Genomic DNA, 144,179 nt, shown 5'->3' with positions numbered 1-144,179 from the left:
CTAAAAATAACATCTAAAAGTTCGGTGTTAAATCAGTAGGTTATTCTTTAAACTGGTAACATCTGAGACAAGCTGTGTGATGGAGTAATTTCTTTGGATGTTCTATTGTACCTATAAAATCAGAGGTTATATCTATATAATAATTTAAAGATTTGTGATAGGAAGGGCGGATCGGAATAATAGAGGTGGTAGGTGGAGAAGCGGTTATACAGTTTGAGAAAGCACATAAAGGGGGGAGGGGTGGAGGGATGAGGGATAATCGAGTATTTATAAAAAAAAAATTGAAACACATTTACATATTCGAAACATTTTAAGTGACCGTGATAAATATATGGGATAATGAAGTGTTTATAAAAGTATTGGAGAAGAAAGTCACTTTCTGAAGACACCTTTAACTAGCCATAAGAGGCATATGCAGCTATCTCCACATTTGCAACAATTTAACATACAGGGTTATTACAAATGACTGAAGCGATTTCACAGCTCTACAATAACTTTATTATTTGAGATATTTTTACAATGCTTTGCACACACATACAAAAACTCAAAAAGTTTTTTTAGGCATTCACAAATGTTCGATATGTGCTCCTTTAGTGATTCGGCAGACATCAAGCCGATAATCAAGTTCCTCCCACACTCGGCGCAGCGTGTCCCCATCAATGAGTTCGAAAGCATCGTTGATGCGAGCTCGCAGTTCTGGCACGTTTCTTGGTAGAGGTGGTTTAAACACTGAATCTTTCACATAACCCCACATAAAGAAATCGCATGGGGTTAAGTCGGGAGAGCGTGGAGGCCATGACATGAACTGCTGATCATGATCTCCACCACGACCGATCCATCGATTTTCCAATCTCCTGTTTAAGAAATACCGAACATTATGATGGAAGTGCGGTGGAGCACCATCCTGTTGAAAGATGTCGGTCTCCAGTTGTGGCATGAGCCAATTTTCCAGCATGTCCAGATACACGTGTCCTGTAACGTTTATTTCGCAGAAGAAAAAGGGGCCGTAAACTTTAAACAGTGAGATTGCACAGAACACGTTAACTTTTGGTGAATTGCGAATTTGCTGCACGAATGCGTGAGGATTCTCTACCGCCCAGATTCGCACAATGTGTCTGTTCACTTCACCATTAAGAAAAAATGTTGCTTCATCACTGAAAACAAGTTTCGCACTGAATGCATCCTCTTCCATGAGCTGTTGCAACGGCGCCGAAAATTCAAAGCGTTTGACTTTGTCATCGGGTGTCAGGGCTTGATGCAATTGTAAACGGTAAGGCTTCTGCTTTAGCCTTTTCCGTAAGATTTTCCAAACCGTCGGCTGTGGTACGTTTAGCTCCATGCTTGCTTTATTCGTCGACTTTCGCGGGCTACGCGTGAAACTTGCCCGCACGCGTTCAACCGTTTCTTCGCTCACTGCAGGCCGACACGTTGATTTCCCCTTACAGAGGCATCCAGAAGCTTTAAACTGCGCATACCATCGCCGAATGGAGTTAGCAGTTGGTGGATCTTTGTTGAACTTCGTCCTGAAGTGTCGTTGCACTGTTATGACTGACTGATGTGAGTGCATTTCAAGCACGACATACGCTTTCTCGGCTCCTGTCGCCATTTTGTCTCACTGCGCTCTCAAGCGCTCTGGCGGCAGAAACCTGAAGTGCGGCTTCAGCCCAACAAAACTTTTAGTTTTTCGACGATCTGTAGTGTGTCGTGACCAGGCGCGGCTCGTGGTTTCTATACGGGGGAAGGCTGCGGCATTTATCGATCGGAGCCAACATAGACCTCGCGTTACGCTACAGATTAGTCTGACGTAAACAACTAAGAATTCAGGGGGAGGGGGTGGGCAGATCACTCTCTACCCATAATTTTACGTACTGTATCTTCTATAATCAGGTATTAAATATCATTAGAAGCTAACTTCGAGTTTAAAATCTTTGGTTAGTGTTTTTATACGTCATTATTACATTTTCTGACACTTTGCAGCAAATCATATGAAAAGACGCGTTTCGGAGAGATCTTTAATGCGGGTCTGGAAGCACCAAGTTCTTTCACTTTCATCCTATGGCCGTGTTCCAAGTTTTTACGTATTAATTTGCACACTGAATTCATATTGCGCTTGTTTCACACTCGCGGTATGTCGCAGATATTCACCAGCAAGTAAAACTCACAAAAATCCTGAAAAATATACTCCGAAAAAGAAACTTGCTAATATCACACGGTATCAACAAAAGCAGTCAGCATCAGCAAGCAAGGAAAGTAAAGTAACGGGACAAATTTCGCGCGCTTTGTCCTCTAACCACTTATCAAACTCTCGCTAGATGGCAGTACTGGTATGTTACTGTAGTGTAGTGCACTCTGGCGGGATATTTGCAAACTTATTATAAATGTGGATAAAATAGCCAATAGCAGAAACAAAACAAGTATGTAAAACATTATCAAAACAACAATACTAAATGTCGATTAATGACGCGTCGAACCGTAGTAGAGATGTGCAGAGACAGAGATTGGATAGCGAAGTTTCGGCCACTCTACATTCCTTTATTACACAGATAGTGGAACCTGAAAAATGTGTGGTGGTTGGTATGACACCCTTAGGCTGCAAGCTCTGAGCCTTCGGGTCGCCCATAAAGAGCAGTACTATGTAGAAGCCACGCCCCCAAACCGCTACTACATGCAGCTTACGGACGTTCCAAGGCGCAGCCTAAACACTACTAACCGTTCGGAAAACATCTATCGATACAACAGTTCCAAAAACGTTGACCGTCGTTATTTTAATCGGAATGGGAAATATGCGAAATTCGTCCTGATAATTTAAATTATGTAATACGTTCTTGCGAAATTTACTTTAACATATATTTTGGGGCGGCTCCGCCTCAGAGCCTTTAATTACGAGCCGCGCCTGGTCGTGACCATATGTCAATGAATGGAGCTACAGTGAATTTATGAAATCGCTTCTATAATTTGTAATAGCCCTGTATTAAGTGCTAAACCACATATAAAACATATTAGGTAAGAAGCCACTGATGTAAGCTGATGTAAACAGGTGTTGTGACAGGGAAGAATGGAGAGGGCAAGATAACTAATGCTACTACCAAGGAAAAAGCCCACCGCACCCACCTGAGGTTTTGTGTTAAAATAGCCCAGGGGATAGCCCACCAAAAACTGAACACAGATCATGCATGAAAACAAGGAGGAGGACTACTGAACTAGGAGAAAAGAAGCAAACCAGAAACAGTGAACGGTCTAAGGTCGTGATGTGTAAGTCGAGGGATATGCAAGAACTTCGGCATCGTTGTTGTGTGGGCACGGCTGTTAGAGTGCAGCGCGGGAGACCCGCATTCAAATCCCCCTGGTGACCTATTTCTTTCACAAATTTATGAACTGTCCATTCGGTCATTGGCGTGTTTGTTCTGCTTCTATAGTCTTGGCAATTCTTATACTATGGATTGGTTACGGAACATGAGTAATGTGCTATGAATATCTTAACTTCGCAAGTAAATGTGATGAACAGTGACAACAGGCGTGACGCCGCATAGATCTCTCACAGAAATGAAAACAACAAATAAACGAGTGTGAGCAATGTTACAACAAAGGGATTTAAGAGTCAAAACTTCCAAAACAGAAGGCAAGAGTCGTAACATGTGCTGAACAAATAGTAGGTACGTACATCTGGAAGTCCCTTCGTTACATCTCGTTGTGGAAAACGGACGTTACAACACGACACAGACACAGATCTGAATGCAGCGAACAGACACGTCAATGAGAAACACAGATTTCCCCTTCGCACTCCTACACTGTGACCACATAACCATGACGCCGTGTCTATTCAAATTCGTTCGATGTCGCACATCTTGGACTTGGATCGTCCGCTGCTTCTGTTTTGCTTCTTTTTCATAGTTCAGTACACATTCTTGCTGTTTTCGTTCTTGATCTGTGTTCATTTTTTGATGGGCTGCCCACTGGCCCATACTACAACTAAATGTGAGGGGTTTGCGATGGGGAGCTTCCCTCGTAAGTAAACGGAAAGTATTTCAACATTTGGTATAACACTAAGTACATCCACATTTGTAATACTTATATTTATTCTCATGTAATAATAAAATAGTGGTGGCAACATCATTCCAAAAAATTGCCATGACTGTGGCTCCAGCCAAATAAAAATTATCCTAGGGCAAAGTTGTGACCAGACAGAGCAGTACAACCGTGTTGTACAGAATTTTCTCTGTTGTGGGTGGGCTGTGAGACAAATGAGCATGATGACCACTGTGGGGCGACGAAGGGCAAGGGAAGCAGCTCCTGCCACCACGTGCAGTGCTAATACATTTTGATTTGTTCCAATCGTCTGCTATGGTGGAAGTGGTAAGCGAAAGTAAAAAGATTTCATGACAGACCATTATAAAAAGATCATAGTGAAATGTGTTTCTTATTTGTAGCAATGTATATGATATCAAATTGAGCCTATAGTAACGGAGTTATACTGTTAGGTAGCAAAAACATTGGCAGTAGTTGCAATCCACATAAAGATTTCTAGCTTGTACCGACTTCTAATGATTATAACTCCATTGGAAAAGGTCCTTTACTACAACCGTACAGAAGTAACACAGAATTTCCTTGTATTTCCGTAAACAGATTTCATTATACCTCTCTTCGCCGTTACAATGGAAACAGCCATAAGATAACAGATCAGCTCGTCTGCCGAATTGGCCGGTTATAAGAACGAGTCTCTGGTGATTCAAGTATAGATCGGGCGGCAATGTTAAGAATGGTCTGAACCAATGAGAGAATAGCGTCGTGTGACAAGAGTTTCAAATGGAAAATATTCAATTTATTGTAAATTTAAACAAACAGAATTGTTTGTGGAATGATTTTTTTTTAAATTTAGTTATTTATTTATTTTTTACCGAACGTATGAAAGATACTCACTTTTTGGGCCACATTGAGACTTGTTTCCGATCGCATGCGGCTCGCGGATTACACACCCCTAATCTAAATGTTACGAAGCTCAAAAAGAAGATTTTCTCCTGTTAAAATGGTGATACCGTACGAATACAAGTCCTTGATGTCTACAGCGGCTGTCCAGAAGACAGAAATGTGTTGGCGGTTGTTGCTAGAATAGAAGACACCGACTTTTATAGCTAGCAAACAAAAAGGTAACTTCAAGAAACTTTATACCTGCATCAATTCGTACATTCTAAAGAAAATTTACTTTCCATACATGAGATTTCTGCTCAATAAATGTCGCTGAGTGGAGCGGCTGTCGCTGTTCGAGAAATGGCAGGCAAGGTCAAACTGGCTGTCATTGCAGAAAGAAGTTTTCCCCTACTAAATGCAGTTGTAAAAGCGAGGCACTCTTGTACAGTTCAAAGCATTACAGTTTTAAGTTGCTGCAATAAATAAGGTTTTATTATGTCAATCGTATAATCAAGTACGTTTATTATTGGAGATGTTTTCTTTTCTCATTTAGAATGCACTGTTCCCTTTAAGTTCAACATTTTATTTACATGTGCTATTAATTCAGCTTTCTCCTACTTTAACGTTTACCATAAAATGTTTTTAAATAAAGTAAAATTCAAAAATTTAACAAAAATATTTTTACTCAACGTTCTCCATCAATGCATGGTCAATGCCGACATTTGCTGGTGTAATAGAGAAATATCGATATTTAGCAAATAATTCGGACATGCACCAAGCGACTATGTGAAACTTCACGTTCTCCACACGCGGCTGTGTGTATCTTGAGATCTCCAATTACGGTCTTTCACGGTAAATATTGTTTGTTGGAATTGCCATACGTACACTAAAACTAACTTTTTGAGAAATATGTAAGAAATAGAGGTTAACATTTGGCATTTGGTTATGATGACTGATTACATAAGGTACCAGAACCAATGTGGCAGTTGCGTTCGCTTAACATCATGGAATTTTCTGAAGCAAGATATGCGGCGGCATAATGAAAGATAAGTGTATAGAACATGATAAGAAGTGGAGTGTGCAATTAGATTTTAGCTGTGTTGCAATTCGCAACCAGACCATCACCGAGGAACTCATGACGCATGTTACTCCCAAAGAGCATCTAAAAGTATGTGGAAAACATAATTGTAAATAACACTGCTGGTCTTTTAAGTGTCAGCAATTTAAGCTGTGGTAATAAGACCCAACCTAGCCACCAGTTCCGCAATCGGAACGTACTACGAAAGAACGTAGAAAGTATGTGACAAACGCATGAACGTATAGCTATATCTCCAACGACAAACATGACTATAAATGTCTTTCTTCTTATTTTACTCGCAGAAATGGATTTTAAGAAATTTTTATTCCAACAAATCCCCTCTAGTTGATGTATTTTCCCAAGAGACACTGTGACTGCGACGATTCAAATCTAGCTCTTATATTATACTGAAGAGGCGCTACCTAAGTCCTTGCTTACCGTTGCCAACATTCATTCCGTTCGGATAGTTAGCAAATTTTAGGCAAATCGGTACTTGCTGTTACATTTTTTATATTTAATAGCAGAGATCTCTGAACCTTAAGTATTTTCCACTATTTCAGATATATCTAGCGTAAGTCAAATCGAGTTTATGACACGTCACTGCGCTGCATCAGTGTGGTTTGTTTTCCCGTTGAAGCAGTATTAATTCGATAACTGACCTTCCTATTGTTCAGTTAATCCGGTTCGGCAACATTCCACCAACTGCATCAAAGAACACTAGCAATGCTTCCGTGAAGCTCTTGTTATGTATACAAATAAAAGAAATGACGGATAGGGTGAGCAGCAGTCTGCAACTGTTTCCTGATGCTGTTGTGTACGAGGAAGTACCGTATTTGTGCAGTTAGTTGTTGAGGACCGCACGAGTTTTTGGTATCACAACCTGGTAGATTGAAGGAATATATCGAAACGATTTAGAAGAGTGCCGCTATATTTGTTACTGGTGGATTCGAACACCATGCGAGTATAACGGAAAAGCTGCTTGAACTCAAATGGGGGCCCCCGGCGGAAAGAAGGCGTTCTTTTGGCGAAATACTATGGAATGTACAGAAATGACATTTGCGACAAACTGAAGGAAGATTCTATTGCTACCAACATATATCTCGCGTAAGGACTGCGAAGACAAGATAACGGGAATCAGGGCTTACAAGAAAGCGCATAGACAATCATCTCTCTTCACTCCATATGCCAGTGAAACTGGAAGGGGGATGCTAACAGTTCAAGGTCTCCTCCACATGCATCCTATGGCGGCATGCGGAGTATGTCTGTAGGCGAAGACGTAAAGAAAACTCACCTTTGAGGCCGGAGCGGTAGCATCTTGTGACTTGCGACTCTTCGTGTCAAAGACCACTTTACGAGGCCCCGTAGCCTTCACGAGAATGTCAACTGGGTCCGGCCCGTCCATTCTTCTCTTCTCTTCCTCGTCGTCGTCGTCGTCCTCCTCCTCCTCCTCCTCCTTCCTCTCTCTCTCTCTCTCTTCACGCTTTCCCCTAGACGGACGTAGCCACTGGGCTCCTGGTGACAAAAGACGCTGGATCTTGCTCCAAAGAGCTTCTATAGCATCCTGTATTGTTTCTTGTACCAGGTACACCGTGCCAGAAAGTAGATATATCTTTGATGTGAGCATTTAGATGCTCATAATGGAGATTTTGTTGCCTACATTCGTCCAATAAAACAGTCATCTGGCTATCACAATCTAATACACACAGTCACAACACTTCTGCTCAGTTTTGTTATGCACTGCAACAGCAAACCTCCAAGTGTGCAGTAAGCTACACTTCACACACGATACGGACGAATGAAGGTAGTAGTATCGCTGATATTGATTTGTAACATACTTATTACAACGGGGAACTTATGTAGTGCCATGAAAACCGAGAATAACTAAAAACTTAAACCACATTTGTTTTTCCTTAGTTTCCTAAGGAACTTGGGTGGTATGGAACGGTAAATTACAGGGCAGTATATTTACGACTCTCTTGTAACCTAAAGGCTTGTATATCTGCTAAACAACACGATTTTTCTTCACTAAACTTCCAGTCAAAGCGGTGAGTGTGCAACATAGGAAACTTGTCTGGCATGTAGTTCCTTACCAAATAAGCACCACTATTATGCTCGAAGGTAAAACCACGCAGAAGTGATAATAGGACGTTAAAAGCACAAATCAGTTTCCCAAAACAGAAGAAACCAGATTCATCAGACTTGCTACATCTGAGCCACAAGTACTTATAATCTTCAACGCATTTCGTTTTCGAAGCAAAACTAATTACATTTACAAAAATAATCGCACATTAAAAAGTTGAGTAAAGTGCAAGTCCATGCGAATCGTTAGACTCCATACAAAACTGTTACGGGACAAGGAAAGCGCCTATACCACTAAGAACGGACAGCAACAGAAATATAAGTTTCTCGTGCATAAAATATGTGTTTATGTTCTCTTGCCCTCAGTGGAGTAAGCTGCAGTTGTACGCATATTCGGAAGTTTTTCTTCAAGAATAAGTTGTATCATATGTCGCTGCACCAATGAGATTCGACTGTTTTTACATTTACTTCATGGTCATTCACGTTTCTTGATCATTTACTGGTTTTCTGAACACAAATATAAAATTTTTCTTTAATTAAATACAGAAATAATCAAACCTGATGATTGGCTGTCTAGCCGCTAGGGGCAGTAGTACTTGTAACGATCGCTATCTTTACCCTTTTTGCCTTTTTCCATAATATTCTTAAGACATATGTAAAGTCCAGTGCTTATTTACTTATACATATTTTCTCTACTGTAACAAAATACATACCGTCTTGTCTCCGTAATGACACATGTAACGGTGTGATACCTCTACCTCTTATTTTGATACTAACAGCTTCATCATCGTCTGCTAAAATTCTCTCTATTATCGATACTCAGTCTATACTTAGCCTTTACTCACCACTTTACGTAGTCAATAATAAAATAATCTTTGTTGTTTTCTTGGCAATAATTATCTAATCAAAGTAGTATGCCTTTCGTAGTGAAGTATTTTCCCTCATTTAAATTTAAAATACTGTCGTCTTTTGCCTTTCGTAGTGAAGTATTTTCCCTCATTTTAATTTAAAATACTGTCGTCTTTTTGTTATAAGTGGAGTTGAAATAATTTCTTAAAAACAGAGAAAAAAACATTTTTGTGGAATAACTTGTAATTAGTTTTGAGATAATGAAATACGGGAGTGCTAGTTTAATCCATCTTTGCACGCAAGAAGTACGAAACTACGGAAATCCTTTACGATGAGCCTACATTGTACCCTAGCTCTAATGTAAGCAATCGGAATCCAAAGACGCCATACACTGTAAATTGGCCGTCACTTAACACTTCACTTCCTACCTGCCTTTTAGCCTTCTTCTCCAAATTCGACATGAGGGACAGTGCAGTTCAAATACGTCCGGCAGAGGCAAGAGATGGAACTTAACATTAAATGTTGCCTCTATGTGTCAGTACAGTTAAAAATTCTATGTGTTTTCTTTGAATTTTCAAGTCTAACTGAATCAGAATCTGTTCAGAGAAGACAAATTTACTTTTGAAAATGGTCTGTAACACTTTCTGTGCATTGTAGCCAAAGATTAAAGTGACGTAAGGCATGGGAACATTATGTAACGTTGTTTTAACTGAACTTTAATAGTATACTACACAAAAGAGAATATATTTACTTTTAGAACTTTTAATTAATCATTCAACTGTTGCAGTAGCTATTTATTTACTGATAAACAAATTTTGTGAAGCTACAATAGTTCAAACTGGAAATGTTGTCTGACTATGTTTCAACTTACAGAGTTTAATACAAACTGACATCAAAAACAAAGTGACGTACTCTATTACTTGGACAGTATTGGTAACTCAATGATCAGTATGTCAATTTAACAGAGCATTTTCCCTGACTGTAACTTATATGAGCTTTAATTACTATATACTATTTACTTTCCAATATAGTACTGTAGATATTTAACTAGTTGTCTGAGAAGACTTCTGTCAATATTAAAACCCTAAATAGCTAATGTATTTTCATGTTTTATCTTAAATTGTGCAGTAATTTACCTCACATACATTACCATTAACTGTGCTTAATTGCTTTTACTGTGTGAGCTTTAAAATAATGGAAAGTTTTCTGAACTTAGTATGCAGGATAATTCACAGCAAATAAAACCAAATTAATTATTCTGACATAAAAAGGGAATTTATCAGTGCATTTTATTGATATGTATGGGTGAAGACCCTAGGATGTGAAACTTTTCTGTACTTTGTAAAGAACCTCTACTCAGTAAAATTCACATTTCTGTCCGGTACTGTGAAGTAATACTGGTTGTAGTTTCAGTATTCTAAAAAGTAATCCGCTTAATAAATAAACAACAGCAAATGGTTATATCCGACAGTCATTGTAAGTAAACAGTTACGAAGTTTTGCAAAACCTCATTGTAAAATTTAGATCTTGCCTTTTTATGTCTCTGGTTGAATATTTTGGAGCTAATACATCAATCAGTTTGATACGTGGCTACTAGTGTTTTTGTTCATGTAAAGGATAAACTAATTACTCTAGCTACAAAAATTCCAAGCTTTCAAACTCCTATTGGTGCAAGTGAACTAAGAAGTTAGTTAGAGGCTGGCGAACGATATTTAGAGCAGAGAACCCATTCCTTAAATTCTGCTCTAGTTTTTTCACGTCTCTGTTCGTTAGCAAGCCATGTACTTATGACGATTCACATCGTTCTTCTTCGTTATCGTGAATAACACTTTATCCACATAATAATTATATTTAGCACTGATCAGTTCTGTAACACTTTTAATAAAATCAGACTAAAATTTTCTCGCAGTTCTGCGTTTTAATTACGACCACTTGAACTAGTTGTCAAGCACCTTTCACCTTACTGCTACTACCCTCTCCCGTTCTTTGTTTTTCCATAGCAGCGTGCACACATAGTTTTGGCGCGGTCCACGTCATTAGTTATTCACTGTCAAGATATTATAATATCGATTATATTAGGGTGGAATTTTACATCAGTATTTTTAGTTTATTTTCCTCAACATAGCATGAAACAAATGAAGTTAATAGTTTTGTTCCAATAAAGCAACTGCATAATAATATAAATCTCTACATAGTCTATCAAAACTAAATAATTTCAAAGAAATTACTGTAACTCCCGAAAACTTCGATTTCACTTACTGTCAAAAAGTGTTTGCAGTCCAAGTCAGCATTTCAGTGCGAACCAGATTGTTTTCTGTTGCAACACATCGGCGATTCATTATCATATCTGGATGTGTAGTACTGTTCCGTAGGAAATTAACTGAACACCATAAATTTGTGTGGTCACCAAAGTTTACTTTATATGAATGTGCACGCTCAAATTCGTCCTTTTTGTAGTTGCGGTTAAGCATTATTTCAGTAAACTTGACTTTTTCATATTCAGCGTTCCTATAACGCTTGTTTTGCTAATTAATTTTCTCTTGGCTGTCTTTGAAATTTGTTAATAACTGGTATTCTGCTGTGTCTGAAAACTGTACTGGCATTGTGCCATTTGAATCTCTACCTGTGCTGGTTGACAAATTTGCCATATTCGTTGTCAGATCATGATCTTTAATTGTGATCAAATGTTCTTTCTGTTCTTCAGAATGTAATATCAAAGTTTCCAATTGTTCGCAAATTTTTTTACCTTTGTGTTAAGATGCTCGTTCTGTTCTCTTATCTATGTAACTATCGCTCTTGGAACTACTGTGTTGATTTTAGCTATCTATTCGTCCTTGTTATTAAGCTGATTTGTTTTCAGTTTTCATGTTATCTTTGAAAGTCACGGAATTAGTTGCAAAACTGCTGATTATTGGTGGAAAGTAATTTGTAATTTCTTCCCTATCTCAACTGATAAATTTTGTATTTTCATTTTCTTTTTTTCCAGTGATGTTCTAATCTCTTCCTGCGATTTTTAATTTCTTCCCTAAGTGGTTCATTTTCTACCGATGTTTTCCTATTCTGTGAGTTTCTATTTTCAACTTATGTTTCTTTAAGCATCTGACGAATTGATTCTCGAGAACTTGTCGGATTCGCGCAGTGTGGTTCTGTATAATAGTTCACTGAAGGTAATGAGGTTTGTGTTCGTTCAAAAGTCACTTTCGTAAAACCTGATCCTGATGTGTGAAGTTTCACACGATTCTGGCGACTTTGGTAAGTATTCGCTAGACTGTGGCGAATTATCGCCAATGACTCAACTTCGGAATTTGGGTACATATTACCTATAGTTTGTTTTGTTTCGTTATTTTTCGGTAAACTGATTATTAACTGTGGATCTGTGCTATTTCCAAAAATCCAATGTAAACTATTGGCATCTGGTAATTGCTCAAGGTGGTTTACCTCATCCTGAATCGACTGGTTATTTTGCAACATCCTTTGTTGTCTTGTGCTGCGACGAACTTTCATGTCGTTTATCGTTGTACCAAACATGACGAATCACTATTTCTTGGAGAAACGAAACTGCTACAATGACCAAAAAAACCACATAAAAACTGTACTATCATGCACAAAAATATTCAACAATGAAGGAAATCCATACAGAACTTGTTCTATTATGCCGTCACTTCATGTAATAAAGTAATGAATAATGGTCACACGACACAAACTTCACAAACCGGTCACAAAATTTTAAATGCATTACCTGAAAAGAAGTACAGCACTAGTAAAATTAGTACAGTGGTATTTTATGCTTTCGAGAAACCCGGCAATATCTGTCTACGTACTACCAAAATAACGAACCAACTATCCTGGCAGGATAGCCACATGTACGCTTTCCATTATATTTGTTTTCGTATGCAAATTAGCCCAACTTTACCTCCCAATCTATAGAAGTACACATAATATCAGAACTATGTCCCCATAAACCGTTATCCAATTTAAACGCTTATGCTACTCTTTGACTAAACAGAATCTAATTTGAACTGAACTGTAATTGATCTGAATGTAACTTGTCTTACATTAAATGCGGAACTGAAGTAAAAAAATTACCTGGCCCTTACCGAAATTTCCGGTTACCTCGTGTATTGACACCATTTTTTCAAATTTATCAAAAGCACAACAGCAACAGCATGCAGGCAGCGGCTAAGTTAGCTTTCTGTTTCTAAATAAAATTTCCTACTGTTGCATATCACATGTGGGAATGTGTAATGATAAACAGTAGGGCGCAGAGAGTAATTATTCCTACATCTATATCTACGTGATTACTCTGCTATTCACAATGAAGTTCCTGGCAGGGGGTTCAATGGACCACCTTCAAGCTGTCTCTCTACCGTTCCACTCTCGAACGGCGCGAGAAAAACGAGCACTTACATTGTTCTGTGTGACTCATAATTGCTCTCATTTTATCATGATGATTATTTCTCCCTATGTAGGTGGGTGGCAACAGAATGTTTTCATAATCGGAGGAAAATAATGGTGATTGAAATTTCATGAGAAGATCCCGTCGCAACGAAAAACACCCTTGTTTTAGTGATTGCCACTACAATTCACATATCATGTCTATGACACTATCTCCCCGATTTCACGATAGTACAGAACGAGCTGCCCTTCTTTGAACTTTTCCGATATCATCCGTCAGTCCTACCTAATGCGGATCGCACACCGCACAGCAATACTCCAGAATAGGGCGGACAATCGTGGTGTAAGCAGCCTCTTTAGTAGACCTGTTGCACCTTCTAAGTGTTCTGCCAATGAACCGCAGCCTTTGGTTTGCTCTACCCACAACATTATCTATAATCATTCCAGTTTACGTTATTTGTAATTGTTATCCTTAAGCAATAAGTTGAATTTACAGTCTTCAGATTTGTATGAGTTATCGCATAATCGAAATTTAGCAGATTTCTTTTAGTACACATGTGAATAACTTTACACTTTCCTTTATCCAGGGTCAATTGCCACTTTTCGCACCATACAGTTTTCTTTTCTAAATAATTTTGCAATTCGTTTTGGTCATCTGATGACTTCAGAAGACGGTAAATGACAGCATCATCTGCAAACAATCTAAGACGGCTACTCAGATTCTACGTCGTTAATATAGATCAGGAGCAATAGAGGGCCCATAAGACTTCCATGGGGAATGCCGGATATTAGTTCTATTTTACTCGATGCCTTTCTGTCTATTGCTCCGAACTGTGACCTTTCCGACAGGAAATCACCAATCCAGTCTCACAATTGAGGTGATATTCCATAATCACGCAGTTTGGTTAGAAGACGCTTTTGAGGAACGGTGTCCAAAGCCTGCTGGAAATCTAAAAGCACAGAATAAATTTGGTTTCCCCTATTGATAGTACTGATTACTTCATGAGTATAAAGAGCTGCTTGGGTTTCACAAGAACGATATTTTCTGAATCCTTTGTATGTGTCAATAAACCGTTTTCTTCGAGGTACTTCAGAATGTTCAAACACAGTACATGCTCCAAAACCCTACTGCAAATTGACGTTAGCGATATGGGCCTGTAATTCAGTGGATTACTCCTGCTTCCCTTTTTGGGTATCGGTGTGACTTGAGCAGTTTTCCAGTCTTTAGGTACGGATTTCTCCGTGAGCGAGTGGCTGTATATAATTGCTAAATGTGGAGCTATTGTGTCAGCATACTCTGGAAGGAACCTGACTGGTATACAATGAGGACCGCAAGCCTTGCCTTTATTAAGTGATGTAAGCTGCTTTGCTACACCGAGGACATCCACTTCAATGTTTCTCATCTTGATTGGAATTCAGGAATATTTAATTCGTCTTCTTTGATGAAGGAGTTTCGGAAAACCATGTTTAATAACTCTGTTTTTGTGGCACTGTCATCTGTGACTTTACCGTTGTTATCGCGCTGGAAGGTATTGACTGCGTCTTGCCATTGGTGTGCTTTATGTATGACCAGAATTTCTTTGAGTTTTCTGCCAGATTCCGAGACAGGGTTTCGTTGTGGAAATTATTCAAAGCATCTCCCTTTGAAGTAGGTGCTATATTTCGAACTTCTGCAAAACTTTGGCATTTAAATTTGGCATGCGTTTATCGTCGCTTCCGCAACAGCCATCTGACCCGTTTTGTGTGTCATGGGGAATCAGTACCATCACTTATTCATTTCTGTGGTGTATATCTCTCAATTGCTGTCGATACTATCTCTTTGAAATCATTCCACATCTTTTCCACGCTTACATGATCAGATCGGAAGGAGTGAAGACTGCCTCTTAGAAAGGCGTTGAGAGCATTTTTATCAGCTTTTTTAAATAGATATACTTCGCGTTTATTTTTTTTACAATATTCAGTCTAGCAGCAACTGCCTTTTGGTCGCTAATCCCTGTATTTGTCACGATACTCCATATTTGTCCAGGATTATTTATTGCTAACAGGTCAAGTATGCTTTCGCAACCATTTACGCTTCGAGTGGGCTCATGAACTAATTGTTCAAAATAATTTTCTGTGAAAGCATTCAGTACAATTTCGAATGACCTTTTTTGCTTGCCGCCGCCTTTAAACGTATAATTTTTCTAGTACATCGAGGGTAGATTGAGGTCACCACCGACTATAATTGTATGAGTGGGATACCTATTTCAAATAGGACTCCAGTTTTCTTTGAACTGTTCAGCAACTATATTGTCTGTGTCAGGGGTCGATAAAACGATCCAATTAATAGTGTAGTCCGATTGTCAAGTATAACCTCTACTCTTACTATTTCGCAGTAACTGTCTACTTCAATTTCACTACAGGATAATCTTATTTTGACAGCAATAAATACTCCACTACCAACTGTATTTAGTCTATCCTTTCTGAACACTATTAGATTGTTTGAAAAAATTTCGACTGAACTTGTTTCCAGCTTTAGCCAGATTTCTGTACCTATAATTATTTGAGCTTCAGTACTTTCTGTTAGGGTTTCGAGCTCTGGTTCTTTCCCAGCGTAGCTACGACAATTTGCAACTACAATACCGATAGTTTCTACAACCATCTTACTGTGTTTTACCTACACCCTTTTAGAAGGAAGCCCTTTCTGTGGTTTCCTGAGACTCTCTAACCTAAAAAGCCGCCCAGTCCCTTTCACACAGCCCCCGGAACCAGTGTAGCTGCTTCGTGTGTGTAGTAGACTCCTGACCTATTAAGAAACCTATCACGCGTTGGCGTCTGCACCAAAGGACCACAGTCGGTTCTGTCGATGCTGCTGCAGATGGCGAGCTACGCCTTAATATCGCAAGCAAGACTGGCAGTCTTTACCATTTCCGCTAGCCGCCCGAAAACAGAGAATCTCCTTCAACCCAAAGCGACACACGTCATTGGTGCCGACATGAGCCACCACCTGCAGTTGGCTGCACCCTGTGCTCTTCATGGGGTGCGGAAGCACTCATTCCTTATCCGGAATGACTCCACCAGGTATGCACACGGAGACACTGGCTTCCTTCCCCTCCTTGGGAGCCATTTTCCTAAAGGGCCCCATTACGCACCTAACGTTGGAGCTCCTAACTACCAGCAATCCCGCCCTCTGTGAATGCCCAGACCTTGTGGGTCGAGAAGCTTCCTCTGGAACAGGATGGACGACTGCATCTGGGACACGGACTTCGTCAGGCATAGATAACGCCCGAAACCTGTTCGTCAAACGAACTGGGGAGTACCTACGATTGGCCCTTTGTAAAGTCTTTCGCTGCCTGCCAGAATTCGGACTGATCTCCCACTCGGCCACGGGTGAGGGGTCAAACTCAGTGCAAGCAGTACCCAGGGCGGCCACAGCAGTGGACAGATCGGGGGACATTTGGGACGCACTCGACGTCCCTCACATCCTCGTGTCAGAATCCGCCCCCCCCCCCCCCCCCGCACCCCGCCCCCCGCCCACCACAGTGATGCCCCTTGCCAGTAGCCTCAAGCTGTCTGATGGAAGCTATCACAGCCTGGAGCTGTGAGTGAAGGGTCACCAACTCCGCTCGCATCTGTACACAGCAATCACAGTTTCTATCCATTACTGAAGTCACTCCTGTTGGAAGCTTGTAAAAATATGTAAGTAACGGTGTACTCGGCTTATTAGCAGGAGGAACTCGAGTCGTTCTCTCACTGATGGTGTGTCCGACACTGAGCTATACTAAGCAAAACCAACAAAAGCCTGTACGATACGATGGTCGATATAAAGGTCGATAATAATGGCTGTACTGTACGCTACATTGTTACAAATGACTGAATAGGTTGATCTGCATGGGCAGTTCAGCTCCTGTTGTAACATTTTCTCTGTTAGACTCGTAAAGCTTCGATGATAAGGTGGTTTCTTCACCGGAATTTTTTTCACTTGAACTGTATGCATGAGCTCAATGTTATAATGAATGTGACTCATTAGCTCCAGTTTATATGTGAACACATCAGTGAATTCACTGTTTAATGCATCCATTTGTTTCTTCTGATCAACCACAAATAATCTAACCTTACACTATTATCAGCACATCTTTACCTGGACTGAAGCTAACAGACAGTCCAAATGTTAGCAAAACGAAAAGGAGTGATGTTTACAAATTTTAGACGTATCAAGACATGATTAACCTGATACTACCAATAATATCTCAACCTAAAATAAACTCATTGGACAACACCTGAGCTGATAGTAACTGAATAATCTAGGTATTGTAAGCGTAGGCTTCCGCGGCCGTTGTCTTCTTCAATAAAATTCTTCAGGGTATCAGACCGCATCGTCATAATTTAAAATGCGCCAACGTTTCAGCCAGCGTTGCAGCTAGCCTTCATCAGGGCCTTACGTTAACTGCTGAATGAGCACACTTGGTTCCTTAAATAGCTACACGAGAAAACCGTGTCGTTACTTGATTGGCTGTAAAAGGAGGAGGAGGAGGGGTGAAAGGTATGCTTTATTGGTGTTTCCTTTATTATCTGTCATTGGCTGAAATAGCTGTTTTTTGAAGAGCTGCAGAGACACGAGTGTTGTGCCGTATTCTTTGCGGTTGACGTCTCACATAAAAACGAACAAGGCGAGGAATATCTGTGTTAAAGCCAGTAAAGCATTGCTACGGGAAAGGATCCGCCACATCCGCATAAGTCTCGATGCTCACAACAGTAATTTGTGTGATCTGCACCTATTTCTGGCCGGAAAACTTCAGATGAAAGACTGGGATAAAGTCGACAGGTTAACCTTTCAGCAAGCATCAAGGACCAGCAATAGTATTACTAACCGCCAGATGAGAAAGTACGACAAACTACAACAGAAAGCCACGGACGAAACATTGACGCTGGACAGGCGACGGACAGTGGTCAACCTCTCCAGCCACACCTTGAGCGAAGCAACCACAGCAATTCTGGCCAAGGGGATGAATTTCGCAGTCGCACCTAAGCGAGTTCCAAAAGATGATATCATAGAATCCGTAGAGGCTTCGGTACGTCATCTGCCACAGGCCGAGGCGGAGAAGATCCGGCAGGAAACGGTCAGAGTTCTGAATAAAGCAAGCCACCGAAGCAAAACATCAACGCTGAGGAATACGATGCCATCAAGGAACTCAGGGACAACCCCCACTTAGTAGTGGTACAGGCAGATAAGGGCAACGCCACTGTAGTCTTGGACACAACTGATTACAACAAACGAATGGAAGATATTCTCGCAGAACCTATCTACAAGAAACTTCAGGGAGATCCGACGGCCAAGGTAATCAAAACGACGCAGGCACTGCTCAAGCACTCTAGAATCAACTTCGACAAGGCCAGAAGATTCATCCCGCAAGTGACACAGGCACCAAGGATATATGGTGTACCGAAGGTACACAAAACCGACTTCCCCTTAAGGCCCATAGTAAACAGTATAAATTCGCCGACCTACTACCTAGCGAAAGAACTGGCACCTAGGCTCCAACACCTAGTGCATCAAACCAAGTCCTACGTTAAGGATTCCACTCACTTCGTGTTACGGACCAAGATCTGATGGTTAGTTTCGACGTCAAATCCCTATTCACGAATGTCCCAGTGTCAGATACTGTGAACATCCTAGAGGAACGCGTGGCACCTGATACATGTGAGCTTGTGCGCCACTGTCTGACGACCACCTACACTCCTGGAAATGGAAAAAAGAACACATTGACACCGGTGTGTCAGACCCACCATACTTGCTCCGGACACTGCGAGAGGGCTGTACAAGCAATGATCACACGCACGGCACAGCGGACACACCAGGAACCGCGGTGTTGGCCGTCGAATGGCGCTAGCTGCGCAGCATTTGTGCACCGCCGCCGTCAGTGTCAGCCAGTTTGCCGTGGCATACGGAGCTCCATCGCAGTCTTTAACACTGGTAGCATGCCGCGACAGCGTGGACGTGAACCGTATGTGCAGTTGACGGACTTTGAGCGAGGGCGTATAGTGGGCATGCGGGAGGCCGGGTGGACGTACCGCCGAATTGCTCAACACGTGGGGCGTGAGGTCTCCACAGTACATCGATGTTGTCGCCAGTGGTCGGCGGAAGGTGCACGTGCCCGTCGACCTGGGACCGGACCGCAGCGACGCACGGATGCACGCCAAGACCGTAGGATCCTACGCAGTGCCGTAGGGGACCGCACCGCCACTTCCCAGCAAATTAGGGACACTGTTGCTCCTGGGGTATCGGCGAGGACCATTCGCAACCGTCTCCATGAAGCTGGGCTATGGTCCCGCACACCGTTAGGCCGTCTTCCGCTCACGCCCCAACATCGTGCAGCCTGCCTCCAGTGGTGTCGCGACAGGCGTGAATGGAGGGACGAATGGAGACGTGTCGTCTTCAGCGATGAGAGTCGCTTCTGCCTTGGTGCCAATGATGGTCGTATGCGTGTTTGGCGCCGTGCAGGTGAGCGACACAATCAGGACTGCATACGACCGAGGCACACAGGGCCAACACCCGGCATCATGGTGTGGGGAGCGATCTCCTACACTGGCCGTACACCACTGGTGATCGTCGAGGGGACACTGAATAGTGCACGGTACATCCAAACCGTCATCGAACCCATCGTTCTACCATTCCTAGACCGGCAAGGGAACTTGCTGTTCCAACAGCACAATGCACGTCCGCATGTATCCCGTGCCACCCAACGTGCTCTAGAAGGTGTAAGTCAACTATCCTGGCCAGCAAAATCTCCGGATCTGTCCCCCATTGAGCATGTTTTGGACTGGATGAAGCGTCGTCTCACGCGGTCTGCACGTCCAGCACGAACGCTGGTCCAACTGAGGCGCCAGGTGGAAATGGCATGGCAAGCCGTTCCACAGGACTACATCCAGCATCTCTACGATCGTCTCCATGGGAGAATAGCAGCCTGCATTGCTGCGAAAAGTGGATATACACTGTACTAGTGCCGACATTGTGCATGCTCTGTTGCCTGTGTCTATGTGCCTGTGGTTCTGTCAGTGTGATCATGTGATGTATCTGACCCCAGGAATGTGTCAATAAAGTTTCCCCTTCCTGGGACAATGAATTCATGGTGTTCTTATTTCAATTTCCAGGAGTGTATTTCAAGTGGAGAGGTCAATTTTATGAACAAACTGACGGTGTAGCTAGGGCCTCACCCCTATCGCCTATCGCAGCAGAAATTATCATGGAGGCATTTGAGGAAACAGCCCTCCAGTCCGCACCATTACGTCTAAATTGTTGGCTTCGCTATGTCGATGATACTTTCGTCATCTGGCCCCACGGAGAAGAGGAGTTACAGAACTTCCACAAGCACCTTAACCAACAGCATAGGAAAATTCAGTTTACAATGGAAACAGAGAAGAATGGGGTGCTGCCTTTTCTCGACGTGGAAGTTTATCGAAAACCTGACGGTAAACTTGGCCACAAAGTGTACAGGAAACCAACCAATACGGACAGGTACCTTCACGCCTCCTCCCACCATCACCCCACGCAGAAGAAGTCCGCCCTGCACACGCTAACGAAGAGAGCGTACAGGATAAGCGACGAAGAACATCTGAAGACAGAACTTGAACGCCTTAGGTCCATCTTCGGAACTAATGGCTATGGGAAGCAGATGATAGACAGCACCATGTCGACAAGGGGAAGACTAATAGGGAAGAGGAGAAGGAGGCACAGAGCATTGCGGTGTTACCATATGTACAAGGGGCCACCGAACGTATTGGCAAAATTCTACGAAAAGCCGACATCAAACCAATATCAGACATGCTCGGTTCTACCAAGGATGCAGTTGACAAACTACGCACAGCTGGCGTGTATGAAATTGGTTGTGCGTGTGGATTAGTCTACATAGGTGAGACGGGACGTCCGATTAGCACAAGGCTCTCGGAACATGAAAGATATATCCGCCTGAAACAACACACTAAGTCAGCAGTGGCGGAACACCGAGACGAGTGCGGGAAACCAATATTTTTTTAAGAAGCCCGCGTCCTGGCGAAACAGCCTCTCACTTTCAAAAGAAAGATTAGAGAGGCGATAGAAATAGCCAAAAGACCCGCCAACATGAATAGAGAGGACGGGTACAAGCTTCCGAGGTCTTGGCTGCCTGTAATAGCAGGGCTACGGAGCGGCGGCAGAGCCGTGGCGGCCCATGCAGACACGCGGAGAGCCGCAGTAGTGGTCGCGAGCACACAAAGCAATGGCACGCCGCAGCCGGCTTCTGGACAGCATGGAAACAGTGTGACGTCACAGCCATCACCTGTTCGCTATTCGTCCGTCTCCTCCAACGGGGTGGATTAATATAAAGACCAATAGAAAACAGCTATTTCAGGCAATGACAGATAATAAAGGAAACACCAATAAAGCATACCTTTCACCCCTCCTCCTCCTCCTCCTTTTACAGCCAATCAAGTAACGACACGGTTTTCTCGTGCAGCTATTTAAGGAACCAAGTGTGTTCATTCAGCAGTTAACGTAAGGCCCTGATGAAGGCTAGCTGCAACGCTGGCCGAAACGTTGGCGCATTTTAAATTATGACGATGCGGTCTGATACCCTGAATAATTTTATTGAAGAATCTAGGTATTGTCTTGAAAACATAATTTAATCTTCATCCATCATAACACACACATTCACGTGTAATTCGCTGTGACATAGACAGTATCAACACAGGCCACACACACTCACTACTCCGATTGGAACCAGCCTTACCCTAAAATACCTAAAATAATAACGAAACTACAAGTGTCTGTGTTGTGACTTGCTACATAAATAATAGTACGGTATGTTAATCAACTGATATATTTCACAATCCAAGTTCTTTACAAATGACACAAGCTTAGTACACCATCCGATAGAGCAAGCCAGAAGAACAATGCACTATAAAAGCCAAAAGCTTTGTACGTAGAGCACATCAACTGTACAGTACTGCAAGCGAAGACAGAAAGAGGCGTGAGCAGCTTGCGGCAGCCACAAAATGGACAGCTGCAGTGAAGCGCGGCTTACGTGGCCCTATGGGTCGTCTGCTTGGGCATCCTGCGTGGCAGTTTTGTAACAGTGCCTCTCTGGCAGCCGAGCGCCATGTTCGTAGTGGATGGAATAAGCAGGTAGGTCATAACTTCACCAGCAGGTTGTGGTGACATTAAATATACTCGATGCCCACTAAACTTGGTGGTAGCCCAGATAGTGGATTACCACAGCCCTTCCCCCTTGGGGGCGGTGAAGAACGGCGTTGCCTCTCATGGGCTTGTGCCTTACAGGACGCCGAGGGGTGCACCAGACAAGTGCAACATCCCTGGAAACTTTAGAGGGACATGAAGGCTTGACCAGCTCTCAGTAGGCCTTCACAGGGGTGTATGGGCGGAAGGAGCCTCCGTGACAGCTGCGTCTGGGTCGCAGCGATGTGGAGGAATGCGACGGAAGTGCCATAGGGCACCTTATTTCCACGCTTGGCTCGAAAGTGTGAGGGGCTCAAGTTGGAGGTGCAGCTGGGGAAGGTGTGGCAGCGCTCCCTACTGTGGCGCCGTCGACATTTGGCCTTGATTGGACAGTCTAGATATGGAGAGAGATGAGTGAACACTTTGGGCAGCGTGTTTGGTTGAGGATAAGGAGGAAAGAAAGTCTCTGGAGCATGAATGGGAGAAAGAAAGAGATGGGGAAGTGCAGGAACGTCACGTGGTAGTGTCGTCAGGAGCTTCCTGGAGTGTGATTGCGGAAAAAGTTGGCTGGAAAACCCACTACAGCCGAGTTACTTTTAATGATGGGTCAACGCTCTGTTAGCTGCATCCAAGGTGAACACATGGCCGCCCTTTGCTGCTGGATAACTAGCAAGATCAATTTGCCTCGGCGACTGACGCCCCTGAGCCCAACATTTTGGTGCTTGATGTGGAGTGTGGAGACACTGAGCGGCTGGCGCGAATGAAGTCAGCAGCAGATCGTGTAGGAACGTACGTGGTTGGCAGTCATGGCTTACACTTAGAAAAAGACTTAAAGAATGGTCTGTAAGTTATCGAAATTTTTTCATCTGGATTTTGAAAGAGCAAAAACTCTCTCAGTTTCCCTGTTGGATTTGGTGTGGAAATGTGATGACCAGCTCTGATGAATGCCATTCTTCTACCACTAAACATGAAAAATCTGCACACAGAACTGCAACCCATTATGTGACACATTCATGGTAGGGAGGCCCCCTATGGTGAAAAGTTCTGTTGAGCACCTTAGTAATGGCCTCCACATTGATGGGATGGCAGTGAACTAAGTAGGGAAATCTAGAGTAAACCTCGTTGACAGTCAGCCAGGTGCTGTCCTGAAAGGCGAGAGTGAAATCGAGGTGAATTCTCTCCCAAGGCTACGAGGGCACCATCCAGGGCCAGAAGGACTGGGGAGGAGCTGCCTGGTCTGCTTCACAGTTATGATAATTCCAGATGAAGTGCTCAATATGTCTGTTAGTGTAGGTCAGTAGATACAGCACCTGTGTATCATCTTGATGCAAGATACACCCCAATGGTCAGAGGGTAAGAGACGCAGGAAATTCGGCTGAAGGTGTTCCAGAAAGATTCGGCCTGTTGTTAATCAAACAACAACATACACACGAATGTGTCTATGACAGGGATGAAAATAATGCTGTAGGGGTTCGAGTTTCAACTATCACTCCAGTCTACCCCTCCCCACAGACTGCAGTGACTCAATTGCTGTAATGTTGTATGCTTTCCTAAGGCACCTGCAGCCTGGGATCCATTGATAGGATAATGGTCCAAAAATTGTTGGGCCTCATCTTCTATATGCAAAAAAGGACCTCGTCTTGACTTTGCGCCAGACTGAGGCGACAGAGCATCGGAATTTCATACGAAATAGTGTTTCGAAATGTATCTCGCAGTTACATCTTCTGAAGAGATCACCGCTGGAGCCAGTGGGCCATTTGATCAAGCAGCTTAGCGACCAGGCCAAACAGCGATATCAAAGCCTTATGATCAGTGGTTAAGTAGAACATGGTTCCGTAGCGAAAAACGTGGCGCTTTTTTTATAGTAAATAATACCGTTTGCACTACCTTCTAAGTCTAGGTACACGTCTTCCGGGTGGCATTGAGCATTTTTGTAGCTTAAGCAATCGGCTATGAAAAGCTGTTGACCTTACGGTGCGTTAATACCGTGTTGAAGCCCTGTTCAGGAGTACCAGTGACCACCACCAAATGTATCTCTGCATTGGAAGCGACGATACAAGGCACGTAGAGTAAGGTCTGTTTGAGGATCTGGAACGCCCATATACATTCCTTTGACAAAGAAGAAGAACGCAATTCTTCCGAACGTTATTCATCGGGTGGCAATCGCCACAGCTCCAGGAATAAAATTACCATAAAATGTTATTTTTCCAAACAAAGATTGTAGCTCCTTCAAGGTTTAGGGGAAAGGGAGTGCTGTGATGCTTCTTCAGGGTTTGCAGTCCGCCTCGAGAGATGACTTCGCCGAGATATTCCGCTGACGGATTTGCCAAGAACACGTTTGAGGACAGCGTCCTGTAGGTTGTGGAACAATTTCGAAAGGTTCTGTAAATGTTAGTCAGCAGTGACTCCTGTGACAATAATATAATCCAAATAATTATCGAATATCAGAATATCCTGATGCAGTTTTTCGATTAACCGCTGAAAGACGACTGGGTTACTGGCTGTGCCATAAACCACATGCTTAAATTTATAAAGGGCACGCGATGTGATCACGACCGATACCTTTTGTGTTTCTTGGGCAAGTGGTCACTGCAAATAAGCTTCGGCCACGTCCTATTTTGGAAAATACTGTCCACCAGAGAATGTGGTGAAGAGTTCTTCTGTCTCTGGAATCAGATAAAAGTTCAGACTGTGAGTTTAGGGTGACATTAAAACTATCATATCACTGACGTTTTCCAGCGGTTTTACTCGCGATCACCAACGGCATTGCTTGCTTACTGACAGAATTTGTTCAGTGACGTTGAGGTTTGTCAGTCTGTCCTGCTCAACTTTTTCTGGAAAGCGGGGCGCTACAGGTGTGGGCTGCGAACGGAGGAAACGAGAGTGCGCCGATTTCTTTAATTCGGTGTACGCTGTTCAGCACTTTGGTTTAACGAGACCTCCAGGAAAAAATGTCAGGGCACTCATTAAAAATGTCGTCTAGCTCCTTGAAAGGCACTACCTACCGCCAACTGTAGAAGAGATCAGGGAACAGATAAAACGGCTTAAGAAGGACAGAAGCCAAGGAGAAGATGGCATCAATGCTGAAATAATTCAGGAGGGGGCTGAATACCTTGTCACAAGGATTCACAAATTAATAGAGACCATTTAGAACACGGAAAACATTTCAGAAGACTGTAGGAATGCACTAATCTGTCCCATCCACAAGAAAAATTACGGAATGGCATGCGAAAACTACCGTGGTGTCACTCTGCTCAATATTTGTTATAAGATCTCCTCAAATTGTCTTCTACATTGAATCCAACCGTTGGCAGACACCATTACTGCAGAATATCAAGGAGGATGTCATCACGGGAGATCTACTATGGACCAAATCTTTGTCCTACGTCAGATCGTCGAAAACAGGTGGGAGTTTGGCCAAGAACTACACACGCTGTTTGTCGACTTCAGAAAAGCATATGACTGCATTCATCGGGAAAGTATACTGAGGCGTCTGGAAGAGTTCGGTTCTGACAAGAAACTAGTGAGCCTCACGAAGGCCTGCTTGATGGATACTACAGCAACGGTAAAAATTGGAAATAAGGTGTCTGAAACATTCAAAATAAAAACTGGGCTACGGCAGGGCGATGGACTATCACCTGTTCTTTTCCATCTCGCATTAGTGAAGGTAATGCGAGAGATGTCATCTAATGAACTCGTGGGGGAGTCCAGACCGGGATGTGAACGACAAGTACTTCGGATATGTTGATGATATAGTGCTACTATTGGATCGCAAGAAGAGTTAGGGGAAATGGCTGACATTCTGGAAACAACAGCGAGAAAAATTGGACCTCCCAATCAATCGTGAAAAGACGGAATACATGGTTCTACACCGTAGACATAATGAAACTCAAGAACCACTTCCACCCTTGCAGACAACTGAAGGTTCTTATCGTCAAGTAAGGGAGTTGAAATATCTGGGGACAGTATTCAGAGATGAACCATTCAGTAAAAAGGACAAACAGGCAAGACTACAGGCAGGTAATCGCTGTTACCACAGCCTTAATGCTCTCCTCAATACCAGAAGTTTGACGAAACATTTCAAAATAAACATCTACAAAACACTCCCAGAGCCAGTAGTACTATATGGATGTGCCACCTGGGGTACAACCAAGCAAGATCTGAACAGACCGATGATATTTGAAAGCATAGTCCTTCGGAAGATTTTTGGACCAGTTAACGATAATGAGAGTGACAAATGGAGGATTCGTCACAATACAGAGTTGTATGATATTTACAAACAGTCGAACTTCATAGCTATAATGAAGACAAGACGACTCCAGTGGGCAGGGCATGTTGCTCGAATGCAGGACAACCGATGGCCGAAAACTGTACTCAGCACCAAGCCAACCGGCAGAAGGTCCCTAGGAAGACTTAGAACTCGATGGAGTGACTGCATATCCAAAGACCTTCAGAGAGTGGTACTGCTGGAAGGATGGCACAAAGGAGCCGAAGACAGGCTGAAGTGGAGGCAATCTCTCAAAGGGGCCCCTGTCGGGCGCCACGTCTGTCCAAATACTGTATGGCGACCGGCGGCCTGGGAGACTTTGAACGGTTGAACCACTGTGAACAGCTCTTCCAAGTTGGGATCGTAGAAGTGCAAAGATTTTTGAGGTATTTCCGTGTCTGGGACCTCTCGAATAGTGCCATACCAAATCATGACCTCTACATACAATTCCTAAGTGGTGGGAGTAATGAAACGGCAATTTACATTGAGCGCTTCTAGTTCAGACGCCTAGGCACGGTATCAATGGTTGGACTGTTTGCGTGCGACATTGATATAAATCCACTCAACTGTGTAGCACGAAAATGCAGATGAAAACAGGCATCTGAGAGAGCATATATTTCATCAAAATCACGTTGAACCGATTCAGTGCAAAGCCGCCGGTATGACTGGAGTGGAATCCAAGACACAAAGAGCGATTCACCATTTGACTGTTTTGATGTGGCATGCTACGAATTTCTTCCCAGAGCCGACCTCTTCACGTCAGAGTAGCACTTTCAACCTATGTCCTCAATTATTTGATGATGGACTCCAATCTCTGTCTTCATTTACAGCTTTTACCGTCTGCATCTTCCGCTAGTTTAAATGGTTCAAATGGCGCTGAGCGCTATGGGACTTAACATCTGAGGTCGTCAGTCCCCTAGACTTAGAACTACTTAAACCTAACTAACCTAAGGACATCACACACATCCGTGCCCGAGGCAGGATTCGAACCTACGACCGTAGCGGTCGCGCGGTTCCAGACTGAAGCGCCTAGAACCGCTCGACCTCACCGGCCGGCCTTCCGCTAGTACCATGGAAGTTGTTCCCAGAACTCTTAACAGTTGTCCTACAATCCTGTCCCTTCTTCTCGTCAGTGTTTTCCATACATTCCTTTTCTCTCCTTTCATGAGCAGGACTTCCTTATTGCTAAATTTATCAATCCATCTAATTTTCAACATTTGCCATTAACACCACATCTCAAATGCTTCGATTCTCTTCTGTTCTTGTTTTCCCACAATTCATGTTTCGCTACCATACAATGCTGTGCTTCTCATGTGCATCCAAATATTCAGCCACATCGTAGCATGGCGGGAACGGCGGCGTATGTGTAGCCGTCCGATGTGAAAACAATTTGACCGAGAGGGCCTCCTGGCATTCCTGTTCTTCTAGCTGCTGTTGTAAGAGCTGCTGATAAATGACCTCCGAAGACAAGGCTGGGGGCGGTCGATGCTGTGCTGGATCCATTTTCATACAATGTAGCGCAGTGTTCGACCACTATCTTCGTCACTATTTTGTGACTGGCTACATAAATAGTAGTACGGTCCATTAGTCGACTGATACACGAGGATATGCTGAAAACTGACGCCTCCGATTCTTTATGTGAAAACAGTTAAAGCATTTTAAATAAAACAAATGTTATTGACATTCTATATCTTTATTCTAAAGGAACACATGTTTATTTCTGAACACAGTCACCTTGGTGACGAACACATTTCTCCCAACGAGAGATCACTTTGTTTATATCGTCGCTGTAGAACGTTTGACTTTGTTGACGGAGTCACAACCTCACTTCTGCTTCCACCGCTACACCACTATCAATTACTTCCTCGAAGGTGTTCTTTAAGTTCTGGAAATGAATGAAAATCGGATGGGGCCAAATCGGGACCGTATGGGTAATGATGGATGACAGTGAATCCAAGGCGTCTGGTTATTGCGTATGTCGCAAGGCTCGTGTGTGGTACAGCATTGGCATATTAAAGGAGAGGGTGCTCCACGAGGGGACGAACTCTTCGAATTCAAAAATCGACTACAGCACGCTGTTTCTCATGCACGGACATAGTTTGTTAACCACAGGCATGTTACATTCCTCAGTTAGAAGCTAACTCAGCCAATAATGAGAAGTGAATACAAAATTCGGAGGCATTACTTTTCAGCACGATCTCATATTTCACAAATTGGTTAAGCATTACATAATTAGGAAAGGAGACAGTTGTCATAACGTACTATGTTAAAATTAAAGAAAAAAGTCTTACAAAACTAGTTTCTGTTGTGTATTACAAACAGCTTCAGATCTTGTAAGAGCTGATGAATGCGCATTGAACGGTTTCAGTAGCGAGCATCATGCAAAAACACACATTCGCATTAAAAAGTAGCCAGACTAAGGCCATACTGAAGTTAAAAGAACGATCAAGGGCGAGTCAGGTCTTAACTCATAATCTTGCAATACGCAGTTGAAAAAGGGGACAGGGACACTTTCATGAGCAAAACTGCATCAATTATCCATTTCTAAAACCAGTAACAGAGTGAAAAATCATATGCAACGGCTACAAGAATTAAATACTGTTATGAACCGTAACATACGAAATAGCCATCGCTACATTACGTTTGTGACTCGTTATTGATACAAGTGAAACCAACTCATTTGAAATAATTTTTGCATCTGTCTCGTTTTCATTTGTCTACCCCTTATGCATCGAACTTGGAGATGACAACAGTGGTTGAAATGCGGAAGAAATGTTGAACAGAAAGTGAAGATTTAAAATTTGATAGTTTGGTGTCACATTTTCTTTTCTTTGAGTGACTTCCGTTGCCATGACATCCGTTCCTATAGGCGCAGCAGATATTCTTGCACGAGATGCAACGCCAGAGCCGTGATCGTGTCCATATCTTTTCTGGCGGAATAGAATCCATATGCGGCGTGAGCTACATGGATGCCAGGAAAGGTGGCACATTATTTACGAAACACAGCCAACGCGTAATCTCCTTGGCAGGTCTACAGCTTCCATTAAGAGCGTATTAACAGCTATTAGTAATGGCCACAGCTCTCAGAATGAAGCTGTCGTTGTTCCTTAGAGCGTTCACACCGATATTTACGATTGGGCAGCTCACAGTTGCCAAGGCAATCTCCTTGCCAACTAGTTACCTGCACTGAATGAGTACGGTAACAAAGGAGCGTTTCGTCACCGCGACTGTTCCTGTTCCACGTAATACCCCATCCTAGAAGATAATTGGATTTTAACGGTAACTGCCTTCACAATTACTACAAGAGCTATTGCTCTGTGATATATTCAAGATGGCGACAACAGACAGCAGGTTTATGGCTATTCAAGAAACTGACAACTTGGGTGCAAGGGGCACGACCTCCTCTCTCTGTCGTCCATCTGTCCTACCCAGCAGTAGCAGGGCAGTGTGCATTCTAGCCCAAATCACTGACATCAGCATTAGCATTCCTGGAATTCTGACGTCATCACATCAGGACAGCTGCACCAAGCCCATGTCACTGCCTTGTGACGGCCACCCTCACCAAACAGAACCTGCCCCCCCCCCCCACCACACCCCATTCCTCCACAAGCTACCTTCTGTGCCTCTGCGCATTTAAGGATGCCCCCTAATTAATTTGCACACATACTAAACAATTTACCACAAATCGTGATGCCCAGTATAAACATGCCAATGGCGTTAGATTGTTGTGTGGACATCATGATGCCCTTTGCCAGTCGTTGCAGAGCCCCAGGGCACCAATGACATACAGGCTCAGTCCCTCACCGTTTGTGCAATTGTAATTTCTATAGTTCACTTGTGTGTGCCCTATCTGCACATTGTAGTGAGATAACCAGTATGAAACGCCAGCAGTGAGCAGTTGGGAAGAACAAGATGAATGCTATCATTAACTATTTTGTTCATCCATCTCTACTTATTATATTATTATTATTATCTTCTTTCCTTTCTCAGACCTTAGGTCTGGTTAAAAATGGAAAGTGACGCGGACCTTGATCAAGCGTGACATTCTTTCAACTCTACGGTATATGTTACATTGCATTTAGGAACTTTCGGGTAATTGAACATGTATCAATAATTACATATTTCTGTAGTTGTATATATATGTTTGGATATAGCTGTATTGTGTTGATGTACTGGTGGATATTATGTGGTATGACTCCTGTAGTTGATAGTATAAACGGTATACTGTCAACTTTATCCTGATGCCACATGTCCTTGACTTCCTCAGCCAGTTGGATGTATTTTTCAATTTTTTCTCCAGTTTTCTTCTGTATATTTGTTGTATTGGGTATGGATATTTCGATTAGTTGTGTTAATTTCTTCTTTTTATTGGTGAGTATGATGTCAGGTTTGTTACGTGGTGTTGTTTTATCTGTTATAATGGTTCTGTTCCAGTATAATTTGTATTCATCATTCTCCAGTACATTTTGTGGTGCATAATTGTATGTGAGAACGTGTTGTTTTATTAGTTTATGTTTTATGGCAAGCTGTTGATGTATTATTTTTGCTACATTGTCATGTCTTCTGGGGTATTCTGTATTTGCTAGTACTGTACATCCACTTGTGATGTGATCTACTGTTTCTGTTTGTTGTTTGCAAAGTCTGCATTTATCTGTTGTGGTATTGGGATCTTTAACAATATGCTTGCTGTAATATCTGGTGTTTATTGTTTGATCCTGTATCGCAATCATGAATCTTCTGTCTCACTGTATATATTGCCTTTTCTTAGCCATGTGTTGGATGCGTCTTGATCGATGTGTGGCTGTGTTAGATGATACGGGGGCTTGCCATGTAGTGTTTTCTTTTTCCAATTTACTTTCTTCGTATCTGTTGATGTTATGTGATCTAAAGGGTTGTAGAAGTGGTTATGAAATTGCAGTGGTGTAGCCGATGTATTTATATGAGTGATTGCTTTATGTATTTTGCTAGTTTCTGCGCGTTCTAGAATGAATTTTCTTAAATTGTCTACCTGTCCATAATGTAGGTTTTTATATCGATGAATCCCCTTCCTCCTTCCTTTCTGCTTAATGTGAATCTTTCTGTTACTGAATGTATGTGACGTATTCTATATTTGTGGCATTGTGATCATGTAAGCGTATTGAGTGCTTCTAGGTCTGTGTTACTCCATTTCACTACTCCAAATGAGTAGGTCAATATTGGTATAGCATAAGTATTTATAGCTTTTGTCTTGTTTCTTGCTGTCAATTCTGTTTTCAGTATTTTTGTTAGTCTTTGTCTATATTTTCTTTTAGTTCTTCTTTAATATTTGTATTATCTATTCCTATTTTTTGTCTGTATCCTAGCTATTTATAGGCATCTGTTTTTTCCATCGCTTTGATAGAGTCACTGTGGTTATCCAATATGTAATCTTCTTGTTTAGTGTGTTTTCCTTTGACTATGCTATTTTTCTTACATTTGTCTGTTCCAAAAGCCGTATTTATATCATCGCTGAATACTTCTGTTATCTTTAGTAATTGGTTGAGTTGTTGATTGGTTGCTGCCAGTAGTTTTAGATCATCCATGTATAGCAAATGTGTGATTTTGTGTGGGTATGTTCCAGTAATATTATATCCATAATTTGTATTATTTAGCATGTTGGATAGTGGGTTCAGAGCAAGGCAGAACCAGAAAGGACTTAATGAGTCTCCTTGGCATATTCCACACTTAATCTGTATTGGCTGTGATGTGATATTATTTGAATTTGTTTGGATATTAAGTGTGGTTTTCCAATTTTTCATTACTATGTTTAGGAACTGTATCAATTTAGGATCTACTTTGTATATTTCCAATATCTGTAGCAACCATGAGTGGGGTACACTATCAAAAGCTTTTTGGTAATCAAAGTACGTGTAGTGTAGCGACCTTTGTTTAGTTTTAGCTTGATATGTCACCTCTGTATCTATTATCAGTTGCTCTTTACATCCTCGTGCTCCTTTGCAGCAGCCTTTTTGTTCTTCATTTATAATTTTGTTCTGTGTTGTATGTGTCATTAATTTCTGTGTAATGAGTGAAGTTAATATTTTGTATATTGTTGGTAGGCATGTTACAGGGCGATATTTTGCTGGGTTTGCTTTGTCTGCTTGATCTTTATGTTTCACATACGTTATTCCCTGTGTAAGTGTATCAGGGACTGTGTATTGGTCTGCAATGTAACTTTTAAATAATTTAGTTAGATGTGAATGTGTTGAAGTGAACTTCTTTTGCCAGAAATTTGCTATTTTATCATTTCCAGGGGCTTTCCAATTGTGCGTAGAATTAATTGCTCGGGTGACTTCATGTTGCAAGATTATCACTTCAGGCATTTGTGGTATCATCTTTTATGTGTCTGTTTCTGCTTGTATCCATCGTGCATGTCTATTATGTTGTACTGGGTTTGATCATATGTTGCTCCAGAAGTGTTCCATGTCTGTTATGTTTGGTGGATTGTCTATTTTAATGTGTGTGTTATCTATTGTCTGGTAAAATTTCTTTTGGTTTGTGGTGAATGTTTGGTTTTGTTTCCTTCTATTTTCACTTTTTTTTGTATCTTCTAACTCGTTTGGCCAATGCTTGTAATTTCTGCTTCTTTTCATCTAATTGCTCTATAGCTTCTTGTTGTGAGATTTTACCTAACGTTTTTCGTTTTTTGTCTGATATTTCATTTCTTATAAATTGTGTTAGCTGTCTGATATCTTTTCTCAGTTTTTCTATTCTGATCTGTAGCCTGTGTTGCCATGCTGGTTTTGTGGGTTTCTTCTGTGTGTTGGTTGGTTCTGATCTCTGCCTAGTGTGTATATTTAGTGTAATGAGTGCTCCTACATAAACCAGCAGTTGTAACTCTTCCATAGTTGTATTTTCATTTATTTTGTTGTGTATGATTGTGTTGATAGTTGTTATTGTTGTTTCAACTTGTGGGTTATTTGGTGGTCTATGCAATAATGGTCTAATGTCTGTATTTGTGTCTTTGTATTCTATATATTTCAGCTGAAATTTTTCTTCTATATGTAACATGTGTGTCACTTTGTGTTCTATTTGTGCTTGTTCTGGTGGCTGTCTTAAGATTTTGTTTTCCTCTGATTGTTGAATAGATGCGTGTTGTTCTTTGTTTGTTTGCTCTGGGATGTTTGAGTCCATTACTGTATTTTCTTCTTCTTCTGACTTATTGTTATTATTATTATGTGTATGTTTCATTATACTTGGGTTTCATTATTGTCAGAGATAATGATCTATTGCTGGATTAGAACATTCAGATGTTCCCTGTTGTGCTGTTGCCTGAACCACCATAGTAGCAGCAACAACTCTCTCCACAGAATGTCTTCTCAGCCTGTCAGATGTATTGTCATCCGACCACGCTGTGCAACAGCCACAGCTGGAAGTCGAGTCTCAGCTAAGCACCAGCAGAATACTATTATCTGCCAATATGTACAGTTTCATAGCAAGTTCATCTAAATGTTTTAATGAGGCTTAGACTTCACAGTTACTTTAATATGCTAATTCAAATAGAGCATATTCAGTGTCTTGGTACTACACTGCAGTATTCGTGGTACAACTGGCTTTTTCTGTCTAGTGTGACAGAATTTGTGGAGAGGAAGATGATGACTGCATACAGTCCAACACATACTCATATTAATATCACTGTTTTATGGGTGAGGTATCAGTCATCAACACTTATGGAGTGGCAGTGCTTGATTTAAAATCTGAGGGCACAGCTGTACACATAACAATTCTGTGTAGTGAATTTTAACAACCTGTACAATGCTTTACTGATCATGTGGCATAGAGCTGCATACAGTGACTTACTGACTGTTTTCCCGAGCAAAGTGTAATGTAACTGAGTTAGAATGGTGTATGAATATCAGTTTCAGGCAGCACCCAAATATGCATCTGAAAACCCTATAAGCACAAAAAACTGTGGAAGTTGAATTTATTGAAAGAATGCTTATGCTTGTAACTGCAGCTATTGGTGTGATTACAGTTCAAGTAAAACTCAAGACATAGAGTCAACAGTTGTGTGGACAACTGTGATAAAAAAGAAGGAAAACCTGAAAGATTGTGTGTGACAATGTATACTCTCAAAAAATTTTTTCATAGTTATACCTACTCTAGGCTGTCAACAACATTTATACTGAAAAAAAGAATGCAGGTCTCTTATGAAAAATAAGCCATATAATAGAAATTAGTTTATAGTTTGTTGTCAATAACAATACCTTTTCAAAGTTATTTACAATAAAGAATTGTTGGAAATAAAGATTACCCATACATGCAGTGATGCATCTTATTAAGTGAGAGATACTGCCTACGACTGTATGAATAGAATTAGAAGACACTGTGTGCATGCAGAAACAAAGTCGGCTTCTGTCTCACTATAAGTATTACACAGAAACAAGCTGAATTTGGGGTACAAAGGAGGGAATTATTTGTGAAAAAGTAACTACAGGACAGAGTGTAAATTTATGTCAATGTATGTAAATTAATAACTTTATTTCCTACAAAACTGTTCTTTCTTCAACATCTGGAAATTCAAGATGTTGATCTAAGATGTTAGAATCCAAGGTGACTGGCGTGGGTAAAGGTTGTGGGGAAATGTAGCCCACTGGTTTTGTGAGACAATAGGGAGCAAGAGATGTTTATGCAGAAATGTTCCTTTTGATCCACTCCTACATTGAATTTAGATGTATCCATATTTCAGCTGCAGCCATGAGGCACATTGCCACTATAAATCGCTTCAATCTTACCTTGAGTGTTGATAGCAGCAGTATCAGTGTTAGTGTGAAAGTTGATAGCAACTGATCAGTAATCTGTTGGACATGTTTCTGAAAGGTAAGGGCAACAAAAAAAATTATCTCACAACTCTGATGAGAGATTTTTACAGCGTGAGAATGCTCATAATAATGTTTTTCCTACCTTTCAAGAAACCTCTTTGACCGCAAAATGGTACATTGCTAACGTATTCCTCGATTCTGAGTGCATCTGGAAGTTGTATATAAGTCTCGAGTAGAACCAAGTACGATGTGCTTTTTGATTGTCAAGAATTCTGCAATACAGACGATCGATTTACTGCAAAGGAACGAGCATTTCGTATATTGGATTGAGCTCAAAGTAGTGTTATTGCTCCTGATGATTGCATTCTGGAGTTGACAACATCCTGCTATAAGTTGGATGTAATCTCAGCAAAATGACTGATGAAGATTCACTGCCAGAACACTATGGACTCAGCTGGTGTGCCATTGGAGATGGCATTAAATGGTATATGTTTAGTTATTTCAGTCAAGTCATGTGTCTTCGTAAAGGAACTGCAGAGAGTGAGGTGGGCTAAGGACTTGTTACCAAAATTTAATGCCTCTAACATTGAGGACGGTGGGTGCCCCTCATTCCCTGTGTTGACAAATAAGAACCAGTGGCTACTGAATTAAATGTGAAACTGCTGGAACAGTGGTTGTGCGATAGTCACTTGTGAGATTGTTCATATGATAAAATACAGCAATGATAGAAAAGCAATGTTTCTTATGGGAAAATGCACGTGAATGAAATAAACCATACTGTCAATCAGTGACATACAATGCTTTTTATGCGAAAATTACATCTACAGTTATATCACAGCATTCATGGACAACATTGCGATATAATGATAAGCACACTTGTATATATGTTGTAAATGGACTGCAGCACGACTTAAAACCTGAGCACTGATCACTATAGGTGATAAGTACATAGAAATTGAACATCTGAAATTAAGCATTCGACATCTGCATAAAATGACAAATCGTAAGCAGGATGTCTAACGATCATTATGACACACCTTTTCACCCAATGCTCACTCAGGAATTTTTTTTTAATTCACCATCGATAACAGCTAATATCCATCATCTTTGGTTGTAGGTTTTAAATTCTCATGCACAGCACTTTCTCGCTACATCTGTGTCTTGACAATGGCGATGATTGTTGAAGACGTCATCTGTATATAATTGAATACTCTGGTCAATTCACATAGCTAAGTATTCAATTTATTTGTCTTATTTCACAGAACAACTTAATGGAATGAACAATTCAGCTGGTGCCCCAGTTGAATTTGTACCTTTTGTCTGATGAGTACTGTTCATTGATAAGTGAAGATACTGCAATGCTACTGCTTGTATTTATAAATCCACAGGGCTTTTGTACTAGCACTGATGATGGTCACACAGTGATTGAAATCGATTTGCAACAGTAATAAAAAATTTCTACTTCAACAATCAATGCTGGCCTTCCATCTTTCATTAATATCAGCATTATTGCATGCAACCTCCATATATCTATAAAGTGTACAATTGTATACAGATTGTCAGAGATGTTCAGTTACACATCTGTAACATGACAACCCTTAGCCCTGGATTCAGATCTAGATGTTCTGGCTTCATGAGTCAGGATACTTTTGCCATGATGTCATAGCAGTGCGCAATAGCGAATGGCGTACAAGACAGACACCTCATGTTACAGTGGTGTCTAGGCTGAATCTCTGATGTGTGCTGCAAAATTTTCTCCCTATCCTACGATTAGAGTGTGACAATTCGATATCACAATTTTCATCGTTTGACTGGGTGTAACTAACTTATTACAAAACTCATTATAAAACCATATTATCATATTTTCCTGTCACACCCAACAATACGAAATAAAACGCTCCTAACAACGTTAGCAATACCTGCTTCACTTCTACATGTTTTATAAAGTACATCTAGGTTAAGTAGCAAGGTGAAATATTGCTGTGAGCTGACAAAGGCTACGAATGTGTTGTCACATGAATAACTTATCAAAGTCATTACATTTTTCACAAATATTGGATTTCAAGGATAAGTTCGTATCACATGTGCCGTACTCAACGACATCACAGATCATACCAGGTGAGTTCATTCCTGTTTTTCCATTCACACCAAAATAAAAATTGCGCTAGGTTTTTCTCACATTACCTATGATGTTTTAACCACAAAGAAATATCACAGTGGGAACTACAGTCTGTGGTGTGTAGATGTAGTGTTAGCGACATCTGTACAATGGCCTTTTTACATGAATTCTTACTGCCTCCAATGCAGGTCACATGACAGGAAAGGAGGCGTGATATGTGAGTGGTGACAGCAGCTACCTGCTGTGACTCACACTTACCCCAGATCGTGCTGTCTAGCTTTCTTGGATGCCGTTTCACAGGAGCTGCCCATCTGCAAAATATTTAAGTGAAGTGAGATGGATTGTATCTCACAATTATTGCAACAAGGATGATGAAGCACAATGCTAGCAAGATCAGTAGAAATGGATCTGTGAGCATAAAGAAGGGCCCACAACTCTAGAGCCCCTAACTGTGTAATGTGAAAATTTCTATTTTTCTCAAACTTGTGTGTGTGTGTGTGTGTGTGTGTGTGTGTGTGTGTGTGTGTATGAATGATTCTGTGTGTGCATTCATAAAAATATAAGATAGTTTATCCTATTATTATTGCAGCAGTGCTGCTCAATGAATTACAGATGTTACCTACACCACCACCACCACTATTACCACTGCCAACAATGCCAGATTTGCTGCTGCCACATCAATTGAAATTCATTCATTTTGTAGAATTATTGCAAATATTCAAAAAATTACTGCTATGTGCATCTTCAACCTCCCCTCCCACCACCTGAGGGGGTTGTGTTCGACAAATTATGAGCACTACATTGCCATCTTATGTCACCAGCACTGCTGAATATTGATGAATTTGAAATAGATAAGAATGAATAAAATAACGATGGTGATGATAAAGTGATGGTGATAGCATCCTTTTCATATGTGAAGTAATTATAATTAATGATGATGATGATGATGTTTATTATATCAAAGGAAATCAAATGTGAAAAAGAAATATTTCCAATTTTTGTGTATTCCTTCAGTTTCCCACTGTAAGCAGCCTATATCAACTTGCGACTAGCATCACTTCAGGCTTAGAAACTTAAATACAATTTTTTTTAAATGTGCAGATCTACGTAAACTAACCAGAATAATTTCTATATCATCTTCGGTTTTTCTCTGTAAAAGATATCTGTAACAAAAATTTGCATTCATTACAGGTTATTCAGTTACTTGTTGCTGGTATGAGTTTATTCTATTTTGGTTCGTGAATCAACCTTACCGAGTGACCTACGATAACTACACATCTTTGCATTATAGGATTGGACTTCCATGCAGTATCATTGTTGCTGTTGCTGTCTGTTCATTACTGATTGTATTTTACATTAATGCAGAAATAATAATGTCTTGTAGCATGCTCTGATTTTTCTTTAGTAGTGGTCAGAAATAAATCTAAGTCTATAGTGGACAATTTTTGACAATAATTGTGACAGAAGATCACTGACCTTGTTATTATTGTTGCTATCTATTTGTTTACTGATCATATGCTTTCATTGTTACTTTAGTAGTACTCGGTTGTGTGTTATGGTCTGACATTTCATTAATGATGGTCAGAAGTAAACTTAATTTCCAGCTGAGTTTTCTTAACAACAATTTTGTCAGAGGTTCAGCAATATTGCATAGTTACATCTGCTTGTTGTCAGTTCTACTAGCGATGTTATTGGATTGTATTGCATGGATATCTGTAGTGTTGTGTTATTTGAGCTACTAAATGTCATCTATAGCGTAAGACTTATTTGTAACTAATACCAAATGGGAAGTTGGAACATATTGCAATACTGATTATTATTGGTACATTAATGTAAAATGTAATTTGTAACAAACAGGCAGCAGCAGAAACAACAGTGTAGCACAGACGTCAGGACCTGGAAACGCACATAAAATCATGGTTCAAATGGTTCAAATGGCTCTGAGCACTATGGGACTTAACAGCTGTGGTCATCAGTCCCCTAGAACTTAGAACTACATAAACCTAACTAACCTAAGGACATCACACACATCCATGCCCGAGGCAGGGTTCGAACCTGCGACCATAGCAGTCGCACGGTTCTGGACTGCGCGCCTAGAACCGCGAGACCACTGCGGCCGTCATATAAAATCATGTTTTTCATAGTTAACTTATATGTAAAACATCAAATGTACCAAAATTTATACGATGGTCTATAACAGATGGCCCAATGATGGCTGTATAGCCGTTATGCAAATATATTATGTCTGTGAAAAAATAAATTAGCGAAATGAATATATTACCATGTGAATGAATCATACATATTATAAAAATGTATGTATGTATGTTCCACATCGCCTAAACCATTGGACCGATTTCAACCATTACGAAACTTCTCCTTTTTGACAACCTCCACAAAATGATGAAAGGAGAAAAGTTTATCTCCTACTACATTTTCGCTGTTCATGCAGTAATCCTGCCGAAAGAGTCATGAGATTTAATGTATTATTTCTTTGTTACTATTTGTATTTGATACATATTTCTCATACAATATTCACAATAATTACTGAATGTGCCAGCAAAATTATATCATTGTCTGACCCACTGTTCAGAAGATACTACATCATGAACACTGAGATGCATGCAAAACTACGGAATAAGGCATGACGTTTGAATCCATAACTTCTTTGCTATGGACTCTATTCGCATCACATTTTGTACAAAGTATCACATATGCCGCCATATGTGCCTAAAAAAATATATCATTGTACATCACATAGTTCAAGAGGTGTGATGTCAAATACTGATACGTGTAAAGAAATTGTCGCATCATGCATGTCGTTTTAATTTATTACTTATTTCCTACTAACCCTCTTCTTAACATATTTCACAAAGAATATCTGTATATGGCGCTGAATGTACCTTCAAAATACTCGTATATCACTGTACGACACATAATTCAGAAGGTATGAGGTCATAAACATTGAGCTGCGTGGAAAAGGAACTGCAGTGCAAGATTCGCCAGAGATACAGGTGAAATACGAGGGTGAAGTATATGAAGTATATGAGAAGTACCTCCTAGACGTCTGGACCGATTTTAACCAGACTTGGTATACATATTACTGTCTGGAAAGAAATACTGTAGGGCATGCGGTTAAGAATCAGCACCTTCCTATTGTCGTGGAGGAGGTAGCGTGGAGAGAAAGGAGGAAGGAAGAGACTGACAGAATGATTTGAGAAGCAGAAGATACACAGCGAGAGAAGAATGAGGAGATGGACGAGAGGCATGTGGAGGAGACGGACAGAGAGAGAGAGAGAAGAGGACATGGACTAACAGATTTGGTATAAATACATATGTAGGCAATGCTAGGCACTCAGTTACTATTAGTAATAATAATGGAGGAGAATTACTTTCTTTTGAGCTTCTTCTTCTTACGCCCCTGAAAGGCTATAGCTGATAAACACAGCTGGTATTTCATGTTAATCCTTTTTCTACAGAACATAGAATGATGATTGTTCAATTTTTCCACTAATATGACATAGAGCTTTTTTGCTATTGATTGTGAGCACCATAACAGCCCTCAATCGGTGGTGGCTGTGGTGACAAATTGTTAATATAATACCTTGGTACTTTTGGAGGTATTTTGCACCCACCTGTTGAAAATATTGTGATTTAATCAGTTACTTTATATTAAATTTTTTTAAATATTTGCTATTTTTAATGATTTCTTCTATCAGATTAAATGTTTGTTTTAATTTTTTCAGTTAGACGTAACTCAGAAATGTAAGTCTCAGTAGAAAATGTCACTTTGTCCTATGTACGTCGTGTCAAAATTTCCGTGATCACGGCCTTACGTACACATCAATATTTCTTTAAAAAGTATGTAGAGAGTAAAAGACAACAACAGTGAATTGAATTTGCTTTTTTAATTATTTTGTAGTGGTAATAAAGTCGGTGATTCACATTATTGGAAGTGAGTGGATATTGCTGTGAGTGTTCTGAAACGTATTTTACGGTTCTGGACCCCACTTACACATCACTACCTCTTTAAAATGTTCGTTACTAATATAATTCAACACAATTAACAATTTACTTTAATTCTTTTTCGTCTGACAATGTGCGTCATGGAAAATGGGTTGGTATTGCTAGAGTGAAGCACTGAAGTTTGCAGTAAATCATTTAAAGAGTACCACATGAAGATCGATTAGAGGAATCCTGCAATGCGTGGTGGGGGAGAAGTTGATTAGAAGGTTATGTTCACTTATAAAAGATTACTACTTAACACCGGTCATCCAGTGTTTGCTGCAACACAGAAGGCTTTTGTCATTCTGCGTAAAAAGAATAGCCAACGGAGGATCTTGAAGAATGATCTCCCTCAAGGTAGTATCCCTTGTGTATAACATCTCCTGGAATAGGAACATTTATTTATGCGGATGAGACCACAACTTCAGTTCAAAGGAAAATCTTTGAGGAAATGGACACGATGTTGACAGCAGCCATCGAGGATCTGGGCAAATCTTATGATGACAACCTGAAATCAAATCTCAGAAAGAGGCATGTATGTGCCTTTCATCTGAGAAACTGTGAAGCCAGGAGGAAGATAAGTATCACCGGGAGGGGGCAACAGGTTTACCACTAGGTACTCTAAAATAAGTGGGAGTCAAGTTGAATCGTCATCTCACATTCAAAGATCATTGTCAAGAAATGTAGCTGAAAGTATCTGCTCGGAACAACGTCACATTTAATCTTACTGGTACCTTCTGTGGATGACAGACTTACATGCTTCGTACATCCGTCCTGGCAGTAAGCTTCTCTGCAGCATAATATGTAGTACCAGGCTGGTTCAACTCCACCCATAATGGCCAGGTGACCACAGCGTTGAATAAGACTGGACGCGTTGTGACTGGCTGCTTACGATCAAGATCTGTCACCAAAATCTATGAAATTATGAGTATAGTGACAGCTTACGCGCGCAGGAGAACAGCCGCAGAAACTGGGAGAAAGATGAAAAGGAAACCGACCTCTGGCATCCCCTGTTCGGATATAAAGCAGAAAGACCTAGGCTGAGGTCAAGAAGGAGTTTCATGCACACAACACCAGCATTTCGTCAGCACCTGCAACTTGTTAAACAGAGCTATGGCAAGATTCATTAATTGAAAGGGACAGGAAGAACATTGAAGAGGAACATACCACGGGCTTCATCTAACGTATGCAACATGGAAGGCTCTAAACCGACTGAGGATACGAACGTCAAGATGCAAGGAAAACCTCAGGAACTGGGGCTACATCACTGAGGAGAATTTATGTGAATGTGGCGACCTGAAGGACACACGTCATCTCCTGTCGGCAGAAACCTGCCCGATCCTTGCACCACAGAAGATCTCTATGCGGCAAGTGATGAGAACATCAAAACCACGGAATTCTGGAGCTTGCGGTCCATGTAATAGGAAACCTTATTTGTCTTGCTGTATTTTGTTATTACTTTCAATATCTTGTATTACTGTACTATACTTATATTTTTCATGTTGCATTTGAATTATTCTGTGTATCTAAGTCCTGGACACATCAAATAAATAAATAAATACCACAAAAACTGATTATTTGGAAACAATTCTTCCTCCTAAAATGTTCCGCATTAAATATCCGAACGTAAGAAATGTTGTCTTAATGTGCTCTTTCCTTCAATTGTGTTATTCAGTTGCTTTTTTCTTCTTTTCTTTTATGATGCTACGTCTCCACACTAAACACAGGCTACTCGAAAACGGTTCGTTCAAATTAATACCGGAGGTAGAGAACATCACGAAACATACATTGGGTTACGAAACATAGCATCAACGACAGCACATTGTGATACTAGGGATGCTCTGCGCAAGAGGTAGTTTAGCATGCTATTTACAGCGGTGGCGTTAACAGAAACTGCCGCAGTTGGCCTGTATGCACGTCGTACATCATCAGAACATTCTTTGTTGTGGCTGGCCGATGATTCGTGGCATGTCTGTAACAGAACCAGCAGCGACGTCAGGTCTAGCGACGGGCTCTTCTTCTGATTCCATAACCATTTCACATCTTCTGTCTCATATACCCCAAAGGAAGAAATGTAAACACTTGACGTCAGGTGACGTGGATGGCTAGGCTACAAGGCCACCTCGGCCGGTCCATCGAATCCTGAATGAGACTCTCCTCACAGCATTGCTGGACTGGGCGGGCGCCCCATCGTGCTGCATGTACATCCTTTGTCTAACGTTCAGAGGTACCTTCACCTGGGACAGCCAATCATCTGTACACAGAGCAGTTTTGAATGTCCTTACACATTCTCTGTCGGCGCACCGACACAGTCGCCTACGTCAGCGCCACTGCCATAAATACTCCCTAAATTTAAGAGTTGTCTGCAAATACTATATGTTCCTCATAGAAATGTGCCTCTTTGAAGGTTCTGCGCCACCAGAGTTAATCTGAACGAACAGATTCGAAACATACTGTGTTGTAAAAGAACGACTAACCGTATGCTAATCCTGCCATCTGTATCTGCCTTAGCAAACTTCTTTTCGCTGTCATTTCCAAGAAATTCCGCTAATGAAATTTTATCCTTTCTGTTTCCTCCAGTTGCTGGTTCAGGACAGACAGATTAAGGCGCGTACGTTGAAGAACAAACGAAGACCAACGAACAACAACTAACCGCTTCGTTGCCCGAAATTTTCTTAGTGTGTATGGGGGGCATATTAAAGCCAACAAAGCGGTTGGACTTGTTTGCGAACGGTTACCGACTGTAACATCAAAGCGCTGGCGGTGATTTAGGCTAGGGATCCACCTCTTAATGTGGACGCGGGGTGGACTTTTCCTTGGCTCAGTAGCGATTTGCTTTGCCTGTTGAGCTCGTATGTGGTATTGCGTCTAAACATACTGTAGTATTGAGTGGAATAGGTGATAACACGAAACCTGATAGTTTTATCGTGAATGAGAATGTTTATGGGACCCTACGAACTGCGATTGTAAAAACAAACTTAAAAGATTAGACGCTTGGAAGAAAATAAGTGAGCTGCTAGAAAATAACGTGCACGGTCCGAAAAAGAAAATAGAACCTTTGTGGATACGTTTTAACGGAAGGTGATATCAACAATTCGAAATCTGCAGCTCTCACTCGCAAGAAACATTGAAATAGCCCATATTCCAATTCAGCTTTAGGGTCAGATATTAATTTTGTCCCACCTCACTGCTCCCTACTTTCTTCTTCTATTTCGTTTTCCGACTATCAGCTTCTTGCAGTAAAATTAATGCTGCACAGGCAAGGACTGCTGAATTATCTTCTTCCCTAATAATAATGGTCAGAGAAACTATTATTAAACGCTACCTTATAACAATAACAAAACGAGAGCAAATTCGACAAATTATCAGAGCCGACTATGATTTCACATGGCTGAATCCCTTCGTCCGAACTCCTTGATTTGGCGAGGAGGACAGGCCGACCAACTTTCCACCAAATCCACTGGCTGTCGTTCGTTTTCCCCTTCGTTGGGTTAGTGCATATGTGCCTTTTGTTGTCCAGACTCGTCATGACTGCGGCCATGTCTCCTTATCTAGAATATGTATTCTATCTTCTCATATTTTCGTTTTCATAGTAGAAAAAACCGTAGACTGTCGACGTCCTTAGCACGGTGGTCACGTGTAAGTCAAAATGGAAAGACAGTTGACAATACGGTAAAAGAACAACACGCCAACTGTGACGAATATGGAATTAAGGTAAATGAGAAGAATACTAAGGCAATGAGATTTTTAAGAGAATAAAGGAGGATAAAAGTAAAATTTGTGACAATATTCAATTTCGTGTGGCGCAGTGGCCTGGTGCAAGCCTTTCTATTGGACGCCACTTTGGCGACTTGGGCACCCCTAACCTACCCCAGTTATCCAACCGGAAAAAGGGGACCTACCTACCGCTCAGCGTAGACTGTGAACGACCTGTCGTTTCTTAAGAATCCTCACGTGGTAAGTTAATGGAACAAGATGATAACTTCAGGAATCTAGGATGGAGAATAACCGGTAACATGACATTTAATAAACAAATAAAGAATAATAATAACAACAACAATAATAAAATTTAATAAAGGAGTAAAGAATGAAGTATTTTCTATAGTCCATCACATAAATAATTAAGGAAAAGATTTACGAAATATTTTGTATGGAGTGTTCTCTTGTAAGGTATCGAAACATGGACAGGGAAGAAATGCTTATAGGCCATTGAGATGTGGTCGTGTAGAATAGTGGAGCGAGTGAAATGCACATATCAAATAAGGAATGAGGTTGTGTTGTCAAGAGTGGGCAAGAAAAGGCAAATACAGTTAAGGCAACAGTTAAGAGGAGGAAGAGAAATTGGCTAGGACACTATATAAGAATGGACTGGATGTTAAGGGGTGCTCCACAACGAATGACGGCTGGAAAGAGGATCAGAAGAAGAGGAAGATACCACATGAGTTTCTCCAGGGGTGTAAAGTGTTCAAGCAACCAACAGCAATTTGGTGCGTTGATGTCTTCGACAACCTTCAACACAACGTCATTTTCAAAGCACAAATACAACCAGGGAGGGTTGTTAAAGGAAATTTAAACCTCAGTAGGTGGGGCTCGTCCGACCAAGATTGGAAAACACAGAAAGCCTCAAAAGTTATCAACAGTGAATATTAATTACCAACGGACGAGCAGTGATTATTATATCTATCCCTTCGTTGTCTGACGTGGGAAAGAACGGGATTTCAAGTGGAAAAAAACTCCGTCATATTTCGTAACGTTACATGCAAATTTATTTCAACTGCATCCTTAATAATGCTATTCTAACAGTTAGAAAAGCGCGCCAAAATCTCAGTGTTGTTATTTTTCATAAGATGACTGGTGCCAAGGCAATATTCTGCAATGGAAGATTTGCTCGACTGTTGTAACGCTTATATATCTACAGAATGGTCCTCGGCGGTCCTGACAGTATAACCAATGTATCACATGTCAAAACTGCATGAGATATCGTAAACAACAGTCTTCCGCAAACCAAGATTGCCCGTTACCCCATTACCCTTTACAGTCCCTACTCGTAAAAGGGGCGTAATGTTAGATTTTTTTAAAATTTTTTATTTTCTTATAGAACGCGACGTCCTTTTGGAAATTCTACCTGTGTTAGACAAAAAGTCCGCGTACTTAGATGGCAACTCGTTGCTATCATCACTCACCAAAACAGTGTTAGTCTACAGTACACTGCGTCTCTGATCTGTGTTCCTCTACATCCATTCTGGCGAAAAGTAACTTCGAGGTGATGTAAATCAGCTGACAGACTTTCAGTGTCTGTGAAGATGTGGTCTCTGTGATCCAAGGGACAATGACTCCCTTCATGCTGAGTCAGATGGTGACAACTATGAACATCAAGATACAAATGACTGTGAGTTTGCCTCCTGTTGACGCCATGTCCGGACATACCATCAGCCTTCCTTCTGATCAAGAGAAATGGATGAGAAGGCAGGCATCCTGTTCCACCTCCATATGGAAACGAATTTTTGGTGGATTGGACTTAGATATTGTAAGCACCTGTTTAGATTATCAATGTCATGAAGCCAAACAACAAAGGTGTCGTCAACATATCTTAAAAATCACACAGGTGCCAAAACCACCGACTTTCGGGTACATTCCTAAAAACCTTCCAAAGATGACAACAGTTCTCCCCACCGCAGCTCTGTCTGTTCATAGAAGTGGTGACTCAATAAAAGTTACCGAGTTTCAACACATATCGAAATAGATGACTTAATTCGACATCAGACACGACCTCACTTTACTGTAACGAATCAGAGTAACAGGAGAGAAGAGAAACACCACATCAAAACTTACGAAATCGTCAGAGAAATTCAAACGCAATTCCCCTAACTGACGAGCGAAATCAACCAAGTTCTTAATGTAACATGGGCTCAACAGAACAGCAAGGTGTTTCGCTAAGCTGTATGTCAGAGCAACAATGTTACAGAATTATTGTCTCTTACAGACAATAAACCTAAGAGGAATCCCGTTCTTTGTCGATTTTCGGAAGACCTTGCAATCTAGGAGGGACGACACAACAAGAGTTTTAAGACTCTTACCATTTGCGACAACGAAATTTTCTTCGGAATGTTGTTAATCTTCATCTCTATTCTGTTTGCTGGGTCAGTAATGAGTCTGCTATATGCTGGGTCAGATAGTAAAAGATTCCAACCTTTGAAAGCCCTAGCACTGCACTCGACATCAGGACAGCAGGATACATCCAGACATGCCGTCTTAGCTGGTGTAATATTACAGTCCAGTCAACGCACAACATGCTTCTCTCTTCACCTGAGAGGGTTTCCCTCTGTCGAAATGTCAGCAGGTGTCTCCTAGCTGATTGCCTGTAAGTTATTTCAACAATAAGATGCCAGTTAATTGACAACCTCAAGATATATGCTCCATAGCGAAGAAAATAATGATGGAAAATGGTGCGGACTAGGAAATACTGAGTTTGCGGTGGTGGACAAGCCTTATGGGCAGAACACATCATCATCATCATCATCATCATCGTTATGTTTAAGAACACCTTGTAACTAGTGAAACTTTTGAAGTTGCTGAACTATGCTGCTTGCGACCACACTCAAGAACACTCGTCTACGCCCCTCACGTTCACAGGCACCAGAAGTATGAACAGACTCACTGCTCATCTAACAAGTTTGCAAGACATGACAGTCATGTGAGGGAGACACACAGATCTGTATAATTTATTACAAATTTTAACTGTCTTGATCGCAATATAACTAGATGGATCAATTAGATGGTAACTGGATTGGAAAGACAAACAACCATCTTCAAATGATGGTTACACTATAATTGGTACCCTGAAAAAGTGTTCGCGACAACAACATTATTATTAAGTGTATCGACAAGGCACTATTAGTGACGATGTTCTTGTTAATACTTCATGTTTACTCTATAGTTCAGTATAAACTATAGTGTAAGCAAAACCTAAAAGTGGTTTGCCAAACAAGCGGAATCGTTTATCATATAAATGATACTCCATTGTATTACAACAAAGTAGCACTAAAATTTACAACCATCCAGTAAGTATTAACAGTAGTATAAGCTGGTAGTACACGTCTAGTACAAAATTTGCAACTGTACAGGCACATAACAAAGCAAAACATTTCCCCATTCGTGAGAAAATCAGTGTCTGAATTTAGAATATACACGGTTTTGAAAATCCCTATATTGAGAGGTATACTATAATTTCTGTTGAAGTACATACGAAAACGATTTTCAACGGCATTAAGTCACAATGATAGCTGTCCACAAGAAATGCATTCTACTTACACTGACTTAGTCACTGAAATCCTTCTTAATAAAATTCTTTCTCATTTAGAATAATGCAAAAAGTCTGGACTAGTTAGGCCACGTAAACACGGGCACATGCAGTAAAAGTCTCAAACACGAAAAATCAATAAAAAAGGTAAACTTGCCTATTTATTCACAAATACGCAATTTCATTCGTTTATTTCACTTGATTTCCTTCGTCGATTGGAGTGACGGCTACAGCATTTCTACTGCTGCTGAAACTACTTCACGATACTCCCTTGTGTCAAAGGGTTGCGGCTTTTTTTTTGGCTCCTCCACACAGTGTCGCTTGGATTCCAAACGGTAGCAGGACTCCGACATGTACCTGCAAACACAGAAACAATTAGTTTAATTTTTCTAGATGATAAAGCATTATGATTGCAGTCCCCGAAATGTATTCCCTGTATGAGAAGAAACATGAGGCGTGGAGATCGATGGAAAACGAATAGAGTGATTAATTTAAGCCTCTGGGGAAAACTCGTTTTTTCTTTTTTTTTGTTCAAATTTTAGTCGTCAGTCTTCTCCTGACTGGCTTACCACCTTTTATCATCTCAAAGTAGCTCTTACGACCTATGTTCTCAATTATTCAATTATCACCTGGATGTATTCCTGCTCCGTCATCCTCTACAGTTTTTACCCTCTAAAGCTCCCTCAGGTACCATGGAAGTTGTTCCCTGATGTCTTAACAGATGTCTTCCATCATATCACTCCTAGATGTCAGTGTTTTCCATATATTCCTTTTCTCGCCGATTGTCAGGAGATCCTCCTCCTTCCTTATCAGTTCATTAGATTTTCACCATTCTTCTGTAACGCTGCATCTCAAATACTTCGATTCTTTACTGCTCAGCTTTTCCCTCAGTCCGTGTTTCGCTACCATGCAGTTCTTTGCGCTAGACGTACATTTTCAGAAATGTGTTCCTCAAATTAAGGCGTGTATTTGATTATACTATACTTCTCTTGGCCAGGAGTCAGCAGTAGTCTACTTTTTATGTACTCCTTATTCCGTCCGCCATGAGTTATTTTGTTTCCTCGGTAGGAGAATTCCTCAGCATAAAATGTAAATTTTCAGGAACGGCTTCTAAAGTTTCAAAAAACTGTAACTCAATATGTGCTTAATTTTTTATTTTTAGTCACTCAGAAGCACCCTACACCATACTGATACTTGATCTTTTTTCAAGATTTTTCTTCTTTTCTTCTTTCTGGATTTCTTAGTGGCTAACTATGCTGCATACTCTGCTTCGTCTATGCGAACCTTGTCCATCGTTCAAGTTCTCTGATGCAGTTTTCTCCAGGATTAATTCCCATATGCTCTAGCACTTTCACTCTACCAATGTTGCCATCATTAAAAGCAATAACAGCATCACTGACCCCCCACTTTAGTGTTTTCATTTCAACAAAAACATTTTTTGGTAAGCGAATCCATTTAAGAATATTGAACGACTCATTGGGATTTTGAGTCTGACCATGCAGACACTTCTACAGTAACTCAGGATTTGCCAGGTCCCTGTAAATATGTTTTATGATATCCATGACTGCTGCTGTGATGGAATGTATGAAGTGTTTGAATACTGGGCATTGTGGTAATTGCATCATGATTCAGGTCGTGGAGGGAAAAGGTGGTATACTGGTTTTTCATCAGTTGAAAGTCTGTGGAAGAAGGTAGCCCGAACAGCCTGCTTCATTTTCAACAAATCCTCAGTATAGTTTCTAATGGCCATCCCATAATACTGCTATAGTTCATCAATGGTTTTGTATGTCAGCCTGCCTCTTATGGTTTTACCATCAGAGAGTTTCTTGTCTCTCAGACTTCGTTTCAACTTCCTCAACCATGTGCCCATCCTCTTCTAGACATGACCAACACATTCTAGTTTTGTGATAATCTTCTCGCCATAAGGCTGAGCGGCTACTACACTGTTATATGCTTTTGAGTCTCCATCAGCTAAGAACTTAGTTCAACACACTCACCTTTCATCCATAGATCGACTAAAAATTTCAATAGAGGCAGAGGCCTCCGTACCACCAGTTGTTCCTACACAATGTCTGTCACAGATACGCCATTCTTCATTCCCTAATTTACACTTAGTGTTTGGTTAAAATCTGGAAATCTATTACCTTTCCAGTATTCACACTGGTCACCGTAGTAACAGAATTCTTAGAACTGTAGCTGCACTCTTCCATGGTGCCATCAAAAGGTACCGGTATGCCAGTCATACCATCATTTATTTTAACAGCTTCGTTTGCAGCACCCTTCATTGACTTACATGCAACAGATTCCACAGTAGCTCCAATAAATCCCGCATACTTGTCAATTTTACAAGTTGGGCATGGCACATTCATCATGGCACACATTGTTCCTGGTGCAGTGTCTCCTTTCCAAATAGCTCTCAATCCGTAAAACCACCTAACATCTATTTCAAAATAATTATCTTTACACATATCAGAATTCCAAAATGAATGTGTATATTTACAACAGGCACAGTTAATGACAAGTTTCCTGGCTAGTCCATTTGATATCTCACTGTCTTCATGTAAAGTAATTGGGCCTCCGCATATTTTACAACACACATTCACCTAACACCCTTGTTAGGATATGTAAATCCATCAGTGTTCGAAGCACTAAAGCGTGTTTATCTTGATACTGACGAGTTTGCCTGTATTTCATTGTCTGTAACTTCACACGCCACATGTTGAACACGGCGTTTCCCATTATTCGAAAATCTATTACCATGAAAACCACATTTCTTAAAAACACTTCGTTTTGGCGTCATACTTTTTGAGAGATTTTCCACTCTATTCGTCACTTTCCCTCGGAAAAGCGTTAGCACTTCGATGTACCTCGCGTGTTTACACTATGAAACGATGCGATACTCTTTTTGACAGTGCTACCACTACAAACACGTAATTTGACGTTTATAACAGCAATCCACAGCCGTCTATATAAAAAATTACAGATCTTATTAGAATTAATGAACGTAAAAGTTTTAACATTTTCAACCAGTGTAGATTAAAATTAAAAAATAAAATGAAATACTTCCCATGCGAGTTTATAAGTGATATATACATCATTTTATGTGGAAAATTGCAAATTTTTTAATGAGATAAAAATCGGGAAATACGAAAAAAATTGTTTTTCGTTCTAACTCCTCTTAAGTCTTCCAACGCTCTTTCAAATTCTGATTCTAATACTGGATCCCCTATTTCTTCTATATCCGCTCTGTATTGCACTCTTAATGTTACTATCGCCCTTGCCTTTAATTTCACCGAATGCCGTTTTCAGTTTTCCTTATGGTGCGCCAGTCCTTCAGTCAATCATTTATTTTTCATTTCTTCACATTTTTCATGAAGCTACTTCGTCTTAACTTCCCTGCACTTCCTATTTATGTCATTCCTAGACCTGTATTCTGTATTCCTGAATTCCTAAATTTCACCGGAAATTTTTGTTCTTCCTTCTTTCATGCATCAGTTGAAGTATTTCTTGTATTACTCATGGTTTCTCCGCAGTTACATTCCTTGCATTTATGTCTTTTCTCCAATTTCTATGATTGCTTTTTTTTATAGAGGTCCATTCTTCTTCATGTAAACTACATGCTAAGCTTTTCTTTATTTCAGTATCTTTAGCCTCAGTTCCTTAGTACTTCCGTATCCCACCTCTTTGTCCACTGATTCTTCCTGCCTATTCTCTTTAAGCTTTAGCCTGCTCTTTATCATTACCAAATTGTAATCCGGGTCTATATCTTCCCTTGGGTACGACTTACAATCCAATATCTGATTTCAGAATCTCTGACTGACCATGATGTAATCTACATGAAATCCTCCCAGGTCTTTTCTAAGTATACATCCTCTTGTGATTCTTGAACAGAGTATTCGTTGTTACTAGCTGAAATTTACTCTAGAATAAATTTACTCTAGCATTCAATTACTCTTTGCCGGTGCTACCACCAAGCCCATATTCTCCTTTAACTCTTAGATGCTAATTAAATGGTTCAAATGGCTCTCAGCACTATGGGACTTAACATCTGAGATCATCAGTCCCCTAGAACTTAGAACTACTTAAACCTAACTAACCTAAGGACATCACACACATCCATGCCCGAGGCAGGATTCGAACCTGCGACCGTAGCAGTCGCAGATGCTAATTAATCTGAGTCACTTCTTCCCTCACAATGTCCTCCCCGTAAGTAACTTAAGTATTTGTTACGATGTTATGTGTAGTACAAATGGCAGAAGGGATAAAAAAACTGACACTTTCCAAGATGGTACTCCAGGCGGGTGTAAAACGAATGTGCGCAACGGAAAATACTGAACGCAAAAACGAAGTTTTGCCCCTGTCTGACTACTCCTGAAGTAGATCACAAGATCTCTTAAATGTGATATTATCTCCTCCTTCTTGCTCTTTAACATATAAATTATAACATCAACATAAATGAATGATTAACGGAACTAGTAACTACAAAGTGATAAACGTTGTTTCTGCTTATACATTTATTGTAGATTAAAACCTCTTTATGTATTACAAATGATTATATATCAATGTCCAATGGACATAAAGAGACACAAAAGAATTTCCTAACTAATATTAGCGATCAACTGCCCAAATCTTCCCCTTTTTTATGGCTAAACGATCTGTTTAGCAAAAGTGACAAAAAGCAGATTACAGAGTACCTGACGGCTCAACACAAAAGTTTTGTTTCAAGTACAGATAGTGTTGAGGACCAGTGGACAAAGTTGAAAACCGTCGTACAATATGCGTTAGATGAGTATGTGCCAAGCAAGATCGTAAGAGATGGAAAAGAGCCACCGTGGTACAACAACCGAGTTAGAAAACTGCTGCGGAAGCAAAGGGAACTTCACAGCAAACATAAACATAGCCAAAGCCCTGCAGACAAACAAAAATTACGCGAAGCGAAATGTAATGTGAGGAGGGCTATGCGAGAGGCGTTCAATGAATTCGAAAGTAAAGTTCTATGTACTGACTTGGCAGAAAATCCTAAGAAATTTTGGTCTTATGTCAAAGCGGTAGGTGGATCAAAACAAAATGTCCAGACACTCTGTGACCAAAATGGTACTGAAACAGAGGATGACAGACTAAAGGCCGAAATACTAAATGTCTTTTTCCAAAGCTGTTTCACAGAGGAAGACTGCACTGTAGTTCCTTCTGTAGATTGTCGCACAGATGACAAAATGGTAGATATCGAAATAGACGACAGAGGGATAGAGAAACAATTAAAATCGCTCAAAAGAGGAAAGACCGCTGGACCTGATGGGATACCAGTTCGATTTTACACAGAGTACGCGAAGGAACTTGCTCCCCTTCTTGCAGCGGTGTACCGTAGGTCTCTAGAAGAGCGTAGCGTTCCAAAGGATTGGAAAAGGGAACAAGTCAGCCCCGTTTTCAAGAAGGGACGTCGAACAGATGTGCAGAACTATATACCTATATCACTAACGTCTATCAGTTGTATAATTTTGGAACACGTATTATGTTCGAATATAATGACTTTTCTGGAGACTAGAAATCTACTCTGTAGGAATCAGAATGGGTTTCGAAAAAGACGGTCGTGTGAAACCCAGCTCGCGCTATTCGTCCACGAGACTCAGAGGGCCATAGACACGGGTTCACAGGTAGACGCCGTGTTTCTTGACTTCCGCAAGGCGTTCGATACAGTTCCCCACAGTCGTTTAATGAACAAAGTAAGAGCATATGGACTATCAGACCAATTGTGTGATTGGATTGAAGAGTTCCTAGATAACAGATCGCAGCATGTCATTCTCAATGGAGAGCAGTCTTCCGAAGTAAGAGTGATTTCAGGTGTGCCGCAGGGTAGTGTCATAGGACCGTTGCTATTCACAATATACATAAATGACCTTTTGGATGACATCGGAAGTTCACTGAGGCTTTTTGTGGATGATGCTGTGGTATATCGAGAGGTTGTAACAATGGAAAATTGTACTGAAATTCAGGAGGATCTGCAGCGAATTGACGCATGGTGCACGGAATGGCAATTGAATCTCAATGTAGACAAGTGTAATGTGCTGCGAATACATAGAAAGATAGATCCCTTATCATTTAGCTACAAAATAGCAGGTCAGCAACTGGAAGCAGTTAATTCCATAAATTATCTGGGAGTACGCATTAGGAGTGATTTAAAATGGAATGATCATATAAAGTTGATCGTCGGTAAAGCAGATGCCAGACTGAGATTCATTGGAAGAATCCTAAGGAAATGCAATCCGAAAACAAAGAAGTAGGTTACAGTACGCTTGTTCGCCCACTGCTTGAATACTGCTCAGCAGTGTGGGATCCGTACCAGATAGGGTTGATAGAAGAGATAGAGAAGATCCGACGGAGAGCAGCGCGCTTCGTTACAGGATCATTTAGTAATCGCGAAAGCGTTACGGAGATGATAGATAAACTCCAGTGGAAGACTCTGCAGGAGAGACGCTCAGTAGCTCGGTACGGTCTTCTGTTAAAGTTTCGAGAACATACCTTCACCTAAGAGTCAAGCAGTATATTGCTCCCTCCTACGTATATCTAGCGAAGAGCCCATGAGGATAAAATCAGAGAGATTAGAGCCCACACAGAAGCATAACGACAATCCTTCTTTCCACGAACAATACGAGACTGGAATAGAAGGGAGAACCGATAGAGGTACTCAGGGTACCCTCCACCACACACCGTCATGTGGCTTGCGGAGTATGGATGTAGATGTAGATGTAATATAAACAACACGAGATGACTGACATCATCTACATACCAAACACTATAAGGCACTACTTTTACGGATGATATATAGTGGTGTGCAACCTCAGTGGAAATAAAATTTACGAGATCACAGCTGTTTAACTTCATAGCCCTAATAAGCCAATGCAATTAGCAATGTCACCGTATGTACTGCGCCCAGTGCATCGGAGTGATGGTTCTTGTGGTGTCACCGCCAGACACCACACTTGCTAGGTGGTAGCCTTTAAATCGGCCGCGGTCCGTTAGTATACGTCGGACACGCGTGTCGCTACTATCAGTGATTGCAGACCGAGCGCCGCCACACGGCAGGTCTAGAGAGACTTCCTAGCACTCGCCCCAGTTGTACAGCCTACTTTGCTAGCGATGGTTCACTGACAAATTACGCTCTCATTTGCCGAGACGATAGTTAGCATAGCCTTCAACTACGTCATTTGCTGCGACCTAGCAAGGCGCCATTATCAATTGCTATTTATCTTGTGATGCATGTACCGTCAGACCGATGTTCACCAATTATGGATTAAAGTTAAGTATTCCTACAGATACGTACTATTTTTGCTAGTCTCATATCCCTGACCTGTTCCAGACCTCACGCCAGCCTGCGTGAGCTTAAACGCGTGCCTTTCGGCTACCCGTCACTGTGGATTGGCTGTCTTGCCAGTCCACAACAGTTCCAGTATACATTTGAAGAACTCCAACCACAAAATATAACAACAACTCATTCAAACACTAGGATGGCAGAAGACGGTCCTCCGACTAGTATAATATAGTACTGTCTTCTCATCCCTGTGTTCTATAGACGAGAAAGGAGACAGCGTTCAGATAACGTCTCAACGTGAGTATAGGCAGAAGTGCTCTCAATCACTGAACACTGCGTACTCATCGATGACTTCCTGCCTGTAGGCGAAGTGAAGAATCGTATAAGTTCGCAACAGTACAGTGCCTAACCGTTCTAACTATAAAATTTCCTGAGAGCAAAGACAGCAAGTGCGTCTGGAGCAACAAAACTGATACTGAGTGACCGTCAGACACGAGTGCTCAAAACGGAAGATCTCATTCTCTCCATCGCTGGCTTCCCAGCGAACCTCGGCTCCCCTACCTTGTAACTGCAGAAGGCCAATCATATTCTCGAAACCACGGAATATTGTCCCTGTCAACAGATTCTTCCGAACGCCGACGAACCATATTTTAGTCTTTTGTCATACAGCGCGGAAAGTTTGTGAGGAAATATCTATCCTCGTTAATTAAGATTTCATGCAATGGTACACTTCTCAGAGTAAAAATCCTCAAAAATAACGCGGCCTGCGTGATTTCCCAGGTAACGCTTCCTCGTTCCTCTCTGCTGCATCCAAGATTTTCAGAGTTTCTGAAGTATTATCCGGTTATCCTTCCGGCCCCGCTACAAAACCGATCGGCCGCCGCTGTATTGTGCTTCAGCGCTCAGGTGCCTCGACTGTCCAGCTATGGCTACTTCCTTTGTTAAGCAGTACCAACACACCTGTGCGCGATTTTCCACCCAAGGCATGAATTACGCCGGCCGTTTCATTTCCACTGGCGTTCCAATCTCTACTAGTACAGGCAATCATTCATTACTCCATTTTGACGATAAAGACACTCCATCACCTTTCATGCAATAAGCGTTAAAACTATTTACAAGGTGTACGTGTCAATGTCAGTTTTCTTTAAATATTCATATGTACGATGAACAACCTATCAAATGATACCTAATTCCGGTTGTAAATCGCGGCAAGTATGTAGATGAGCGTTTGTAAGGTGCGAATTTATAACCACCTCCCAACTTAATGACGCCACTTCAGCCAGTTGTTACATTCCTGTAATTATTCATGCAGATCAAAACCCGAGTTATCCATTACGTAATTAAATAATTTTTAATGATCATTATTATTCTTTTTGTGGAGAAGCCTTTGGTTTCGAGGATAAATCTCTGGAGGGTATATATTTAAAGTGACTCTGGCGTATATAATGGAAACAGGGCGATATTAGACAATTTTTGTCGCAAATATAATGAAATTAAAGCAAGATAGTACTCATATCGCCCATTTAGGTGTGCACTTTAGACTCAGTGTGGGTACAGTAACCCTACACCATCATTGTCATCGAGGTGAGTACCTGGGGAGATGAAATTAGGTGTCGTTTGGTATACTACACGATCACGTCTTATTCAAATGATCAGTTATTTGGACAGCAGACGTTACATTCCTGACGTGTCAAGACGGGTGGCTGCTCCCTAATTTCGATGTCTGCAGGCCTATCTTAAAACAAAACCGTATGTTGTCCCTGCTGTCCTGTCCATCCTTCCCAGCGTGCAGCATGCTCACCAGACCTCTCACCCACTGAAAACATGACGGCAAGCTACGACTGACCATCCGCGACGACTAACGAATTCTGGCACATAGTTGACACAGCCATGAATGACGTACCCCCTCTTGTCGTCCAAGCTCATTCTGACCCGATACCTAGCCGGTTGTCAACGATAGTTACTGTCACAGGTGACAGCTATGTGTACTAAAGATCACATCCTGTGTGCCTCCACATCACCTACAAATTATATAATGCGTTTTTAATATTATAGTATGTAGAAACGATGTGTAAAATTTCGTCATTTTTTACCCTCCCTAATGTTGCAGTTTTAATGGTCAGTAGCGTAGGCGTAGAGAAAGCAGATGCCTAGTTGGGATTGACTGAAGGACTATTTGAGGACGTCCATTTCATCCAGGAAAATCAATTGGCTAAAAATAATAGTTTGACCAATTCTTATCTATGATGTCTGGGACATTTAGCAGGTTGTGTTAATGGGAGATGCAGAAGAAAATCCTACGAAGAGTGGCGCATTTCGTCACGAATTCATTTACTAAGGACGAGAGCGTTACGCGGTTGCCGAAGGAACTCCAGTGATGCAGAGAAGGTGAGAAGCAGTAGTGGTAGCGTAAATATCCTTCGTAGCTTGTGAAATATAGATATGTACGTAAATGTAGAACTTAGCATCCTGATTAATAAGGAGGAGAATTGTCAAAGTCGTGCTGCATCGATGCTACGCCATCTCTTCTGGCGACCACCGCAGGCGCCCCGAAGGACATCTCAGCGAGAACAGCGGCGCAGCTTGGAGGACTTGAAGCTCAGCCACGGTGCGTTTCCTAACGTAATTCACCTCCAGCCTGCATGTAGGACGCGTGGCAGGTTAATAGTTGCGGAAGGCCAGTAAATCTCTGCACAAAGAACAGCTGCTACGGAATAGAGTGACGTCGCTATTATTTACAGAGCGTGTTCCGCAGTAACTCACCAGGGCGCGGAAATTTGCATGAGAAGTATCGGGTTACACGGTGAACTAGCGTTGCGCTCGAGGTAATGGCTTCTGACCTTACCAGCAAAACGATTTTTTTACTCTTGTTCTCGGCTACATGTCGATACCAGATTCGCTGAAGGCTGAAGGTGACATACTGTTGAAACAACTCAGGTCACACCTTCCTTCTGTGAATTTCCATAAGGCGTTCGGTAAATCGTTTGCTGCACTGGATAGATGTTGGAGGAGATAAAAACGAAATATTTTACCGTGGATGGCGTATACTTGAAGGGTGCTAAAATAACAGTGAACGGAAATACAAAAGAGAAAGTTAATACCTATAAATACGTGGATTACACGGAATCTGCGAAGAAAAATCCAGAAGTACAACGGAAGTAAAAGATGCATTAACAGTTTTGGAAAAATGGCCTTAAAATTGTAAGTGACGATCAAAACGTTTGCATTCAAAGACCGTAGAGTGCAGAATCGGTAAGCTAATCAGGCAAAATCGCTGTAAGCCTTGGCGCAATCATCCCACCGATGGACCAGGTTGAAGATACCTGTTTGTTAAAACACAGTCTCCTGCTGCATGTGAAAGTTCGTAACTGGCTGCTGCACGCCCTCGTCCCACGGGGATCGTCGATTCTTGAAGCCCTTTTTTAAGGGTCCCAAGGCTTGAAAATCGCATGAGGAGAGATCAGAACTACAGGGCTGGTGCTCCAGAGTCTCCCACTTGAGTTGGAGATATTTGTGTGTTACGACATTTCCGATATGGGAACGTCCATTATCGTGAAGCAGCAACATTCCACAAGAGTGTTTTTGGTTAGACATGCTGCCCCATACTCTTTCTTCATTCTCCGATGAATGTCTATCGGTGTTTGTCCTTCGGGAGCCAAGAGAAGAATAACAGCACATTGGTCCTCTTTGAACGCATCTGGTAACAACGTCGCCATTATTTAGTTTCAGAAGGGGATTGGGAACAGGAGAGGCGTTTCTGACACTGAGACTCGTTATCGAAAAGCAATTACAGAAAAATAAACTGACTTATATTGCCTATGTAGACATAGAAAAGGCATTTGATAACGTTATCTGGCAAGAGATGTTCAGAGTGCTGAGGAAAAGTGGAATAAAGTACAAAGGCATCCTAGTGATACTCTGTTTCTATAAGAATGAGGTGGCAGTGATTAGGAACTGTCACCATGAACAAGAAGCAAATATTAGAAAAGCTTACATCCAGGAAGCTGTAGACCAAGTTCGAGAAGCTACTGAGGTGGGGATCAAAATTAATGGGCAGAACATAGACATGCTACGTTATGCAGATGATATTGCTATAGTCACGGAGACAAAAGAAGATCTAGAGGAAGTCTTCAGAACAATGAAAAAAATTCTATGCAATCGGTATGGAATGAGAATAAACAAGAAAAAGACTAAAGTGTTGGTATGCAATACAGGGGCAGAATATGGACCTCTGAGAATGAGAATTGGAAGAGAGGAGCTGGAAGTGATAGAGGAATTTACTTACCTGGGAAGCAAAATCACAAGAGATGGTATAAGCCGGAAAGAAATTGCGACCATAATACAAAAGGCCAAAATTGCATTTAATCGGAGAAGGAACTTACTCACCAGCAACAGCATCAGCCTGAAAATAAGGAAACATATCATGAAAGGTTTCGTTTGGAGTGTGGCCCTATACGGATGTGAAACTTGGGCAATTGGAAGAGAAGAGAGAAGACGGCTAGAGACCCTGGAGATGTGATGCTATAAAAGGCTGATGAACATCAGCTGGAGAGATAAAGTAACAAATGAAGAGGTGCTTAGAAGAGTACAGGAAACCAGATCTCTGTGGAGGCACATCCAAACAAGAGGAGACAAACTGGTAGGTCACATCCTACGACACAACATCATTGGGACAATAGCAGAAGGAGCTATTGAGGGAATGAATCGGCGGGGGCGACCAAGGATATCATACATGCAACAGATCATGAATGACGTTGGATGTAACACATAAGTGGAAATGAAGAGGAAGGCAGACAGGAGACAGGAATGGCGCTCTGCTGCAAACCAACCTCAGGGTTGAACACTAAAAGAAGAAAGAAGTTCACGTTTTAGCGCAAGCACGACGGAAAGACATGAATGCCACACTAATTTCCTCCTTACGTGCCGGGCCTTATATATCTTCATCGGAGTCGCACTTTGTTACGTATGTGCAGCAGTAACGCCCTCAAACGGAAATTTTTTGATCGCTCGGTGTACAATGTATAATATAATCCTAAACAAGCACACGGACGGGAACACCCCTCTAGTCTTCCTAATCGACTCAGTCTATGAGGCAGAGCATCCATAAGTCTCTTCAGGTATGCCACACTAATAAGAAGCCACGTAATTATGATCTCGTCGAGATATCAGATTTGGAGGACGTTGATAGCTTTGTTTCACCCACTGTTCCACATTTTCTGTGGGATTAAGATCGGTTGATTCAGTGGGCCAGCCGAGATGCTACAAGGAGCCTGAGTGTTTCTCAAACTAGGAACGTATGTGTACACCCATGTGGACACAGCTGTCGTCAGGTTGGAAGAGGTGATGTATGCAGTACACAAATTACGAGATGTAGAAAAAGATTCGATGCTTCGTCACCGAGAACGCTAAAGTAAACCTCCTGGAACATGTTCCCTGTAACCCGAACAACTGAACAAGGGACACAATTCAAGTTGCTCAAAAAAACATCATACAATACACCGTCCGAATGCTGCAGGCCAAAGGCGTCTGTGGGTCATCGGTACTCTCGATGCCTTGCATTGTTTGAGATGAAGCAAAACTGCGAACCGTCAACTACACTAGGCGTCTTGTGTCACCTACGAGCAATTCTCTTCGCAAAGTCCGCTCAGAAACTAGTTGAATTGGACCAGCACTCACTATCAGAAGCATTTCTTACTGGGTCTGAAAGGCAGTCATCGACAAGATGTGAAACTCATGTACGATCCGTGTCGGTTCGGATACTTACACGGCTGTGGTTTCCAACACCTCCAAGACCTTTACAGCTGAGTGCGATGAGATATTACCTAGTCCCTCCACCACAATCACCCCTCCCCCTTCGCCATCAAACACGCAATCATCAACATCAATATTTAACAAAAACCTAGAATAAAAAATCATTTTATTTGAACAGTTTCATTTTTTAAATGACGGAACCTAAATGAGATTTATTTTTTGTGGGCACTTTATGAAACTACCAACTAAGGAGCCAATGAAATACTTAGTACTGATTGTATCTAACAATCGTGTTTCATAGAATGATGAAGCAATTCTCAGCTCATTGTGAGTGCTAGCTGTAACTCGTTCTTAGAAAAGCAAGCTAATTATTCACGCTGCGGGTAAATACTTGCAAAACATACTTCCACTGCACAAGTTCTCTCCTCAGCGAAGCTTGCTCACCCGCCACCTGAACCCTCCATTTAAAATCAAACAGGCGTTGAAAATACCGCTTCAATTGTAAGGGCCTTTCTTCTTTCAGTAGTTAAAAAACGACCGGTTTTGGGTTCTTGAATGTCCATCATCATATACAATTTTGTACTGTGGCCCCAAGCGCCGCGGTGGACAAGTACAAGACGCGGTGTATCAGCAGCTAGTGCAGAGCATGGAGTGGCTACTTATTTTTTGCTGAAGATTTCATCCTACCGTTGTTGCTCCGGGCATGTACTAATCTTAATAATACAACAATGTGATGGGCTTACAGCAATGTAGCAGCCATTATTGTTAGTGTTTTCTTGTGCTCTAAGTTAGGTCGTTTATCTCAAGAGGAAAATGAACAGATCATGGCCCGTTTCGGTAACTACCTTTAATTCTGAGAAACGATTTGCATGAAATATTGAAGCATATGTAATCTCTATGCTTCAGTTTTTACTGTCCTAGATGCATAATACAAAGTCCGAGTATGTATGTAGTGGTAGTCTATGTGAAGAAGATGATGTTCGTTTCACGAGCTGTAATCTCCACTACATTGTATGTCCCGTTAATGGTAGTATCTAAAAGAAATGTAATTAATGTTAACTTATTCGGCCATATATGGACTGCATGAAACAACTTCCTGATTTTCGGCTTTTCCAGTATTTTCACACTCTTTCATTGTGTTATTTCCTTCTTTCATCTGTCCATATAGTGATACCCTTTCTGACCTTTTCCTGAAAACTCCCAAGTTTCCTAATATTGTTTCGGAAAGTTCGCCTTTCTAGAATTTCTGCTTCCGTGGCCTTAATTTCTACTAAGCCCTTTTTCACTTCCCTGAACCAACTTCATTCCGTTCTGGGATTTTTGACGAAATTATCAAATATTCCAAGTTTATTCGAACTAAGTGACCATAAAACCAAGTTCTCCTTTTCCTGATAGAATTAGATAGTTTTTCAGTCTGAATGTAGATGCTTTAATTTACTTCTTCTCATCCACGTACTATCATTCGTTCTTGGGCCGAGTATTTTCCTTAGCACCTTACTTTCATTGTTTCAAACTTTTCAATTTCCACCTGTTTGTAGACGCCTAGACATTCAGCTACATAAAGGCTCTTCGGTTTTATGTCAATGTTGTAGTGGTGGATTGTTCTCACTGTTCTTTGTTAATTAGTTCAAATGGCTCTGAGCACTATGGGACTTAACTACTGAGGTCATCAGTCCCCTAGAACTACTTAAACCTAACTAACCTAAGGACATCACACACATCCATGCCCGAGGCAGGATTCCAACCTGCGACCGTAGCGGTCGCGCGGTTCCAGACTGAAGCGCCTAGAACCGCTCGGCCACTCATTTGGACTTTCCAGTTATCACGAAGTTTCTCAATTTGTTGTTGTACGACACTGACAGGTCACTGCGTCTATAACAAACTGCATATTACTCGCAGCGATGTAACGCAGTGTCAGAAGACAGGTCGTAGAACACTGGCTCCCAATCCGGTGATAATTACCCGTGGGGGGTAAAATATTACTGAGGTACAACATTTTCCCCTAAATACTCAGATTTATCCACCCCGTCGATTCTATCGTATCTTGTACTTCGGACCGGTTTTAATCTTCGTCATGGATTCTGTCTTCTCAAAAGATATTTGTAATCTAGCCTTTTCCACCATCTCTTTCAATAGGTCGGCTTTTTTCAGTGTTGTATCACTGTCTGCGGAAAACATTACTGAATCAGCTGTAGAGTATTTCTGAATGGTGGTAATAGTAATGATCTTTTAAAGATAACGTATTTTCGTGATCGCAATACAATTGAACCTTTTTTTATTTCACTTCAGTAATATTTTACCCCCCACGGGTAATTATCACCGGATTGGGAACCAGTGTTCTACGGCCTGTCTTCTCACACTGCGTTACATCGCTGCGAGTAATACGCAGTTTGTTATAGACGCAGTGACCTGTCAGTGTCGTACAACAACAAATTGAGAAACTTCGTGATAACTGGAAAGTCGAAAACGATAGCTACCTTCAGTGTCTCTGTGGCATCTACTTGTCTCAATGTGCTGATAGCTTACGTGGAGCGACATCACTGCTACGACTTCATCATCGTCTGGAGGTCACATGACCGCTTAGTGCCAGTTCTGCACCGTCTGCAGCGCTTCTGAGCAACCAGTTTCCTCCATTAAGTGGATGACAAATATTTTACCCGGCGAGCTTATGTGCTGTTTCACAGTAGTGAGGCATGAAAGATAACTGTGCAAGCTGAGAGGAATATAAAGACACTGAGAGCTAATCACAGAGGATATGGTATTGTAGCTCAACTGAGAATCGGAAACATAGCCAAGAAAATGCAAAATATGCTAAAGCAATGGCACTCGCACCAGTGAAGGATAAATATAGACTGCCCCCGATATATACTCAGAGAAAGAAGAAACCTCGATCGACCGTTGATCAGCTGGCGTAAACAACTAGTTTGGGAACAGGATTACAAAAAGATTTTTATGTAAAAATAAGATGTCATTTATTGCCATGTGGACCTGGTAAATCATAGAGAAACGAAGGATGCTCAGTCTTTATGAGATGCTGAGGATGGAGAAGAACAGATCAGGCCTTGTTTCCTTGGCTGATAAACTTCCCTTAGCATGTATTGTAAGACGGTATCAGTGTAGATTTCCCTCTTTCTTCCTCTAATTTTTCAAGTATTGGAGGAGCTTCATGAAGAATTATAGCTCGTAAATGAATTTCGTGGGTTACAAAAAAACGGCGCCGGGGGGCAGTAGATGGGCTGATAATGGTTTCAACGTCGTCGCCAGCAGACAGCGTAGCCACTGTGTGTACTCTTTAATAACGAATGCTAGCAGCTACATGGCTCAGTGTGGTGCAAACGTGTGAAACGTCCACTCAGCACTGACGCCCGCCAGGATCGTCGTATTGTAAGGGCAGCAGTGACAGATCACACAGCTACCATAGCACACACGAGAGGGCTTGTGAGCCCAGACGTGTAGACAGCGACTGTTACGAACCAGTTATTAGCAGTGGGACTTCGGCCATGCACACAGCTAGCCCACGTTCCACTCACACCACTGCACTGACGTTCACGGCTCGATTTGTGCCGCCAGACTATCATTTGGAAGATGGAATCCAGCCCCGTAGTCTTCACCGATGAAAGCAGACTCTGTCTACACGCAAGTCACGGTTGTTGGCGCGTATGACGTAGACCAGGTGAGCGCTGCCTCGTAGAATGCATTCGTCCAAGATGCATTGGCCCCATACCAGGCCTTACGGTCTGGAGTGTGATAAGCTACAACTTTAGTTCACCTTTAATGTTTGTGAAGGAGACACTAACCAGCGCTCGGTAAGTGTAGACTGTTGTTACACCCGCTCCTTTGCCATTCTTCCAAGATGAAGAGATAATGTTCACTCTCACACTGACCATGAAACAAAACCTGCTCTGAAAGACGGACGGCAGCTTCCCTGGCCAGCACGATCTCCGGACTTGTCTCTAATCGACCACATGTGGGATATGGTAGGACGAAAAGTGACTCGTGTGACTCGTTAGCCTGCAACTCTTACAGAACTGCATGAACAAGTCCAGCTGGAGTGGCATAACGTATCACAAAACAGTATTCGCCATCTGTACAATCGACTGGATGCCAGAGTCATTGCTTACATTTCCACCTGTGGAGACTGTTCAACGTATTTACATGGATGTTTCAGCACGGTTCGGTACCTGGTACCTCAGAACGGCTTGTGCTATTGATCTGTAAATGTAACCATTCCATGTACTCCATATGGACTATTGTAGACATAAATCATGGGTGAACTGGAACCTCTAAAAGTGCTCATTCAATGGATAGCGGACACCGTCTGTTCACCAAGTGGCTGCGGCTGCTACAGATATATACACATCAAAAAAAGTTTTGCATCACCCTGGTTCCCAGAACTCCTGGAGATAGACGTTGACTGTGGATATTGTACCACAAACACAGACTCTTTGACTGTTCAGAGATGTCACTAAACCCGCCTAAAGATGTAAACAACCATGCATGAGCAGCGCCGACCATTTCCAGTCATTCCACCAGGGAGGAGGTACACGGCTCGTGTTGCCTGTAGTTCAACCACGCCTAGACGGTCAATACCGCGGGTAGATCGCCTCCGCATTGTTACTTTGTGCCAGGAAGGGCTCTCAATAAAGGAAGTGTCCAGGCGTCTCGGAGTGAACCAAAGCGATGTTGTTCGGACATGGAGGAGGTACAGACAGACAGGAACCGTCGATGACATGCCTCGCTCAGGCTGCCCAAGAGCTACTATTGCAGTCGATGACCGCTACCTACGGATTATGACTCGGAGGAATCCTGACAGCAACGCCACCATCTTGAATAATGTTTTTCGTGCAGCCACAGAACGTCGTGTTACAATTCAAACTGTGCACAATATGCTGCATGATGCGCAACTTCACTCCCGACGTCCATGGCGCGGTCCATCTTTGCAACCACGACACCATGCAGCGTGGTACAGATGAGCCGAACAACATGCTGAATGGACCGCTCAGGATTGGCATCACATTCTCATCACTGATGAGTGTCGCATATGCCTTCAACCAGACAATCGTAGGAGACGTGTTTGGAGGCAACCAGGTGGGGGTGAACGCCTTGGAGGCACTGTCCAGCGAGTGCAGCAAGGTGGAGGTTCCCTGACGTGGCATTATGTGGGGCAGACGTACGCTGCTGGTGCTCATGGAAGGCGCCTTAACGGCTGTACGATACGTGAATGGCATCCTCCGACCGACAGTGCACCCATATCGGTAGCATATTGGCGAGGCATTCGACTTCATGGACGACAATTCGCGCGCCCATCGTGCACATCTTGCGAATGACTTCCTTCAGGATAACAACATCGACCGAATAGAAAGGCCAGCATGTTCTCCAGACATGAACTCTATCGAACATAGACAGATTGAAAAGGGCTGTTTTTAAACGACGTGGCCCATCAACCACTCTGAGGGATGTATGTCGAAACGGCGTTGAGGAGTGGACAGTCTGGACCAACATTGCCTTGATGAACTTGTGGATAGTATGCCACGACGAATACAGGCATGTCTCAATGCAAGGGGACGTGCTACTGGGTATTAGAGGTACCGGTGTGTACAGCAGTCTGGACCACCACCTCTGAAGGTCTCACTGCATGGTGGTACAACATGCAATGTGTGGTTTTCATGAGCAACAAAAAGAACGGAAATGCTATTTACGTTGATCTTTATTGCAATTTTCTGTACAGATTCCGGAGTTCTCGGAATATAGGTGATGCAAAACATTTTTAGATGTTTATATCTTGATGTGAATGTATGCTTTCCCGGCGTATACAGCTGGCGAAGAGTTCTCGGGCTTCCAGCCGGGTGGCGGTTGTGGTGTCACCGCCAGACACCACACTTGCTAGGTGGTAGCTTAAATCGGCCGCGGTCCATTTAGTACATGTCGGACCCGCGTGTCGCCACTGTGTGATCGCAGACCGAGCGCCACCACAAGGCAGGTCTCGAGTTACGGAATAGCACTCGCCCCAGTTGTACGACGACTTTGCTAGCGACTATACGGACAAAGCCTTCCTCTCATTTGCCGAGAGACAGTTAGAATAGCCTTCAGCTAAGTCCATAGCTACGACCTAGCAAGGCGCCATTAGCCTTACATAGTTTGATAGTTATCGCATAAATGTCTCAAGAAGAACGTTGTAAACCAACAAAGAATAAAGTTAAGTATTCGAGGAGCTGCATACTTTTCTTATTAGGATTCAATAGTTATCCTGTTCCAGACTTCACGCCAGTCGGCGTGTGTGTACGCGTGCCTTTCTTTTGGCTACCCGTCACTGTAGACTGGCTGCCTTAGCAGTCCACAACATTGGCGACGAGGGAAAAGTGTTCTTTCTAATTGCTTACATTTCCTTGTGTCATGGCTTCGCCAGATGTACTGTCCGAATTTTATCGCTTGCAGAATCAGCAGACGCAGGCGTTATTGGATGCCCTTGGACAGCTCGTCCAGGGTCAACGTGCCATTCAAACCGATGCGGCAGCCGCCGCTTCATCGCTGCCGCAGCCACAACTCGCAGTTGCACCGCCTTTTAGGCCCTATGACCCAGACGTGGAATCGTGGACCGCGTGGTCCCACCAGTTTGGATTTCATCTCACCACCTACAGAATTCAAGCTAACGAGCGGCAGCCTCATTTATTGTCGTGTGTAGGGGTGCAAACGTACCGTGTGATAGTGAAATTGTTTCCCCGACGCGACGTAGCAACTCTGTCCTACGAAGAAATTTTGTCGGCATTGGACGCCTATTTCAAAGAAACATTAATGTGGTTGCAAGACGGTATACTTTCTTTCGTACAAAATGTACGGCCGGTCAAACTAATAGGGAGTGGGTTGCAACTTTGCAAGGCCTTACTAGGGATTGTTCATTTGAATGTGACTGTGGCCTTCCTTATTCAGATACTATGGTGCGTGATGCAATTGCACAGAACGTTTCTGATGTTCGGATACGGGAGCAAATTTTGAAACTAGTTAATCCCTCCCTTCAACAAGTGATAGACATATTGGATAGACAAGACACACTTGACTTTGCTCAGGAATCATTTGAAACTTCGCCAGCCGTGTGTAACATTAACCGGCCCGCCGGGCGCGCTAAGCAGCCCGGTCAACTGCCCTCGCGCACGTCAGCACAGCTGCCGCCACACTTTAAACCAGGTGTGCCGCGCCAGCATACAAATGCAGTGAAATCATGCCCGCGGTGTGCAACTAGACATTCGCGCGAACGTTGCCCGTCACGCCAAGCTATATGGTTTTTCTGTAATAAAAAAGGACATGTTCAAAGTGTTTGCCAGAAAAAGCTCAGATCAGACACTCTTAATCATTCCCGGCCCTTTGCTTCGCGCCGGATTCGAACCAAGGACACTCAGGCTCGTGGACCTTCGCCCATGGACATTCATGTAGTTAATTCCACTTCGTCCAGTGCCGCTGTCTCTATCCGTGACTGTGTTCGTCCCACAAACAGTGTGCGTCGACGTCGCCGGAAATCACGTCAATTAGCGAGTGATGCTGTACCTGTATCAATTCAAATTGCACAAAACAGTCGCTCTTGTCGTCAGCAGGACAATAAACTTTTTGTAGATTTGGACTTTAATGGCAAGGTCATACCATTCCAGCTCGATACCGGAGCTGCAGTTTCACTGCTCAATCACGACACGTACAAACAACTGGGGCGAGTGCTATTCCGTAACTCGAGACCTGCCTTGTAGTGGCGCTCGGTCTGCGATCACACAGTGGCGACACGCGGGTCCGACATGTACTAAATGGACCGCGGCCGATTTAAGCTACCACCTAGCAAGTGTGGTGTCTGGCGGTGACACCACATTCCTCCCCTCGGACCGAATGGCCGGGTGCGGGTGGCACAGCCTCGCCTGTTGTTTGGCTCCCCACCTCATCGCATACGTCAACATGGGGTCCTCCCCACGGCGGGCGGAAGCCTTATAACACGACCGTTCGCCGATTTGCGGGGGAGGAATGTGGTGTCACCGCCAGACACCACACTTGCTAGGTGGTAGCTTAACTCGGCCGTGGTCCATTTAGTACATGTCGGACCCGCGTGTCGCCACTGTGTGATCGCAGACCGAGCGCCACCACAAGGCAGGTCTCGAGTTACGGAATAGCACTCGCCCCAGTTGTACGACGACTTTGCTAGCGACTATACGGACGAAGCCTTCCTCTCATTTGCCGAGAGACAGTTAGAATAGCCTTCAGCTAAGTCCATGGCTACGACCTAGCAAGGCGCCATTAGCCTTACATAGTTTGATAGTTATCGCATAAATGTCTCAAGAAGAACGTTGTAAACCAACAAAGAATAAAGTTAAGTATTCGAGGAGCTGCATACTTTTCTTATTAGGATTCAATAGTTATCCTGTTCCAGACTTCACGCCAGTCGGCGTGTGTGTACGCGTGCCTTTCTTTCGGCTGCCCGTCACTGTGGACTGGCTGCCTTAGCAGTCCACAACAGTGGTGTCTTCAAACTGCGACGTTTCGACGAGTGACATACTCATCATCTTCTGGCGAAGATGATGAGTATCTTAAAAATCAAGTCTTTAACAATTGTTAGCTCCAACAGTTCACCACAATCTCCTTAAATTTGAAAAATTCCTGGTGAAATAACAGAAAAATATCCACTACCCCAGTCTCCAGTAAAAATCATGCACTTTTCTGTCATTGGATTCTGGGGAACAGGAACATAATGAGGGGAGGAGAGTCGGAGCTTCTCGAAACCTCTCCGCAAACACTATATTGGCTCACATATCACAAATATATTGGTCACGATAGACAAACTGTAATAAACTAAGGATGTTCTGGAAAGATTTCACTTCAAAATCCTCAGAATGCAAGAGACGAAATCCACTTTAACAAAGAAAACTACAGAATATGCAGAGGAAAACCCGCTGTCAGAAGAGGAACATTGACAATTTTTGGCACATGATTTGAAGTTCACAAATCAGTCGTAGACAACATCCTAGATTTCAATCCAGTATCAACACACCACAAAAAGTCGAAGACTTTTGGGAAGACATGGAAGAAATTACAAAAAAAAAAAAAAAAAAAAACCAGAAAGACTAAAGTGTATTGGGAGACATTAATACCAACTAGACAAAGAGAAGAATTATAAGCAAAATGAGCGGCCCGTACACGGCACAGAAACGCACCAACAAGAATGGGGAATCTCTCATTCTTTACTGTCAAAAGATTTTTCGAGTCCGACCATCACAGGCTAGAAGTAAAAAGTAAGCCAGTCCCAAGAAACCGAAAAAACAGAAAAAACTAACAAGACCAAAGCCGAATTACTGGAAGATAACCGAAGATAAAAGTATTGTAGAAACTAATGAAAGCTCAACAAAAAATTTGACGGACCTAGTGAAGACAATTCAGAATGCAGTTTGTTGGTGCCAACTTCCTACTAAACGAAAACATAGATGATGGAACACAACGTGTGATCAGCATTGACGTAGAATCCAGGCCTGGAAGAAGTTTAGCAGTAACAGAACGAAAGAGGCATGGCAGGATTTCCAAAAAGTCCAGAGACAATCCTCGAAAGATATTAGAAGGATGAAAATGAGGTTCTAAAAAAAATATATACTAAATGACATTGTGAAAGATTTCAAGAGAAATAACACGAGAAATCTCTACAGAATATTAAGGATAAATGCAAAGGGCCATTAGCTTTCAAATATTTCTGCAAAAGAACATACGGACCTCTGGAAACAATTACTAAAGAAAACTGCAAAATTCTTAAAATCTATTTTGATAAAATCATCAGTTGCTACAAGTCTAGAAAATCACTCTTCAAGAAAAGAGTATCGAACCCAGACTCAAAACCTCCTTCAATAATAGAGGTAGAGGAGATTATTAAACAACTAAAAAACAAAAGAGCCCCAGAAGATTTGGAAACTCAAAAACCAACCCATCCAAAGAAAATCCATAAAATACTCACAGAAATATGGTATACAGAGAATATACCACATGAAGGGAAATGTGCGTCGATTCACCCGCTCCACAAAAACGGTGACAAAATAGACCCCAAAAACAAGAGAGGTATCTTATAATTACCGGTCTCCCTCAAAATTCTCTCCTAGGCATTACTCAACAGACTAGAACCACAAGCTGATGCAAAGATAAGTGAATACCAAGCAGCCTTCAGAAAAGGAAGGTCGTGCATTGCACAGAGTTGGAACAGTGAACCTCCTGAAGATCAGGCAGATTAATAATACAGTAGTCACATTCGTGGACACTAAGAAGGCCTACGACTTCTTAGAGAGACAGACTCTCTTTGTAGGAATAGAAGAATATGGAATAGACAGAAAAATTAGGATGGTCATACGAAAGACACTTACAGACACCAAGACCAAAATAAAATTTATTGGAGAAATCTCAGACCCATACGAGATACATACAGGGATCAGACAAGGGGAAGAAAAAGTAAAAGGAATTCAGTTAGTAACAACGTGTGAAAACAAGAGGATCATAAAATGCCTCGCATTTGCAGATGACCTGTCAATGCACAGCAACAATAGACAAGAAGCACTGGAATACTTACATGAAGTCTCTGCCAAAACAGGTCCCGAGATAGCATATGAGAAAATGCAATACATGGAAAGAAAGAGATAGCAACAGCAGCCAAGCCATGTATATAAAATATAGAAACGTTAACAGAGTGGAACATTTCAAACAGAGGGATCGAACAAGGCATTCAACACAGAAAGAACACGAAAACTTCAGATAGTGTACAAACTGACATGGGAGCACTACACCAAAACAAATATTTCAGGAGAGGCCAAATTCAGGCTCTACAGTACAGTTGTACAATGAGAAGTACTCTACGCATCAGAAATGATCGCAATCGCAGCGTCAGGCATCATAGAGACAGGAAAAATAGAACGTAAAATCCTCAGAAAAATTTGTGGGACAGTACACTGGGATTGTACGTATATTGATGAAGAGACTAACCAAAGAATTATATGAAAACACAGACAAGCTCACAGACATGATCAGCAATAGCCGACTAAAATTCTATGGACACCTACAAAGAATGAACAACAACAACCTCACAAAGAGGATTTTTGATGTAGTAAACCGCTCATTAAAAAAAAAAATTGGTTTCAAGAAGTGGAAGAAGACCTAAAACAACCAGGGGTCACTATTGAATGATAAATGAAAGACATCAACTCGGAAACATAATTATGATCACGTAATCTGAAGTAAAATAAAGGAAGGAAAAAGGAAGATACCGAATTACTTTCAATATTTTCTGTGAAAAATAAAAATTATAGGCAACAAGCCTTGCAAACTGATCTTGAGAACCTGCGTTTTGGCACATTTCTCACTTCTTCTGGATGTCTATTAAGAATGGAACTATCAGAATAGTGCACCAGTTGTCTACGACTGGTAGCAAGTGTAAATTCTTCCCTTAGATTGAGGTGAAGTTAAGGAAAGCATTCATCTCCTGAAACAATCACCATTCGTCTACGAGAAAAAGGCTGAAATAATACGTTTAAAGCTGGAAAGAGGAATGGTATCACAAGTGTTCTTACTATAATGTTATTCTGCAGTACGCGGAAGTCATGTATCAGATTCTGGACATTAATTCTCGCAGAACCTATCTACAAGAAACTTCAGGGAGATCCGACGGCCAAGGTAATCAAAACGACGCAGGCACTGCTCAAGCACTCTAGAATCAACTTCGACAAGGCCAGAAGATTCATCCCGCAAGTGACACAGGCACCAAGGATATATGGTGTACCGAAGGTACACAAAACCGACTTCCCCTTAAGGCCCATAGTAAACAGTATAAATTCGCCGACCTACTACCTAGCGAAAGAACTGGCACCTAGGCTCCGACACCTAGTGCACCAAACCGAGTCCTACGTTAAGGATTCCACTCACTTCGTGTCTCTCCTAAAGGAAATGCGTGTTACGGACCAAGATCTGATGGTTAGTTTCGACGTCAAATCCCTATTCACGAATGTCCCAGTGTCAGATACTGTGAACATCCTAGAAGAACGCGTGGCACCTGATATATGTGAGCTTGTGCGCCACTGTCTGACGACCACCTATTTCAAGTGGAGAGGTCAATTTTATGAACAAACTGACGGTGTAGCTATGGGCTCACCCCTATCGCCTATCGCAGCAGAAATTTTCATGGAGGCATTTGAGGAAACAGCCCTCCAGTCCGCACCATTACGCCCAAATTGTTGGCTTCGCTATGTCGATGATACTTTCGTCATCTGGCCCCACGGAGAAGAGGAGTTACAGAACTTCCACAAGCACCTTAACCAACAGCATAGGAAAATTCAGTTTACAATGGAAACAGAGAAGAATGGGGTGCTGCCTTTTCTCGACGTGGAAGTTTATCGAAAACCTGATGGTAAACTTGGCCACAAAGTGTACAGGAAACCAACCAATACGGACAGGTACCTTCACGCCTCCTCCCACCATCACCCCACGCAGAAGAAGTCCGCCCTGCACACGCTAACGAAGAGAGCGTACAGGATAAGCGACGAAGAACATCTGAAGACAGAACTTGAACGCCTCAGGTCCATCTTCGGAACTAATGGCTATGGGAAGCAGATGATAGACAGCACCATGTCGACAAGGGAGAAGATTAATAGGGAAGAGGAGAAGGAGGCACAGAGCATTGCTGTGTTACCATATGTACAAGGGGTCACCGAACGTATTGGCAAAATTCTACGAAAAGCCGACATCAAACCAATTTTCCGAAGCAGAAACAAAATATCAGACATGCTCGGTTCTACCAAGGACGCAGTTGACAAACTACACACAGCTGGCGTGTATGAAATTGGTTGTGCGTGTGGATTAGTCTACATAGGTGAGACGGGACGTCCGATTAGCACAAGGCTCTCGGAACATGAAAGATATATCCGCCTGAAACAACACACTAAGTCAGCAGTGGCGGAACACCGAGACAAGTGCGGGAAACCAATATTTTTTCAAGAAGCCCGCGTCCTGGCGAAACAGCCTCTCACTTTCAAAAGAAAGATTAGAGAGGCGATAGAAATAGCCAAAAGACCCGCCAACATGAATAGAGAGGACGGGTACAAGCTTCCGAGGTCTTGGCTGCCTGCAATAGCAGGGCTACGGAACGGCGGCAGAGCCGTGGCGGCCCATGCAGACACGCGGAGAGCCGCAGTGGTCGCGAGCGCACAGAGCAATGGGACGCCGCAGCCGGCTTCTGGACAGCATGGAAACAGTGTGACGTCACAGCCATCACCTGTTCGCTATTCGTCCGTCTCCTCCAATGGGGTGGATTAATATAAAGACCAATAGAAAACAGCTATTTCAGCCAATGACAGATAATAAAGGAAACACCAATAAAGCATACCTTTCACCCCTCCTCCTCCTCCCTTTACAGCCAATCAAGTAACGACACGGTTTTCTCGTGCAGTTATTTAAGGAATCAAGTGTGTTCATTTAGCAGTTAACGTAAGGCCCTGATGAAGGCTAGCTGCAACGCTGGCCGAAACGTTGGCGCATTTTAAATTATGACGATGCGGTCTGATTCCCTGAAGAATTTTATTGAAGAAGTTCGTTTTCACAACTTAAAAATATATTTGATTTCGTCAGGTACGTTCAGCAACATGTGACACAAATATTATTTAATATCATATTTTGAAATAGTTGGGAAGTGGTAATCGTCGTCATGCAGCCAGGTATACAAGGGCGTACTGAAAAGTAATGCTCCCAATTCTTTACTATATTCTCAGTATCTGTTGAGGTATGTCATGCATGTTACTTGGTGGACTTTCCCGCTTAGCAAACCTTCTGCCACTAGAGGTCTCCGGATTGTGCCGTATAACCTGGCGGTGCTTAACGTAACTATGTCGTCAGAAACAACGTGCAGTAATCGAATTTCGAATGCAAAGAGTGACAATGACAGATCACAAACGTGCGCTGTGACGTCTGCAACGATCCGACGCCTTCGATTCACTGTCTTTGATCATATTCCATGCAGTACCATTAGATTTTCATCTTAAAGAAAACCTTCAAGGACTTTATTTTGAGAGTGATGAAGCACTGCAAGCAGAGGTGAGGTTGTAGCACTGTCAAGAAATTCAAGCATTCTACAGTGTCTGTATCAAGAAATTGATCTCTCTTTGTGAGAAATGTTCCTCGCCAGAGTGACTAAGTTGAGAAACAAATACAGGGGATGATGGGTAAATGTGCAAATGTTTTTATACGTGATACCTTAATATGTACACACATCGGTGGTAGGGTTCCTGCACTTAACTTAGGATCCACTTACCAACTAATAAATACACGTAACCCTCCGTTGCCAAATTTACCTTTATTGTAATTTTACTTAACGTGGAAGCCACAAAAACACCAAACATGGAGGCAAAATGTACGCATCTAAAAGCTACTTAGAAAAGGAATAAGATTATTTCAATTTGTTTCCACAAGAGGAAAATACAACGTCCCAATTCGGACCTCGCTAACACTTACATTTTACTGACATTAAATATAACAAGATAAATAACCATACACGTGACGAGAACAAATAAATAACACTATTAATCTTTACAAATGAGAATACGACTATATCCACGAAGGTTCGCACCCTGGCAAGGGAGATACTTAACTTCAACATATAAGGTGATTACATTCAGCCCTAATTCCACTCGACAAACGTAGTAACGACATAAGCGAGACAAATGTACTGAAGGAGGATAGCCGGATGTGCCGTAGTAAAAAGGGCTACTATCAACCCCGTCAGGATGCGGCCCCCGTGGACACGTCAGTTTCAAAAAATGTCTCTGAGCACTGTGCGACTTAACCTCTGAGGTCATCAGTCGCCTAGAACTTAGAACTAATTAAACCTAACGAACCTAAGGACATCACACACATCCATGCCCGAGGCAGGAATCGAACCTGCGACCGTAGCGGTCGCTCGGCTCCAGGCTGTAGCGCCTAGAACCGCACGGCCACTCCGGCCCGCACGTCAGTTTCAGCTACCTGCAACATACACACAGTCATTTGTAGCTTTTTAAAAACAATTAACATGAAAAGACAGAACGCGTAACACACTAATAAAATATAAACGACTACTTCACAGAACTAGCTCCTCTTTAGACAAAGCGAACAGCAGAAGATTAATAACACGTAAAATACTTCTAACCTATAACAAACTAAGGTACCACGTAATAGAATATCGTCTTGAGCTCATAGCATACTAAGTTTGACTTGCCTGTTTGTAGATCTTACAACTCAACAGTGTCAGCTTAAGCAAACCTGCGAATTCAAAACTCGAAATATGACAGGGATAACAATTGAAGCCACTGACAAAGCTAGGCTGCCACACAGAGGAGAAAATAGTAATTTACAGCGACACACGACCGACCTTACATCCTCAATTTAGTATAATCAGAATAAACAATTTTGTATATAATAATTACTTACAGTACCATGACAAGCTCCGAATAACAATTATTACCCAAGGTAGGCGCTGGTATCGAAAGGCACCTTTAGTAATACAGAGTTCGATTGTATTCACTTTTTGGAAGGGTTTCAAATTTACATCCCTTTCCACATAACTCTCTGTTTACGCACTTGTATAACTTCTGCAACTAAAGAAGGGCATATAAATGCACATATAACTGACACAGATTTAAGCAGAATAAAACAGTACCTTAGTATGGCGCAAATGGCTTCATTTGCCTTACACGTGGGATATCTTCACCATTCAGTAATTCAGAAATATATTCAACAACGCGTGAGAGCAAGACGTCGCCGTGGTATCAGCTATTTACTTCATATAATTTCCTGCACAGACACAAGGCAGACGAAGCGTTTTCACATGCAACAGCGGCGAGCATCACACATTTCCTCCGTCAGGCTATAGACACATCTGTTTCAATGGCCAGTAACAAGAACCTATACATGCCCTCGCAGCAGAAAAGCCCCAAAACACAACAGTGCACCACCGCGATACCAAACCCGAGGTCCCATCAAGTCACTGACGGGATCTCTCGCTGACCCTGCCCATAGCGGACAGGCGTCGTACCACAGGCCTCACGGTGAACGTCAACGAGCCACCTCTAACCTTGCGCATCTCCACTCCGCTGTCTCTTTTCTCTCTCCGTTAACGACCCGACCACCGGCCTGAATCGCGGAAGGCAAAGATGGTGACCCCCTAACCGCTGGTAGCGATGCCATTCTAAGTGCGAGAACACTGGCGCCAGCCGCGCCACGGCTCAATTGGTGTGTCGGTTATTTTTTTCTCCGCGTCGAATAGGCCTCTCAAAAACACTTCACGACCTGATGTTTTCCGCACGCTCGTACTGCACTACAAAGTAGACTACACCTGTCACTATAGAACAGTGCTTCTCAAGCTTTTTTCCGGTGCCCCCTCCCTTTCATGTGGAAATATAGTATCAGCTCCATCAACTAATTACAATAATAAAAATATTTTTTAAATATTTTTGCCTTATTCTCTGTTTTGTCAAAAAATCCATTTAGAACGATTTTACTTAACAAGAACGTTAACTATGTGTATTATTATAACGAAAATACATAACAATTTTTTATCTTTATCACATTTTATTTATTCAAAAACTATGAAATGAACAATACTTACAATTCAGTAAGCAAGGTTTAGAAGAGCATTAAAAAGTTAAATCAAGAAATTCATTGTGATGGATGAGCATGCTTTTCAGAGGAAAGTTTTTCAAGACGTGGTGTAATAGCAGAGACAGCCACTCTCTTTGTTTACATTTAGCTTTGAACGGTAGTCAGTCTCTCACAAGTATGTTGTCGGAAAAGGGATCAGGATCTCCAATGCATTTTGGCGCAGCTTTGGGAATTCCCTACAATCATGGGCCCAAAACGACGAAGTGAACTTTTAGTCTTTCAAGGTGATGAACAACGCTGGGTTTTATCTCCATTAGAAGTATCTATTTGTGTCCGCTAACAGTGACACTAGAGTTGGTAACATATCTAGTATGCCACTTTCCATTCGGTATTGCATTCGCTCTAATTTCTTTATGAATGCCTCAACTTTTTAATTTCAAGCTAGTACAGTTGCCTGCTTATCTTCAAGAAAAGTCTTAAGAATATTCATCTTGTAAAAATGTCAGCCAGGTAAGCTATTTTCAATGAAAAATATCCTTTGCTGAGACAGTGTCCTAGAGAGAGACTTTACCTCTTGAAAGTCGTCGAACATTACTAGAAAAAGAGCAAAAAGTGTCTTCAGCACACATCTACGCGCATAGCGCTTTCAAAAGCCTTCAATTTCTAGATTTTACCTCAATAACATTAACTGTTTCTACAACTGTTTGCAGCACTTCATGAAGTACTGGTCTAAGTTCTTTAGCAGGCAAATTCTTCAGATGTATCACGCTGTGAGTCCATACTGCATCAAGAGTGACAGCTGTAACTTTCGCTTGCAATCAGTCATGAATCCCAGACACAGAGCGAGCTGCATCTGTGCATACTCCAGTGCACCTGTTTCATGACATCCAGTTTTGGTTTAAGAAATACTGATCTGGTCAAAAAAGCTTTGAGCTGTAGCTCTGTTTTCAGTACTGGCTCACAGAAAATCAGTTCCTCCCGAGTGCTTAACTCATCAACGAAACGGACATAAGCAACCAAATGGGAGTCTTTAAGAATATCAGATGAACCTGGAGTTAGCGGCGCTGGGCGAAATTCAATCCAGATCAACGGCTTCTTACGGTATATTGATAATTTTTACTTTTAGACCTTCTAGCTACAACTGAATGAAACACCATTTTCGTGCCATACGCATTTCGCCTAAATTCTCTGCAAGGCATCTTCAGTGGCCTGGAATACGTACATATTTGTACTATTTAGTTTACATTTTAGGGCAATGACCCTGTAGGTTATAAACAGTTCTGGTGGTTGTTTTTTTTCTGTGACGTAGTAATGTTTTAAATTCTGCTTGGACGATTTTCTACTAAATAGTGAAAATATGTACAGATTCCAGACCACTGCAGATGCCTTGCAGAGAATAAAGGAGAAACGCGTATGGCATTATAACTGTGTTTCATTCAGTTGTAGTTAGACGGTCCAAAAGTAAAGATTATCAATATACCGTAATATTACATGCAACTGAGGAAGACAGGGATACAAAAGTTGAAGATGTCAACGGCATCTCCTTTTCTTGAAGGAAAATATGATTTAATAGTTTGTTATTAAACCTTTTTTTTTAATATACCGCGCTCCTCTTATACACCATTCGCCCCCCTCCCTCCCATACCCCCCGGCCCAGCCTCCCTTTAGGGGCTGCTCCTCACAGTCTGAGAACCACACACTGGCATATATTCACCGTTTTTGTGTCCACATGTCGAGACACTTCGACACTTCACTGCTGTCGAAGGGAAAATAAGCATTAATGGCTTGCTCTTGCCAAATGTACTTTGAGGTTCTAAACTTAAAACACTCAAGTTATAAAGAATGTAATTATTAGTCTTCTAATTACGTAAATACTGATGTGTTGAGTACCCCGTCCTCAGTCACCAGTACAAATGTTTGCAAATATACCCGTTACACACTGTACGTAGACATGAAGAATGAAGATGTAGAATGTTTATAACATTTGTTTTGTTGAAAAAGCTTCAAGAGCTTTCGCATGAGAAAATTCGGAGGCTTCACTTCTCAGCTGGCCCTCGTACGTCAAACCAATGAGAGAGTTCTATATGTTGGAAAAAGAAAAGCAGTTACATGTATTCTGTCGAGCTGAGACCCATAAAGTTTTCTGAGCTGTTGGTTACTCATTAGTGGAGGGAAATTTGATAGCTACCAACAAAAATAATACGAAATGTGACGTTTGGAAGTAGACTAATTAGTCCCGCCTTGGCGCCAGACAGAGGAACGCGGAGCTGTGCAAACGGCGGCGCGGCGGCGCGCCGAAGAATCCACGCGCCTCGCCTCGCCTCGCTGCCCGTGGCGGCCCGGCAGCAGCCGGCGCGCTGTTTGCTTCTCGTTAGCGGACTCCGCAAACAGCCTCTCTGCCGCTGCGGAGCTGCTCTTTCCGCTGCAGCGGCTCCACGGACGTTCCTGCCGAAATACCACCTGACAGCTCAAGAACTCTGCCGTCCCTCCAGCGTTTTACATGCAAATTCCTTTCTTAGGCGCTGCGTTGTCCATTCGGCTACGTCAGCTCGTGATGCTCCTCTCCGTTACAAGCTGTTGTGATTTTGCCAGGTGGATAAACATATCTAAAACGAACCTGCTGTGGAATTCGCGGCGCAAGTCATTTGCAATCAGATAGTCTTTTTATCATCATTCTACTGGTTCTTTGGTGTGGCTCGTGGTTACAAAGATCCAGCATTAGTTTGATAGTTCGGAGAGGTGGTCGAGCAGAAGGAAGTGCGCCGGTCTGATGTACCAGCGTTCATCTGTTGGACAGTTAGGTAGACCGTAATAGAGACCGTCGATGAGGCTACAGATATGGCCAATATACGAGGCGCGTTCAGTAAGTAATGCAACATTTCTTTTTCTCGGCCAGATTCTATTGAAAAAAATGAGGAATTTGTTGTGGCATCGTCGAATATTCCCCCTTCAGTTCCTGTAGCTTCCTGACATTCCGATAGGTGGCGGCGCTAAACGTAGCCTTCAAAGCGCCATCTGTAACGGAGCTGCGTTCCAAGCAGGGAGCTGTCATTGAGTTTCGTTCAGTGGAAAACCAGAGCAAAGCAGATAGTGATAGAGGTTTGCAGAACATGTACTGACAAGGGGAGACCACGACGTTGGTATCACACATTTACTTCAAACTTTGTACGTCTTAACTAGGCCAGTAAAACAACACAATATGTAAGTAGTAAGATTCAATACTCTGGAAATCCAGAGTAAACCGCAAGAGAAGTTTTACCCTTCTATTATGTGGGTTATAGAACTCTTCGTTGGTCCCAGACGTCAGACTTTATGGTGGTTAAGAGATGAGCATTCGAGCTTTTTAAGTCGAACTTGTATGAGGCAACGGTTCGATTCCCACTCAGACTTAATTATTAATCTGTGTTTTCATCACTGGTCATATTGTATGTTTTTTATGGCATTTGAAAGAAATATAATGAAGAAACCACATGTTTAAGTGTGAAGTATTTGCATGGAATTTCAATTTATGTTTTCTGTTTCTACATGACAAATACCACCCTGTAGCGTGTGATTTCACTACCACATCCAGCAAGCTCTTGTACATTACTCTTGTGGTCTAGCACTCTGTGATCTACTGTAGTACTAATTGTGAATAACGTCGTTCGCATCACTAATTTTCGGAGTTTGACTTGGGCTTTCCAAGCCTGTCCCTCGTCTGAAAATTTAGTTACAAGTAGTAAGTAGTCAAATAACAAAAGAAAATCACTACAACTTAATGAAAACGAACGTGGTTTTTCTTCGCTGTGTCACCTCTGAAATGTCATATAAATTAAATAATATGACCAGTGATGAAAAAATATAGATTGAAAAATAAATATTAGCAGGACTCGAACCTTCGCCTCCTCTGCGATCCTCTTGCAAGGCACGAACGCTAGCCACTTTTTTTCCATTCTGTTCGTGATTTTTCGTTGCATTTTGTCTGGGTGGACGTCACTTGGCAGCCGTTGAAGTTCATCGTTGACGCGTTCATTCAGTTTTTCTTTTCATTTCTTTTTTATTACGCAGAGCAGCTAGCTCTCTGACCCAACTCGCTGGGCTACCTAGCCGGCATCCACTTGATCACGAATACTTCTTACGGCCGCTACGTTTGCACAGATAGAAGCCTATTTATATTTTGAAAAATTACATCTGAATCTAAAGAACTAAGGACAAACTATTCGAAGAGCGATTAGACAGGTTTCTTGCAAACCGACGCATCCGTAAGTCCTTACGTGAAGATTATTCAATGCCACTTTATTTTTAAGACTCTGAGACGAGTCAAATAAATGTAACCTACCAAAACTGCAAAGCTTTATTGAGACAGTTATTTACAATACATCATTTGCACCAATGTATATAATTGCAGCCACTGTATATAATATTCCTTCATCTTCAGAGACATTGTACCGTCCCCTTAGAAAAATTTATGAATGAATGTGCTGATAAACCTCTTACATTATTTGCTTTTCAAACAGCTGAGCAGAACTGAACGTACTCAGGCATTTCGCTCTTTGCCTATACTGATCAACACTAAACTGACAGCCAATATTTTTAGCGCAACGCAATCAGACTTTCAAAAATCCCTACAATGGCCCTGACTAACAATAATCTATACCTTTCATCAATCACTTACCTCACAAAAATCTTCATTACTCGAACTACTGCAATACAGCGAGCGCCACTACTGCCAGCTAAATAAAAGATTCAAACTACTGAAGGCACTAACTACTGATAGGCATAGTTAGCAAATGAAATATTTTGATAGAGAAAAAACAATGTATTTACCTTAATATTGTTCAAAAGTCATATTACATATATCAGTTAATGACATCTAGTCTTACGAATTTACTGTCTGTCCAGATCATCCGCTCTCAAAACTCTGCTATCTCTCTCTCCACATCCACCACTGCTGGCGGGTCACCTCCAACTACGCAACGCTATGCGCTGTTCACATCCGGCTGCCCAACACTACAATGGCAGACAACAATGCAAACTAGCCACAGACTGCACACAGCACAGCCAGTGATTTTCATATAGAGCGCTAAGTGGCGTTACCAATAAGAAAACCTAAACAGCCTACTTACAAAATTATAAGAGGCGTGTAATCGAACTTCAGACGGAGAGCTGTCGAAAGTATTCGATTAACACCACATATTGTCCCAACGTCCGTTGTATAAAAGTGTGAAACTAAAGAACAATAGAGTCGAATCGTATCTTGCGTCAGTGTCATTACCTAGAATAGTACCTACACCAAACATCCTCAGTTATTTCTTAGAAATATTGTAATGCCCGAATAAGAACTACCTGCTCGGTTTGTGAGATGGGGATGCGTTCTTTCAAACATGGTCCTTAATTTGAGGCAAAAGTTTCTGAGAACGTGCTTTTGGATCGCAGATTGTATGACAAGCAGAAGCCATATCTGGCGTTCCTCAAGGAAGTGTCATAGGTCCACTGCTGTTCCTGATCTACATAAACGATTTTGAAGACGCTTTGAGCAGGCCTCTTAGACTGATTGGAGATGATACTGTCATTTACTGTTTTTAAAGTCATCAGATGATCAAAACAATTGCAAAATGACCTACACAACATATCTGTATAGGGCATAAAGCTGTAATTGACTTTAAATAATGAAAAGTGTGAAGCCATCCACAAGAGTACTAAACACTAAATTTCGGTTACACAGTATGAGATGTTGTCTGATAACATAACACAATAGCAGGTTATCCTCAGAATCAGTGAGGAGAGAAACACGTAGAAAACACTGGCAAGAGGAAGGAATGGGTGTTACGACATCAGGGGATATTTTCTGTTGCACTAAAGGGAGCTGTAGAGGGTAAGAACCGTAGGGGAAGACAGAGGTTATATTAAACCCGACAAGTTATAGAGCATTTTGGCTACAAATGCTACTCTGAGCTGAATATGGTGGTACAAGTGAGGAATTCGTGGCGAGTCGCATTAAACCAGTCAGCACACTGATAACCCTAAAGAAAAAAAGTACTCTAATCCATGTCTTCTCCTACAATTTTTACCATGTATGGCTGTCACTAGTACCATGGAACTTAACACATAATATGTATTCCCGTGATTTCTTCTAGCAGTCTCACATTCCTTTCGATTCTGCAGACAATTTCCCCATTTTCTTAAGTTAGCCAATACCAAATAAATCCATACCAATATCCTAATTGCGAAAGTAGCTCTGTCTGTTACGTTTTCGCGACTAATCTGCTGAATCGATTTCGATGAAATTTGGTATGGAGACATCTTGAACCCTGAGGAAGAACACAGGCTGCCTTAGAATGTGTGTAGCACAAGAAAATTTCTAATTTAAAGAACATTTTGTGAATTAGGGAAAATACGAGGGGTGTTTGAAAAGGCCGTGCAAAGTCCGAGAGATGGAACCACCGGTGCATATCGAGGTCATGTTTAGTTACTAGCACCTTTGTAAAGAACACACACCAAGTTTCAGCCATAATGGTTTATTCTTTGTGTTTGGCATTCGTGTGAATCAAGGATTTCGAGCGATTGTCAAGAAATGGACGAAAAATAATTTGGTATGGTGATTAAACATTACTTTATGAAAGGCAAAACGCCTCAGGAGACTAGAGAGAAGCTTGATAAACATTACGGTGACTCTGCACCTTCGATTAGAACAGTTTATAAGTGGTTTTCAGAGTCGCCATATGGGCACAAGCGATGCTGAACGTTCTGGGCACCCTGTGGAGGTTACGACTTCAGAAATCATTGATAAAATCCATGATATGGTGATGGATGACAGAATAGTTAAGGTGTGTGAGATTGCTAGTGCTGTGGGCATCTCGAATGAACGGGTACATGAGAAAGCTATCCGCAAGATGCGTTCCGCGATTGCTCACGCTTCACCAAAAACGGAATCGTGTGAAGTGTTGCAAGGATGGTTTGCAGCTGTTCAGGAAGAATCCGCAGGGCTTCAAGCGTCGTTTCGCCACTGTGGATGAAACATGGATACATTACTATACTCCTGATACCAAACATCAATCTAAACAATGGGTTACCAAGGGAGAATATGCACCAAAAAAGGCGAAGACCATTCCTTAGGCCGGAAAGGTTATGGCGACTGTCAAGGGATAATCCTCATCGACTACCTGGAAAAGGGTAAAACTATTACAGGTGCATATTATTGATCGTTATTGGACCTTTTGAAAACAGAGTTGCAAGAAAAACGGCAGCGATTGGACTGCAAAAAGGTCCTTTTCCATCACGACAATGCACCAGCACATATCTCAGCAGTTGAGGTCGCCAAAATTCATGGATATACGATTGCAACTCGTTTCACATCCTCCCTATTCTCCAGACTTTGCTTGCTCATACTACTACTCGTTCCCCAATGTAAGAAATGGTTGGCTGGACAAAGATTTTATTGAAACGAGGAGGTGACTGCAGCAACTAATAGCTATTTTGCAGACTTGGATAATTCCTGTTATTCGGAAGGCATCAACAAACTAGAACAGCGTTGGACGTAGTGTATAAGTCTAAAGGGGGACAATGTCGAAAAATAAAAATGGTTTACCCCAAATACATAAGTAGTTTTTATTTTTGCACGGACTTTTCAAACGTACTTCGTATTTACTCTTTGAGAATAATGTTTACTCTTTGACCTTTGATCTTTATCATATTTGTGAAAATGCTTTTATAGGTTTTATGTGCTACATAATAAGAGTCAAAACAATGAATACAATGCTTGAACAATCTTCAGGGAATTTAATCCATAGTTACGTGCTACTTGCTGCATGATATACACTCTGTATAATGTGTAGCTACTTCAATGGCATAGTGCACAGATGCACGCTCCTCTCCATGCCCCCAGTGTACTATGCTAATCGCTCAGCAGCGACGCTGTGCATACCGTCGCATCATGCTTTGTGACTGCATGGGAGGGCCGAGGTGGGGAGGGGGGGTGGGTGCTTGTCACTAGCTATGATTACCCGAACAGGCAGACGTGTGAGGGCAGCTGATGATATTGCATGTACAGCAACTTACTTACTCACCGCTACCCAGCATAGCAAAACTAGTGATGTACAGGCGCAGCTTGGGGAAGAGTAGCTGTTTATTAAGGAAGAGCAGTTGTCAGAATGTCTATACGATTGACGCTGCAGTACGTGCATGGTTTTATAAATTTTCCTGACACAGTTAATATGACTGGTGTTGCATTTTTTTTCCTGTGCTAACCTCTTCATCTCAGAGTAGCACTTGCAACCTACGTCCTCAATTATTTGCTTGACGTATTCTAATCTCTGTCTTCCTCTACAGTTTTTGCCCTCTACAGCTCCCTCTAGTACCATGGAAGTCAGTCCCTCATGTCTTAGAAGATGTCCTATCATCCTGTCTTCCTTATCAGTGTTTTCCACATATTCCTTTCCTCTCCGATTCTGCGTAGAACCTCCTCATTCCGTACCTTATCAGTCCACCTAATTTTCAACATTCGTCTATAGCACCATATCTCAAATGCTTCGATTCTCTTCTGTTCCAGTTTTCCCACAGTCCGTGTTTCACTACCATACAATGCTGTACTCCAGACGTACATCCTCAGAAATTTCTTCCTCAAATTAAGGCCGGTTTTTGATATAAGTAGACTTCTCTTGGCCAGAAATGCCTTAACTGCCATAGCGAGTCTGCTTTTGATGCCCTTCTTTCTCCGTCCGTCACTGGTTATTTTACTGCCTAGGTAGCAGAATTCCTTAACTTCATTGACCTCGTGACCATCAATCCTGATGTTAAGTTTCTCGCTGTTCTCATTTCTACTACTTCTCATTACCTTCGTCTTTCTCCGATTTACTCTCAAACCATACTGTGTACTCATTAGACTGTTCATTCCGTTCAGCAGATCATTTAATTCTTCTTCACTTTCACTCAGGATAGCAATGTCATCAGCGAATCGTATCATTGATATCCTTTCACCTTGTATTTTAATTCCACTCCTGAACCTTTCTTTTATTTCCATCATTGCTCCCTCGATGTACAGATTGAAGAGTAGGGGCGAAAGGCTGCATCCTTATCTTACACCCTTCTTAATACGAGCACTTCGTTCTTGATCGTCCACTCTTATTATTCCCTCTTGGTTGTTGTACATATTGTATATGACCCGTCCCTCCATATAGCTTACCCCTACGTTTTTCAGAATCTCGAACAGCTTGCACCATTTTATATTGTCAAACGTTTTTTTCAGGTCGACAAAGCCTATGAAAGTGTCTTGATTTTTCTTTAGCCTTGCTTCCATTATTAGCCGTAACGTCAGAATTGCCTCTCTCGTCCCTTTACTTTTCCTAAAGCCAAACTGATCGTCCCCTAGCGCATTCTCAATTTTCTTTTGCATTCTTCTGTATATTATTCTTGTAAGCAGCTTCGATGCATGAGCTGTTAAGCTGATTGTGCGATAATTCTCGCACTTGTCAGCTCTTGCCGTCTTCGGAATTGTGTGGATGATGCTTTTCCGAAAGTCAGATGGTATATCGCCAGACTCACATATTCTACACACCAACGTGAATAGTCATTTTGTTGCCACTTCCCCCAATCATTTTAGAAATTCTGACGGAATGTTACCTATCCCTTCTGCCTTATTTGACCGCAAGTCCTCCAAAGCTCTTTTAAATTCCGATTCTAATACTGGATCCCCTATCTCTTCTAAATTGACTCCTGTTTCTTCTTCTATCACATCAGACAAATCTTCACCCTTATAGAGGCTTTCAATGTATTCTTTCCACCTATCTGCTCTCTCCTCTGCATTTAACAGTGGAATTCCCGTTACACTCTTATCGTTACCACCGTTGCTTTTAATGTCACCAAAGGTTGTTTTGACTTTCCTGTATGCTGAGTCTGTCCTTCCGACAATCATATCTTTTTCGATGTCTTCACAGTTTTCCTGCAGCCATTTCGTCTTGGCTTCCCTGCGCTTCCTATTTATTTCATTCCTCAGCGACTTGTATTTCTGTACTCCTGATTTTCCCGGAACATGTTTGTACTTCCTCCTTTCATCAATCAACTGAAGTATTTCTTCTGTTACCCATGGTTTCTTCGCAGCTACCTTCTTTGTACCTATGTTTTCCTTCCCAACTTCTCTGATGGCCCTTTTTAGAGATGTCCATTCCTCTTCAACTGTACTGCCTACTGCGCTATTCCTTATTGTTGTATCTATAGCGTTAGAGAACTTCAAACGTATCTCCTCATTCCTTAGTACTTCCGTATCCCACTTCTTTGCGTATTGATTCTTTCTGACTAATGTCTTGAACTTCAGCCTACTCTTCATCACTACTATATTGTGATATGAGTCTATATCTGCTCCTTGGTACGCCTTACAATCCAGTATCTGATTTCGGAATCTCTGTCTGACCATGATGTAATCTAATTGAAATCTTCCCGTATCTCCCGGCCTTTTCCAAGTATACCTCCTCCTCTTGTGATTCTTGAACAGGGTATTCGCTATTACTAGCTGAAACTTGTTACAGAACTCAATTAGTCTTTCTCCTCTTTCATTCCTTGTCCCAAGCCCATATTCTCCTGTAACCTTTTCTTCTACTCCTTCCCCTACAACTGCATTCCAGTCGCCCATGACTATTAGATTTTCGTCCCCCTTTACATACTGCATTACCCTTTCAATATCCTCATACACTTTCTCTATCTGTTCATCTTCAGCTTGTGACGTCGGCATGTATACCTGAACTATCGTTGTCGGTGTTGGTCTGCTGTCGATTCTGATTAGAACAACCTGGTCACTGAACTGTTCACAGTAACACACCGTCTGCCCTACCTTCCTATTCATAACGAATCCTACACCTGTTATACCATTTTCTGCTGCTATAGATATTACCCGATACTCATCTGACCAGAAATCCTTGTCTTCCTTCCACTTCACTTCACTGACCCCTACTACATCTAAATTGAGTCTTTGCATTTCCCTTTTCAGATTTTCTAGTTTCCCTACCATCTTCAAGCTTCTGACATTCCATGCCCCGACTCGTAGAACGTTATCCTTTCGTTGATTATTCAATCTTTTCCTCATGGTAACCTCCCCCTTGGCAGTCCCCTCCCGGAGATCCGAATGGGGGACTATTCCGGAATCTTTTGCCAATGGAGAGATCATCATGACACTTCTTCAATTACAGGCCACATGTCCTGTGGATACACGTTACGTGTCTTTAATGCAGTGGTTTCCATTGCTTTCTGCATCCTCATGTCGTTGATCATTGCTGATTCTTCCGCCTTTAGGGGCAATTTCCCTAGGATAAGAGAGTGCCCTGAACCTCTATCCGCTCTTCCGCCCTCTTTGACAAGGCCGTTGGCGTAATGAGGCTGACTTCTTATGCCGGAAGTCTTCAGCCGCCAATGCTGATTATTTATCAAAATTTAGGCAGTGGCGGGGATCGAACCCGGGACCGAAGTCGTTTTCATTATGAGTCAATGACGCTACCCCTTTTTGTTTTTTTTTATTTCCTTTAAGAACAAATTGGGAGGAATAAATATACTGGTTTCTCCTTCCAGTAAACAAAAATGAGTCTCCTTCGTCTTGTTGGCGAAGAAGCAATCTTTCGGAACAAAAAAAAGTTTCTCAAAGCCAAAATCAAATTTCTTTTTCCTTTAAGAACAAATTGTGAGGAATAAATAAGGAAAAGTTTTTTTTTCCCGAAAGAAAACAAAGACTCCGATTATACTGGTTTCTCCTTCCAGTAAACAAAAATGAGTCTCCTTCGTCTTGTTGGCTAAGAAGCAATCCTTTGGAACAAAAAAAGTTTCTCAAAGCCAAAATCAAATTTCTTTTTCCTTTAAGAACAAACTATGAGGAAGAAATAAGGAAATGCTTTTTAAGTCGTCATGCGACTTGTAGTTAAAGTCTAGTTCTTACAGGAGCTCCTGAAGTGTATCCGCCTACAGCATGCCAGCTCGTCCAAACGTGTCTTCTCATGGCGTAGGCGTGAGTTCTGGGTAGCAGATCTATTCAGTTCGGTTCGTTTTATACGGTTTTCAGCTTCTCAGGGCTTGGACGTTCCAGCTACTAGGTGGGTCATCGAAAGTGCTCCGTAAGAGAAAAATATTGTTTATAGCGTGGGTTGCGTATCAGACGCAGTGACGTTTGTTGAGATAAGTCCAATATCCTAGCGCAGACTTGTCGCCTGAAGTAAAAAGATAGCGGATCGTGTGGCCACAGATCCAATTCACAGAGTTAGTTTTGGCGGAGGGGTAGAAAGTCTTATCGGGGTACAAAAGCATGTGGACGTCGATCTGAGCCGGTGTCTGGCGAGTAAGAAACGCCAAAATTCGCCGCGCAAGTGTCCAGACGTCTAGCGCTGTGCCACAGTGGAACCGGTGGACATCCGTGTCATCCACGCCACAGTGGGTGCAGAGGGATGAATCGGCGAGATGGATGCGGTGCAGACGATCTCGGTTAACTTGTTTGCCATTCACGGTGATGTACCACGCTGATTGAACGTCTGATTCGAGAAAACGCGCATGGATCGCCTTCCATATGTGTCGCCACACGTACTGTGGATACTTACTGTCGATGGGGTTGGACGGGCGGCACTGTTGTAACAATTCGGAGACTGTTTTCGTGAGGTACAAACGTGGAAGTGGTGAGGACCGGTAGATATAACTGAACTCCAGGAAAAATCGTTGGATGTAATAAAAGGGGGTTGGAATGGTCGATATCAGTACTGGGGCGGACAAGGAGGCCGGTGCAAAGTTGTGAAGCAGGAGGCTAGTAAGGCTCTGCGGGCAACGATGCCAAAGTTTGAGTTGGGAGCTGACGTATAGTGCCTTGACACGAGTCGGCACGTGGATGAGTCCCCACCCCGCCACGATCTCGTGGCAGTGCAAGGGATTCATACTGCACCTTGAATAACATCCCCGAGCTGGCGAAGGAGCCGAAGGCCATCAACAGTCGTCGCGCCAGGAGATTTGGGACTGGTAGTACTTGAGCCACGTGTGGTATACGGGAAGCATGATACATGTTCACATATTGCGCGCGTTGGATAACGTCGAGAGCTCGTAGCCGGTGTTCTGCGAGATTTGCTCTGATTGTCTGTAGCAAGCGTCTACCATTGATAGCCGCTGAGCGGCGCAGGTCTGCTGTGAAATCAAGTCCAAGACACCGTATGGTGGCGGCGACACTAAGGGGGGCAGCGCATCTTTCCGGCAAGCCCTCACCAATGAGCAGGACCTTGGATTTTGACACGTTGAGGCAGCTCCCGGACGCTTCGCCGTAAGTCGCCACCCATGTCAGTGCTGCTCGTACTTCATCTTCACTGCGCAGATATAGTACTATGTCGTCTGCGTAGGCTGTACAACAAAAACGATGGCCTTGCACAGCCATGCCTTCCAAACGTTGGCGCATGCCCTGGAGCAGGGGTTCCAAGGCGAAAGCATACAAAATCGTGGAAAGAGGGCATCCTTGCCGTACAGATCGTGCGATGACCAGGGACGGTGTAAGACGACCATTGTACATGATTTTAGAGGTTGCACTACTCAACAGGCGCATAACCACTGTTACAATACCGCCAGGAAAACCCATATGCTGAAGAACTGTCCGTAAATACACCCCTGGAAATGGAAAAAAGAACACATTGACACCGGTGTGTCAGACCCACCATACTTGCTCTGGACACTGCTAGAGGGCTGTACAAGCAATGATCACACGCACGGCACAGCGGACACACCAGGAACCGCGGTGTTGGCCGTCGAATGGCGCTAGCTGCGCAGCATTTGTGCACCGCCGCCGTCAGTGTCAGCCAGTTTGCCGTGGCATACGGAGCTCCATCGCAGTCTTTAACACTGGTAGCATGCCGCGACAGCGTGGACGTGAACCGTATGTGCAGTTGACGGACTTTGAGCGAGGGCGTATAGTGGGCATGCGGGAGGCCGGGTGGACGTACCGCCGAATTGCTCAACACGTGGGGCGTGAGGTCTCCACAATACATCGATGTTGTCGCCAGTGGTCGGCGGAAGGTGCACGTGCCCGTCGACCTGGGACCGGACTGCAGTGACGCACGGATGCACGCCAAGACCGTAGGATCCTACGCAGTGCCGTAGGGGACCGCACCGCCACTTCCCAGCAAATTAGGGACACTGTTGCTCCTGGGGTATCGGCGAGGACCATTCGCAACCGTCTCCATGAAGCTGGACTACGGTCCCGCACACCGTTAGGCCGTCTTCCGCTCACGCCCCAACATCGTGCAGCCCGCCTCCAGTGGTGTCGCGACAGGCGTGAATGGAGGGACGAATGGAGACGTGTCGTCTTCAGCGATGAGAGTCGCTTCTGCCTTGGTGCCAATGATGGTCGTATGCGTGTTTGGCGCCGTGCAGGTGAGCGCCACAATCAGGACTGCATATGACCGAGGCACACAGGGCCAACACCCAGCATCATGGTGTGGGGAGCGATCTCCTACACTGGCCGTACACCACTGGTGATCGTCGAGGGGACACTGAATAGTGCACGGTACATCCAAACCGTCATCGAACCCATCGTTCTACCATTCCTAGACCGGCAAGGGAACTTGCTGTTCCAACAGGACAATGCACGTCCGCATGTATCCCGTGCCACCCACTGTGCTCTAGAAGGTGTAAGTCAACTACCCTGGCCAGCAAGATCTCCAGATCTGTCCCCCATTGAGCATGTTTGGGACTGGATGAAGCGTCGTCTCACGCGGTCTGCACGTCCAGCACGAACGCTGGTCCAACTGAGGCGCCAGGTAGAAATGGCATGGCAAGCCGTTCCACAGGACTACATCCAGCATCTTTACGATCGTCTCCATGGGAGAATAGCAGCCTGCATTGCTGCGAAAGGTGGATATACACTGTACTAGTGCCGACATTGTGCATGCTCTGTTGCCTGTGTCTATGTGCCTGTGGTTCTGTCAGTGTGATCATGTGATGTATCTGACCCCAGGAATGTGTCAATAAAGTTTCCCCTTCCTGGGACAATGAATTCACGGTGTTGTTATTTCAATTTCCAGGAGTGTAGAAGTGGTCAACACGGTCGAAAGCCTGGCTAAAGTCCAGTGAAGCCAAGGCGCCAGGGAGACGCTGATGATGCGCTAATGCTATCATGTCTCTGTAACGGCAAAGGGCCGTACGGATGTTGTTGTCGCCTCCTAGGGAAGTGTGGTCGCAGGATGTGACGTAACGTGCGACCTTCTGGAGTCGCGATGCCAGTAGCCGTGTGAATATTTTCATGTCGCTGTTGAACAAAGTAATTGGTCGATAGTCCTGGACCCTCGATAACCCGCGCTGTTTATGTACGGGGATAATAATTCCTTCTAGAAAGGCGCTCGGGACCACTGTCCTCGGTGACATCAGCTCTTGTGCGATTGCCGTCCACGTGGAAGCCAACAAATACTGAAAACTTTTATAAAATTCGATGGGTATACCGTCAGGTCCGGGAGACCTGTTATCGGAACCCGCCTTGATAGCATCTACCACTTCATCTGTGGTTACGTCGTCTTGGAGGTCATGCACTGCATCCTCCGGAAGAGTGTTCGTAGTGAGCTGAGCGACCTCTGTGATCAGTGCTGCAGAATGCGGTACGGCTGCGTATAGCCAGGCAAAATGAGCATGGAGAGCACGACCGATGCATTGTTGGGTGTCGTGCCGGCGCCCTTCCACATCAGTGAGGACTTGGATCAGAGCTCGTCGTCGTCGTTGTCTTTCCTGAAGGAGGTGGTACATCGACGGACGTTCTTGAGGGATTCGATTAGAAGCTCGAGAACGGACTACATTGCCTTCCAAGTTACGCCGTATGATCAAGGAGATCTGGGCCTTCGTGCGATGGACCATCGACTGCCGGGCTGGCGAGAAAGGCATCGTCGCACAGTCACGTAGAATGGTGTAGTAGAAGTGCAGGGTATTAGTTTGCCACGCCTTTAATTCCTTCCCAAAACTCATCAGAGTCTTCCTGAGGGTCGGCTTTGCACAGGAGAGCCACCATGATAAGGTGGAGTCATAGGCTTCTCGACGATGATGGCAGCGTGCCCACGCTTCTTCGACCATACGGCGACAGTCTGAGGAGGTCAGGTGAGCGACATTGAGTTTCCACAGACCACGACTATGCCACACATGCTGTCGGGCGAGAGTGACGTCACAGAGGTATGCATCATGGTCTGAAAAGGCCAAAGGGCCAGACTTCCGCATGACGTGTGCCATCAGCAAGGGAGCGGGTAACGTAGATGCGATCTATGCGGCTTGACGAGTGAGAGGTGTAGAATGTATAGCCCGGTTGAATTCCGTGGAGCTTCTTCCATGTGTCAACAAGTCGGAGACGGTCGATGACCACTGGGAGAGATGCACAAGGGGAGTGTCGCGGAGTTGGTCCGCGGGCTCTTGTGTCGAGTTAAAATCCCCACCGAGTACCAAATCGTCCTGCGGACCGGTGAAGAGGGGTGTGACGCTTTCGGCAAAAAAAGTTTGTCGGTCATGACGGCGGCCAGTGCCGGACGGAGCGTAGATATTAATAATACGCACGCCGAACAGTGTGAGGGCCATACCTCGCGCAGTGGGGAGGTGGATGACGTCCTCTGCAGGGAGTCCGTCGCGTAGCAGGATGGCGACGCCGCTACCGGTATCGGATGCGGGGGAAACATGGGCGTTGTATCCGGTGGGAACTAGGAAGTCAGCCACAAACACCTCTTGTAAGAGTGCTATATCCACATCCGCAGAGTAAATAGTGTCTCTGAACATGGCCAGTTTATGGGGGGCACGAATGGTGGCAAGATTCATCGTGGCGATACGATATTGCTGTGTGCGGCCATCCTCAGTATTTGCAGAACGTGCGGTAGAAGTAGCCGGCAGGTGGAGACCCGCCGGTGGTCCCGCAGTGGTGATAATTACTGGCGGGGCGCCAGCCCCAGTGTCGCTGAGGTGGACTCCTGTGCAGACACGCTGGCAGTCTGTTCCGCTTCTTCTTCAACGTCATCGGCCCAGGAAGCTGACGACGTGGACATGTGACGGTCACGTACTTCCGGAACGGGTGTTGTGGATTCTGCAACATGAGTGGCAGGGGGACCGCCGTCATCATTCGTGGACAACGGCGAGGACACGTCCCTGGCTGGGAGAGTAGGCGTCACAGCAGGGGCTCCTGTTGCTGCCACATCGCGTGACTGGACGCAATGTGGGAGATCACCGTCAGACATCAGGTCGACATCTCGTGGGGCCGTCTGAGAAAGGGCGTCATCGGAAGGCGTTCGTCGTCGTTTCCTGTGTTTGCGAGGCGACCGCTGTTTTCTGATGTGGCCTTCTGAATCAGAATGTGGTCGCCCGTCGTCTGACGCCGAACCCGTCTGGACAAAGGCAGACGTCGGCACGACACCGAGGTCGACGTCCATGGTTCCAACAGGAACATCGGTTTCGGTCTGCAAACCGGACGGTCCTGAAGCGAGCACTGGAGGTGACGCCGTGCTTGTGTCCTCGGCGCGTTGTGCTGCGGCGGGTGGCGTTGACGTTGCTGCTGGCGCAGTCGAGATTGGTACGACGGGGTCCTATGCAACCTTGGCGTAGATGATGGGTAAGGACGTGACCGTCGAAGCCTGGGTCTCTTCACGTAACGGCGTCTGTATTAAACGGCGGTGTAAGCATTCGGAACGTACATGTCCCTCCTGGCCACATCCTGCGCACGTTCGTGGCTGTCCATCATACATGACGATGGCCCTCACACCGCCAATCAGCAGGTACGATGGGACATGTTTCGTCAGCTCAATTTTTATTTGCCTGTCGCCATTTAATATGGGGTAGGTCGTAAATGTTTGCCACTTCTCCGCGACGTGACCCAAGAAGGTGCCATATGGTTGGAAAGCGGCAATGACCACATCCTGAGGCACCTCGAACGGGAGTTCAAACACCCGCAATGTCCGGAGACCGAATCCAGCATGGGCGACTGTCACAGCACCCATATGTCCATTAGAGTGTTTAAATTTCAGTCCGGTGGCATGACGGTGAATTATGTCATTGCAAATTTCCTCCGTCGACATCTTGATGTAGACAACACTTCGAGTGATGGAAAAATGTATGCCGATTACGTCCTGGGGGTTCAAACGTAGATCCTCACGTACGAACTGTTCGACTTCGAAAGCTCTGGGTCGTGGATGTTCGGCCTGAAACGTTACTTTGATCGTTGCACGGCGGTACGAGTGCGCCATGGTATACGTTAGTACTGGACTCGATAGATACAAACACCGCGACGCGGAAGTAAACACCGCCAAGAGCGGAGCGTCACACGGCGCGCGGAGCAGCTCCGCACGCTAGCACGGCTGCGAGCCGACAATCCCGAGAACACGGGTACATTCTAGAGTTTTGTAAAATGGAGCTTAGGAGTATGAATCCCGCGTCAGGTATGGATGCGTGTACATGGAGATGCTGAGTATTCTTATTGGTCTGATTGGGCACCATTGGATAATGTAGCACTTTATGATTCAATTTTCTAAATTTTCATGTGGCTCTAATTTTTCTCAGTGGACTCTCTTCCTTAATTCAGTCCATTTCGTTCTTGTTTTCTTCAAAGTTTAGTTCTCTGACTACACTTACCAATTGTCGATTTTTCTTTCTAAAACACCAACGAAAAGAAGGTATAAACGCTATTATGGGAAACATATATTATCAGAACGGGAACTTTAATGTTTTCTCATTTACAGTATGGGTAAACGTTGTACAGGGATGTAGTACTCTTAAACGGTACGTTCTTGATTAAATGTGGCATATCTTCGTTGGTGTACGTTTTATTCACATAAAACTTGAAATGAATACAGTTGGCAGACAGAACGTTGTGCATTTTACTTGCTTTTACACCTGTTTATAGTCAGCACTAGCAACTGGTCTAGTTAGAAGAGTTGTGTGGTCCCAGAAACCAGCACTATGTGCTAGTACAGGAAAGATAAAGTCAGTTTTGTGTTACGCTTTTATAAGGTCATGTTTACATGACTGGTACACTGTGATAAGGTTTTGAACAGATATTGGGCAGAGGAAATACGATACGGAATAAAAAAGATGGGGTACTATTTAAAAAAGACTTGATGCTGTTCGCATCTAAGTCAAGAACAAATTTACAGAAAGGCAATCATGGTGGTTAACGTCTACATTCTAGTTAAATAACATTAGCTGCCAGAATGGACTTTGACTCTGCAGCGGAGTGTGTAGTGATTTGAAACTTCCTGGCAGATAACAACTGTGTGTCAGATTGAGATTTTAATTCGGGATCTTTGCCTTTCTCGAGCAAGTGCTCTACTAACTGAGCTACTTAAGCTCCACTAACAACCTGTCCTCACAAATTTACTTCCGCCAGTACCTTATGTCCTACCTTCCAAACTTCACAGAAGTTCTCCTGCAAAACTCGCGGTAGAGCACTTTCTGGTGAAAGTTCCCAATTTTCCAATTTCGAATCTCAGTCCAACACACAGTTTTAATCTGCCACGATGTTTCATACGAGTTCACACTCCACTGTAGAGAGAAAATTCATTCTGGAAATGTCTCCCCAGCTTTGGCTTAGCCGTGTCCCACAGTATTGTTTCTTCCAGGAGTGATAGTACTGCAAGTTTCATAGGAGAACTGCTGATACCTGGAATGTAGGAGATGAGGTACTGGCGGAAGCTGTGAGAAAGGGTCGTGATCTGTGCTTGGGAAGGGTTGGGTAGCTCAGTCGTCTAGCACACAATATTAGCTTGATAATTTTATTCCTTTCTTCTGAAGAAGATGTTATTTGGGATGGTCGAGAGAAATGGAACACCATTTATACGTTATCTTATCACAAGTATCCTGACACCCTTATGTAATACGGAGCGGACCACAAGACGTCACGAGGGCAGATCCACCAACATACAAGCAGACGGGAAGATATTTCGTTTCCGGTGGAGAAGTAGTAACAGTGGAATGGACCGGTCAGGAGAGTCCACTGACTTCGAATGTAGACTATCCGTCTGGTGTCACCTGAGTGACAGACCCATAACAGACATTGCAGCACCGCTAATACTTCCCAAATTGATAGTGGGTGACGCGACTGTGAAGTGGAAACATAAATAAATCACCACATCTAAACCAAGACCAGGCAGACCTCACGTACTGATGCACAGAGTCGGTCGACAGTTTCTTAGCTTGGTTGTGGAAAATCCTGTGCAATCAGTGTAAAGAATCACACATGAGTTCCACAGTGCCAACAAAAGTCCACTTAGCTGAATGATTGTGCTTATGGAATTGAGAAATTGGGTACAACCACCGAGCAGCCCCTCATAAGCCAGACACTTCTATAATCAAGATGCTGACGCCCTAAACCGTTCATTATCATCATCATTCTGTAGTCAGTGATAAACGAAGATTCACTTGGGCTGAACAGTGGCGCCACTAGACAGTAGATGAGTGGAAACAAATGTTTAGGAGTGATGAATCACGCTGTACCCTGTGGAAATCCGATGGGAGAACGTTACCTGCAATCAAGCGTGGCGCAAACAGTTAACTACAGAGTAGTTGATGCTACAGTGAGGCATGTGACTGGTGTACAGGCACTCTGGATTTAGGTTTCCCTCGAGTTTGTCGTTCCCCTTCTCTAATGCACTTGTCGTCGGTCTGGATGGTGCTTGTTACCACAGGTGCCTCCTTATTGCTCGTCTGCGTGCTGCTACAAGGGATGTTCGGAAAGTAGGTTCCGATCGCCCGCGAAATGGAGACCACTGTGTAAATCAAAAATGTTTTATTTGCAACAGTTAGCTACACCGTCTACAAACTAATCTGCATAGTTGCCGCTCCGACTTAGGCATTCGTAGTAGCGTTGTACCAACTCTCGTCATAAAAGGCAGCCGCCAGTATTTTCCGCCAATTCTCTACACTGGTCTACAGCTCACTGTCCGTGCCAAAGCGTTGTCTTCACAGCCACTGATTCATGTGAGGAGAGATGAAACTCAGAGAGAGCCAATTACGGGCTGTATTATGGGTAATCAAACATTTACCTTCGAAAACGCTGCAGGAGAATCTCCATTGCCCCTGCAGAAGGCGGCTGAGAATTGTTTTGAAAGCGGATACGCATGACAGTTATGTTATGTGGGCTGCATAGCTTCGGGGTAAATTTCTCACCGGGGCCTCGTACTTGGCGGGAGACACTATTTTCTAGGCATATTTGCGCGCTCACAGTGTGCTCACACCTTAAAGGAGCGACTCGACGCGATCGACGGACGTACTAGAGTCACTGCCCAACATGTCCATGCATAGCTTCATCCAATTTTCACAGTGGTTTCCATTTCGCGACCAATCGGAACATACTTCTCGAATACGTAGCCCTCGTGTTTGTGACTTCCGTGTAACTGAAAGCGAAGTGTTAAATAAAGAGTTATTACAACATTTAACAAATCCAGCTATTTTGCTATAGAGGTCCTAGATATCGAGCAAGTAAGGCAAGGGACTCAGATCGCATCTCCAGCGAACGATGTTAAAAACGCAGCAAGAGGTCCTAACTTTGCTCCTTTAGTACTCGGCAACCCATTAGACACCTTGGTTCCGCAGGCTTTCAACTCACCCCCTGAGTGCTGGAGACTGCAATTCTGCTTCCATCTCGCCTCATGTCTTTCTTTAGCTTATGACCGCACAACTCCCTTCACCACGTTGTAGATATGTGCCGGCCGCGTCCTTCCTTCAGAGTCAATGCACAAAATAAAGAAACTAAAATAATTTCAACAAAATCCACTTTACAAAGCACAGATCGCAGATGGAATAAAACACCCTGGATTTAGCGAGCAGACAACATACCTACTAAAAAGAAGATGGGAAAACTAAGCTACCCGAGTCATTACTTGTCACAGTACTACTAAATAAAGATATGATTCCATTATGCAACTGTAATTTACTCCTCTTTACATGTTTCACCTCATCAGATTTTACGTATAAGTGACACATTGTAGGACAATAAATAACAAGAAATTACTTAGCTGAGTCCTTTATGTTCTACGAAGAATCAAAGTAACAGAGATGCAATGGCAGCTGAATGAAAACTACACATCCTGAATGAGACACGAAAGAATTGAGGGAGTGGTACATGTTAAAGCCAGACGTACCCCAAGATATTGCCGACATGCAAACGGAAGATATCGAATGATAAGAAATATTAGCAGAACAGAAACTTATATGACTTAACACACTTTTCGGGTTAATGTGAGTTTAAAGCCCCAAGATATCACGGAAACGTTAAAAAAAATAGCGGAAATAAATGACAGTTGTCAACGCCAACCCATCCAATCAAAATAGCGACGGGGACCTTGGACAGAAACAATCGCATAACGAGTGTATGTTTCGCCAGAGTACTGGAATGAACGGATTGTTTGCTACAGAACGTGAGTGAAGACGAAAGTGGAGAAGAGCACCAGAAATGGGAATCTTATGTAATAACTGAAAGCAATATTACAAAGAACGGATAAAGTAAGCTGAGCATCAGAAGCAGACTAGCGTTGTAAAACTGAATTTCTTCAGTGAGAGACTCGTATTAAATATTGATAAGGCATTGAGAAAGAAATCCCAGTACCAATACGCCTGTATGACAGCGTTTTATATAGGAGATTCAGAAAATACGATACTGGTGCGTGATAATGGCAACAGTATCATTTTGCCTGTTATGCTGGCCCTCCAGGTATTCCTATTTGAGTTCCCCAAGAATCTCCTCCATTCTTGCTTGTTGTTCGAACCTAATGGCAACAAATCTACTAGCCAGTCGATGTCTTCCTTTAATCCGATCTAGTGGGGAATCCAAACACTCGATACTCAATAATGGGTCTCACTAGTGTCCTATATACAGTCTCTTTTTAAATGAACAGCACTTTCCTATAATTCTTCCAATAACCCGAAGTCTATAATTTGTCTCCTCTAATACAATCCTTACAAGCTAGTTCAGTTTCATGTCACTCTGTAACTTTACGCCCAGATATCTAAACGACGTTATTGTGTTAAGCAACACACTACTAAAGCACTAATCGAACCTTGCGGGCATATTTTACCTACTCATCTCCGTTAGCTTACATTTTTCTTCATTTAGAGCTAGCCGCCATTCATCACACGAATTAGGAATTTTGTCTGTCATATGGCGTCCTGATACAGTCACTCAACTACGGCACCTTATAGTTCACCGCACTATTTGCAGCAAACAGCCGCAGACTGCTGTCCGCCAGATCATTTATGACTATAGAAAATAACAGTGGTCCTATCAAATGGCTCAAATGGCTCTGAGAACTATGGGACTTAACTTCTGAGGTCATCAGTCCCCTAGAACTTAGAACTACTTAAACCTACTCAATCTAAGAACATCACACACATCCATGCCCGAGGCAGGATTCGAACCTGGGACCGTAGCGGTCTCGCGGTTCCAGACTGTAGCGCCTAGAACCGCTCGGCCACCCTGGCCGGCTGTGGTTCTATCACACTTCCCTGGGGAACTCCTGACGGTATCCTTGGCCCTGACGAACACTAGTAGCCGAGGACAACGTACTGTGTTTAGTTACTTAAGAACTCTTCCTGCCACTAACATATCCGGGAACGTGTTCCGTATGCTCGTACCTTCGTTACCAGTCCCCATTGGGGCACCATGTCGAATGCTATTCGGAAATATAGGAATATAGAATTTGCCTGTTGCCTTTCATACATAGTTCGCAGTATATAGTGTCAGAGAAGATGAATTTGAGTTTCACATGAGCCTTCCTGCGTATGTTGCTCTGCGGCTATCTCTGGAAGGTTCCAGGAGCTCTCGCACCTCTTTAAGTGAAACGTCGTGCCAGCGCCGGCAGTCATTGCCGTATTACTCCTGATGACGGCGGAGACAGCTGTTGCAAGCTCGAATGTTTCATTCTAAGCGACACGACTTGAAAACAGAAAAGCTTATATTCATTACTCCTCTTCATACCAGAGTTCCTCTCTCTCGTTCTATCCCCACCATCCCCCAAGATCCTGATTCAACTTCTAAACTCAGTTCCGAGACCTTCTGTCCCCCTCGCCAACTCTACCTTTCAAAAACAACCCTTTTACCTACTACTTACTTAGAAAACCATGCCAGCAAAATGAAGTGTTCTACTATTGTCACCTGACAGTAATTTACTTAAAATATTCAATGTACGACTGTCTGTTTTGATGCCTTAAAAATATATACGGTACGTATCTTTAAATATTTTTACTAACTACGTTTATATATTTTATTAACGGTCTCATGTGAAGAGGAACAATGCACTGTTACTAGACGCCCCCCCCCCCCCCCCGACTATCAAACGTGAATAGTGAAAAAATTATACCTTGATGAGCCAAAGAAACTGGTACACCAGTCTGATATCGTGTATGGGCCCAGTGAGCACACAAAATTGCCACAATACGACGTGGCATGGACTCGACTAATGTCTGAAGTAGTACGGAGAGAATTAACACCATGAATCATGCGGGGCTGTACATAAATCCGTAAGAGTACGAGGGGGTGGAAATCTCTTCTGAACAGCGCGTTGCAGGGCATCCCAGATATGCTCAATAACTTTCATGTCAGGGGAGTTTGGTGGCCAGTGGAAGCGTTTACATCAGAGTGTTCCTGGAGACACTCTCTATCAATTTTGGACGTGTGGGGTGTCGCATTGTCCTACTGGAATTGCCCAAGTCCGTCGGAATGACGCATGGGCTTGAATGGATGCAGGTGATCAGGCAGGACGCTTACGTACGTGTCACCTCTCAGAGTCGTATCTAGAAGCGTCAGGGGTCCCAATCACTCCAACTGCACACACCTTACAGGATTACCGAGCTTCCACCAACTTGAACAGTCCCCTGCTGACATGCAGGGTCCATTGATTCACGAGGTTGTCTCCATACCGTACACATCCATCCGCGCGACGCGATTTGAAACGAGACTAGTCCGACCAGTTAACACGTTTCCAGTCATCAACGGTCCAATATCGCTGTTGACGCACCCAGAAAAGGCGCAAAACTCTGTGTCGCGCAGTCATCAAGGGTACGCGAGTGAGCCTTCGGCTCCGAAAGCCCATATCGATTATGTTTCGTTGAATGGTTCTCACCCTGCACTTGTTGATGGCCCAGCATTGTAATCTGCAGCAATTTGCGGAAAGGTTGCCTTCTGTCAAGCTGAACGATCTCTTCAGCAGCCGTTGGTCCCGTTGTTGCATTATGTTTTTCCGGCGGCAGCGATGTCGGAGATTTGATGTATACCATACTCCTGACTTCACTGTATACTCGTGACATGGTCGTACCGGAAAATCCCCACTTCATCGCTACCTCGGGGATGCTGTGTCCCACTGTTCGTACGCCGACTATAACACCACGTTCAAACTCACTTAAATCTTGATAACCTGTCATTGTAGCAGCAGTAACCGATCTAACAATTGCTCCAGACACTTGTCTTACGTAGGTGTTGTCGACCGCAGCGCCCTATTCTGCCTGCTTACACACCCCTGTATTTGAATACTATAACACCCCAACGAGCCCCTTAAAGTCAATTAAGACGGAATATCGTAATATGAAGTAGGGAAGAGTTATCTTGGCAAATACGACATCTTTGCCGATAAGCTAACACCAAGAAATTTTGATAACAACAACATTATACATCACTGAGATTTTTGTTATGAAAAGAGGAGGAAGAAACCTCAGATGTAATTAATGGACATATATCCAAGTCATAATTGCAATTAATATCTTGAAAGCTAAGTTCAAGGTGATGTTAGTTAGAGATAACTTTTATGTGGAAGAGAGTTGTAAGCGCAACGAAGAAATTCAATGCGGCTACAAAATTCTTTCACGGAAGAAGTCGCTTGCTGGCTCTCGTCCTGTAAAGACGTGCGAGAACAATTCTTGTCTTCATTATTGAGAGTACGGAACGCGACGAGATTGTTTTGCGTTCAGAAGTGTGTCTTGCGTGACGTGATTCACGAACTTTGGAAACTGATTTTCTAAGCAGAGACAGGAACTGATAGACGCGTTTAACGGTGCATAACGGGTTAATTGAACTTCATTGAAGAAATTAGTGAATATTGGACTTGACTTTCAAATAGTTGGAACTAAAAGAAGAGTGCATAGTATATCAGAGGACTACACTCAATTAGTCTCGAGTAGGACACAATTACACGACTTCACGAAGATAATACAATTACGCTGAAGAGTCAAGTTGTCGTAATTGTCAAGAAACTTAATTTTAATAGAACTGACTTTACCAACCAACTGCGCGTGCGTGTGGTGCGAAAGTTGTAAAGTACGTAGTGGCCAAGGAACAATAAACTGTTCGTTCCAAGTGAAATATCAAGCGTGGACTACATTATTAAGTGATTCAATCAATGATAGTTAACCAACGACTGTTCAGCAGGAACAATTTAATCTGAATATCAAAATACCTACTTCGTTAATTGAAAAGAGAACTTTTGAACATTTTTTCTTAACATTACGGCGTAGGTTCACTCAGACGTGATCAAAGAGTATCTGTGGATCTCGCTTCATACAGGTTCAACAACTCCATAGCAACGAGCCAACATCGTACGAGAAGAGTGATAATTACAATGTTTCCTCGCAATTGGTGGTGTGTACGATTCGGATGAGAAAAGATTTAACAACTACTGCATATCCGGGCAATGAATCATTCAATCTTAAGTCAGAAGAAGCATCCATTGTACGAGTTCGCGTTTGTGTCTCCCGTTCACCAACGGGGACCTACGTCATCGCGCATCGTGTCTCAACTCCACTACGAGAGCTGTGGCAGTAGCAGCTCAACGGCGTCGACAATATCAGCACGCGGTTGGAGTGCGGGGACGCCACAATACTCATGACTATACCAGTTTCTTTGGCGCTTCAGTGTATGAGAACAGAGGGGAAAATAATTCATTTTATTTTAATTAAAAGATTAAGTATTTTACCAGCCATATACCCATTTGGCTTCTTTTCCCGGCCTCCCGCAGCAGACTTACGCAACGTCAGATACTCTGATGAGCCGCTATAATGGTTTAGTCTTGCAGTCGGCCATTGAAACAGCTGTTACACGGAGTAAACTAGGTAACCCCTCACATTGGGTATGTGATAAACAAGGAGATTATTAGGGAGGCTTGAGGACGATGAGGACTGTTCATTTCCAAAAAGAGGACACGAAGCGGGTACCTTATAAACGACGCTAAACAAAACCCTCGCGTCGGCGAGACGCAAAGGGCAGCCACGGACGGGACGACTCGGCGCCTCCCCCGGCAGGTGGCCGGGTCGTCAGGCGGCCCGGCGGGGGCAGCTGACGGCTCTATACGGCGCCGCGGCGGAGCGCGTGGCACGGAGGAGGTTTTACTACCCCGAGAACGGGGCGGCCGGCCGGTGGCGGCGCGGAACAATGGCTCGGGCGATAAATAACGCCGGTCCGGGCCGCGACAGCGACAGGCGCAGCCAGCGACGACCACACGCGCCGCGCCGAAGCCGCGCAGTACCGGCTCGGCCCGCTCCGCTCATACATTATTAATGCAGGGAGGGACCTGCGCCGTCCACAGCCGACGCCCGCGAAAAGCTGGAAAACTCGAGCGCCGAGCAGAGCCGTATGGCAGTGATACGCAGAGGCCTTCTCTGGCTGCAGCTGGCTGCCCTTGTCGCACTCACTAGGAGGAGGAAAGTGAAGGTACGGCAGTAACTATTATGGGTATTCATTCTCGCCCGTGCATTCACACAGTGGAATCTTCTTACAGGTGGACCAGTTTTACGAATAATCCCAACCAGACTATCTCCAGTTTGAATGAAATTTTACACAATGATCATTACAGAACAAGTCGGTTGAGACTCCCTAGAGCTTGTAATGGTTCTTTATTTACGTGACCATTACGGCACCCCAAGCCCAGTTCTCGATACCAGTAATATCGTACTCTTTTTCTGCGAAGTAACAGACATACTTTGTGACAATATTCACGTTTGGTTTTATTAATGTATAGGTACTCCGATGTATCGATATATTACAGTAATATGGTTCTTGTGTGTATTCATTTCTGTGAGACTGTCATAAACTTTGACTTACTTGTAACCGATTTGGCGCGAATGCGCACAGAGCAGTCTTTGCTTCACTTTGCAGAAGTTAAGTTGTTATTTCGCTTTGTAAAAGAACAGTCAGGTCTTGTGTTTAGTTAAAGTGGAAATCAAATATATGAAGAGTGATAAAAAACTGTTTTCTTCATGATGTGACAATTAAGAAGAAGTATATGTGAATTTACAAGAAGTTGAATAAAAATGTGGATCGTGAAGACCAAGTCAAAAATTACTTCTACCATACCATTGTTCTGATCTGGGACTGTTTGATCATTAAGAATTTCCTGAAAAACGCAATTATTAGGTCTTCAAATATTGCCAAAATACAGATCTGCACATTCTAGCAGTCAAAGTGGAATCACCCTAGAATCAACAAAATGAGCCCTAAGAACTTCGACGAAATCTACGTGGGAATCCATTCAAGATTAGTGCCAAAATTAATGACTTTTTTTACAGTGACTTCATTATTTCCATTCTGACGATACCATTCACAGTCAATAACTTTGTTGTTGCCCGACAAAGCGAACATATGCTGCGTGAGCAACATTATTAATCTGATTTCTAACCTAATTTGTAAGTGGTGGTATTGTTAGAAGTTGAAATATGTTTAATGAGGTACACGATCTGATCTATATGTGTATCTTATCAGTGCGGAATTGACAACTACTTTTCATTAGAGGAGGACTGGCCCGAGTATGAAAGGAAATCTGGAGTACCACACTGCTCTGGCAAAAGTCGTGGGATAGCGACATGTACATGAATCAGTATCGCATACACATGTGAAAAGGGCAAGTCGTTGGAGGAACTATCATTTGTACTCAGGTGATTCCTGTGAAAAGGTTTCTGACGTGGCTATGGCCTCAGGACGGGAATTAACAGACTTTGAACGCGAATGATAGTCGGGGACAGACGCATTGGACATGCCATTTCGGAAATCGTATTATCGAAATTTCAGGCATTACTTCTCATCACGGACAGCGCAATGACCGACGTCCTTCAATTTACGACCGACAGCAGCGGTGTTTGCATAGAACTGTCAGTGCAAATACACCAGCAACACTGAGTGAAATAACTGCAGAAATCAATGTGGGACGTGCGACGAACGTACCTGTTAGGACAGTTTGGCGAGATGTGGCGTTAATGGTCTACGCAGCAGACGATCGACACGAGTGCCATTCGTGACAACACAACAAAGCCTGTAGCTCCTCTCCAAGAGTCGGGACCATCTCGGTTGGACCCAATACTACTGGAAAACCGTGGCCTCGTCGATGAGTCTCTTTATCAGTCGGTAAGAGCTTATGGTAGGGTTCGAATATCGTATGAACCCCAAGAAGACTTGGACCGAAGTTGTCAACAAGGCACTGTGCAAGCTGGTAGTGCCTCCGTAATAGTGCTCCGTAATAGTGTATGCTGTGCGTACATGGAATGGACTGGTTCCTGTGCTCCAACTGAACCGAACACTGAATGAAATGCTTATGTTCGGCTACTTAGACACCAGTTGCGACCATTAATGGACTTAAAGTTCTTAAACAACGATGGAGTTTGCATGGATGCATTATGTTTTTATTTTATTTTATTTTTTGAGTCATCAGTCTTCTCGCTGGTTTGATGCGGCCCGTCACGAATTCCTCTCCTGTGTCAACGGCTTCATTTCGAAGTAGCACTTGTAACCTCCGTCCTAAATTATTTGCTGGATGTATTCCAATGTCTTCCTCTACAGTTTTTGCCCTCTACAGCATCTTCTAGTACCGTGGAAGTTATTCCCTGATGACTTAACAGGTGTCCTATCATCTTGTTCCTTCCCTCTGTCAGTGTTTTCATCACATTCCTTTCATCTCCGAAGCTCCACAGGGCCTCCACATTCCTTACCTGATCAGTCGACCTAATTTTCAACATTCATCTGTAGCACCACATTTCAACTGATTCGATTCTCTTCTGTTCCCATTTTCTGATAATCCATGTTTCACTACCGCACAATGCTGTGCTCCAAACGTACATTCATAAAAATTTATTCCTCAAATTAAGGCCTATGCTAGACGCTAGTAGACTTCTCTCGGTCAGGAATGCCATTTTTGCCAGTGCCAGTCTGCTTTTGACGTCCTCCTTGCTCCGCCCGTCATTGTTTATTTTGCTAACTTGGTAGTCGAAATCGTTAACTTCATCCATTTCGTGACCATCAATTCTGATTTTAAGATTCTCGCTGTGTTCATTTCTGCTACGTCTCACGATTTTCATCTTTCTCCGATGTACTCTCAATCAATATTCTGTACTCATTAGTCTGTTCATTGCATTCGGCACATCATGTAATTCTTCTTCACTTTCACTAAACATAGCAATATCATCCACGAATCGTCTCACTGATATCCTTTCACCTTGAATTTTAATTCCACTCCTGAACCTTTCTTTTATTTCCATCACTGCTTCTCCGATGTACAGTAGGGGCGAAAGACTACATTCCTGTCTTATACGTTTTTTAATCCGAGCACTTAGTTCTTGTTCCTCCACTTGTATTATTCCCTCTTGGTTCTTGTACATGTTGTATATTGCCAGTCACTCCCTGTAGCTTACCCGTATTTTTCTCAGAATTTCGAACATCTTGCACCATTCTACATCGTCAAACGCTTTTTCCAAGCCGACAAATCCTATGAAAGTGTCTTGATTTTTTTTAGTCTTTAACTTTCCTGAAGACAAACTGATCGTCATCCAACACATCCTAAATTTTCTTTTCCATTCTTCTGTATATTATTCCTGTCAGCAACTTGGATGAATGAGCTGTTAAGTTGATTCTACGGTAATTATTGCACTTGTCAGCTTCTGCAATCTTCGAAATTGTGTAGATGATGATTTTCGGATAGTCAGATGGATTGTCGCCAAACTCATACATTGTACACACCGACGTGTATAGTCGTTTCGTTGCCACTTCCCTCAATATTTTAGAAACTCTGGTGGAATGTTATCTATCCCTTCTGCCTTATTTTATCTTAGGTCCTCCAAAACTCTCCTAAATTCTGATTCTATTACTGGGACCCCCAACTCTTCTCAATCCACTCCTATTTCTTCTTCTATCACGTCAGACAAGTCTTCCCCCTCATAGAGGCCTTCAAAGAACTCTTCCCACCTATCCGCTCCTCTACATTTAACAGTGGAATTCCCGTTGCACTATTAAACTTATAACCCTCGCTTTTAAATTCACAGTAAGTCGCTTTGGCTTTCCTATATGCTGAGTCAGTCCTTCCGACAATCATTTCTTTTCCGATTTCTAGACATGTTCTTGGCTGCCCTGCACTTCCTGTTTATTTCATTCATCAGGGACTTACATTTCTGTATCCCTGAATTTCACGGAACGTTTTTGTACTTCCTTCTTTCACTGATCAATAGAAGTATTTCTCCTTTTACCCATGGTTTTTTCGCAATTACCTTCTTTATATCTATGTTTTCCTTTCCAACTTCTGTGATTGCTGTTTATAGATATGTCCAATCCTCTTCCACTGTACTGTCTACTGAGCTATTCCCCATTGCTGTATCTACTGCTTGTGTAGCCATTCCTTAGTACTTACGTATCCCACCTCGCTGCATGTCGATTCTTCCTGACTAATCTCTTACAATTCAGTCCCCTCTTCATCATTAATTCATTGCGATCCTGGGTACGCCCTACAATCCAGTATCTGACTTCGGAATCTCAGACTGATCACGACGTAATCTAACTGAAATGTTCCCGTATCACCTGGCGTTTTGCATGTATACCTCCTCCTCTTGTGATTCTTGAACAATGTATTTGGTATTATTAGCTGAAATTTGTTACAGAACTCAATTAGTCTTTCTCCTCTCTCATTCATTGTCCCAAGCCAATATTCTCCTGTATCCTTTTCTTCTAGTCCTTTCCCTACAACTGCATTCCAGTTTCCAATGACTACTAGATTTTTCATCTACTTTTAGGTACTGTGTTACCTTTTGAATATCGTCAAATACTTTCTCGTAATCGGGCCACAATTGTTCGCGACTGGTTTGATGAACATTCTGGACAATGATTTGGCCACCCACATCACCCGACATGAATCCCATCGGACGTTTATGAGACATAATACAGAGGTCAGTTCGTGCACAGAATCCTGCACCGGTAACACTTCTTCAGTTATGAACGGGTATAGAGTAAGCATGGCTAAATATTTCTGCAGAGGACTTCCAACTTCTTGATGAGTCATGCCAAGTCGTGCTGCTGCAATATGCCGAGCAAAAGAAGGTCCGTCACGATGTAAGATCTATCCCATGACTTTTGTCACCTCAGTGCATTAGCCGCTTCATCCGTGTATTTAATCCATGGAATCTTCTTGTGGTTGGACCAACTTTAGGAATAAATCCCACGAGACCAAGTCCAGCTTGAATGGCGTTTTAGACATATGTTCCTTACAGAATAAGGCGGTGGAAGGCGCTGCTTCGTAGAGCTGCAATATGTTTAATGAAAGACAATCACGACCTGATCAATACTTACGTACCATATTCAATGCGGAATCGATCATTAGAGGTTGAGAGAGGAGGACCCACCCCAGTATAAAAGGAAGTGGGGGAGTAATGTGTTGTTAGTGGAGAAGCGGAAACAGCAGAACGGACTATCCAGGAGAGCTCGGTGACCGAACGTGGCCTACGCATTACGTAACATCTGAGTAACGAATCTATCAGGAACATTTCAACTCTTCTAAAGGTCTCATTTACATTCTTGGTGATGTAATTGTGAAGTAAAAAATCGAAGGGACAGCCACGGCTAAGACAAAAACAAGCACGCCTCCTGTACTAACAGACAGGGACCGTCGATATATGTACGTGTTGCCTTTGGCGATTAGTATTATGTTGCGTTAACATTTGGAAGAAGTATAGTGTGTTGATCTTGTGGCTCGATAGCGAAAATATCATGAGATGTGACTACTGTGTACAGCTAGCCATGTCTCACGCTTGAGGAAAGAAATGGCAGACAGCACATATAATCGTAAGGTCGCATATAGCAGCGACTGCAGAGGCAACATTAACCATATGTGCTTGCACTTTGTGTATTGGTGTTCTATAATTTGAGGTGTAAAAGACGGGCAGTATGCGCAACCAGGCAGAGAAACGCCAAAGCAATGGTGGCTCCCTCAGGATGCCCACTGTGGTGTTATTCCAGAGATGGGCTGTGAACACACAGCAGGGGAAAAGCAACGGGTCGGGCTTTTGTGCAGGCAGGAAGTCTGGTGCCAGTGGCACATATCGACATAGGTCAGACGGGTCTACAGTGGTAAAAATACAAACCCTCCACTGTTTCTGCCAGCCCAGACCAAAGACAATATAGACCGTTAGCTGAAGGGCGAGGAAAAACTCGCCGGTGGCGTGAGGAAATTCGGAGAAACATTGTTTCTGTGTACAAGAGCATACGCGCCCGAGGCAGGTAACAGCTTTGAAAGCAGACCAGAAAACATCACCAGCTGTGCCGTCATAACGATCCATGTGGCTCTCTCAGGCGATGCTGCTTTTTTTCCTTTTACCTATTCTAATGGTGGCGAAAACTTGCTCCCACAAGGAACACTCCTCGTGAATGGTGGATATACATCTCACAATCACTTTTGAGGAGACAAACGTGAAAAAGAAATGGCTTAAAAGAGGAGTTACTGGAAGAAGTAAGAGAGACGTTATGAATGTATGCTATTTACGCTCTTTTGCATATCGCCTCTCATTTTCATCGATTTTATTAATGTTTTATGTCATTGTTATGTCATTGCACGGTGGTAACAGGCCGAATAAGGTTATTGTAATGAGAGTATTTGTACTGAGAGCTCAAAATGCTTTTCACTTGATTCCTATGCATGTTGGATTACTTCCCTGGGTGGTCTGTGCGAGGCAAGTGCCAGATGACGCGGCACACTGCGTTTCCGGTTGGGGGCTGCACTTCCGCGAATACTGAGAAGGTCGTACATCAGTGGGCTTAAGCGCCTCGCGGGACGACTGACGTCGGTCGAGTTTCGCCTATTGTACAGGGCGAAACGACCTGCGAGATGTCTGATTGTCACCACAGTTTATGTGTTTACCGTTCCAGCGCGTCGGGACCGAAGACTGCATTGTCCTCATGATTCTGAGAATACTTGTGGACCGTACCCTGCTGGGCGCGACTGTCTGGCGCCGGATGGCCGGTGGTCTAGGCAGGTTGTTTTCGTAGCCAGTCAAACGGCAAGTTCAGTGCCCTCAGCTGAATAGCAGAGGCATGATTGGTTAACTTAAACTGAAGCTAACTAACGTCATAAAGCCCTGCTCGAAATTGGAGGGAATGGTCGCTATTGGCGCGAATAATGTTATGAGACAGTGTGGGTCTATTATGGTATCAGCACTGAATGCTGATTCACTGGTTTAGAGGGTAGTAGGGAGTTGAGCAATGTTTACTTTGCTCTTGCATTGTGCGAGTACAGGGGATTCGGGATCTGATCTTCACTGCAGTCAGATGGTCTTGCAACTTAGTCGCTCTTTTTCGGCAGAACTTGGAATTCTCAGACAGCCTTCGAGGCCAGAGGTTGAAACAGGGTTGGTGCACAGCAGAAGTCGGCGCCTACATCATCAGAACGCTGCCTACCGACGACCTGCTACGGATTTCAGGATTGGTAAAGTATTTTGCGGTTCCAGCATTGTAGGACCTACCAGTTTTATACTGAAGTCGTCAACAGCACGTGTGCACACTGCTACAAGTCCACCTTGCTTGTTTCTCCATGTGATCCCATTTGAGCTCTCACTACTAATAGCGATACTGCAGTATAGTCGAGAGAGTAATATTTGATTCATAAGGACCTCCAGTCGTTATTGTCAGTCTATTGCATCACAGAGAGTAGGAGTCCCTTGTTCTCGAGCCAACTCTTATTCTCATAGTAGTTAAGTATACCCTATCCTTTACCCTACTGTTTGTGTCGATAATCATGTGCCTATTTGTTCTGATCTATAATAAATCTCATTGTAATATTTAATCCGAATATTAATTCGTAGATATATGTGGAATCTCATTTTATCTTGTTTATTATGATATAGTTCTTTTTTTCTCTCTGAGTAGATTAAGATTTTCATTAAATTATTGTGAGTGTGCACTCCTTATTTTACCAACTAGCAGGGTCCACCATTATTTCATTTCGTTACCGTTGTGCGACTAATGAATTAGGTGGTCGGTAAGGAGAGGGTCGAGCACATGTCACGTTCTCATGTAAAATTCGTCAGAATTAAAGAGGTACAAACTCTCCTCCACCCCGGCACCTCGCATGTCTGTGGCAAAGCCAGAGATTGGATAAAAGTTTGAAGAGGTGCGAAAAACCTGTGGACACGCAGAAGAGGCAGATTAGAGGAGTCCCTCGGAGGACGCAGAAATGAGGAAATTAGACAAGGGGACGCGCACAGACAGGTTTTATTCAGGGAGATGCAGTCAACCTAACGCTGAAATCGTGGACGCCGAGGTTGGCACAGCATACACATGACGGGCAGTTATGGAGATCCACGGTTAGACAGCAGTCGTTGTAGTTCACAGTAAAGGTGCGTTTACACCGGTGCGCATTGTGGCTAGTCGTCGCGCAACTGTGTTAGTCCCACACGAAAGTAGAGGCGCGCGTGTATGTGTGTACGCCTGTTCCTCCAAATGTGCTTGCAAATGATTCCATTCACTCCTGTGCTCACACTGGGCGCCTCTTATTTCCGTGTGGGGCAAGCTGTAGCCGCAAGGCGACTAGCCGCAAGGCGCACAGGTGTATCCGCATCTTTAGAATACATTGCGGCAGGAGCATGCCCTGGACAGACAAGAGTAACGATTCGCCCGTTCGGCTAGAAGTAGCAGCCCCCTTAATGATTGTTCTGCCCCACAGTAACATTATACATCTACAGCCATACCCTACAAATCACCGTAAAGTGTATGGCAGAGGGCACGTCCCATTCAGTTACGGAGATCTGGAAAAATGATTGTTTCGATGGCTATGTGCGTGCAGTAATTATTCTAATCCCGTCCTCATGATGCCATGTGAGCGATTCGTGAGGGACTGTGGTTTGATCATAGAATGTTCATAGAATCATCATTTCAAGACGGTTCTTGAAACTTCGTTTGAATGCTTTCTCGGGATAGTTAACGTCTATCAACAAGAATCTGTCAGTTAATTTTCTTCAGCATTTCTGAATTCCTTCAGCATCTGAATTCTTCTGTATTCTATATTTCTTCAGTATTTCTGCATTTCAGCAAAGTATAAAAACCAACTGTTTGTATAAGCTGGCCAACTCCAACTGTAACCCATTAACATTATAGACATAACATACTACATTTTCTCGTTTTGTGGAGCGCACAGTTTTACATTTCTGAACATATAAAGCAAGTTTCCAATCTTTGCATCACTTTGAAATTTTATCGAGATATGACTGAATGTTTATGGAGCCTCTTTCAATCAGTGCTTCATTATAGATAACTGCATCATCTACAAACAGACTGAGGTTATTTTGGACATCTGTGGTAAGTTCCTATGGGACCAAACTGCTGAGGTCATCGGTCCCTACGCTTAAACACTACTTAATTTAACTTCAGCTAACTAACGCCAAGGAAAACACACACACCCGTGCCCGAGGCAGGACTCGAACCTCCGACGGGGGCAGCCGCGCGAACCGTGGCAAGGCGCCTGAGACCGTCGGCTACCCTGCGCGGCCTCTAAGGTTGTTATTAATATTGTCCGCAAGGGCAATACTATACACACGAACAGCGAGGTTATCAACAGACTTCCCTCGGGCACACCAGAAGTTACATCTCCAGCAAAGATAAAAAGCTTCATCCTCCCAGCCAAAAAGTCCTCAACCCAGTCACAAATTTCGCTTGATACCCCATACGATCGAACTTTTGGTAATAACTGTAGGCGTGGTACTGAGTCAAATGCTTTTCGCAAATCACGAAATACTGTATATACCTGAATGCCTTGACCCAAAGCTTTCAGTATGTCATGTGAGAAAAGTGCGAGTTGAGTTTTATATGATGGATGTTTTCCTATTCCATGTTGGTTGACGTAGACGGGGTCGTTCTGTTCGAGATACCTCATTATGTTTGAACTTAGAATAAGTTCGAAGATTCTACAACAAATCGGTGTCAAGGATATTGGACGATACTTTTGTGGATCCCTTCTACTACCCTTCAGGTAGACGCATGTGACCCGCGCTTCTTCCAACTACTGAGCATGGTTCTTGGTTTAAGGGACCTACGATAGATTGTAGTTCTAAGAGGGGATAACTATGCTTCAAATTCAGTATAGAATCTGATAGGGATTCCAACGGGCCCTAGAGCTTAGTTCAGTTTTAAGATTTCAGCTGTTTCTCAACATAACAAACACTAATACTGATTTCAGTCATCTTTTCAGTGGTACGAGTATTAAATTGAGGCATTTCTCCTAGGTTTTCCTTCGTAAAGGAACATTTAAAATAGAGTTAAGCATTTCAGCTTTTGCTTTGCTACCGTCAACAGTTCTTGTGTCATTGGCTAGGGACTGTACACGAACTTTGATGCTACTAACAGCCTATACATACGACCAGAATTTCTTTAGGTTTTGTGAAGCATCATTTAACAATATTCTGCAACGGTAGTCTTCGAATGCTTCACGCAGTGCTCTACTGACAGCCCAACGCGTTTCATTCAGCACTTCTCTATCTATAGTCCTACGCTTTGTTTTATACCTATTATGCAGAAGTCTCTGCTTCTTTACGAGTTTCTTTACAATGACTGTATACCACGGAGCGTAACCCAATGATGAACTGTTCTACTGGGTACAGTGGATGGTCAACTATTCTTTTAAACTTGAGCCGTAGTTCCTCTTCCTGCTTCTGCTCTGTGCTGAAAGTTTCAAGTTCCTCTCTGAGATAAGACACTACTGTATTTTATATCTAGTTTACTGAACGTATATTTCTTTCTGCTTGTTTTAGTTGCCTTCTGTACTTTGGTTATCATTGTTGCCACAAGCGCGTCGTGATCACTGATGCCAGATCCGATGTGGGCTTCCATAAAGAGGTCAGATCTGTTTCTTTCCATTAGATCCAACATATTTCCGTGGTGAGTGGGATTAAAACTGTATTTCCCGTTTTGCTACTTTTGAAGTGGATTTGGTCTTAGTTTTATTTTTGTTCATTGAAAACGAATCACATCTCAATAATGGCCTAGGGCCGAAATGTAGATTGTGAAATAAAACCTGTTCTACATTGTAAGCCGGCCGCGGTGGCCAAGCGGTTCTAGGCGCTTCAGTCCGGAGCCGCGCGACTGCTACGGTCGCAGGTTCGAATCCTGCCTTGGGCATGGCTGTGTGTGATGTCCTTAGGATTAAGTAGCTCTAAGTCTAGGGGACTGATGACCTGAGATGTTAAGTCCCATAGTGCTCAGAGCCATTTGAACCATTTCTACATTGTAGTGGTAGTTATATCTATAAAAAAAAAAAAAAGTAAGATTTGCTCACCTCGTTTAATTTTGTCGCTTCTGAAAAAGTCACATTTTGACTGTTAATGAGCATTTCAATAAGCATTATTTCACGAACTGACTGATCTCTGAGGGTCACCACAACTTGGCGCATGCAAGTGCTCGAATTCGCTCATGCTTGAATTCGCTCACGCACTAACTTCGTTGGCTAACTTCAATGTCAAATAGCTCGGAAACTGTACAACATATGGAATTTGTTTCGTAACAGTTATTTCCCAGCACAGCCTCTCCTGGATCACCCTTAGAAGCTTGCCGCCATCAATCGAAAAGTCAGAACTTCCTCTCTGGTCCCTTTACCTTTCCTAAAGCTTTCTTTTATATTGGTTCAAATGGCTCTGAGCACTATGCGACTTAACTTCTGAGGTCATCAGTCGCCTATAACTTAGAACTAATTAAACCTAACTAACCTAAGGACATCACACACATCCATGCCCGAAGCAGGATTCGGACCTGCGACCGTAGCGGTCGCTCGGCTCCAGACTGTAGCGCCTAGAACTGCACGGCCACTCCGGCCGGCTTTCTTTTATATTCTTCAGTACATTATTATTGTTAACAACTGGAATGAATGAGTTGTTAAGCTGACCGTGCAATAAATCTCGCACTTGTCAGCTCTTGCTGTTTTCGGAATTGGGTGAATGATGTATTTCAGAAACGTGAATTGTCGTTTTGCTACCGTTTCCCCGAATCATTTCAGAAATTCTAATGGAATGTAATCCACCCCTGCCACCTTATGTGATCTTTTCCAGAGCTCTTTTAAATTCTAATACTGGTTGGTTTATTTGGATTTTTAAGGACGACGTGCTGTGTGCGTTTACCTAAAGCGAAGAAATGGAATACTACCGTACCATAAAAAATCCTCACTTTCGAACGGTTCACCACAAACTTCACTTTTATTCAAAGCTGGTGGAGGCTTATGTCGATTATGATCCATCAGTTTCAGCAATTCAGAAACACGCTACAGAATTCAAACGTTGCCGCGTTTGCCATGATGTTCGACGTGGAGGGAGCCCAAAAGCTGTAAGAAATTAAATCACCGATACAGAGCACATTGTGGCAGAGGACAATTGTCTACTAAATGTGAATGAAACAGTTGACGCTACTGATATGTCAGAGCAAAGAGTAAAGTCTATTTTATAAATCGGCTGTCATAATGTGTTGTGTAAAATGGATACCACATTTATTGAGTGCTGGCCAAAAGTAATTACGAAAACTACTCTCTCACTGAAGTTTCGACCATCTCATTTTCCGCATGTACGTGATGTCCTGTTTGTTATTTGCTCGTGTACAGGTATGGAGTGTTGTTGGCTCATTTCGATGAGGTTTGGCATAAAATCACTTGCTACCGGAACTGTTTGGCTCAAATGGCTCTAAGCACTATGGGACTTAACATCTGAGATCATCAGTCCCCTAGACTTAGAACTACTTAAACCTAACTAACCTAAGAACATCACACACATCCATGCCCGAGGCAGGATTCGAACCCGCGACCGTAGCAGCCGCGTTGTTCCGGACTGAAGCGCCTAGAACCGCTCGGCCACTGCGGCCGGCCCGGAACTGTTCAAATGGGTCAAATGGCTCTGAGCACTATGGGACTCAACTGCTGAGGTCATTAGTCCCCTAGAACATAGAACTAGTTAAACCTAACTAACCTAAGGACATCACAAACATCCATGCCCGAGGCAGGGTTCGAACCTGCGACCGTAGCGGTCTTGCGGTTCCAGACTGCAGCGCTTTTAACCGCAAGGCCACTTCGGCCGGCCCGGAACTGTTCCCAACCGTTCGAAAGCACTCCACAAGATGCTAGTCACCTGTTAGCATTGTAATGTAAAATTTTCTCAATTGTCCTAGAAACCACTCCACAAGCGAGATCCTAGTCACCTGTGAGCATTGTAATGTAAAGGTTTCTCAATTGTTCTCATAACGATAATTACTTACTGATATACGCCTCTGTTATGTTATAACGCGCATCAATTGGGGCTGTCTATCGAAAGCAACCGAAAGTGGAAATTTGAACACATCTTAGCAGCAGGTAAGGCGCTGTTGTGCATACACCTAAAATCAATTAAACGTGTTAAATGTATAAATATAAGTGGAAAACCGCTATTAATTGCAGAAACACTGCGCATGGACAGTACGAGTTACCTACTGTAGGTTCTGAATGTGTTGAACAGCTATTTCACAGCTTGACGGAACGTATGAATGATCCAATAACGGTGACAAAATAGAATGAGATGAGAGACGAGAAACATTCTGTGTTGTTTAAATCATTAAAAAAGCAGAAAATTTGTAATATAAAAGAGTGAAGACTTTGAGTCTACCTTCACATTTGCGGAAACATTACGGAGAAGAATCAGATAGCCAAATATGGAAATTGCTGACGAATGTAGAATACACAAAAACTGTCACAGATATTTAAGTGGTACTGCAGAAGAACGGGAACCAGAGATGTAATTTGAATTTTAACTTAGGAAATGGAAACAAATAAATAAACATCAAAATACAGTCATAGGTGTTCGTGAACTCAGAGCAAGCATTCAGTCAGTATAAAGGATATCGAAATGTTCTAAAACCAGTGTAAAAGTTGACTACTAAGAAAAACAAGAAAAATAAGTTTACGTTAAAAAAGAGGAAGATACATTTGCGATATGTGTCCACTGTTTTTTAAAGTGCATGTCAAAGAGGCAGTGAAATGAGAGAACATTTGAACGTTTTGCAAGAAAAATTAAAATGAATGATGTAAGAGCTTGAAATACTTGCTGTTATGCATACAATAGCTCGTCTGTCGAGAAGCAGCCCACGATTAATGGACAGTCAACCGAAGCGAGTAGCAAATTAGTATCTGTAGTAATTCCTGAACGCGGATGGCAAATGAGCACCAATGGGGCACAGTACGTAAGCCACATAACGTCAGCACAGCCCGATTACTTTACAGTCAGCCTCAGCTAGCTCCCCGCTGTGCGCCAGTGAGCATAACCAAGACCTTGTCCACCCGGGAACGCGCAATTGCTGCCTGCTATGTCGAGACACAGATACACTCGCGCGCATGCGTAAGTATTACGTAACAGTGACCGCAAGCTGCTCAGTCCATCACGGATGAATTATCGTGTGTTTCAAAAACTCCAATATTATCCTCACTAATTCTTAAGAATATAGTATTGCACTCTATCGGCATTCATGTCCAAGCCTTCTTATCAAGCAGGTATAGTCCAACTATTAATAATTGCAGGAAATTGAAAAATGTGCTTATATAAATTCGATAAGAAACTAAACAGAGTGTGTAAGGAGAAAGAGTAAATGCTTGAGCAGGTCGTGTCATAGACTGATTCGAATAAAATATTCCATGTAGCACGCATCCAGTTTTTATTGGTTGCAGGGATAACTTTTCACGCATGATGGTACTCCAGTTGCTATGGGTTTATTTATCCTTGCGACTGGGTTTACAGAATGGATCTTTCTTCAAATATGATTTTGATTATTTTTTGGTCAGTTCTACTTCGTTGTTTCACGTTTTGTAGTATCGGCGTACGAGCTTTGTGGAAACGCTGTTGCTGCTTTCAGAGAATGCCGCAGATGATTTCCTAACCACAGTCTACAAGATTAAGAGTGTTTACTCGTGTTTGCGCTAAACTACGAGAGACTGGCGCAATTCCCAGCAGTCGTGCCTCATCTGAATGTGCAAACGGGTGGAATGTGGGTGGAGCAGAAACTTTTATTCAGTTGACAGAACCTAGTCAATCAAGAAGCACGCGCCGAATTTCCACAAGTATCGGAGTTACACATACAAGAATATCGCGTGTACACGACCTCTGTCCTTCTCATTTACAGCGAACTCAGCTCCTTCAAAAAGGAGATTAACGTAAATGACTGGAATGTTGTCGTAGGCTAATTGGTATGTTCTCTTAGGTTACTGGGCCCCTGCACATTCTAATCGTCACCTGACGAGACATCAACTTAAGATTGCCCGGAAGATCAGTCGGCAGAAACGGTCATGTTTCTTGGACAACATGGTCGCCAAGTCTTGTCCCTTTAGTAAGTAATTTTATGAAACACTTTCAGCCGTAGTTTAGATGTTATTTTATTATACGGCATCCAGTTTCGGTGGCTCAGTACACCGTCTTCAGGCTTTAGCTGATGCTGGGGGGGGGGGGGGGAATCAACATCTATGAAGTGGCATCTGTGGAATACCGCAAAAGCGATGTTGTGTGTGCAAACATGGTGTAAGGGTGATGTTGTGTCTGCAGCAATGGTGTCTAGTAGTTGATGATTGCAGACACAACACCGCTTTTACACTATTCTGTAGGACTCACCTTATAGATGTCGGCCAGTGATGAAATCTTGTATACGGTCGGAATTCACTCCCTCAGCATCAGCTAAAACCTTAAGACGATGTATTTAGTCACCGAAACTGGTTGCCATGTAATAAAATAACATCTAAACGACGGATGCAGGTGTTTCATTTTATTACGTATGTCAACAGTGAAATTCTCACTGGCCTTGAATCACAAGGACGGACATACAGGACCTAGCCCCTTTAGATTTTTAACCGTGGGGATGGTCGAAAGGGGAGGTACTCAAAGGAAAGGGAACAGAAGGGACGAACTGATCATTCGGATTGAGAATTCCAAGACAATCTCAGAGGAACCACACGTGGCGTTATCAAGGGCAAATGGCGTAAATGTCTCTAAGCACTATGGGACTTATCATCTGAGGTCATCAGTCCCCTAGACTTAGAACTACTTAAACGTAACTAACCTAAGGACATCACACACATCCATGCCCGAGGCAGGATTCGAACCTGCGACCGTAGCGGTCGCGCGGTTCCAGACTGAAGCGCCTAGAACCGCTCGGCCACAGCGGCCGGCTATCAAGGGCATTCGAAAGTGCATTGTAATCGGAGGTGGAGTTAATGAAAATGAACTTTGAACTTAAACACGTGCCTTTGCCTAGCACCGTCTGTGCGTAATATTCTCGGTAACCTAACCAATAAAATCTAGACCCATGTTACATGGAATGTTTTGGCCGAATTAGTGTATGCTACCACCACCTAAAATACAGTTCTCCCTGAATCACACTGTATATTTGCACAGGTCACTGGCAGAGGGAGTTAATGAAAGTAATGTGGAATGCAATGCTTCGACGTAGTTTGAATGACGTACTAAGCATGATTACGTCATAACAAAGTTATATTTGCGAAAGAGTTGCCTGTTGTTGTGAGAGTGTAACCGAGTAATGGGTCGTAGCGTAAGTACAGGCGGCGTTTACGTGCACTGTTTGAGTGTTCAACAGTTTTTGAACGAGATGCCATTGTTGACTTGTGCAAGACTAAATGGTTGTTCCCAAGAGAAGTTCAGTATGTTGTACGGGGTGTTTCACCTACATGTTAGCTTTGAATGCACGATTATTTATTTGTTATTACAGTAACATACTTTACTTAGTATACTGGTAGATGGTAGAGCACAGAATATTCTGCATGCCTGATATTAATGCCAACATAAATTTCTAAGCACATAATTTTTAGTACATAATTATCAGTACATAATGATTAAGTCCACCCCCTATTAACCGCGGACGTTTCCGAGGCCGTATGGCCTGAATGCCTCAACGATACTAACCGTCGCACCGAAAGTACAACCAAAACGGATAAATATACGTGGATAGCCCAGACAAACATGTGGCTCCTGAAGAGGGGCAGCAGCCTTTTCAGTAGCTGCAGGTGCAATAATCTAGGTGATTTAGTGTCCTAGCTTTGCAGCATCAGTTAAATGGGCCTGGATGTGCTGGTACTGCGAACAGCTGAAAGCGAGGGGAAACTGCAATCACTATTTCCCCCGAGGTCTGCAATGTACCGTATGGTTGACAGAGAGTTGCGTGAAATCAATATTCTGACTAAAGCAAATAACACTAAAAATTTTTAAATACATAATTTTCAACAAAAGCTAAAAACCTATGTTGCTGTGTCTTATTATCTGGTTCTCATGTAACAACCCTCGTGTACACATTGTCTTCGTCTGGCTTAAACTCGTATTATTATATTTAGTATATCAACTAATACAAATTTAATAAATGTAATAACACATTGCAATAAAACCAATGAAACAATAAAAGAAAAATAAAGAAAACGAAAGAATAATGGTACTGCTTCTGCTAAATTTCTTACGCTTCAATATAAAGAAAATATCATGCGTTTTCCAGTTCTTCTTTTTTTTTTTGCAGCTGCGTTAAAACTAGCAAGCCATGATAGTCTCAAGTAGACTAATGGTGGACAACGTATACATATACAGTGAAGAGCCAAATAAACTGGTAAACCTACCTTTTATCGTGTAAAGCCTCCGTGAGCACGCAGAAGTGCCTCAACACGTCGTGGCATGGGCTATACTAACGTCCGAAGTAGTCCTGGAAGAAACCGACACCATGAATCCTGCAGGGCTGTCCATAAATCCGTAAGAATACGAGGGGGTGGAGATCACTTCTGCACAGAACGTTGCAAGGCATCCCAGATATGCTCAATAATGGTCAGGTGTCGGAAGTTTGGAGGCCAGCGAAAATGTTTAAACTCAGAAGAATGTTCCTGGAGTCACTCTGTAGTCATTCTGGACGTGCTGGAATTGCTCAAGTCTGTTGGAATGCACAGTGGACATGAATGGATACAGGTGTTCAGGCAGGATGCTTACGTATGTGTCACCTGTCAGAGTCGTATCTAAACGTATCATTGGTCCCTTATCACTCCAACTGCCCTCACCCCATACCATTACAGAGCCTCCACCAGCTTGAACAGTCCTGTGTTAACATGCAGGGTCCATTGATCCATGACGTTGCCTCCGTACCCTTACACGTCCATCAGCACGATACAATTTGAAACGAAATTCGGCCGACCAGGCAACATGTTTCCAGCCATCCTCAGTCCAATGTCGGTGTTGACGGGCCAGGTGAGTGTAAAGCTTTGTGTTGTACAGTAATCAAGGATACACGAGTGGGCCTTCGGCTCCGAAAGCCCATATCGATGATGTTTCGTTGAATGGTTCGCATGCTGACACTTGTTGATGGCCCAGCACTGAAATCTGCAGCAGTTTGCGGAAGGACTGTACTTCTATCCCGCTGAACGATTCTTTTCAGTCGTCATTGGTTCAAAATGGCTCTGAGCACTATGGGACTTAGAACTACTTAAACCTAACTAACCTAAGGACATGACACACACCCATGCCCGAGGCAGGATTCGAACCTGCGACCGTAGCAGTTGCGCGGTTCCAGACTGAAGTGCCTAGAACCGCTCGGCCACTCCGCCCGGCCAGTCGTAGTTGGTCCTGTTCTTTCAAGATCTTCTTCCGTCTGCAGTGATATCGGGGATTTAATGCTTTACCAGATTCTTGATATTCACGGTACACTCGTCAAATGGTCGTAGGGGAAAATCCCCACTTCATCGCTACGTCGGAGATGCTGTGTCCCATCGTTCGTGCGTCGACTATAACACCACGTTCAGACTCAGTGAAATCTTGATGCGCTACCATTGGAGCAGTAGTAACCGATCCAACAACTGCGCCAGCCCCGTGTCTTATATACGCGTTGCCGACCGCAGCGCCGCATTTTGCCTGTTTACATATCAGTGTGTTTGAATACCAGTTTCTCTGGCGCTTCAGTATATATGGACTAACGTCGTTTATCTTACCACTCATGGGTCTCATGTAGACTTCTGTTTCTTAACGTTACTACAGGACAATCCTGAGACCGTACCTGCCAAGGTGACTCAGGATCTGTGACCATGACGTTCCATGAGACGTCCTTTTGTTGCAGCCAATAGTATCCGAAAATTTGATCTCGGCGTCCTCTCGGTGTTGTCCTACTCCTAGGTCAGGGTGGCTGTTTCATCTTTTATTCCATGCTCGCTTTCTTGATCGTGCTGCTGCGAACAGCTTCTGCGAGGGACTTGCCTGGCTTGTTGCTATGGCTGCTGCAACTCTTCTTGCTTTCTAGAAGATTTGTAGGCTCTTCAAAATAACTTTCTGTATCATCTCTTTAAGTCTGTGCCGTACCCTTCTCCTTATCAGTATCGTAGAGACGGCTTTATTCTCAAAGGATTTCCTGTCATCTGCCACCTGCTTACTCAACCGTAAACAGATGAGGTACACAGTCTTCGGTTTATTCATTTCAGGTAGGTCTAGTATTATTTACTTCCATTCAGATAGTGAATCATTCCACAAGAAGGGTCATGTATTTTTAACTATGATGCTCCTGTATGTTTGTGAGGAAACTGCAACCACATCTTCCTGTTGTTGCTGTGTCTCACGTGCGCTGCCATAATCGCAGGAGCTGTCGTTTAACTTTTGATTTAGTTACCAGTTTGTCCCATGTCTTCCTTCTCCATTTACACGTATAGCCCTATCAGTAGAAACAGGAAGTCAGAAGCAGTTGAGCTTGCATAATATCCGAAGCGCTTTAGCTGTAAGACGACTTCAGCTTGGCTGCCAGCCGTCACTGCTACGAGGAATCCACCGGCGCATGCAAATACAGGTTCAAATGGTTCAAATGGCTCTGAGCACTATGGGTCTCAACTGCTGAGGTCATTAGTCCCCTAGAACCTAGAACTAGTTAAACCTAACTAATCTAAGGACATCACACACATCCGTGCCCGAGGCAGGATTCGAACCTGCGACCGTAGCTGTCTCGCGGTTCCAGACTGCAGCGCCTAGAACCGCACGGCCACTTCGGCCGGCCAAATACAGGCAAGCCGCCACGCACGCTTCAGACATTAGTACCTCTTTGAACGCTCCCACCAATCACAGCGACGTCATATAGAAGCTAATCACGATCATTTCCGACGAAAAACGTGCGAATTACTTTTCTTAAAGTTGTGAAAATTTGAAAGTGCGCCACTGTGTGCATACAGTTCCCAGAGGAAGGCACCAGGAAGTGCCTATTTACGGATCGGAACATTGACGCGGTACGAAGACCGGAAACCATCGAGAACGGCACGGCGACCTACGTTCTTACCGCCCACATTTATGCAAGTTGACTGCTACCGTTTCACTCTCTGCGTAAGTACAGGAAACATATTGTGGAAGCTTTAGATTTGAATTTAAGGCGCTGTATAAATTATTGGTTCAAAATGGCTCTGAGCACTATGGGACTCAACTTCTGAGGTCATTAGTCCCCTAGAACTTAGAACTAGTTAAACCTAACTAACCTAAGGACATCACAAACATCCATGCCCGAGGCAGGATTCGAACCTGCGACCGTAGCGGTCTTGCGGTTCCAGACTGCAGCGCCTTTAACCGCACGGCCACTTCGGCCGGCTTAAATTATTCGTGAACGTGTAAAACAGGAGCGTGTATAACACTGAGCCCTGTGGGAGACGTTCACTCGTTCTCCTTGATTCTTCTTTGATTATAATTTTATGATCAGTGCAGGCAGAGATTTTTTCTTGGCAGTGCATTCAGCCTGATGATGTCAGTTGAGGAGTTGCCTTGGTAGGAAGTAGCGGCACGAGTACCTGGTAAGCTGGCAGAACATTGTGCTGATTCCAAACCTTCCATACTGCCTCGCAATGACGCCATTAGCAGCGAACAATAAGGCGGCCGGTCGGCACTGAACGATCAGGGCAAGAAGGTCGGACTAAAAAAATCTTTTTAAGTGTGTCACTCACGTATTTCAACAGAAGTTTAAAACTGTGATAAATTATGTCGTTTTTACTAAAACTATCACTTGTTGGATTTTCCACAAAAAAAAATGAAATAGAAGGCAGACTAGTGCTTAACGTCCTGTCCATCTAGATTTATAGTTACTGCGGTCCTCTGCGCTGGTTAAGGTAAATACAGCCGGTAAATACAGCCATGGCTCACTTGAAGAGGCCGACTAAGAGTGCGTTTCATCTCTAATAACGTCGTCGTCGACGGAATATTATTCGATAATCTCCCTTCCTTCCTGTTTAGTCGCCTGGCGTGCTTTACTCAGATGCCTTAGAGCTTTAATTTTCCCATTAAACAGACAGATTATAAACAGTGGCAGCTGCCGACTTCAAGTGACAGCCTTCCTACCCAGTGGTTTGTGTCGTCGGTTAGTAACCAAAGTATATGAGCACAAGTCTGATGGATCAGCACAGATTGCCAGAACTACCAGTAAAGAAGCTGCTTGCTGCTTGTGTAAAGCACACTGATCAGCCGGAACCTTATGATCACACTACACCGCGGAGTCCTGAATGGGTGAGGAAAGTATGTCAGCTGAGCAGAGTCGAAGAGAAAATTTTCTAACGTCGTCTCAAATTATTTGCGCAAATATTCAGTCACATCTTGCTCTAATTTCAAATTTCACCGTGGTGCAAAGATTGACAATCTACTTTAAATATGCAATAATATTGTAAGATTGATACTTTAATTTACTATGATGAAAGCGGTACTGATGGACAATAAAAGCGGGTTAAAAGCTGTGAGCTGTCTGGGCATTACTGCGCAACTGTTTCACCAGGTAACTAGTCTAGGTTTACCAAATTCCCAATCAGACTAACATTAATTATAATCTTTTAATAGTCATACAACAACCGGTAATATATATATATATATATATATATATATATATATATATATAAGGAGAATTTAAATAAAAAGAAAGAAATCAGTTTATATTTGGAAATTTATTTTAAGATTGATCATTGAAATTTCAGCATATTAAACGTGAGTTATAACTGAGCTGGTGCCTTATTTAGGATTGTGCAAATGTGAGATTGTAATCTGATGGAACACATAAAATATGGAGACAAGATTGGGAGACTGCATACAACACTGCATTCATAAAATAACACACAAAGAACGTTGAAACGTAAGCAAGAGGAAATTAACCACAACCAGCAGATTCAGTTTTCACCCAAAGAAATTACTTTCATAGCACAATCCTGTCCGTCATGTAATTACCACACACTGGTATACTAAATTCATACTAACTCTCTTTGAAATCTTCCCAAAAAGAATAGCTGAGGGCTACTTTGATGATTACACCACATGCTTCACGTGGTCAACTTGGTTTACACAAGGCGTATAACTCCACAATAATTTTGATAATTAAAATAAATTAGATCGAAAAGCAATTTACAAAAGAAAAACCTCGAACTGGTTACTAACGTCTTACTATTAACCTGATGGGTCAAACAGTTATATAAGCACGTGGTACTGGTCTCGCAAAGTACACCCCACATGGGTTGAACATAAAGAAAAGTTGCTATATTGAAAAATATTGTCAAGACGAGACGTTATAATCACACAAGCATTCGCATTTAAGATTAATCTTAGTTAGAGTTACTGATCAACACGTGGTTCCACTTTACTCACAAAGTAGTGACAAAGCAACTACCGGAAAATAATCTGAACTTCACACGAGAATTACATTGCGCTACAATTTAAGATAACATTAGATATTTTAGAGCTAAACCTGAAATAAAGGTGATTAAATTTTCAGTTAGGCTGAACTTAAGAAATCCATTGTCCTACGGACTTAGCAGACACGCGCTTAGCCGGAGATCTTACCACTTCAGACGCTCGCCACGGACAGACTGCCTGGTCCCTTTCTGAGGGTGGCTCACAAATACAAACGGAAGTGGCCAGAGGGGGCAGCTTCCTATACCAACATGACAACGGACGGACAGAACCATACTAAGGATAGAAACCTCTTTGCTTTTAGAAAGTGTAGCTACCTGTTCCGACGTTGGTCCTACTGTTCTCTAGCAGACAGCCTTGTTACCCTCAAGCATGCAACTATAAATACATTTGCTCATTCATCCTCTCACACAGAAGGGAAGGGGGATGACAGTATCTTATCATATACAGTATATAAAAGAAAGCGGATTTAGGTTGTGTATGAGACTGTGTGACATGAATTACATATAAACTGTGTTTTAAAGTGTAGTAGTGTGACAGTTTGTTCTTGTTTATGTGTAAAAGTAACACGTTCCACTACTCAGTCTCCTCCCAGATAGTCAGAAACGCCACAGTAAATTTAGAAGAGGAATTTATTCCATAAATGACAACAGATTTAAGAAATCAAACATGAAAGGAATCCAACAGAGACCTTTCAATATAAACCTCTGCATTTCATGAAACGGAAAAAAGCCTAGCAGTACTTGTACTACTGCAGCTGCTACTACTAACAATAATAACATTAATAGTAATAAAAATAATGATAATAATGTCAAGAACAACAATAATGATAGTGGTAGATATAAAAAGGATTTATAGGTGTTGAAGATAGATGTTTTCTGATACGAGTTCTGCCGGAAGGAAATTTAAGGGGACTGTACCAGCTAAGATTACTGGAAAATGAGGAAGATCTGCTTGGAAAGGGATGTACAAAGGTAACGAGTGTGTACAGTGAAACAGCAATGACTAGTGTTGCTTTAGCAGATATGTCATTAAATGTCTTCTAAAGCTGGAGATGTTATTCGGTTCTCTAAGATAACGCTGGAGGTTATTCCAGGGTCGGGTTTCTGCTATTGAAAAGGCAGGTACTGGAAGAAGTGGCTGAATGATAGAATGGATTTTGCTCTGATGGGAACGGTTGTTTCTGCCATGTTGTTCAGACAACAGCGGTATGGTCGATAAAAATATGAGGGACAGTGGTCGTTGGTAAGACAGTAGAGAAGAAAGAGAGTATGGAAATTTCTGCAAATGTCTGCAAGCAGCCAGAATAACTGTGCATATGATGGTGAAATATGATCAAAGAATCGAACATCACAGATATAAGGAATACGGACATTCATAACCAGTGACAGGTGTGTGAGCTTTCCTGAGAAAGACCTTGCGAGATAATATCACTGTAATCAATAAGGTCAAGATGAAGTAGCGTTTTATATTTTTTTAGGGCACGCTGATGCCTTCTTACATACAGCAGTTACATGTTGCTGAAGGAGAGAAGTTGATATTTTGTCCAGTTTAGTGTTAAAGCTGATAGGGATTCACGATGTTTCGAGCTAATGAACCTAGAATGACCAACCAGTACCACTTGTGTTTTGGATGGGTTGAGCTATAACTCTGTAGCCTATGACCGTTTCGACATTTTATTGAGATTCTCGACAACTGCCTTCAGGTGTGCTGCTTTTGCGCTTCGATACAACTGGAGGTCATTAGCGTACAACTGGTATTTACAGTAGGACAAAACTGAACGCACATCATTTACGTGTAATATAATGAATATGGGACCATACACCAAACCCTGGGTGATGACTGACACTAACCGCTTCCCATCGTGACAAATATAATGCGCTGTTGTCGAGACGTCAGGTATGTGCGAAACCACTGCACTGTACTTGGCGAGAAATGTAGGCTACTAAGTTTGGCAAGTAAAATGTTGATGTGGACAGCGTAGAAGGCGTTTCTGAGGTCAATAAGCGCTGGATAACTGCTTCTGGTGCATCCATGGAAAGCTTCAGGTAATCTGTTACCTTTATTAATGCAGATGTTGTGCTGCTATGTTTACGGATACCTGATTGATATCCGTCTAGTAAGTTGTCTGTAGTTAGTCCTGGATTATACAGGGTGGCCCATTTTAATCTATACCGACCGATATCTCTGGAGTGGCACAATTCTGGAAAAAAAATTTCTCTATTAAAAGTTATAAGGGTTGAAGGGGGTAATGGAGCGGTTACCTCGAAATGACCTTGAACCCTGTTTTCAAAGTCAAGGTCAAACCGTCAACATCATTTTTCCAATGGTTACGCAAATTTTTATTTCATATTCGTATTCTATTTGAAAAAATAACGCATTGTTTGTAGGGAAATTTTTTTTCGAAAAACCAATTGTTTGTCGCCAGGGGTCACTTCGTTGTAACTTTCCCAGGTTACCAGTATCTCGAGAATGTAGCGAGATCGGGAAAAATTTTCAATGAAAATCTTGTATGGTTTCTGAACTTTGTCCCCTGGTGAAATTTTCGTGAACTTGAAATCGCCTTGAAATTCTTCAGTAGGGATTAACATGAAATACCGTCGCCATTAGCGGAACCCAATGTGCACCCCGTGCAGTTTGCTCAGCGGACTTCGCACACCGTCGGCCCTGGAAATGGCTGATTAACATGGTTCTCAATGGAAATTAGGATCTCAGATGCTCGATCTACTGCCCATTTTACCTAATGCACATTTGCACACTTTGTCGGAATCTGGTCTCGATATCATTCAACGTCTGATGGGTGATTGCCTGGAAAGCCACCACAATCCTTTCTCTCATATCTTCTGGAGTCGTCGGGGGAGTGGAGTACACCTTCTGCTTCACACCTCCCCATAATAAGAAGTTCAGTGGTGTTAAGTCTGGCTGTCTTGACACGAATTCGCTAACTGCAGTACCGCTTTGGGTAAGTTGCATTGAGGTACCTTCTGACAGGTAAAGTCTGATGTGAAGGGGCGCCAACATGTTGAGACCACATACGTACTCTTACGTCTAGGGGGACATTTTCTAATAAAAGAAGCAAGGGCTTATGGAGAATATGAAGATAGCGCAAACTGTTCAACGTTTCGTCTTAAAATAACAGGACCTATCACATAATCTCCAGCGATGCCCGCCCAGACATTGGTTGATCACCATCTCTGTCTTTGGTGATCTCGTTGCCAGCGAGGATTTGCTTCCGCCCAGTAGTGTGCGTTATGGAGATTGACTCCTTCCATGTTGTCGAAGTCTGCCTCGTCTGTAAAGAGACTGCGTGCGAAGAAAAAAGGATAATGACATATTTGTGTATCGGGCCATCGACGTCTCTCAGGATCCCCAGCCTCAATTGCTTGGGTGATATGTAAACGATATGGATGGAATTTAAAGTATCTCAAAACACGAGATACAGTTGATCGAGGTACGCCATGCATTCGCTAAATCTTATGAGTCGAAAGGTGTGGATCTTCAGGGACGATAGCACGAACTGTCAGCGCAGTCGTCTCTCTCGGGCCCTTCCTTCGCCTCTGCCTTTTCAAGGGCCCTCTGTAAGCTCTTCCTGCCGGAGACCTAATGGTAACCTTCGTGGGATAACGGGCATCAGTATACCTTTCGGCATACACTCTTCGCGCGACTGCATTTTTATTGCAACACTTGCCAACAATTTTCATCATTCTCACTATTTCTAATGGCGAGTAATCAGCCATTTCGCACAGAGTCGAAAAATAAATGCAGAGAATTAATTAGGTGTCTAAAGGATGTGTGTCTTTCAGGAGGGCATCTTTACATGTCCCGATATTGACGTAAATACTAAAATAAAGAAATACCCAAAGGTAATCCGTCCTTTTCAAATACGGAGGCAAGGCAGAAACGAAAGACTGGCCGGAGAAAGTCGAAATACGAGACGAAGTGACTCAGATAAATTTTTCTCTTATGGGCTCCAAACATTCGCGTTGGGAATAACTTTGCTTCTACGGATTTGGAAAAATTTCACTTCGCAGGAACTCGTTAGAGTCCCGCGAGACGAGACTGTTCTGAGTCCCACGAGGCGAAATTCAACAGAGTTCGACGAAGTGGAATTTTTATAAGTACCTTAACATCCATTTTTTTCTAAGTTCATAAGAGAAAAATTAATGAGAGTCACGCCAGACAAGAATAATTCTAAGTGAATTCAGCCGAGAAATTTGTATTCTCCAATGGTAAAATTTCTCTGAATTCCCAGTCATTATTTCAAATTCCCCGACAATGACGCTTATTAGTTAGCCTCAAAGCTCCACCCTTCTCTTTTCTGATTTTTCCCGGCACAAGCACAATGCTTGTCTGTGATTCGGCACCCTCCAAGTGGTGCACATTGAGCTCCGCTAATGTCAACGGTATTTGCTTTCAGGTTAATCCCTAATGAAGAATTTCAGAACAATTTCATGTTAACGAAAATTTCACCAGTTGACAGTGAAACCTGGTGGTAGTCAAGGGAAGGCAGGATTCGGTTACGATTGCGGATGGGGCCGTAATCAGTTACTATTGCTTCCCTTTTAAAATTACACACAATTTATTTTAAACCAGTGATTCCAGATTTAACAATAAATAAAAAATACCACATGTTATTAATGAAGGAATGAACAACAGTGTAAATAATGGTGTTCTCAGTGAGTTAAAATTTAGCAAATCACCATTAAATACAGATTCAACAATAAATAAAAAATACCACACGTTATTAATGAAGGAAGGACAACAGTGTAAATAATGGTGTTCTCAGTGAGTTACAATTTAGCAAATCACCATTAAATACAGATTCAACAATAAATAAAAAATACCACACGTTATTAATGAAGGAATGAACAACAGTGTAAATAATGGTGTTCTCAGTGAGTTACAATTTAGCAAATCACCATTAAATACAGATTCAACAATAAATAAAAAATACCACACGTTATTAATGAAGGAATGAACAACAGTGTAAATAATGGTGTTCTCAGTGAGTTACAGTTTAGCAAATCACCATTAAATACAGATTCAACAATAAATAAAAAATACCAAACGTTATTAATGAAGGAATGAACAACAGTGTAAATAATGGTGTTCTCAGTGAGTTACAATTTAGCAAATCACCATTAAATACAGATTCAACAATAAATAAAAAATACCACACGTTATTAATGAAGGAATGAACAACAGTGTAAATAATGGTGTTCTCAGTGAGTTACAATTTAGCAAATCACCATTAAATACAGATTCAACAATAAATAAAAAATACCACACGTTATTAATGAAGGAATGAACAACAGTGTAAATAATGGTGTTCTCAGTGAGTTACAGTTTAGCGTGTAAATAATGGTGTTCTCAGTGAGTTACAATTTAGCAAATCACCATTAAATACAGATACAACAGATAATGTTTTAAAAGCAAACCACTGTGCTCTGGGCAGAAGGCCGTACACGCCAGGAATGGCAGTAAATTAAGAATTGTTTAAAACTCGCTGCAACTTACAAATTACAGGTACTGACATATTAAAGGCAAGTCGCCACAAACACAGCAGACGGCATCAGACGCCAGAAATAGCAGTAAATAAGGTCTTAAAGGCTTACTGCGTAAAAACGAATACCAAATTAGAGTTTTAAGTCAAGCGACCACAATCACAGCTGAAGGTCTTACAAGCCAGGAACGGCAATGATATAAGAAAATTTGAAACCTGCTGTAAAACAGCAAATAAAATAGCAAAAGTTAATTAAAAAAACAAGCAACTGATCCAGATGGTGCCCAGGAATCGACGTCTGAGAAGGTCTGGCAACAAACACTTTCACGAGCGATGTGATAGGCAGCCAAGAGTTGCATTCACTTCACAAGATGGTGACTCTGACTAGTGGAAGTCTAATGAATGACTAATGATAATCTTGCTGAAGCTACCTGACGTCCAATAAACCAAATGGAACGATGGAACAACACACCAAAGCCGGAACCGGCGGTCTGCACTACGACCCCAGAATACTGTGTTTAGAGCGTTAGAGCGCCAAGAACGAGAAAGGAACCACTACCACCAGAGTAGAAAGCACTCCACTCGCTGCTCTTCGCCTCGGCGACACTACGACCAGCAACACGAACCCAAGTCACTGGCGAATCGCGAGATATCACAATGATGGAGGTTTTTCTACTTGGATTGAAATGCACTCATCTTAAGGTTTGCTGGATCCAGTTTACGTCTGTGTCCTCTCGTGACTACAGCCCTTCCATCCGGCTGTCCATGCGTACCACCAGCAGTTCCGGCGTGTTCCGGCACTGCGTGGACCTGGCTCCTCTTGAGCCCCCAACCGAACTCGCACACTCACACGATCCAGAAAAGCAACGACGTCACCCCAAAGATAGGGCAGCAGTTACTGCATATGGAAAACCACCGCTGCTGCCACTAGCGGACAGGCAACGCTTGCGAAACCGAGTGGCGCCAGTCAGAAGAAGACAAACAACCGCAACCATCCCAACTAGGCGATACCGTCTGGCCTCCAACAGAGGGCGGAAACCTGCAAACAGCACCAACGCGAGCCGCAGCACGGCTCAGACAGAGTTCAGAAACCATACAAGATTCTCATTTAAAATGTTTCCTGATCTCGCTTCGTTCTCGCCAGCCTATAAAAGTTACAATGAAATGCACCCTGGCGTAATACCATTGGGTTTTCGAAAAAAAAAATCCTTCAAATAATGCGTATTTTTTCACGTAGAATACGAATATGGAATAAAAAATAGGGGTTACCAATTGCAAAAATGAACTTGACCTTGGTTTCACCTTTAAAACAGGGTTCAAGGTCATTTAGAGGTAATAATTCTATAACCCCATTCAAATCTTACAACGTTTACTCGAGACTTTTTTTTGCAGAATTGTGCCGCTCCAGAGATATCGGCTGGTATAAATTAAAATGAGACATCCTGTACATTCTAAAACCTTGGGCAGTGTAAGAAGAATGCAAATGGATTGGTAATCAGAGGGTGCTTTTTATATACAGAGGTATACAAAATTAAAAAGACAAATCGTTATTTCCCCGTCCTGCGTGTAATCCACGATATAGTCAGATTGTCGACAGATGTCCGTACACTCGGAAGATAGCTTTCCGTTCAACGGACAACCACGGCAACGATCACGCCAGGACACCTATCAAACGGAGTTGTGTTTGCTAACCAGCACACTACACTAGTCTCCCATCAACAATCGCTGTGTACTCGGTTACAGACGATGCAATACGGCCCAGAGAAGACGCCTAGCGGACAGCCTGCGGTGGAGGGCCGTGGGAAGAATGGAAGCAGGACAATCTCAAACTTATGTGGCTCCATCGCTTAAAGTCGATCGTTCTGCTGTTCCTCGTATGTTGTGACAGTTTATAAGACTGTATCTCGAAAACAAGTCGAAGACCAGGTCAGGGCCGACCACATGTGATATCAGGAAGAGGGAAAGGTACGTTATTTGCATGTGAGGGTACTACCGTACTGCCTTAGTGCTGCACGGCAACTCGCATCTAACATTGTAGCATCCACTGGACGAGTTGTATCGAGGCAAACAGTGTACAGAAGGCTTCGGTTTTTATTGTCAAAGACCAGCTGTTTGTGCATCTCTGGCGCATCTTCCCCAGTCGTCAAAATGCCACGTGCACGGTCGGACAGTGGGCCAGTGTCCTTTTCACAGATGAGTCCCGATTTAGTCTGGAAATTGATTCTCGACGGATTCGCATCAGGAGGGAACGTAGAACACGATTTCGGTTTCGAAACATTGTGGAAAGAGGCCGACATCGAGGAGGATTCCTAATGGTGTGGGCAGGGTCTATTTTGACCACTTTTGATAAAATTATATGGTTGAATGGCATGATTTAACTTCTATCAGGGACCGTGACCAGATCTTGGGACCTTATGTGCAGTTGCTGCGGATTGCTGTGGGCCTGGACTTCGCATTGATGGACAATAATTTTCTACCTCTTAGAGCACGGGTGGTTGAAGTTTTCTTGGAAACAGAAGATATTGCACTCATAGCGCGGCATGCTCGCTCTTCCAACTGTCTCATAATCTCATAGACCATGTCTGGAATGCACTAGGTAGACGGGTTGCATCACGTTAGCATCCACCAACCACTCTCCAAGACCTGCGAACAGCTCTGCTGGATGAATGGGCGTTATTGCCTCAGTATGAGATTGATGACATCATTCACAGCATGCACCATGGTTTAAGACCTGTATTGCTGCCAGAGGTGATCGCATCACATACCGACCACATTAAGCAGTTGTTGGAATGGGGGTGCAAATCCGTTAATTTGAAAAAAGCAAAGAACATTTTTGTCTACCATTATGCAAGTTGCAGTTGATTGCGTTCTATATTCTTTACATTGTTTGTACTTTACTATCATTTGTTTACCTGTTTTGTACCAAAATAAACGCAACCTTGCAGAAGTTCCATTTGTTGCTTTAATTTTGGACGCCAGTGTAGTTGCTTGACTAATTCCTTTCCCGGGTCTAAGGGCTTGTGGCTGAAGATATCTGTTATAGTAGGCAGTAGCGGGTCAATAATAAGCTATAAGCTTCATTTGGACTGTGATGCTGTTATGTCTAGCAGATGCTGATCCCATACACATGATGAGGTTTTGACGGTATTGCAAGCAACATTCTTTGGATAGAATTTTTCCCGGTTGTAGTCATTTATCTCAATGACATTGATAAATGAGTGTTTCGTTTGTGGTTCAGTTATGGTTACAGGTAATATAAAATGCCAGTTCAGTTCTTTGGCTGCGGCAGTGGGATCAGCTGCAGCTTGTACTTCGCCTATACCAAGACCATGCAGGTTTCCCCATAAGACCATGGTCTGTTCCTGTTGTCGGTTTTCAATTTTTCACTGCTTGACTGACTCTCTTCTGCTTCTGTTTGAAAGCAATATGATTTTCAGGCGTGGAGCTTAGTTTCATGCACGATGTGCACCGCGTCTCTGAGATTACAGAACTGTTTTGGTTCTTTGGTTCGCCAAGGTGCAGGCTTCCTTCTTACTTTTACGGTCTTTACTAGGGCACATTTGTCATAAAGTTGAATATCTTTATTAGTAAATCCATGAATTTCTTTGTTTTTGGTCAAAAAGGGAATAGAAGACGTACCTCAAACTATTTCTTGCATCTCAGTAGCAAATATATATAAATTAATGCGTTTGAAGCCTCTTTCTGGGATATTCTAGCGAGTCTGTCATGAAAGATTAAATCATGGACGGATATGCCATGTGCAGACATTTGAGAGATATGAGTTGTTCTGTCTATCTATGGGAGAGTGACTACCCTTCGCATGATGGGTTGGTTGAAGAAGTAACTATAATTATATACTCGTACGTCTACTAGAGAGAGAGCTGTTTCGAAGCAGGCAAACCCGGCCACTTTAGGAGATTTGTAGAAGACACGTATTAGGCACTTTCTATTAAGGGATTTGATCTCTATGAACATAATATATTCCACTTGTTTATCTTCATTACTGTTGGATGTGTGTAGGTGATATATCAAAGCGTATGTACGTTCCTCTCCACCGCTGCGGTTGCGGTTGCCTTATAAGGATGTAGCCGTTCAGATATACCGAATGTGTGGGAATATTCGATTTGAGCGGATTTTCCGACAGAAGTAGCACGTCGATGTCTAACTCCTGAAATATACGACATAACTCATTGGGATGAGCTGGCAGAGCTAGTGCAGTTGCGTGTGCACTGGCCCACACGCAGGTAAATCAAGAAGTAGACCTCGGTTTATTGGCGTAACACTAGGTAATCTACAAATCAAAGTGTGGTCCATTGTAGAATATTCTTCGGATATTATGGACCCTACAAAATTCGGCGGACAAGAGACACTGAACTTGTACAGAGGAGGGAAGCACTAACTGCCACAGGTCTTTTTGAGCTGTGGAAGAGTGTCACAGAGACGCTGAAAGAACTGAATTGGCAGGTACTTAAAAGCGTGGGACTAGCCGAGCGGTGTAGGGCGCTGCAGTCCTGGACTGTGCGGCTGCTCCCGGCGGAGGTTCGAGTCCTCCCTCGGGCATGTGTGTGTCTGTGTGCTTGTACTTAGGATAACTTAGGTTAAGTAGTGTGTAAGCTTAGGGACTGATGACCTTAGCATTTAAGTCCCACAAGATTTCACACACATTTGAACATTTTTTGGTACTTAAAGATAGACAAAATTATCCAGAAAAAAACCTATTTATAAAGTTTTAACAACCGGCTTTATTTTGGTTTGGATCGTGAGGGCAACACTACATTAATTACAGCAAGCACAGAAGCATTTAAACAGTTATTCTTCCCACACTCCAGGTGTAAATGGGACGGGGAGAAGCCCTAGTAAGTCCTGCAGTGGGAGTACCCTCTGCCATGCACTTCACAGTGATTTGCAGAGTATGGATGTGTGACGTAGATAAGCGACTTCCACAAAACGCAAATTGTTATGTCCCGCTAGCAGCGAACAAGCATCTCGCAAACGCTGAAGCTAATCGGCTTTTTGCGTGCTACTGTCGTGAGTATGTATGTGAAACTGTTGCAAAGCAATGAAAAAACAAAGTACTGGAAATCCATGCCTATCATGGAAAGCATAGATCTGTTAGAGATGAAAGAAGACTACACTGGTGCAGGCGCAAGTACTTCTGAGTACACAATGCAGCACACATTGTTGAACGTGTCGTTATGCAGCAGGTGGCTTCCCTGTTGACGCAACGATGTTGTCAAATACGATTGCCGTAAAAATTATGGTGTCCACGACGTCTGCATCGACTACACCCGCACCCACACCCGCACACAGATACGCCGGAGACGGCACATTTAAACGTCCCACCAGCCCGAATTTGTGAGTTCGCTCTTCCATCGTCCGCTGTTTCCGATGGGGGGCGCGAAGTATGCACGCCATCAGAAGACACTGAAATCACACGAACTCACTGTCTTTTTAACCAGGCCCACCCAAAAAATGGTTCAAATGGCTCTGAGCACTATGCGACTTAACTTCTGAGGTCATCAGTCGCCTAGAACCAGTGTGCGATTTGTGCTTTTACCAGTTGGGGGGGGGGGGGGATGTCTTAGGGAGTTAGTATAATTATATATGTTACTAGCTTGGACCGTGGCGTTACTCATGGTTAAACAGTTATTTATAAATAGATGTTAATGCCGAAACTCACTATTCACGAGTATGCACTATCAGAAAAGCCATCCCTTGTTACACTCCTGGAAATGGAAAAAAGAACACATTGACACCGGTGTGTCAGACCCACCATACTTGCTCCGGACACTGCGAGAGGGCTGTACAAGCAATGATCACACGCACGGCACAGCGGACACACCAGGAACCGCGGTGTTGGCCGTCGAATGGCGCTAGCTGCGCAGCATTTGTGCACCGCCGCCGTCAGTGTCAGCCAGTTTGCCGTGGCATACGGAGCTCCATCGCAGTCTTTAACACTGGTAGCATGCCGCGACAGCGTGGACGTGAACCGTATGTGCAGTTGACGGACTTTGAGCGAGGGCGTATAGTGGGCATGCGGGAGGCCGGGTGGACGTACCGCCGAATTGCTCAACACGTGGGGCGTGAGGTCTCCACAGTACATCGATGTTGTCGCCAGTGGTCGGCGGAAGGTGCACGTGCCCGTCGACCTGGGACCGGACCGCAGCGACGCACGGATGCACGCCAAGACCGTAGGATCCTACGCAGTGCCGTAGGGGACCGCACCGCCACTTCCCAGCAAATTAGGGACACTGTTGCTCCTGGGGTATCGGCGAGGACCATTCGCAACCGTCTCCATGAAGCTGGGCTACGGTCCCGCACACCGTTAGGCCGTCTTCCGCTCACGCCCCAACATCGTGCAGCCCGCCTCCAGTGGTGTCGCGACAGGCGTGAATGGAGGGACGAATGGAGACGTGTCGTCTTCAGCGATGAGAGTCGCTTCTGCCTTGGTGCCAATGATGGTCGTATGCGTGTTTGGCGCCGTGCAGGTGAGCGCCACAATCAGGACTGCATACGACCGAGGCACACAGGGCCAACACCCGGCATCATGGTGTGGGGAGCGATCTCCTACACTGGCCGTACACCACTGGTGATCGTCGAGGGGACACTGAATAGTGCACGGTACATCCAAACCGTCATCAAACCCATCGTTCTACCATTCCTAGACCGGCAAGGGAACTTGCTGTTCCAACAGGACAATGCACGTCCGCATGTATCCCGTGCCACCCAACGTGCTCTAGAAGGTGTAAGTCAACTACCCTGGCCAGCAAGATCTCCGGATCTGTCCCCCATTGAGCATGTTTGGGACTGGATGAAGCGTCGTCTCACGCGGTCTGCACGTCCAGCACGAACGCTGGTCCAACTGAGGCGCCAGGTGGAAATGGCATGGCAAGCCGTTCCACAGGACTACATCCAGCATCTCTACGATCGTCTCCATGGGACAATAGCAGCCTGCATTGCTGCGAAAGATGGATATACACTGTACTAGTGCCGACATTGTGCATGCTCTGTTGCCTGTGTCTATGTGCCTGTGGTTCTGTCAGTGTGATCATGTGATGTATCTGACCCCAGGAATGTGTCAATAAAGTTTCCCCTTCCTGGGACAATGAATTCACGGTGTTCTTATTTCAATTTCCAGGAGTGTATATGTTTAAAAGTACATTATAGGTAAAGCTTATTTGCAAAATCATCTACATACAGGTATACGACAGGAATTCAAAAAGTAAAGGCACATTTGTGAGAAGCTGTACTTATTCTGATGATAGTAAACTGAAACATGCGTTATTTTTCTACGTAACCTCCCTGGACTTCAATGCAGTCTTCCCGAAGTTTTACGAGTTTTTTTATTTCATCAGAATATACGTTTATCGGTTGCATCCGTAACCAATCTTGCACCGCAGCAATGACGTCTTCATCACTTTCAAATTTTCTTCCCTGTAGTGCTTGCGTTAAGGGTCCAAACATGTGAAAATCGCTTGGATCAAGGTCTGGACTGTATGGTGGATGTTCCAGAACCTTGAATCTCAACTCCTTTATTGCGTCGGCTGTCCGTTCGGCAGAATGTGGCCGAGCGTTATCTTGTTGCAGGATGACACCTCTTCACAGTTTTCCTCGACGTTTAGATCTGATTGCAGGTTTTAGTTTCGTACGCAACACATCACATCCACCATACAATACAGACCTGGCTGTAAAGCCTCGTTTACGCTGGGGCGACGTCTTGCAACATTGTGGCATGCTAAGCAAATGTGGCGTGCGTCATCTTGTCATTTAGTTCTAAATGTTTTGAAATGCTTAACTACTACATAACACTTTTTCAATGTTAATAAGCAAACATAGTAATAGTATTAATAGTAAACTTTCAGTGTTCGGCTCCACAAATTTAAATTATATGTAAAGTTTTACTCCAGTGCTTGGGAAATAAAGATCCCAGGTCGGGAAGCATAAACTAAAACCAGAGAAGGGGATGGTCTGATGCAGAGCAGGGGAAATCCCCCCCATCCCCCCCTGCAAATCGCACACTGCCTAGAACTTAGAACTAATTAAACCTAACTAACCTAAGGACATCACACACATCCATGCCCGAGGCAGGATTCGAACCTGCGACCGTAGCGGACGCTCGGTTCCAGACTGTTGCGCCCAGAACCGCACGGCCACTCCGGCCGGCAGGCGCAGCCAGACTTTCAGCCCAGTTTCAGAGTATCTTCAGACTTCTAATAACTTTAGTACGGAAAACTGAAGTGTATCATGATGCTACTAAGCAGTACTTCTAATTGCAGACCATCGGGTTGCATCAGCATTCAAGACTGTTTCTTTTTATGAAGAACATGCAACTCAGCAACGCAGAGGAACCCTCAGCCTCTCAATTTATGTGTATCTCAGTTATTAAATAAACATATTGTAAATGAACTTATTTATGTGTTACCTTGTTGCAGATGTCTGACTGTTAGCTGTCTGAGTGTCTTCCCTGAGCATCTCAGTTACCGGAACATTAGAAATGAGATCGTACAGACTGGGTGGAGATCACCTGATGAGATGATTCATATTTACTGTTACGCCAGCGTAATATTCGTGTTTCGATCAGCCGTCATCCACACGAACGGCTGTTCGGAACATGAACCACGCCACAGACGCAGACTGGTGGAGGCAGTATTACCTGGGATTCCATGCGACATGTGGTAGTAGTCAAAGGCACTACGTGAATAATATTGCCGGCCACCTGCATCTCCTCTTGCTCGATGGATTTTTCCTGGTAGCAATGGGATCTTCCATCTGTATAACTATTCGTGCCACAAGACCAGACACGTGTTACAGCAGTTTGAGGAACACGACAGCTAACTCACGTTGATGTCTTGGCTAAGAAATACGTCCGATATGAAACCGATGGAATACACCTCGTAAGCTGTCGGGCACCAGCTCCATGACGCAAACAACAGCCCGTAATGAGATTTTTACTCTGCAGCGGAGTGTGCGCTGATATGAAACTTCCTGACTGATTAAAACTGTGTTCCGGACCGAGACTCGAAATCGGCACCTTTGCCTTTCGCGGGCAAGTGCTCTACCATCTGAGCTACCCAAGCAATACTCATGACTCGTCCTCACAGCTTCAATTCTGCCATTACCTCGACTCCTACCTTCCAAACATAGATTTAATCTGTAGAGCACTTTCCCGCGAAAGGCAAAGGTCCCGAGTTCGAGTCTCGGTCCGGCACACAGTTTTAATCTGTCAGGAAGTTTCGTATCAGTGCCCACTCCGCTGCAGAGTGAAAATCTCATTCTGGAAACATCCCCCAGGCTGTGACTAAGTCATGTCTCCGCAATATCCTTTCTTCCAGAAATGCTAGTTCTGCAGGTTCGCAGAAGAGCTTCTGTGAAGTTTGCAAGGTAGGAGAAGTACTGGCAGAATTGCAGCTGTGAGGGTGGGTCGTGAGTCGTGCTTGGGTAGCTCGGGTGGTAGAACACTTGCCCGCGAAAGGCAAAGGTCCCGAGTTCGAGTCTCGGTCCGGCACACAGTTTTAATCAGTCAGGATGTTTCACACAGCTCGTAATTTCGGAAGCCCATTAACGACTTGTCGAATCCATGCTCCGGAGAATCGCTGCTGTTCTGCGTCTAGAAGACGGACCAACAAATTAATAAAAGATTGTCATAATGTGTGATTTTAGGTTTTTCCTGCGTAGGAAAATCTTGAATACATACCGACTACTAGTGGAGATGGTCATTGTGTTTCGGCTTAACAGTGTAGGCAGCGTACTTGACATTCATGGCAGCGAAGTTACCTGGAATCAATAGGTTCACTACAGGCTGAAAACCACTCGCTAGAGATCTCTACACTTTTTCTTTTTTAAACTTAATACTAGGTTACTTCATTCAAAATAATATCTTCTGTTTTTACAAAACGCTAAATAAGACAAAAATGCTCTTCACACTTTTTAGAGCCAACGCTTGTAAGAAAAATATTTGCGCACTGCCTGTGTATCATCCTGAAATTCAGTCGATCTTGTGTCCGTTATTCATTAAATTCAAAACAGTTCGACCTTATCAAGATAAGGGGCAGGCTCACATGTTGCCAAAGCTGTTTCTACTACGCTGCAGAAATTTCGCTGGGATGCCGTCTCACATTCTCTGTATGGTTCCGATCTCTCCTCACGCGATTTCCATATCTTTGGAGCCGCGAAAAAAGACACTCCTGACC

The sequence above is a fragment of the Schistocerca piceifrons genome, chromosome 2 (assembly GCF_021461385.2).
Source record: "Schistocerca piceifrons isolate TAMUIC-IGC-003096 chromosome 2, iqSchPice1.1, whole genome shotgun sequence".
In the NCBI taxonomy this organism is placed as follows: domain Eukaryota; kingdom Metazoa; phylum Arthropoda; class Insecta; order Orthoptera; family Acrididae; genus Schistocerca; species Schistocerca piceifrons.
This window is presented reverse-complemented; position numbering follows the sequence as displayed.